The sequence below is a fragment of the Periplaneta americana genome, chromosome 14 (genome assembly GCF_040183065.1).
Source record: "Periplaneta americana isolate PAMFEO1 chromosome 14, P.americana_PAMFEO1_priV1, whole genome shotgun sequence".
NCBI classification, from domain to species: Eukaryota; Metazoa; Arthropoda; class Insecta; order Blattodea; family Blattidae; genus Periplaneta; species Periplaneta americana.
The window spans coordinates 28,107,164-28,251,342 of record NC_091130.1 but is presented as its reverse complement, the minus strand read 5'-3'; the positions used below and the strand labels follow the sequence as shown (position 1 = coordinate 28,251,342).

At 35.5% G+C, this 144,179-nt stretch overlaps 2 protein-coding genes and 1 pseudogene across 2 annotated transcripts; all 3 read right to left on the bottom strand.

The window, feature by feature from the left end:
• Positions 1 to 27,787: 27,787 nt before the first annotated feature.
• Positions 27,788 to 27,906, bottom strand: LOC138714010 (5S ribosomal RNA; annotated as a pseudogene).
• A 3,790-nt stretch (positions 27,907 to 31,696) lies between these two features.
• LOC138713206 (chymotrypsin-1-like) lies at positions 31,697 to 68,284 on the bottom strand. Its single transcript, XM_069845109.1, has 7 exons — positions 68,169 to 68,284; positions 62,244 to 62,323; positions 56,407 to 56,498; positions 46,268 to 46,403; positions 45,568 to 45,681; positions 39,588 to 39,731; positions 31,697 to 31,921 (listed from the first exon to the last, which is right to left on the bottom strand). Exons 1-7 carry the CDS (start codon positions 68,215 to 68,217, stop codon positions 31,769 to 31,771), a joined length of 768 nt encoding a protein of 255 aa, XP_069701210.1. The 5' UTR covers positions 68,218 to 68,284; the 3' UTR covers positions 31,697 to 31,768.
• Positions 68,285 to 82,528: 14,244 nt separating this feature from the next.
• Positions 82,529 to 121,213, bottom strand: LOC138713207 (trypsin alpha-like). The gene is made up of 7 exons (XM_069845110.1): positions 121,097 to 121,213; positions 119,212 to 119,297; positions 109,930 to 110,021; positions 95,495 to 95,633; positions 90,927 to 91,040; positions 87,906 to 88,049; positions 82,529 to 82,838 (listed from the first exon to the last, which is right to left on the bottom strand). Exons 1-7 carry the CDS (start codon positions 121,143 to 121,145, stop codon positions 82,689 to 82,691), a joined length of 774 nt encoding a protein of 257 aa, XP_069701211.1. The 5' UTR covers positions 121,146 to 121,213; the 3' UTR covers positions 82,529 to 82,688.
• Positions 121,214 to 144,179: the final 22,966 nt, after the last annotated feature.

Sequence of the window (144,179 nt, the reverse complement as noted above, 5' to 3'; positions counted from 1 at the left end):
AGGTAATTAGCCCAAGCGGGAATCGAACCTTTTGCTCAAGTGCAACTCAGGATCGACAGGCAAACACCTTAACCGACTGAACTATGCCAGGTCACAGTTGTTTTTAGATCAATAGAAGAACATGATTATCTGTATAAAATATGGATTTGTGGTTCATGATCATCACTTGTAAAACACTTCCAAATCGATAAAGTTGAATAACAATAAACAATGTGTTGTCTGCATGGGGAAGAAGAAAAGCAAATGCAATCTCCATAAGTCTAACTTGATAATTCTCGTTTTCCTGTTCATTTATGATGTATAATATCCTTATACAGTAGAATCCCGATTATCCGTCACCCTATTAACCGATTGTCAGATTATCCGACTGTCTTTCTCTCGCTTTTTTTTTTTGCTACAGAAATATATGAAGTTCTGTACATTATATTAGCACGTAATTTTTTTCGAGAGAGGATTATTACAAGACTTTGCCCTTACACAGTAAGGTCTATTGTTCAAGTTGTCTTACTGTATAACTTCTATATAAAATGACTTCCACTGGTATCAAAAGAAATTATGTTGTACTAAGTATCAAAAAGTACAAATAAAGTGGTTTGGGGAATGAGAAACTGTGGCTTACTTCAGAATACGAGACTGGAATCACAATTGAATGCGATTTAATACAAATCGAGGATAAAGTGTGTAAAGTACGTAAATCTACAACATGAGATGTCCACTCTTCCTATCTTTCAAAAGACAGCCATTGTAAGGAGTTCCTTGCAACTTAACAACTCGTTGTTAACAACCAGACTTAAAACAGTGAAGTACTGATCCATTACCTGGCGTATTCAATACAAGACCATAGAGGAGCTTACGAGATTATAAACATTATTTATTAAAATTACGAAAATCGTTTATGGTACAGATTATCTGATTTTTTCGATTAACCGTTCAATCCACCCCCTTCATTATCACGGATAATAGAGGTTCTACTGTAGATGTTCTGTTTAAGACCATTTTCTTATTACTTTTATTAAATATGCTTATTTTAGGATTCTTTGCAATTGAATTAAAGTGTACGTTGTTACATACATTAGTATATTTTTATATACCAAAAGGAAACAGTTTGATTAATTATTATTTGTGTTATTTAATTTATTGGTTATTTCTTGCTATAAACTTGTAAATCTAATCCACAGTGTCATTCAAAACAGAATCTTCACGAATATAAATATTTTCATTGCAAGTTAAAGAAACTCAGAATGTGTAAATGATTTCCGTTAAAGATTGTGTGGTGGAATCGAGTAATGGTTTATCTGGAGCAAGTGTGTATTTACTTGATATTAAAATGATCGCTGTATTACGATTTTGAATAATGACCCCTTGATGAGAAACCACATGTGATCTAATGTCCCTCATTGAACATTTTACAAGTTGATACAGCAAAATTTGGGTCAATCTTATTCCATTCAAACTTGTATGATGTATGTTTATAATTTACATTTTTATGTTACATTCCAGCTGCCATTGTAGGGTGTGAGGAGGTAATTGACAAATATTCCAGTTACATGTCGGAATTCATGATCAGTATTGGTGATGATAGTCACAGTGACAATAAAGCTGTCAAGTGCTTCGTAACAGAAAACGAGAAGGTGGCATCACAGACTGGTGACATCGCAAGAGAAAACTTTCTAACTGTAGCTCATATTCAAGTAGATCGAGCTGAATGCGACGAGATCAATATGCTGAAAAGAGTAAATATATGGTGTCAAGCAGTGTGGGAAAGCATTGCGAATAATGGTATGTGTGTAGTCATACTCTGTGGTAAGCAGCAAGATGAAAAAGGAGCGTGCTTTATACAAGTAAAGCAACCACCCAAAACAGATCATGTTCTACATGAAGAAAAATAGTACCAAAATCCATGTTAACCGCACCATATTTCCTGTATGATCGTATTATTTTTTACCTATTGATTTGATTTAAAAACAAATATGTTCATTTTAAAAACCATGCAACGTAGTAAAATGAATGTTGTTGCATTATACTATTGTCTCCAAATTTTTATATATTGTGACAGCGACGTGAGATTCGAACTCACGACCAGCGTCCCGCGAGAGAGCATATCGCGCGGGCTTCACGGGGAAAGGGGAAAGGGGCCTACACGCGAGGGGAGGCTGCGCGCGCAGCTGCTACTTAACGCAGTGAATGTGGAACGACCTTCCCGACTATTCCAGAAGTCCGTCGAAGTGGAGATATCGAGATAATTCTCTACACACCTGTAGAAATTTCTCGCAACTATGATTTTGCTATAAAAGAAGAAGCGCCAGCGAACTAGAGCAGAGTTTTCAGTTGATTAGTCAGCCAGTCAGTGAGAAAGCCAGAGCAAGCAAGCCAGTCTTGTGTGCCGGAGTTCGACTCGAGTGTGCGTCCGCATCTGCGTCAGCATCCGAAGGCCTGAGTTCGAGTGCAGTGGACCGCAGTTGGAGGGACCTGAGTTCGAGTGCAGTGGACCGCAGTTGGAGGGACCCGAGTTCGAGTACAGTGAACTGTCTCTGAAGGTCTGTGGTTCGAGATACTGTGAACTCGAGTGACTGAGATAGAAGAACTGTGAACTGAGAACTGGTAGTTCTGATTTGTAAATAGTACTGTGTAAATACTAGTTAAGATTAACAGTTCATTGTTGTGCGTAATAGTCCAAGTAAGTTGTCATTGTCGTCGGCGGAGTGCTATAGCGAATACTGTGTTGAGTGAAGATCCAATTGTTGACGAGAGCGTTTAAGGTGAATTGTAGAAAGGAATTCTTGTTGTGACGAATAAATTACATTGTTGTTACTAATAAAATTCACATTGGTGTCAGAATCGGGACATTATCGACAATGGAGAACCTACAGCAGATCCTGCAAGCCATCGCAGAAATGAAAGCAGAAATGAACATGCACATTAGTGAAGTAAAAGATAACATGAACGACATGAACAAGCACATCAGTGAGGTTAAGAACGATATAAGTGAAGTGAAAACGGAGATGAAAAGTGACATAAGTGAAGTGAAGGGCGACATAAGTGAAGTAAAAACGGAGATGAAAAGTGACATAAGCGGAGTGAAAGGCGACATAAGCGGAGTGAAAGATGACGTCACTACGCAAATAGAAAGCGTTTCAGCCCACGTAGATGGAATTGTCTCCATCGTGAAAGACGAACTCAAAGCCGACCTTGACAACCTAAACAAGAATTTTACAAGTATAAACGAGGCAGTAACCGAATTGAGACAGGAGGTAGACCATTTCGACGGCAAAATCCGCGATCTCGAGCGTCGTCAAGAGCAGACGAACGAGTTGCTGGACAAGACGAGTGAGGTGATGGACAAACACGCCGAGGAAAACAAGCACATACGTTGATGGACCGACATGCTGAAGAAAACAAGCACATCCTCGCGTTGGTGGATCGCCAGGCTAAAGAACAGAAACAGATAATTGCCGAGGAAGTTCAACGGGCCATGGAAAGATCGGCGACAGAATGGAGGACCTCATATAGTGGCCCTGGGGAACCATCGCCTTCAGCCAGACATTACAACGTCAAGACGCCAAAATTCGACGGTACGACGTCTTGGGCGATATTCCGTCGCCAGTTCGAGGCCATCGCAGAGCACAATGGGTGGACGCCAGCAGAGAAAACCACTCAGCTGCTGGCCGCGCTTCAGGGACAGGCGTCGGAGATTCTTCACAGCGTTCCAGAAGATGGGACAGCCGCTGAGATAATGGCGGCCCTGGAGGGACGTTATGGTGACCATCAACTTGCTGCAGCATTTAGGACCCAACTAAAAACGAGGGTCCAACAGTCAGGCGAGTCCCTACAAGAATTCGCGATGGCGGTGGAACAACTGGCCCATAAGGCCCTCAGGGGCCTACCTAATGATTTTATCGCTGGAGAGGCGGCCTACACCTTCGGCAGCGGAGTTCGAGACCCCGAAATCAGACAACAGCTACTCCTGGCAGAGCATCGTACCATCAACGCAGCTCTGGCGGCGGCCCTCAGGATGGAGGCAGCAAAGTTGACGGCGAACGTCTCGACGTCGCACCGGATTAGGAGCGTCGCGGCGGCCGACGTCGAGGAGCGTCAACCGAAATCACCCGAGCGACGAAGACGAGGAGTGCCTACTTGCTGGTCCTGTGGCGAGCCTGGACACCTGAGGAGGGACTGTGACCGATCTGGTCACAAACAGGAAAACTAAAAGGGGCCGATGCGATGAGGGGCACGTCGGCGCCGTCATCACCATCCCCTCGGCTGATCTTGAAGACAGTTAACAGAAGATGCGACGATGGGCTGATTGCTGACGGATGGATAAGAGGCCGCCCATGCAGAGTACTGGTAGACACCGGGGCGTCCCTCACTATCGCCAGACCTGACGTCGTGCGTGGCGTACCTGGGAGGACGCCGCTGCGCCGGTATGAGCTACGTACTGCCTCAGGCGAGAACCTGCCCATCCAAAAAGAGGTTTTCCTGGACTTGACCTTGGGAAAGAGGAGACTGGAGATGTGGGTGTTCGTCGCCAACATCACTGAAGACGTCATCCTGGGACTCGACGCCATGCGGATCTTCGATGCAACGGTGGATGTCAGGCGCCGTATCCTGCGGTTTGGTCAGGATGAAGTGTTCCTGAGGGACGTCGAAGACCAACCCATTGCAAGCAGACTGACCTTGGAGAATCATGTGACAATCCCGGCAGGCTGCGAGATGGTGGTGATGGCAAGACTGGACGGACAGCCGAAGAGAAACCCGCTCCTCGATTCGGAAACAACTCCGACAGATGGGGTTTATGTGGCCAGATCCCTACTCCCGAAGCAGAAGGTGGTACCGGTGAGGGTCCTGAATGTCACCAATCGGGACAAGGAGGTGCCTAGTGGAACTGTACTAGGTAACGTCGAGCCGGTGGTATCTGTGACGTCGCTGGCAGAAAACGAGGAGTGTCATCGACCACGTCCAGATCTAGACCCATCACTGAAAGAGCTGGCTCAAGAATTGCCGGCGAATTTAAGCAAAAAAAAAAAAAGAAGACAAGTCCACGATCTATTGACAGAGTTTCAGGACGTGTTCAGTCTGTCTGAAAACGGCTACGGGAGAACGGAGAAAGTTCAGCACCGCATTGACACCGGAAATGCTCGCCCAATCAGACAACCTTCTCGACGCGTCCCTCTAGCTAAACAGAAGGAGATTGACAGCCAACTGGAGGGCATGAAAGCATGAGGAGTCATCGAGGAATCCGACAGCCCTTGGTCATCACCTGTGGTGCTGGTGAAGAAGAAGAATGGGGACCTGCGTTTCTGCGTGGACTACAGAAGACTGAATGACGTCACCAGGAAAGACTGCTTTCCCCTTCCACGAATTGACGACACCTTGGACACTCTGGCCGGAGCAGAGTGGTTCTCGACGTTGGATCTCAAGTCAGGATACTGGCAGGTGGCGCTACATCCTTAGGACAAGGAGAAAACGGCATTCTCTACAGGCCAGGGACTATGGCAGTTCACCGTTATGCCGTTCGGCCTCTGCAACGCCCCGGCTACATTCCAGAGACTAATGGAGTCCGTAATGAGAGGCCTGACATATGACACCTGTTTGCTGTACCTTGATGACGTCATCGTGGTGGGCAAGACTTTCGGCGAACAGCTGTTGAACCTGAGGAAAGTGTTCGAGAGACTGCGACAAGCCAGACTGAAGTTGAACCCGAAGAAATGTCATCTGTTCCAGAAGAAGGTCAGCTACTTGGGGCACGTAGTTGGGACGAACGGAGTGGCCACGGACCCGGAGAAGCTACAAGCCGTCAGAGGATGGCCGAGACCGAGGGACAAACAGGAGTTGCGCCGCTTTCTCGGCCTCTGCACTTATTACAGAAGGTTCGTAGCTGGGTACGCCAACATCGCTAAGCCTCTAACCCAGCTGACCGAGGAGAAACGACAATTCCAGTGGACGGACGAGGCGGAGTCATCCTTCCAGTCACTGAAAGAGGCGCTCTGCACTGCTCCTGTACTGGGATATCCCATCCCTGGAAGGAAGTTCACGCTCGACACGGACGATAGCAACGTAGGCATCGGCGGAGTACTCTCTCAGGAACAGGACGGGCAAGAGAGGGTGATTGCCTACTTCAGCCGAACATTGTCCAAGGCTGAGAGAAACTACTGCGTGACCCGTAGAGAACTTCTTGCCATTGTGGAAGCCCTGAAGCATTTCCACAAATATTTGTATGGCCAGGAGTTTCATCTGAGGACAGACCATTCTGCACTCACCTGGCTATTGGGCTTCAAGAATCTGGAGGGGCAGACCGCCCGTTGGGTTCAACGACTGCAGGAGTACAACTTCACCTCCGAACACCGACAAGGGAAGAAACATTCCAACGCTGATGCCTTATCACGACGCCCGTGCCCGGATGGCTGTAAACACTGCCTGAAAGTAGAAGAGCGGGATGGCGCCCACGCAGTCCGAGCAATTGCCGCCCAGCCGAGCCCAGGATGGGATAACGCCGCCATAAGGAGGACCCAAACATTGGACAGCTACTACGTGATGTGGAGTCCGGCCAGAGACCAGTATGGGCCGATATCGCCAACCGTACTCTCGGCTCCACAAGTAAAGAACCCTGGCCTCACACCACTTCTACACAGATGACAGTGATTGACAGGCCAGTTAGGGGAAGCTGTTGCCACGTTTGCTCTTGACTGGACTCTTTAAATGTATTTTCTTTTGCAACTGGTTGGATTCTTTCAAAGATGGAAAATTCACAACACAGCATTCTCTGCGGTCTCCTGGCGGTATCTTTGTCCACAGTTTCACTAATGGGGGGAGCGTGTCAGTCAGATTTATGGCTTCCTGAACCCAACCCTGCAACGAAGGTTCTTTACTTGTGAAACCAAGAGTAGCACCACTTACAAGAGCTACTGGGCCCAGTGGGAATCCTTCACTGTCAAGGACGGTATCCTGAAGAGGATTTGGGAGTCGGCCGATGGAAGGACCCACATAGAACAACTTGTCCTGCCCAGGAGCAAGGTGAAGGAAGTGCTGGAGGAGACTCATGCTGGAGTGACTGGAGGCCACCTGGGAGCCTACAGGACGCTGGACAAGTTAAGGCAGAGGTTCTATTGGTTGCATCAGAGAACCGACACGGAACAATGGTGCCGAAGATGCGACACCTGTGCAGCCAGTCGCGGACCAAGGACCCGCAGCAGGGGAGCCATGCAGCAGTACAACGTGGGAGCTCCTTTTGAGAGGATCGCCATCGACGTTGCTGGACCGTTCCCGGTCACGGATCGCGGGAACCGCTACCTGTTAGTCGCCATGGATTACTTCACAAAATGGCCAGAGGTGTACGCGATTCCCAACCAAGAGGCTTCGACGGTGGCCGACGCGCTGCTTGACAACTTCATCTGCCGATTCGGGGTGCCCCGAGAATTGCATAGCGATCAGGGGCGCAACTTCGAATCCAACCTGATGGGAGAATTGCTCGAGCGTCTGGGGGTGCATAAAACCAGGACCACTCCCCTCCACCCACAGTCCGACGGCATGGTGGAACGATACATCAAAACCGTGGAGGAGCACCTGCGGAAGGTGGTGTCCAACCATCAACGAGACTGGGATGCCAGAGTTCCACTGTTCCTCTTGGCCTACAGAGCTTCGATCCACGATACAACAGGGATGACACCGGCAAACATGGTTTTCGGGAGAGAGCTGCGCCTGCCCTGTGATCTGCTATTTGGCACGCCACCCAGCGCCGACCAGCCAGCGACTGACTATGTGGCAGAACTCACCGAGAAGTTGAATGGAGTTCACCAACTGGCCAGAGAGCACCTCAAGATGGCCAGCGACAGGATGAAGGTGCGCTACGACAGATTAGCCAACTCTGCAGGATTCCAGGAGGGCGACCTGGTGTGGCTGTATCGACCTACCAGGACCAAAGGGAAATCACCAAAGCTGCAGCGTGCCTGGGATGGACCATACCGCGTGGTGACCCGGATCAATGACGTGGTGTACCGCATCCAGCGACAACCTCGAGGGAAGATGATGGTGGTGCATCTGGACCGATTAGCAGCCTACCAAGGGACTGCCCGGGACGAGCAGTCCTAAGGAGGGAGCAATGTGACAGCGACGTGAGATTCGAACTCACGACCAGCGTCCCGCGAGAGAGCATATCGCGCGGGCTTCACGGGGAAAGGGGAAAGGGGCCTACACGCGAGGGGAGGCTGCGCGCGCAGCTGCTACTTAACGCAGTGAATGTGGAACGACCTTCCCGACTATTCCAGAAGTCCGTCGAAGTGGAGATATCGAGATAATTCTCTACACACCTGTAGAAATTTCTCGCAACTATGATTTTGCTATAAAAGAAGAAGCGCCAGCGAACTAGAGCAGAGTTTTCAGTTGATTAGTCAGCCAGTCAGTGAGAAAGCCAGAGCAAGCAAGCCAGTCTTGTGTGCCGGAGTTCGACTCGAGTGTGCGTCCGCATCTGCGTCAGCATCCGAAGGCCTGAGTTCGAGTGCAGTGGACCGCAGTTGGAGGGACCTGAGTTCGAGTGCAGTGGACCGCAGTTGGAGGGACCCGAGTTCGAATACAGTGAACTGTCTCTGAAGGTCTGTGGTTCGAGATACTGTGAACTCGAGTGACTGAGATAGAAGAACTGTGAACTGAGAACTGGTAGTTCTGATTTGTAAATAGTACTGTGTAAATATTAGTTAAGATTAACAGTTCATTGTTGTGCGTAATAGTCCAAGTAAGTTGTCATTGTCGTCGGTGGAGTGCTGTAACGAATACTGTGTTGAGTGAAGATCCAATTGTTGACGAGAGCGTTTAAGGTGAATTGTAGAAAGGAATTATTGTTGTGACGAATAAATTACATTGTTGTTACTAATAAAATTCACAATATTGTATTTTCTTGATTTATTTTTAGTTGTCCTTGTTCCTTTCAGGTATGAATATAATATATCCATTGTTCAAGAATTAAAACAGAAAATCAACATCCCGAATTTAAAAGAAAACTTACAAATTAAACCAAACCCTTTAACTCTATTAAATATAGAATATAATCTAAATTTAACAGAAGAAATACTGAAATCAGAAGTAAATACTGAACTACTGAAACAATTGTCTTTAGAGACAATTAATATTAGGTACCCTCCACAAAACTGGCTTCATTTATACACCGACGGATCCTTGATCTCCAGAGAACAAGGTGCCGGTGCAGGTGTTACGTGCTGTCTCTTCTCACTTTATAGATTTCTTGGATATGGAACAACAAGTTTTGATGGTGAAATCATTGCAATAAGTGAATGTCTCAGGAATCTTCTATGCCACATCAATAAATTTAGGAATGCAGTTATATTGCCAGACTCCAAAGCAGCTATTCTATCAATAGTCTCTACACACACACCTTCATCTCAAACAGCAGAAATAACTAAAATTCTCTCTCAATTAATATCACTCAATAAAAGAATTGTATTCCAATGGATACCATCCCATTGTGGAATCCTGGGAAACGAGAATGCGGATGCTTTAACAAAGAAGGGCAGCACTGCTACTTACAGGCCTGTTACTAAATCTACGTATTACTCTGTGAAGAGATTTATTAAATCTACATACTTAGACTTCAACAAACAAAATTTTATAACTCAATCCCAAGGGAAAAAATGGAACTCTCTGCATCAAAATCCACAGTTAATTCCCGATTTACCACGAAAATCGTCTGTAGCTGCATTTAGATCGGCAACAGGCCATGATTGTTTGGCCAAGCAGCTGCATAGAAATGGAATATATCAGTCCCCTAACTGCCCATTGTGGAACTCAAACCAAAAAATGGATTCGGAACACCTCAAAATCTGTGCTTCAGTGGCTGGTCATGATAATATCTTTGAAAAATATTGGAGTGCAAGAGGTCAAACGCCTGGCATTAGAAAACAACAACAACAACAACAATTGACTTCAGTGTGTACTGTCACTGCCATTGCTTTGATAAAGCCCAAACTATTAACGTTATTAAATATGGGCAGTTAAAAGGTCATTTATTCTTCTAAATTAAGAAAGGAAATACTGGAACTGTTTGCCCTCTTGTTCCAAACATTTTGGCACATGCTTGAGAAATGACGCATCACTCACTGTAGTTTCCTTTGAAAAATGAAGACAGTATTTTCCCGAATGCTATTTTTCAGCTCTTCCAGAGTATATGGATTAATTTCATACACTTTATCTTTTTAAAGTTCCCTCGAAACAAGTCACTAAATCGCTGGGAAGTTGAGTTTAATTTGGTCGAATCACCAATACTGCATTGTCTCCATAACCAGCATGTGGGAGCACAACAGGGGCCTATTCCACAAGATATGGGGTTGTATATTATAAGTAAATTCTCTAGTAAGTAGTAGAAATACTAGAGTTTCTGTTCCAGAGAAGGCTTTTCTACAGTAGTATCACAGCATTTAGAATAGAAAGTGTGGTAACTCAGCAAGAGTCTAATGGGATTTTCAAACCCCCTAGTGTCGCCACGGCAACTGAGTGAAACATTGGCGTGACGATCGTTTTAAGACTGCAGTTTTCCTCTTCATACTGTGGACAGAGCAGGTAGAACTAACTCTGCTATGGAATTAAGGAGATATTTCTTGTGGTGTTCGGGTGATTTTTATTGTGCCATATATGTGAGCAAGTAGTAATAATACCTAATCGTTTTGTTCTTGGTGTAAATCTGGTTATGTAATCTGTAAGGAAGTAAGACGTTTCTTTTTTTCACCCAAAGACTAGGCTGTTTTTCAGAAGTGGTGTAGAGCAATCCACGATGAAGAACCGAAACATTTATTATTCAATAATAACAGGCATTTCCCATATTTATTCTGCATTTCATATAAAACAATGTTTATCTCGAAACGGAAGCAAAGAACGAGTAAAATTGTATTAAACATTTTTGTTGAAATATCTCAAAGAGTAACCCTCTGAAATAAATCACATTACTTATTGCTACTTACTGCATTATTTGTTCATATTTTACCGCCTTAATAATAATAATAATAATAATAATAATAATAATAATAATAATAATAATGATTTATTTAACCTGGCAGAGTTAAGGCCATACGGCCTTCTCTAACACTCAACCAGGAGTAAAGACTGCGTTACAAAAACACTACAAATTTACAAATTACACTACAATTTTACGCACAAAACTGAATAAGATAATAATAATAATAAAAAATATAAACAACAAATAAGAAGAAATCAGACATAATATATAACATACAGAAAGAAAGAAAAAAGCATAATAATATGTGAACAGCAGGTCAAAATAAATGAGGCATACAAAAAAAAGACAATTATTCATAATAATAATAATAATAATAATAATAATAATAATAATAATAATAATAAATAAGAATAGTAATAATGATGATAATAATAATAATAACAATAATAATAATACTAATAGTAGTAATAAAATAGTGCAGTACAAAGTATACAGTGAATACAATATTTCTAAGTACACACAATAAGAAAAATTAAGATTATATATAGCTCAACTTTAGAGATATAACATTATCGGAAAATATGAAAACAAAAATATAAAATAAGTTGAATATCATTAGAACATTAAAAAAAAATGTGAATACATGGAAACATGCAATACAACACTTGTCATAATAGCAAGTTAGTTTGGCAACTCGTCATAAGATAATTTTCTAACTTGGATTTGAAAGATTTCAATGTTCGGCAGCCCTTGACTTCAGGCGGCAGAGAGTTCCAGTGACGAGAGGTAGCAACAGTGAAGGATGAGGAATACAGAGACGATGCGTGAAGTGGAATTTCTAGCGTGTTATCGCGTTGTGATCGAGTATTAATATTATGATAGCGAGAGAGAGTATGAAATCGAGCGAATAAATAATAGGGGGATGAAGAGTGCATAATTAAATTACTGAGTGTAATACTAAATGAGTGAGTGATGAGATGGAACACCTAGGTGCCCAGGACATACGAAATTTCCACTGTGTTCTGCTTTAAGCAAAACATAAGTTATACTGAATGGCAGTAGTTCAACAAATCTTTTATTATCCATGACCATAACGAAAAACATGCCTTTACTAAATACTTTTGCGTTTGTAAATAGGCTTTTATTCAACATTACTTTATTCCACTAGTGAGATAAAGACTTTACCTCACAGTTTGAACTTTATCTCACAGTTCATTAGTATTTTCCTAGTACCCGGGTACACACTACTTTTCCATACTACTATTACTCAAGAAGTTAATATATTAGTCACTAGATGTCACTACCTCTACTTCTTTATTACCATTTCTTAAATATACATACACTCAATCTCCTTCTCTTTTCTCTATCTGCTACGTCGTAATTTGTACATTACATCCATATCTAATATGCATCTTTTTAAAATTTTGTAATAATTTACCTTTTGGGATGCGAGGAGACTTGAACCTACGAAGTTGGGTTTATAGGATTTTAAAACAACACGCGTTAGCCAACTGAGCTAAACAGACACGATGATTAATTAAGTTTTAATATTCCTCTTAAGTTTACAGAAGTAAAATGTGAAATTATTTTAATCACAATAGTCCCGTGAACACTTCTAAATAATCCCTGAAACTTCAAAAAGACGAAAATACACGTTTAAAATTAAAAAATATATATTAAAATTATATAATTAATTATAATTTGTTATTTATCCAACGCCTTAGATACCATTCTTTACTAATCATGGCCTCCTACATCATGACCTACCTAGTACACGTATTGATTCTAAATTCCATGCCATGGTATGTGATTACATGAAGACTTATTTTCAACATATTTTCTTTTATAAAACATAATTTTTCGTTATGGTCATGGATAAAATTACGTATGGTACTTGTGAGCGTGATCTTTATTGCACTCGTGTAATTTAAGCACGAGGCGTCAGCACTTACCTCACAAGTACCATAAATAACTATTTATTTTCTTCGGTAATAAAACATTCGTGGAACTTCTTAGCTACCAAAACATTCTAGACTTGTTGTGAAGCTTCTTAGTTCATTCTATGTACGTATATAGTCCCGTCGCTCTTATTTCCGGCAGCCAATCGCGTTGCAGGTCGGCTACATTTAAACGTGTGCGTCTTGTGATTCGCTGAGGAAGACGTTATTCATTTCTTAAGGCTCGATAAATACTTAATATAATCTCCCGTCATTTTGGCTCTTTCGTTGGCGTTCGCAGAAAGCACACGAAGACGTTATTTTCCACTCAATTATTTGCTCAATTACAATGCGTTTGATTTATTATCGTAGGAGCTACGACATGATAATGTTTAACGGTGTGGCAAATAGATTCCTCGTATGGTAGCTCGGCAACGAAAGAACAAAACTGGCGAACGATACTACCTATCTAGACTTTATAGAGCCATCACTTCCTAAGACGTAAGCAAAGAGGAGGAGTCACGCCGGGAATAAGAGCGTCGCGACTACAATCTATTACAGTACTTCCGCTTCCTTTTCTGACAGACTTGGAATATTCCATGTCCGAAATCATAATTCCCTTTTCTTGTCACATTGTGTTTCTTTCCCGAGGGGCGCGAAAGTTTATATTGCAGCCCAACACTTATTGAATTTACCACTGCCATCGTAGAAATCTTGTTGGAATCCGCAGTAAAGCATTCTTGCCAACGAGTTGATTCTTGCTTTAATTTATTGTTCGAGAGCAATGCAGTTTTCCATCCAATTTGTAACTTAGCCGACTCCCGATAGATGTCACAAGTGATTCGGATGCAGGATTGCACGTACATTCGTAATTTCGTGGTAGTAGCAATTTCGTCCAACAGGGCGCAGTAGCGAACGTTATCCGATAACAGGGTCGTATGTCAGTTTTAATAAGAATTAAAATTAATTGAAGAAATTACATTATTTCGACTTAGCACTACTCATGCAGGTTTTTAACACTATACGTTTCTTATTTTTTTACCTTAATTTCTCGTCTTCCATATAGGTCTAGCCTATTCATTCTCTCTCCCATGTCGATTTTTCCATACCAAAACTTCTTCTTCTAACCATGGTCGTGCATTTCACATCTCATTTGTTTCCTTCATGTTCCCTTTCCCATTATTTAATTTCAATTCTCTTCACTTTCATCTCTATTCTCTTCTTTCCGGTATTCCTGCTTCTATGCTCCTTCGCTTACCTTCATCTCTCTCTCTCCTTCTCTTGCTCTTCCTTCGCGTTTTTTACCCTTTCCTTTTCTATTTCATTGTCATCTTTGCATTTTACTTTTTTTTCTACTTACTATTTAGTCTTCTTCTTCATGTTGATTTCAATGTCTGCTGCTTTTTGTATTTATTGCTGTCGTTATGTTTAACTTTCTTGTTGCTTTTCCTCTATTTATACTCCTTTTCCTATTTATTGCTGTTGTCTTGATATAGCTTCTAGTTTATTTTCCCTCTATTTCTAATTCTCATGCTATATTTATTGTTATCAAGTTTCTCCTCATTGTTGTTTCTTTACTTTCACTTCTTATACTAGTTGTAATTATTTATATAATTTAATATCGATTCACTTTGTAACATTAGTATTTAAATATAATAAAAGTCTAAATACTTCAAAACTTCACTTGTTAATATTTGTTAAAAATAGTATTATATTTCATATGCCATACGACCGCAAGCAAGGCTTCTAAACTTCTCATAGGTAGAGCTCTGTATAGAGCTCTATCACTGCCATCGTGATCTAGACCAGGCCGTAATGCAGGAAGTGTGACGCCACTCGATGGGGCGGGCTTTTCTATTTGAGTATACGGAGCTGAGTGAAATATATTACTTTAATGCGTGTCGGTGCTCAATTTTATCTAGTGTAATGTGTGTATAAGATACGTTCACTTCTTACTGCATAATATGTTGCAGAAATAATTACAAAACTGTGTTATTTTAATGTGAACGGAGTTTTACATGTTAACATAACCTGTTTGCATCAACATTTAAAGTTTGGAATGGAAGCTATTTTGAGATTTAATAAAGAAGAATATATTTAGGATAAACTTCAGAACACGGTTATCTTCCTTACTTATAGGTAGAAAATTCACCACAGTCCCTCCTATGAAATGTACATACGGTTATATTACTTAACTAGGGTTAAACGAGCGCTGAGGTATAATTCCGGTAACTTCTGAACTGAAAACAGTTGAATTTATTTTTTGTGGAGATGCATTTCATCCTCTAAGCAAGGCATAATAAAAGCCTGAACTAACCGAACTAATTAGTATATGCAAGGTGTATGACTACGAAGGGAACTACCTCAACGCTAGTTTAGCCCTGGTAACATATTAAACTAATCAGACTGGAGTACCGTACGAAACGAATAAATATAATTGAAGTGTAGACAAATTGCATTTACAAGTTATACGTAGCGTTATGCTTAATTATGATGCATAATTGCGAATATAGAAATAAGGTAAGTACTGATAGAGTAAACATAACCTAGAATGTCAACACATCAAAATATGCGTGCGATGCAACTGAAAATTGTTGAAACGTGCTTAAATGAATGTGCAAGAATTTCGTAATGAATCGAGCGTGCTTTATTTCAATTAATTACAATACTAGATACTGTAACAGTAATGAAAACTATAAGGTATACTTAATTTTTCATAATATACTATATGTATCTCGCTTTTAGTTCAAATTGTGTATATTATCAAACGTATTATTTATAATGTAGATTATTCACACATAAGAAGGGCGCAATAATTTAAATTTAATAAAACAAATACGGTAAACTAACAATAATGGATTAGACAAGAGTAACATCAGTAACGCTGCACTTAGGCCTAATCATAATTTACTTTACATCCCAGTCAATGTTTCACTTTCACGTGTATATTATTACACATATTTACTGTTTATAACACCAAAAATTCACTTAACCACATAAGGGCGCAATATTTAATCGAAATAAAGGCAGGTATTACACATACGAACTTTGCCTGCAACAACGTAATTTTCACACCAAAAATAATATTATACCTTACGTTGCAAGTGAATTGTGTCTCAAGTGTCTCACAATCACTGTTTAAAATTTTACTGACGCGATTACATTGCATTTCAGAGAAATATATGTTATTCTTCATGCACTGCAACTAATTCATATGGTTGAAAGACCGACTTTCGCGATCAGCTGTTAAGCGAGTCACGTGGTCTGCCTTACGGCCTTACGGCAGTTATTTAGTAAGTCTATGTATTAGATCACGATGGCAGTGGCTCTATTCATAGGTTGCATTAGTATCGAGCTTGATGGCGAGGGACTGACGGGGAAAGGAGAGCGATTCTGACGTCACAAGATAGCTGAGCGCGCCAAAGCTCAAATGCTTCAAAGCAGTATCTCGTGTTTTTTCTTGTTTATGTTGTTTTGAATGCATTATGCCAGGTCAAAGATGTGCTGTTGCGGTATGCAACAATTCTAACGATAAAAATAAAGAGTTGTTTTACTTTACCAATCCTAAAGATTTAGGAAATAGAAAAATAATGGGTAATTGCGTGCAAAAGACAGGATAAATTCAATCTTGATACAAGCAGAGTACGCTCTGATCAGTTTAAAGATGACGATTTTGTTCCTGATTTTCGAGCAGCATGAATGAAAATAAAGCCGAAACGACCGAGAATGTTAAAGCCTACAGGTAAGTTTGAATAAATCACATAGGCGTATATAAGTAGCCTATGTTAATACCAGCTTTGTATAATTAGATTAGGTTCATCTGTGTTAACCTACAAATTATTTGCTTACTCTTGTAATCTCTGCTGGATCGTACATAACTTACAATTAACAAAATAATCATGCTACTTATACTAACAGTTACATACCAAAGGCGTGGAGGGTTGACTGATACCAGTGATGTTTTTTCACTATAATTCTCATTATATTGATTTAATATTAACGATTTATGACATTTTATTATTATGGTATAATCAGTGGGTTAATCATAATAGCCTCCAGTGACAATTCATTGTTGAGTTGTAATGATTATTGTAAATGAACGTGTTGTTGACATTTCATTGCTGGTACATGCCCCTTTTTCCTAACTTTAGAATGAGATATTAAAAGCATTCATTGTTAGATTTTTTATAAACATACATTAAAAAAAACACCACCATCTTGGCCCTCTTTAAATTTTAGTACATATTTCTTTCTTTTAAAGGTTTAACCATGCCATCACCAGCATGGCTAAGTAGTTTCATTAATATTGAAAAAATCTACAATGAGCTTCATGGCAAGAACACGATTAAAAAGGGGCGGAATATTATAAAAAGAACCAAAGAATATGTGGCAATGTTCGTACATAACGTTCTACGTGAAATTTTATTGTTGATTGTACGGTTAAAACTAGGTTCTTTATACGACTCAAGTATGTGAACACAAGACTGGAAACTAGCAGACGAAAACGGACGGCAGACACTGAGAGCAGACGAATTGTTAAGAAATACAGAAAAAGTAATGCAGTGACAAGTGTAAGTACAGCTTTTATATACACGGTATAAACACTTTCAATGTATTTATTTTATTCCATGATACGTACACACTTGGTTTATACCCCTTGTAATGTTTTCATTTGAGGCGATTACAGGGAGTTAAACCTGAAAGCTTGATTTGCTTGAGGCGATTATGTTTATAATGTACGCTGATCAGTTTTAAAATAAAGGACCAATCAGCATGGACGCTTCGCGCGTCATCAGCCAACTAGCAATTTGACTGCGCGACCTGACCTGTGTGACCCAGCCCGCCAGTGGTGATGAGCAACTCGCTCTCAGTCTCTCTACTTACTTTTTGCAGGGGCCAAAATCCCTGAATCAAGCTGTACATTTTCATCTCAACGGTAGTCACGTGAAAGACGTCCTTTTCAAGAAATAAATTGTAGACTATTTAGGGGAGACTGTTGTACCTTGAATCACTTTTCACATTTTATTTTTTTAATTTTGAAAAATGAAGTTTTTAAAAGAAAAATACTGGAAATATTATTGAAGATTCCTTTACAGCTTCCTAGAGGTATTTTCCCCTTTTAACAGATCTATTAAGGATGAAAAAAAAAAAATATATATATAATGAAGTGATATGTAAAGTGTCTCAAGATGCAACAGGTTCATGTATCTTGAATCATACCCTCTTGTACCTTGAAACATTGGAACACAGGGAAAATAGGTGGAAATATACAGTAGCTGTAAAAACTCACAACGATTAAAAAATGTATTTGCCATCATTTGCAGGCTTCTCCGATTGAGATTTTAGAATAATTCCTGTATGAGCCATATCTGCTTCAACAGCTTTCTTCAAGGCATCCGGATCAATTGGGGGCCTCTTAACTTCAGACTTATTCGTGGCATGATCTTAAAATAAAATAAAATATAAACAAATATAGCTGCCTAAACTAGAGATGAGAATAAATCATAGAAATGAATATATATATTTAGATGATAGGGAACACACCGTACTTAATTGATAGTTAAAATATAATTTGGTTTCGTATTAGAAGACATATACTGGGTGTTCATTTCAAAGTGTGTCATGACGTCACTGTTGTGAGTCAGCGATTTGAAGCGAGTTTCAGCTTTTATGTCAGAGAAGTTGCCTATTATTCAAGGCGTTCAAACTGAACTTGAGAACGTGTACTGTATAACTTGAACGTCGTAGCAACAGATGGCGGTCTGTAAAGTCTGTGTGCTACCATAACCTCTTTCGAACTGTGTTTTGCGCGGGCAAGTCGTACGCAGGGTATTTGTTATCATCGGTTGCGTACGGAAACATTCCACAATACAAATCAAATGCTCCGTGTCCATGTTGACCGTCGAAGTTAATGCCAACAAATACGTAAGTAATCGTCTTAACCCTCTCCCCATATCCCGACAGTAAGGAAAAAACTTACCTCAGTACGTGTTTCCAAACAGTTCACATTCCTGCCACTACAGGCGTTACCGTACGTATCGGTAAGTACTCTTCAGAATGAACACCGTACTTGCTAGGCAACTTCTCTGGCACATAGGTAATACGCCTCTGCGGAAGTGTAGGAATTGAATTCTCTAGGCTCATCGACTAGCCACATGACGGCATACAGCGACTCATGACACACTTTGAACTGAACACGTAGTATAACAATCACGTAGTACCAAAAAAATTGTTTTGTCCATAGACCTCACACTTAATAAATCAAATCTGAACTATGACCAGAGCTACCTAGCGGCTTTCTCTACAATCTACTTCAGTTGAGTCGGCCAGGTAGCAGCAAAAATCAGAAATGATCCAAGATACACTATACTCCCTACTTCGTGATCTGACGTATATCATTTTGAAAAAAAAAAAAAAAAAAACCTTTCACACATTCGTAAATTCTTGACTTAACATCCAACTATTTATAAGGCCCCATCATCTGGCGGATTCTGTATAATATTATTCATGATGCCATTGCTTGATAGAATTTTAAATTGCATTCACAGTCTAGTATACACAGTCACGAAGCTTGAGTTTTGAGGGTGCTAGGAACAATAGACTGTGAAGGTACTATTTCGCATTGTCTGTAATGAGGCGATAGTAGCGATCCTAGTGGTGAGCAACTATCTATGGATGCATATTTATTACGTATTGAGCTTCGTGACTGTATATACTAAACTGTGTTGCATTTGCATTTCTTTCCTTGGTTTCATTCTATGGGTTTGTTGTCATGGTGACACACATAATTGGAAACGTACATAATTTTTCAGAGTAAATGTGGAATAAAGATTACAACGAATGTCTGAATGTTAATATAATCCGATTCTGAAAATTAATGAGAGGGGATGAATGGGCAGGAAGGAGTGGGAATGACGAGGCAACATATATAAATCACTCCAGCCTGCAAGTAACGAATTACTTTTCAGATTGTCGGTGCAGTGAACGAAGGAGCTCTGAGCTGAAGAAGGTGATGAAAATTACCTGGCAAATTGGAAGGCAAACCCGTCTGCCGAGGCTGCACAGTTAATTTTATCGTCACACAGGGGTGTACAAGTTGTAACTGTATAAAATGAACTTAATTTTTCTAGAAGATCAACACCTCAGCTCTAAAACCTTATGTGATGAAGTAAAAAATGTAACAAAACACGTGGAGTAAGGAAAATCAGGCCGCTGATCTCTCATCTTGGCGGCCCATATTCGATCCTCAGCCGGTCTTGATGGAATCTGTGGTAGACTAATCAGACGTTGCAGAGACTTTCCTCGGGGTACTCCCGTTTCCCCTCTTTCATTCCACTAACACTCTCCACCTCCCTTTACTTTCATATAACCTCTAATATAGTTAAAAATAAACTGGGGTGAAATCTTAAGAGTTAGCATGGGTTTCTGTTGCTGATATAGAAAGGGCTTAGATCAAATTGTCACAACACTATTACCTCGACATGGGCTGATGAAAGTCTTTCATTTTAAAATAATTATTGTTGGCTGAGGAAAACATTATAACAATTATGTTATATGATTCGTAATTTATCTTCTCCGTTATCTGTGAACTCCTCACTTTATTTATCATAATTCATTCACAGACACAGCCAAATCAGCACCCGTACTGAAACTGCGTTACTAAAACAAAAGCTGATATGCTTTTGTAGGTCTGTACAGCCCTGTCGCGTTCCCCTCCAAGGCGAGTCACTCCCTCCAGGGAGGGGAATAGAAAGTGCACATCGCACAGAGGCTATTGCACCATGTGCGCGACTGCACAATGTGCAGGGTTTTGGCATGCCTACAGTAAACGCAAGAGTTAACAGGCAGATGCGACGTACCGAAAAAGAAACCAACCAGCAAAGAGCTCGCAGTACAAGATATGGTGTTGTTGCAATACCAGTTTCACAGTAGGCTAATTGTTTCTTAAAATATATTATTTTAAGGAACCATGCTTATTAAGGGAACCAGGCCAGTCCGCACAATGGAAGTTGGCCAAAAAGTAAATTTACCCAAAAATATTCGCCCAGGAATATTGATCCAGGAATATTCGCCCAAAATGATAGACCCAACGATTCATTATCATTCTCACGCAAGGAAAACTCACGCACTGCGATAAAGGTTAGTTCTTTTAATAGTAAATACATTTTTAGCAATTAGCATTTTTACTTAGAAATTTTACTATTTCTCTTAGTGATTTCAGTTGGATTCAGGCTTCTCTACCTATTAAATTTGGTGGGTTAGGTATTAGAAAATTGAGTGATATTTGTACGCCGGCATTTTTAGCTTCTGCGCACGGGGTTTTGGACCGAATCAAAAATCTATTTTTCCCTCTTACAGTGATTCGGTTCAGATCCCTTTTGTGCAGGAGGCTTTAGTTCGATGGGGTGAGGTTTCCCATAACTCTGATCCTCCGTCTTTTCTAGCGCTTCAAAAGAATTGGGATGAAATACTAATCTCTCTTGTTAAGGAGTCCCTTCAGTCATCTTTTTCTTCAGATACAGGTCGTGCTCGTTTTTTGGCTCTCCAACAAAATGTTTCAGGATCTTGGCTTCATGCAATTCCTTCCCCTAACATCGGTATCCTTATGAATCCCAAATCCTTTAAAGTTTCCGTGGCTTTACGCCTCGGTTGCAAAATCTGTCACATTCATAAATGTATCTGTGGCAATACTGTAGATTCTTATGGCCACCATGCCTTAAGTTGTGTCATGAGTAAGGGGAGTCTCTCTCGTCATTCATCGCTCAATGATATCATTAAAAGAGCATTAACATCCTCAGGGGTTCCATCCATCTTAGAACCTTCCGGGATCAGCCGTTCAGACGGCAAGAGACCCGATAGTCTGACTCTAGTCCCGTGGCGTGTAGGCAAATCCTTAATTTGGGATTCCACATGTGTGGATACACTGGCCCCTTCTCATTTGTCTTCAACCTTTAAGACACCAGCATCTGCAGCAGAAAGTGCCGCTGTCAGTAAACACCATAAATATAAACATCTTGCAGATAATTATATTTTTGTCCCTTTTGCGGTTGAAACGTTTGGATCATGGTGTAGTGGAGCCAAAGCTCTCATCTCCACCATAGGCAGAAGTTTAGTGCAGCTTTCTGGGGACCCTCGAAGCAGTCAATATCTACATCAGCGCATTGGTATCGCCATTCAACGCGGTAATGCCAGCGGTATTCTTGCATCCTTCCCCGAGTCTTCTTATTTAGATGAAATTTTCTTCCTTTAATTATTCAATTTATTTGTATTTTATTATAAAAATTATATATTGTTAAAGGAGTCCGATTTATTGTAATCAATCTATTCTTTAACAGACTCCATGCACCTTCTACCCTCAAAATTGTACAATATGTTTTTTACAAATATTTTTATAAATTTTAATGTATATTTTTTCGTTAGCAAAATGTTCTAAATGTATTATATTACATTACCTATAGTTATACAAATAGAAAAAAGACGACATTAAAATATGTTTTTAGCAATTCATTTCCGTGGTAACGTTTGTATTCCTAAATGTTTAAGTGTATATGAATATTTAGAAGTTCTTCTTTAACAATTCAAAATTCGTTTCCCTGGTGATACTTTTATTTCAAAATTCCTAAGTTTAGATGAATATTTTGTAGGTAAACATTTTCAGTGGATAACCGTGGAGAAATTATTCTAAGTGAAAGGAATGCGTATATAGTCTACTGATTCATTAATGTTATACAGTATTTACAACCTTCACTCCAGAAATGCCAATCGAACCAAGGGATATTGGGTTTGCAGAAGAAAACCTGAGTTCACAAAACAGGGCGACCAAATATAGCTGGGTGATTCTCATTTAACTTGATCAGCCTATGTCCCCTAACGCTGACATTTGTAATATTTCTCTGTCGTGTTTAATTCTTTACTAAATACGATCAATAATGTCATAAAATGCTCTGCAACATGAAAAGGAGAAATATATTGGTCTATATTGTCATTTTGACTGAAAATAAACAAAAAAATGTCACATAATTTACCTGTCCCTGGCACATTTTATTGAAGGCAATTTGCGATTGTAAATTTGTTTTCATTTGGAAAACATGTTTATATGATCTGCAACTTCAGAAACTCATTATTACTATTACGTTAAACAGTTTTATTAAGTTTTTACAAGTTTTCTATTTTGTCCCCAGTTTGTGGTGCCACTTATGTTACTATATAGTTAATTATGTATAACAGATATCTCGGGTTGTTATAATTTAATACACAACTACACATCTCTCCGTTATGTTTTGGCGCTACTGGGATAGTTACATTGTGTTGTGAAGTTTATTGTGTTGACTATCTGCGTTTGAGTTTGAGTATGTAAATTGTATGTCACTTAAGTTACGAGAATTACGAGAATAAATTGTTGGTCACAATTTTAAAAACTATGCAACTGTGATTCTTTATACATAAACCTTCCATCCAACTACATTTCGAAAGGTATTCAGTTTTTAGATTATGCGCTTTAACGTTTTAAATTAAATATGTCACATACATTACGGTCACTGAAGTTACTTACTGAAAGGTAACATAAGTGACTGATGGTAATTTATGTGACATAGCATATTCATATTAGCTTATTCGTATTCCATGCAGGGCCTTGTATATAAATTAGCGATCCCAAATAATCTAATAATTTTAATTTTAATTGTGACTAAGAAACTAAAGTGTTTTATATTACTCATTATATTTGTTACTATAGTTTGTAATCTTAGATATAATCTTGGAAATAAATACTAATATCGAGGAAGGCTTATAGGTTGTAGTTAGATACAATGATGATGTGCTTCAGTAGTTCGTCTATTATTTTGAATAGTAATAACAGGCAGAACTAATGATGGACTTTTATTGGAAGAATTATATGTAAATTGTTTAATTTATCGGTTTGATAGCAGATTGAATCTGTAGGAATTATCCTATTCTTCTAATTATTGCAGCTTACTGTGTAATTAACTCTTTAAACAATGATTTACTTAACATAAACATTGTACTTAAAAAGTGATGTTATATATTATCTTCTCAGGAGTTTAAGCATTATTTTAGGTTATTTCATACCATTTTTTTGTTGCATGTATAGTATTTTGCGAATTTGTATTTGAATGATTAAATGAAGCAGTCAGTGGAATAAGGGCCGAAGTCCAAGTTTTGCCGAAAATGTTTTTTTGAGTGCAATTTACTCTTAAAGGCAAGGCGCACATTATGCACTATTAAAATGACCGATATCCATGCCCGTAATTATATTACAGCGGCTTAAAAATGTCAATCCATGGAACAAAGTCCGATGTCCGGGACTTCGGACATTATTGTATTGGCTGAGCTACGAGTATGATTTGGAGAGTGTCCCATAGAGGCGCTACAGGTGGAAAAGTGAATATCCCAAGTGAATGGATTGAACTTGTTAAACGTCACTTGCAAGTTTTTGAAATGACACACACTGTTTCCAAAGACTTTGATGGGTATTTAACACAGTTTTTCAAGAAAAGCGCATCTCAAAATGATGAAGTGTTTCAGGTATCAAAATACAAGATTTTCCCATACCATCAGGTAGAGGTCGCAAAGTAATGAGCAGAATGGTCATGAGCAACTTCCGTCTACTTAAGAATAACGTGACTCCCAACCTCAATGTACCACTGGACCACAGCTGTATCACGGGCCGTTAAAATAGCAAAGATCGTGATATACCTATTCACTCATTCATTCGTTGTATTCTACCCAAAGGCAGGTTTTTCACTGCAAACCCAGCATTCTCCAGTCTTTCCTATTTTCTGCCTTCCTCTTTGTTTCTTCATATGACCCATATATCTTAATGTCGTCTATCATCTGATATCTTCTTCTGCCTCAAACTCTTCTCCCGTTCACCATTCCTTCCAGAGCATCTTTCAGAAGGCAGTTTCTTCTCAACCAGCGAACCAGCCAATTACTTTTTCTCTTTCTGATCAGTTTCAACATCATTCTTTCTTCACTCATTCTTTCCAACACAGCTTCGTTTCTTATTCTCTCTATCCATTTCACATGCTCCATCCTTTTCCATATCCAAATGCTTCTAGTCGCTTCTCTTGACTTCGTCGTAATGTCCATGTTTCTGCCCCATACAATGCTACACTCCACACAAAGCAATTCACTAGTCTCTTCCCTAGATCTTTCTCCAGAGGTTCGCAGAAGATGCTCCTTTTTCCATAAAAAGCTTCCTTTGCCATTGCTAATCTCCTTTTGACTTTTTGGCAGCAGCTCATGTTACTGCTTATAGTACAACCCAAGTATTTGAAGCTGTTCACTTGCTCTACTGCCTCATTTAGAATTCGCAAGTTTACCTTCTTTACTTTTCTTCATATGACCATGGTCTTCGTCTTGTTGGCATTTATCTTCATTCCATACTGCTTACAGCTGTCATTTAGCTCCAGCAGCATATCCCTTAGTATCATCTTCTCTTCTGCTATCTTATACACTTTATTCTTTTTCCTCCTACTATCACTCCTCCCATTTATGTATCTAAACTCCTGAAATACCTATGAGAGAATGCACAGCAGTACTTGCAGAGTATTAAGGGTGAGGAAGGTAGCAGAACTCAGAATGTTGGCAGTGACTAAGGACAGAAGGCAGTTTCTCATTACACTGAAATAGTTCCTTTATTATAAGTATTATTATTATTATTATTATTATTATTATTATTATTATTAGTAATATTATTATTATTATTCATATTGGTGTCATATCCTTCTTTTTTTCTAGACAGCTCAAGTGATGTGTGTATTCTGAAAATACAACTCGTTCAATAAATAAAATTCACTATGTCAGATTATTGTGCTTGACTTTTACACTTGCGTAGTAAAACAATGTAATAAGGACCGAAGTCCACCACTTATCATCCTATTTATTACCCATACTATTAAATTCACACGTGAGTGTTCATTATCAGGCAGAGTGGTGCACTATGACCTACAACTGTGCAAATTTTTGTTAGTGTTGGTCTAATGATTTAGGAGATGTGATGTTTTTTTTCGTCTCCTGAAAAATTTACTTCCCTGGACTTCGGTCCTTATTCCACTGACCGATTCCAATGTATTATTTTTAAGCACAAAATGCAGGCTGGAAGCTCAATGTTACATAAGTTACTTTCTCTGTCACATACGTTACGTTTATACCTTTGTATCCATATTTTATAATTTAAGGAAAGTTCGTTAATTAAATGTTTCCTATTCAGAAAATTTTTCTAGTGGAGGTTCATCAGTTGTTGAAAACTGAATGTCTAGCAAATTTATGCATTAATCATTGGTAACATATGTGACAGTAAAGATGTTAAACATTTCACATAAGTGCTAAAAATCATAAGATTACATTTAAAAAATGCACTGCTACTGGACATCCTGAAGACTTATGAATCTTCACAGTGTAAGGATTATTGGTTTTAAACTATTTAATTTTTTTTTTTTTAATTTTAGTTTGATTTGGTTCAAGTTAAATGAGAAAGACCCAGCTATTCAAACTCATACATTATTTAAATCCGATGATGACACAATGATCCAGGAGTTGGATCAAGGATGAAGAGTAAAAGAACCACGAAAACGAAAATATAAAAAATATGGCTGCAAAATATTTCACAAAGGTATGATGAATTCAAAGACGAAGAACGTGTCATTGAATATTTTCGTGCCTGTGGTTACAACATTCATATCTGAAGAAATCCATCCAAGACTCAGTTTCTGGGGGCGGGGGAAATAAATAAATAAATAGATAAATAAATAAATAAATAAATAAATAAATAAATAAATAAATAAATAAATAAATAAATAAATAAATAAATAAATAAATAAGTAAATAAACAAATAAATAAATAAGTAAATAAACAAATAAGTAAATAAATAAATAAATAAATAAATAAATAAATAAATAAATAAATAAATAAATAAATAAATAAATAAATAAATAAATAAATAAATAAATAAATAAATAAATAAATAAATAAATAAATAAATAAATAAATAAATAAATAAGTAAGTAAGTAAATAAATAATAAATAAATAAATAAACAAATAAACTTTCGCCCGAAGGACAAACGTAAATATTAAGTTGGCCAGAATACAATGTATTATCATCACTCAAATGTAGAAACATACATAACATTTTCTTAGGTGTATAAAGAGTTACAGACAGCAATACTATTTAAAGAGGTAATTTTTAACAGTGTTTAATAATAATAATAATAATAATAATAATAATAATAGTGCATTGTGTACAAAAGTATTAAGATTTCTGTAGCAATTTGTTATACCTATAAAAAGAACACATTTACTGGGCTCGAACTCAGGAAATAATGTCCTCACTGGGTTCAAACTACAGACTGGTATTTAACGGTAGAGGAGCATTGTTTATACAAGTTTTTATATTTTTTTCAGCAGTTTTTTGTACATATAATTAAGAATTATACATTTACGGAGCTCGAACTCAGGAAATAATACCTTCACTGAGTTCAGATTACAAACTGATATTTCAAGGAAGGGGTGCATTATACATACTAGTTTTTTAGATTTTTTCCCAGCAATTCGTTTATGCTACAGACTGCTATTTATCGAAAGAGGTGCATTGTGTATAAAAGTTTTTAGATTTTTCCAATAATTTTCTTATACTTATAATAAAATAGATTTACGGGACTCGAATTCAGTAATAATGCCCTCACTGGCTTCGAACTACTACTAATTACTTATAATTTTCCAATCCGGAAACTCAGGAAACTACGTCGTCGGCGATTACATTGATGAACCGTAATCACTACAACAAAATTGCCGCCATTTTTTATGTTCGGCTATTGTGGTAGTGTGTGTGTATAATGCCTATTCACTTACGTGATTCGGGTTAAAAAGTACGCCAACGACACGAGGTGTTCCCAAGCGGTCACCCATCCAAGTACTGACCACGCCGAATGTCGCTTGACTTCAGTGATCGGACGAGAACTGGTATTGTCAACATGTTATGGTCGTTACCTAAGTGCAGTATTTCCCCACATTTGATTTTATGGTTAGATGATTGAAATTAGTATCATTTGGTAGAGAAATATATAAGCTAGGTAACCGTAAGAAAAAAGTTTATTGTGTGTATAAAAAAAAAAGTCAACACTTGTATAAATTCAATCTCTTGCGGATGCTACGCGTTGCCTAACATTACTATATAAACACGAATTATAATATGTAAATAACGTCAAGGAGGTCTTGGATGCAAAATGGTGCAAATATGTTCCATACAGGTGCAAATATGTTCCATCTACCACCCGAGGCACTTTCCAACCTTACCTCGACGACTCCCCTACCTAATTCGTGAGGTAAGGAATGGTTATAATTCCAGGACAGGACTAGTTGGCTGACTCTTTGCACACGGCATGCAGGACCCGGACAAGTTGCGGCTTGATTACGGTGATTATCGCCGGACGCACTCGCTGGCGATTGTCGCCTGGAGTTAAATGCGCACGGTTTCTTTACAGCGAAGATCGCCAATGTAGAGCGTCGGACGCGACGCAGACCGCTGGAGGTTGCTTGTGAAGCGAATACAAAACGCACATCGCCGCATACATGTACATAATCGATGTTTAGAGAAGGCCGTGTAGAAATATTGAATCGAGTTATGCTAGATTGTAATGAGAATTGTAAGCGGTGTACGCTGATAAAGAAACCACTTCCTGATGATCATCGCCAGCGTGTATAATCGCCGGCGATGTGCGTTGTGCGGTGATTGCCGTAAACAAACCGTAGCTTGTCTATCCCTTGAATGTTTTTTAAGTTCTGACGGCACTCTTTGCAGTCAATATAATCTAATAGATCCAGGCCAAGTCCGATAATGAGTACATAGCCTATACTGAGAGAAAACATTTATTATTATTATTATTATTATTATTATTATTATTATTATTATTATTATTATTATTATCATTATTATTATTATTATTATTATTATTATTATTATTATTTTAACATTTCTAACAGACTATTAGAAAAAGATTTAAAATCACACAAGAACTTACTACATTTGGAACATATTAAAAGTAAACGAAAAAGCAAGAATAAATTATTAATAATATTTATTATTATAATTATCATTATTATTAATACTTACTTACTGGCTTTTAAGGAACCCGGAGGTTCATTGCCACCCTCACATAAGCCCGCCATTGGTCCCTATCCTGAGCAAGATATATCCATTCTTTATCATCATATCCCACTTCCCTCAAATCCATTTTAATATTATCTTCCCATCTACGTCTCGGCCTTCCTAAAGGTCTTTTTCCCTCCGGCCTCCCAACTAACACTCTATATGCATTTCTGGATTAGCCCATACGCGCCTAATGCCCTGCCCATCTCTCAAACGTCTGGATTTAATGTTCCTAATTATGTCAGGTGAAGAATACAATGCGTGCAGTTCTGTGTTGTGTAACTTTCTCCATTCTCCTGTAACTTCATCCCTCTTAGCCGCAAATATTTTCCTAAGCACCTTATTCTCAAACACCCTTAATCTCTGTTCCTCTCTCAAAGTGAGTGTCCTAGTTTCACAACCATACAGAACAACCGGTAATACACCTGTTTTATAAATTCTAACTTTCAGATTTTTCGACAGCAGACTGGATGATAAAAGTTTCTCAACCGAATAATAACAGGCATTTCCCATATTTATTCTGTGTTTAATATCCTCCCGAGCATAATTTATATTTGTTAGTGTGGCTCCCAGATATTTGAACGTCTCCACCTCTTCGAAAGATAAATTTCCAATTTTTATATTTCCATTATTATTATTATTATTATTATTATTATTATTATTATTATTATTATTATTATTATTATTGCTTTAATTATTTAAAATCAGCGATTATTTGTATTTTTCTTGACCAAACTTGACAGAGATTAAACCACGATAAATTTGTAAAGCGCATAATTCGAACCGGAACAATGGAGAGTTTACAGTATAATGAAATGTTACAGTCGACAAGAGAGTCATTTAAAAAGCATCATGATATTGTATTAAAAAGCATGTTCCCTAGAAATGCTGCTCAAAGCGGGAGAAAGTGTTTACTGACAATTGTCAGTGGCGTGTGAAACAAGTGAAATCCGGAACACGTGTTATCATAATACTGGGTTTCCATAACCATATCCCTTGGATCTGAGGCGTATTAGCGACTGTTGACAAGTCCTGTTGTGTTCGAGCCCCAAATCCACTCCAGCTTTGTCATTCCACAGGCTCCGCTTCTGATGCTGACCTTTCGTTTTTCTTCTGATCTCTTCCACGTCGATAAATAGAATCACGTTTCAGGACTTATAATCTGTCGTATGTGCGGTTTTTATAAAATCCCACAGCCCTTGTGTGGTATGTTGTTTGTTATGATGTTCACCATGCAGATACAATCCGATTGTGTGTCTAACACAATATGTGGTATTCAAGTTACAAATAAATCAATAATTTGTAAAAATTTCAGCGACAGAATTTTAATTTGACTATTACACTTTTACTATGTCACACTACTTTTGACGAATAAAACGGTACGAAAGGACGTCTTTCAACCAATCATGGATGCTTATCGCACAATTTTATCGCGTCCCTAGCATTTGTTTAATTTTATCGCGTCCCTAGCATTTGTTTATTTTTATCACTACCCTAGCATTTGTGTCTTTGTTTGCCAATATTTCAAACTGCGTTGGTGTGGACGTCAAAAAACAGAAAATTACAAACCACTCCAGTCGACGCACAGCACTTTCAAATATGACTCACATTGGCATTCAAGAACAAGAATTAATAAAGATCACTGGCCATAGCTATGCATCTTCCCTGAAACCCTATTTACAAATAAATGAAGAGCACCATTCGGAAATCCTGAATAAGTTGAGGGATACACCATGTACATCAACGAGTTCACTTGTTTTAAGCACACGTCCAATATAACATCAACTGAACCACCAACCATTAAAACACTCAAATTTGAAAATTGTACCTACTTTCAATAAACCATTGTTTCTTTTAAAATTATTTATGTTTATTTTTTATTTCATCACCGTTAATTAAAATGTTTCTTCTTTATTTCATCATCCCTAATTAAAACTTTTCCAACACTCGTTTATATTATTTAGGTTATGTTATAGCTTCTGCTATATGATATTATGGATAGTCACGTATCAGAGATTGTTTAATACTAAGATTTATTGAAAATCCTCTGTCAAGTGACGTTGATTACTGGAATCGGGATAATTGAAGTGGAATGCAACTGTTTTAATAAAAATGAAACTGAATCAACAAAGCCTTCTTGACCAGTAACCGTCCACAGAGTTCAATGAAGATTCCATAGTTGGCACAACTGATAAGAAAACAGCTATTCATAACACACTACTGCCATCTACTAGCGTAATATTTATAATGTTGAGATGGTACAAATTTGAAGACAGTTTTGTATTTTCGTAAGTCAATTAATATTTTATCGTATTGGAGTACTTCGTTACTTCTAATCTTTACATACTTTCTTCTAATCGTGTAATAGTCAATTAAATCCCACTCGAGTTTTGATTTTCTCTAGATAAATCAAAACCTCTAGTGAGATTACTGTAGACTAATGCTCTGTTCTGACATAATACATTACTTATTGTTTTATTTCACGATAAAACAGTGATTTTACAACTTTATAAATTATATTTGATAAAGGTAGCACATTTCCTATAAATTGTTCAGACCCATTAGTGAAACAGTAACCTCAAACTATCTGTGATTTTTCGTTAAACAGGGAATATAAGATGAACTTCTGAACTACAAGAAAGAAATAACGGATCTTTATTAACACTTAGAAATAACATTTACATATTTATATGAAATGAATTGTTTACGTTCGATCGGTGTTTTGTTTGATCCAATCGATATATGATGTCACTTGTGTGTATACTCCTGGATACGGAGCAACGGTGCATGGCTTCACAGACCAGGAGACAATGCCCACTTGGTAACCATCAGCAATCAGTGGACCGCCAGAATCCCCCTGCAAAATAAGAAGAGATTATATTCAGACATCAGGAGACAAATACGAATCTATACTAATAATAAATCTGTAGCCGAAATTTTTCTGGCAATTTTCGATTTTTCAAAAATAATTGGTCCTAACATATATAATTAACCACCCTGAAACCGAAAATCGCATTTTTGAAATTTTTGTTTGTATGTCTGTCTGTATGTTTGTTACCTTTTCACGCGATAATGGCTGAACCGATTTATATGAAAATTGGAATATAAATTAAGTTCGTTGTAACTTAGATTTTAGGCTATATGGCATTCAAAATACTTCATTTAGAAGGCGGGTTATAAGGGGGCCTGAATTAAATAAATCTAAATATCTCGCTTATTATTGATTTTTGTGAAAAATGTTACATAACAAAAGTTTCTTTCAAAATGATTTCCGATAAGTTTTATCATTTACAAAATTTTGATAGGAGTGATATTTAATGAGATAAATGAGTTTTAAAATTAAAATAACGCCATCTAAGACGGTGCAATGAATTAAGAACAAATGACTTCGTCTATAAGGGGCCTTGGACAACAACAATCGAAACAGGGGCCTTGGACATCAACAATCGAAAGCTATTAAACATAGCCTACAGAGAATGTTTCTGTGTATTAACCGATTTGTATAATTAATTATTATTTCACCTTTGGAAAGTGTAGTTTCTCTAGATGGACGTAATGCTATAATGTTATTACAGTAACGTCTGAGTAAATCGAGGACAGGTAAGATTAAAATAGCTTCTTATGCACAGAACATTTGATAGGCTATTTTGTACATTCGTTTTCTGTATTTCTTAAAATAATATTTATGTACACTCATTTTAATCTCAGAGAATTAACGAACAACGAGAGTGTATTGATTTAGTATGCAGTAATAGTACGTTAGCTTAGCAATCCATTATTTTATAATTCAAATTTTAACTATGCTCAATTTAATCGTGTTAAAATGCATAAAATATATATGCAATAAATGCAGTGCAAAAAAAAATTGGGTAATGAGCGAAGCAGATTATCTTGCGCTGTTGTAAAAGTTGTTCCCTGGATCAAACGTCCTATTTTAATTATGTAATTACTTTATATTTATTTCTAACAGGTGCAGCGGAGCGCACGGGTACGGCTAGTATTCAATATTTTGAAAATATATGTTTATTCAAATGTCAAAATACTTCTGACATTGCTAAAACTTTCCTGAAAATGTGTATAACATGTAAATTGTTCCATCTATTAACAAAAGAATGTTTATATGTATAAATCTATTAATATAAAATGTAAATAGTAGTAGTAGTATTTATTCCATATTTATAAACCATATTTTACATATACTGTCTTACTAATAAACCATGTATAGTTTTTATTCGAGACTTATGCAAACTTGAGACACAAAACGTTACTAATAAACCATGCATAAGCGATGGATGCATAAACAGTCTGTAACTATACAATAGAAATTGCTTTGCAGTAGTTATATACACGAAACCCTTTCTTTAAGCATTGTATATAGAGAAAAAATGGCCGCCCCTCTAACATCTGTTCGTATCGACTGTCATTTTATGATGATGGTTACCTTGCAGCCATAGAAGAACAAACCAAAGAGCATAGAATAGTTGGAATAATATTGCTGTAGCTTGCACTCTTTGACCAAAATATAGCGTGGTAATCGATCAGAGCCAGTTGTACTATCGATACTTGACACGGCACACTAGAGCGCTCTACCGGATGGAATAGAGAACCTCAGATATTGTATTACCTTTCGTAATGAAGTACTGACGAAACTATGACGTAGCTATACTGTTATACACGACGTATATAGTGATTATTAGTAAGGAATTTACACACGACTTATAAACGAGCTACTCATTGTATAGGTATAAGACAGGTAAACGTCTATATATATATAGAGTTTTTATTAGTAAGACCGATAGTATATTAGGGTTATAATTTAAACTAATCATAACAAATTGAAACATATAGAGTAATGATAATATACACTTATAGCCATATAACATATAGACACATATATACATTAATTAGATTAAAGCCTTGAAATTATAATCGAAAAACATAGAGAATTTCACATGAATAGATATGTTGCACTTATAATAAAATGTAAATATAACGGCCATTTTGTTCTTCACCCTTCCATTTTGTTATTTACTCGATATTGTTCTCAACTCGTCCATTTTGTATTTTATTGACCAGTCTATCTTTCACTCGACCATTTCTTTCCTTACTTATCGATAATTTCTCTTACAGACGTTCTTAGTATTCATAAGAAATTTCTACGAATGTCTTACATCTTTTTTGGGGGTTAACAAATACTACGAGCACATTACATTCATAAAAGCTTGGATAAGATCAACTCTCGTGTGAGGAAACAAAATCAATATTATTTCGAGGAATAAATTTGCAATAGAGGAATAATCCGTACAAGAAGAACTGTAAATAAACGTTGCTAATATAACCGAAATGAGATGCTTAAGGACAAATACTGTTGTACTAATTTCCGTTTACTTTCTCAAAAGAAGTTTTATGTATATTTTTATATGAAACTAACTGTTAACAAAGTTTCATGGATTTAAAAATGCTTGTTAAAATTGAAGGAAGAATTTAACAGGAATAACATTCAACAAGAAATAAACGTTCACGAGATAAGACCCAATGAATAAGATGACTCGGATAATATAATTAATGTGAAAGGTGAATATAGATAATAAAGTTTAGGAACTGTTGAATCCCATACACTAGCCGAAATTTCATGACAAAAATTTCTTCTCCCATGAGGACTCGAACCAGCGCGCATTCCGTAACACGAGTCCCAGGCAGAATGCCTTAGATCACGACAAAATGACGCGGGACAATGTAATAATATTAATAATAATAATAATTTAATTATTTATTTATTTACTTATATTTAATGTGCTGTACAACAGCCAGAGGCCAATTACAGTTCAGCACGAACAATGTAACAAAAACATTAGCAATAATTTACAATAAAAGTACAAAGAAATAATTAAATTAATGGCAATTAATTAAAACGATAATTATAAATGAAATAATAGAATCATAAATGAAGAATGGAATCATATAAAATAGTATTACAAAGATATACAAGATAATAATAATAATAATAATAATAATAATAATAATAATAATAATAATGATAATAATGATAATAATGATAATAATAATAATAATAATAATAATAATAATAATAATAATAATCTATACTAATAATAAATCTGTAGCCGAAATTTTTCTGGTAATTTTCGATTTTCCAAAAATAATTGGTCCTAACATATATAATTAATCACCCTGAAACCGAAAATCGCTTTTTTGACATTTTTGTTTGTATGTCTGTCTGTCTGTATGTTTGTTACCTTTTCACGCGATAATGGCTGAACGGATTTCGATGAAAATTGGAATATAAATTATGTTCGTTGTAACTTAGATTTTAGGCTATAAGGGGGCCTGAATTAAATAAACCGAAATATCTCGCTTATTATTGATTTTTGTGAAAAATGTTACATAACAAATGTTTCTTTAAAAATAATTTCCGATAAGTTTTATTCCTTGAAACATTTTGATAGGACTGATATTTAATGAGATAAATGAGTTTTAAAATTAAAATAACTGCCATCTAAGGCCGTGTAATGAATTAAAAAACAAATGACTTCGTCTATAAGGGGCCTTGGACAGCAACAATCGAAAGCTATGAAAGATAGCCTACAGAGAATGTTTCTGTGTTTGTAGGAAGTAATATCGGAAGATAAATTAAACGATTTGTATTATTAATCATTAATTCACCATTGGAAAGTGTAGTTTCTCTGTATGGACATAATGCTATAATGTTATTACAGTAACTTCTGACTGAATTGAGGATAGGTAAGATTAAAATAGCTTCTTATGCACAGAAAACTTGATAGGCTATTCTGTACATTCGTTTCCTGTATTTCCTAAAATAATTTTTATGACCAAAGGAGTGGTCTCTGGATCAAAATGATCCCATTTTAATTATGCAAATACAATTTAAATTAAGTAACATAATAAACGATTTATCCTTATATCAAACACGAATGTTCCCTGGATCAAATGTCCTATTTTAATTATGTAATTACTTTATATTTATTTCTAACGGGTGCAGCGGAGCGCACGGGTACGGCTAGTAATAATAATAATAATAATAATAATAATAATAAGCTTAATAATAATAATAATAATAATAATAATAATAATAATAATAATAATAATAAAGGTAAAGGTATCCCGTCACATGCCATGAAGGCACTTGGGGGGCATGGAAGATTACCTCGGCACTAAAATGAGGTGGTGTGGTCGGCACCACGCTCCGACCGCCTTTACCCCAGGGAAAGACTCGCTACAATATTCAATTTGACAATCGGCTGAGTAGACTTGGGGATAATTCTGTAAGTTTGGCAACGATAATAATAATTCCGCCATCACTCAAGATTGAACCCAGGACCTTCCAGGCCGTAGTCAGTTATTTTACAAACTGTTCCGGCCGCCATATGATTTAAAGGAAATTTATTATGTTCAATTTAGTTATCTTCTTTACTTCTAATAAACGACTTGTCTTAAATGCCACAAATTACACAGTGTCTCTCAGAAGTAACGAGTATATCGAAAAATTAAATATTTTGGATATTTTTTTTGAAATGATATTCATCCTGATGAGAAAGAACTCTTCCCGGTGCCGTACAGTCAATTTGGAAAGAAACACTCCCTACCCTCTCCGCCAGAGCTATTAAACGAAAGAATGGTTAGTGTTTTAAACCTTTATTAAAACGCATAAATGTAAAAATAGTTTCAATTGTTGAGAAATTATGGTGTACAATTTTCAAAATGTCTTTCGTTCACTTCCAAACACTTACACATACACTCACCCTAGTACACGACAAAACCCTCCACAGATACACATCATGTCCAGTGTGGCCGTCCACACCTGTGGAGTAACGGTCAGCGCGTCTGGCCGCGAAACCAGGTGGCCCGGGTTCGAATCCCTGTCGGGGCAAGTTACCTGGTTGAGGTTTTTCTGGGGTTTTCCCTCAACCCAATACGAGCAAATGCTGGGTAACTTTCGGTGCTGGACCCCGGACTGATTTAACCGGCTAAATAACCTAGATGTTGATACAGCGTCGTAAAATAACCCAATAAAATAAAAAAAAACAGTGGGACCCGTCGAAGTGGTGTACAACTAGAAAATGGGTCACAGTTCTGCCATCTATTCGCAATATGCGGAACCCGAATCACGCAAGTGAAAGTGGGTAGGCATTGAATACACACACACATTTTAAAAAGATTTTATGCTCGACCATGCCGAAACGTACTAATTATACACCTGGTAGCAGACCTTTAATGCTTGTCATTAAAGTACACCTACTCATTAAAGATCAGGTCTTTTAGCCAATGACGACTCAGGTTACAACTGTTCAGCCAATGACAGGTCAGCTTTCTACCGTTATAAAACCGCAAGTATCGATTATTCTCGGATATGCAATCGAAAGAGAATTAGCGAAAAGTCACGGAGGCTGGAAATCCAATACTGTCGCAGAAGGTTATGTTCTGTTACTATAATAATTAGCGTTAATTGTAAATAATATTCAAATAAATTCAATTTGTCATCTCGTTTTTCAATGTCTAATTTAATTTCAATGTTATCTCTGTAGGTTCTTATGGCCTAGCAAGGTCAATGTGGATATCTGTTCCTCGGAAAAAATCAATACTTTCGCGTCTGCGCACATCTCACAACATACGGAACATTGCTGAAGGTCAGATACAATTAAGATTAATAATATCAATTTAGAAATATGGTCGAGCAAAAAAGTCGTATGGAACTCGCCTATAATGGTAATTAAAAGCTCGTATGAAAATTATGAAACTCGCTTGCGCTCGTTTCATAAATATCCATACTCACTTCTTAATTACCTTCATTATAGGCTCGTTGCATAATGTACTATTATAACATCTTAGAACTTCCTAGTCCGGTGTACCATTCACAGGGACATTCAGTAACAAACAGGGCGATACTTTAGTTCAGGATTCAAAACATGCATGTTCCAAAACAAAAAAAAAAAAAAAAAAACAAAAAAACAAAATGGTATTCCATATTTGTAAGGGTACGTACATGTTGGAGCAATGATAAACGATAAAAGAAATGACCTAGCGACGCTTTGGTACTATCAAAGAATCAAGTGTTCATATCGGAGCAACGAGGACGCGGGAAGCGAACATTTTGATTTATCAGTAGAAGATATTCTATGCATCCACTTAATGAAAGAAGATATATAGGAAATATCAGCTGCTAACTTCAAGGTTAATATAACTTAAATACGTACAAAATTGAACCGTTTCTCATCCCAAAGATAGTATAAATTCGTTGTGTTGTGATTGGTTCTTGTGATCACATAACATATGACCGATAAATACACAACTGATCAATTTGCCAATATCTACAATAATTAATTTAATATGCCGAAATAATAATAAATCGATTAATATTCGTATATATTGATAACCACCGGTAATTATACAGATTAATATTATCTTAATCAGAGATCATATGAACGACAAGAGCGAAGAAAATGGTACTTTTCTTTTTCGTCGCTTTTATCGTGTATCTTCGCTTTTATCGTTACTCCAATATGCACACCTCAATGACAATGCATGCTTCAATTCTCTCTAATATCGAAAAATCGAAAAATCGAAAAATCGAGAGAGAATTGGGAGGACAAATTTAAAAGGTACGCAAAACGCGTCCTTGAAAGGGGTTCGGGGCTGCAAGAAACTAAATATGTGAGCTCCAAGCCTGTTGGCCACTAGTCTCACTCCGGGTTACGCTGCTCCACTGAAGGAGCTCTAGAATATTTTGAAGGGGAAGCCGAAATTGGACGTAACCTCTTAGGTACAACTTACGCGAGGGGGACGGAGATTTGATCAAGTGATCACGGAACGGGGCGAGGAGGAGATGGCTGGTGTTTGCCGTTAGGATCATCTGTTGTTCGATGTCAAAGCATGTGAAGACCGTCGGAAGAAGCGCCGTGAAATCTAAATCTGCTATTTGAGAGGTCCCTGTCCTTTCAAATTGCGATTAATTGAGTGACCTCGTATATTTAATAGACAATTTATATGTTCTGAACTAGGGCATACGTCGTTTATAATAAGGGGAATATATATGGGGAGGGGCATATAGGTCCGTGGCCCATTTCTTATAGGGCTCATCCCGACATTTGTCTTACGCCTTAGGAAAACCACGGAATTACCTTAGGCAGGATGAGTTGTCTTGTATATAAGAGACTAGCCAATTTGGCTATTATGTAGGACGTGATTGTTGTCATAAGCCTTGTTGAATCGTCTCAATTTAGAGACCAGCCATTTGGCTATATGATGGCTCAATTACGAAGAGGGGGGAGAGATGTAATTGTTAATTAATTTAGAGTAATTAGGGAGATTCTCTCTAACATAACATCGCTGCTTCTTTTATCGTTTATCGTCGCTCCAACGTGTATGTACCCTAACACTTCTCTACCTGTCACGTTACAACGGGGTGCTATTTTTGTTTTGCTAGCTGTACACTTTAATAGTGCGACTTGTACCTGTAATACATTTTGAAACACCCTGTGTTTACTCACACTGCATTGTCCTTTCCCTCCTTCTGGTACGCCTGCGCATATGTTGGTTGGGTGAGTAGCTCCATCATGGAGAGCGTTGCATTCCTCATCGGAGTACACGAGGATATCTACCATCTGCAGCTTGTCTGGGGCACTACCTCCAGTCTACAACAAGAAGGTGAAACTCAGAAAATTTACATATAGTGTATTTAAGAATTCATTCATCATCGTATGATTTGAATTTAATATGCATTGATTTACAAGTCACTGTTGATTTTTACATATGTACAAGTACAGATCATGATAGAAATGTGTGGTGGTGAAAAGCGGCAGCTGGTCTCCAAGATCGCAGAAAATGGTTACGCAATTTCTTCATAGTTGTCTTCACAGTCTGTCTTTCGGTCCTTATTTTTGTTCTATTGGGACTCATTAGTGTTATTGATTCTAAGCATTATTGCGTTAAATATTATTTTAGTTGAACTATTTTCAGTTTTAGTTTATGATCTTATTCTGTTTATCCTTTGAACGTCTGTAGTTTTGGGGATGGAAGTGAAAGTTTGTGACTCTACGTTTTCGACTTTCAATTATACAAAATTAAATATTTCACATAAAAGAAAATCATTATGTTTTATTCTTTTTCCAGTGGCTGATAAAATAATATTAATTTTTAAAATTAATTCATGGGGGCAGCTTTAACTCTACATTTTTTATTTACAATTGATATTGGAGATGTTCAGATAAGTCTATAGTTAATATTCAAATAAATGTTTTGTTAGATTCCCGTCAATTACTTATAAATTATAATATCATAAAGTAAAATTCTGTATATAATACATAGTGTACATATTTCTTGTATAAACGTTTTCGCCATTCTTTTAGTTTTCAATACAATAACCTCATGTGTGTGTGTTGTTTTAATTGTAATACAATAATATAATATTATTAAAGGTAAAATATTAAAACGTGAATATTGAAAGGCATGAATTATAAAACAATCTACGAGCTTTCACTTACTTAACATATAAAAATCAATTAATTTCATATTTTAATATTCATAGTTGGAAGTCGTATGTGAGGGAGCAGGTACTATGGTCCAAAGCGATGATAAGTCAGTATTGATAGTTATGAAATTAATTTGGATTGGACGGACCGCTTTTACAGCTCAGACTAAGTATGTAATAGTGGAGAAGTGGGTACAGTAAGTAAGGGAGAACAGTGAGACTTTTTTTATTAGATGGTAAATTGTGATGTTGAGATGTTGGTAATAGTGGAGTTACGTTGCACGAGTAAAGTAACAGTATTTGCATACTCGATTTGATTCTAGTTTTAAAGGTTAGTGATGAAAAAATAATTCGTAATTTTTCACTCTAGAAGTAAAATTTCGGGTTGTGTTTAATGAAGGCTATATTGGATATACAAAGGAAATAGAAACACGAATATTTTGTTACCTAATACTATGGTATTTGAGGTTATGTTTGGCAAAGTTTCGTCTTTCTTGTTTTAATTTTGAAGTGATGGCGTCATTTTTAAACGAACTATGCGTAAAGGGAACAGTGAGACATGCCATTGAAGGGTACACTGAGACGTCTCACTGTTCCCATGTACCAATGATTTGCAAAAACAAACTGTAATTATATTACATTTACCAGTAACTAACATTAAAAATGAACACACTAGTAACCAATTTAGGAACTGTAGCTTACAATAATGGATACATTACGTTTTAATGGTTTCATAAATAAAAAATTATTCACAAAATTTAAGAAAATGTTAAAAAATAATAAAGAATTAAATTAAATTCTTATAATTATAAGCTTTGTTGTCGCCAAAAATTAATTTCATTTTTTCGCAAAAGTTTGAATTGTCATGGAAAATTCACTTTTCCAAATGTTCCAGGTGTTTCAATGGTTTCGAAGTCAGACATCAAAATGATTCTAAATAAGCCTACAGAACATGTCAAGATAAAGAGACAGCAAGCTTTCCTTTTTTTTTTGTTCAAATAAATGTAAATCATTTTAATGTTCGTTAATAGACACTGGTGTCTCACTGTACCCTCCTGAATGGGAACAGTGAGACATTTGCATTTTTTTGACAAACAGGTATTGCATATTATGCCCTTTATCTATTAAAATGTTTGTTTATGTATTATTGTACTACATGTTTTAATGTCTATTTCTATTGCACTTGATTTTAAAAATAGTTGAATTATCACTTGCATACATATGTCTTAATATTTTGTGTCTCACTGTACCCACTACTCCCTACTTGAAAACAAGCACATTCTCCATAATAGAATTACTTTTGTGATTATCATAGTTTCATAGAAACAACACTAAACAAAACTTTACTACACCCTACCACTTAATGACACATTTCCGGCCATAAGTAGAGCCTATATTAAATAAATGTAATCCCTTTGGATGACTGAACCAACTCTCGATCTGTGTAGCGCCAGTTCTGATACATCCGGTATACTAGAAGGAAACGCATTGATGCAAGTACTGTAGGTTTCACCTCTATTTGAGATAACCAGATTACTTTATTAGAATGTGGAAATTCTGAAAATAAGTGAGAAAGTTCAATTGTTTATTATTCATTTCCTGTATTTTATTTTATTTATGTGGTAAGAAATGTATCATATAATATAGCAGCTATAAGTAACAACTCTAATACTCATAATTATGGTTTTTAAGATTAAACTACTTCAAGGATGACAGCGTAATTTTTATTGAGCGTTCTTATCGATAGAGAAGTTTGGGACCCAAAACTGACCAACATATGGCGAGGTATAGTCGGACCATCGGATCTGTGCCCCCGTAAGATATGCGAACTGAACTCTAATTCCTTCTTAGCCTCGGTAATTCATTTCTCTCCCTGCATTTCTATCTCTCTCCCTTTCTGTCCCCCACTACTCACAATTTTGGCCTTCTTGCGGAACAATTTACAATATTTGCACTTGCAGTCCAGTGTTGTCAACTCAACATGAATACTGTAGCACGAAGTGGCGAAAGAAATATTAAGCAAGTACGTAATAGCATTTTTCGATGAAGAGAAACAAACAGGTCAATATCTTTTTGTTATAAATCAGGCAACGAAAAGAGCAATTGATATCACAGGTGAGGCTTATTTTATTTCAATTGTTTATGTATTAAAATTACTTACTTAACTAATACTAATAATACAACATTTTATGTAATTTATATAGACAGATCAGAACTCCTAATAAAGAAAATCAGGAGAGAGGGAGTCTGTGCAGGAGATGAAAAGCTAGAATCACCAGGGAAGTACAGACCAAGGGAACTTTTAATTATTGTAGATGACATGAACCGATGTATTTTAAGAAGAAAGATACAAGAATTTTATACCGTTCAGAAAGAAGTTTCAACATTGAAGAAATTACTGAAGCTTGCGAGAGAAGTAATAATTTCCAAGGTTGGAGAGAAAAACTACGGAAAGTGATTCGAGACATGGGATTTAGGTTTAAAAATTATAGAAATACAAGATGTATTTTGATTGAAAGAAATAATATTATAGCATGGAGGACCAGTTATTTATGACACCGTTTGACGGAAGTTTGGCAACATCCTTATTCGGCAAGGTTCGTGGCCTGCTGTTTAACGTGGTGGGAGGCAAGCGGGTGGAATGGAGTGAGTACAGGCGTTAACTTTTCCTAGAACGACGACAGCGGTGAAGGGGCACAGATCCGATGGTCCGACAATAGTTGAGTTAGCAGATACATGATCCAATACTGTAATGTCCATATTACGAAAATGTCCATAATGTGGTAACGTCCATTTATGTAAAATGTCCAAAATCAGAAAATGTCCAATTACATAAAGTCCAAAGTTAAAATGTCCAAACTGGTCATGGGCCAGATCTGAAAAGGTCCAATTCTTAATTGAATATGATCCAATGCCTAAAATGTTCACTTGGAACGAAGTTGTGTGAAATGTCCTGACTTAATAAAAATATATTACTAATGAATAGTGATTAAAAAGTGTTACGGTAACTGTATTTAAAGTAGTTCAGTTAATTTATTCAGAATTGTTATAATAAGGCACTGAAAAAATGCATTAAAGTTCACCTTGATGATCATCATTTTCAGGTTGTGAGTCAGAATGTAATTTTAGGCGAAAAGAAATTTCTCATTCTGGTCTTTGAACTATTGGTATCTGGTTACAAGATTTTCCCCTTGTTGTTGATTATGAAGGTATTTTCTGCTCAGTGGATCTACATATTTGACGAAGTCCATAATTTCTTCTTCAAAATTATCATTGAGATTTACTACAAAGTACTAAGAATTTTCGAAGTCTTTCATTTCCATAACAACAAAAACATTGTTTTCGTAAGTTATAATCAATTGTGTGTCACCTTGGAAACACTCCCTTCTAGAGTTTTTTCTCGTAGTATTGCTTTCATACGTTTTCTCCCTTTTTAAATAAACATTTTTGTATAATTGTCCATTTTGTCTTTTGGACTTTTTTGCACTTTGGACTTTTTTGTTTATTGGATATTTTAAATTTGGTTATTTCTACTTTTGGACTTTTTGCTTATGGACTAAATACAGTGGCGGCTCCTGCATATTTCTTAAGAGGAGGAAAGAAGTTAACAGCGCAAAATGACACCTTCTTGAGAGAAACATGCTACAAATTAGCCCACATGCATACATGTAACACCAGGTAGTGTTAGGGTTGGCCTTCTCTTTCGTATAGCAATAATCTGTTCTTGTAAACTGAGTTTCCTAAATTGTCCAAAAAGGTTTTCACTTCCATTCATTGTTGGATAATTGCACAAATTAACAATTACAAGGAAATTCACAAACTCGCAGCATTTTAGCGCACACTATAGCATCACACGTGTTGGTAGAGACCAGCTACTAACATATAACCAGGACCGTTTTACGGAAGTGGGAATGAGAAATAATCTGTTAGGAAAGCGAGAACACTGCACCCACTCACATGGTCTGTGTTGCCACATGCATATTTTACAAGTTCAGTATCACATGCTTTTGAAGAATGTCAGTGCTTGTAAAGTCATACTATCATTATTGTTCAAAGCTGCAGGTGGCCAAATATTTTGTTGTGTTAAAAATATTGTAGTTTGGAGTACTTTCAATTTAAAATATATTTGTACAAAACTGACAACTTGGCTGTTATCTTATCTAGTAGACAATGAATGGAAGTGAATTTCGGGGGAAGTGAATTTCAGATCTGCGATACTAACGTAGAACTACTTCCTCTTTGTTTTATATAAATCTAACTTCAACTTTCAGATATCCTCGAAAGTTTCAAACCATGAGTAGTAGCTTATATAAAATGCAATGAATAATATATTTTGATTTATGATTTAAAAAAAGTTTATATGGTGTCTTTCATAGCTTCGCGTTAAAATTGTTTTTATTGTGCCTCCTCCTAGATGTGTTATAGTCTGGTTGAATGCAGCATCGTTAGATGACAGCGGTAGCGAGTTTGTTGCAAGACCAGTCGGTTTCTATTTCCCGCCCATGCGCTGATTCAGAGGAGGATCTCCTCCCTTACTGTTCATTCACTTGCTTTAAAACTCTGCTTCTTACTCTGGCCGCTAGTGCGCTGTTGTCTATGTGTGTGAACTGCAGTAAAGGAGGAAAGGATTTGCTTTCCTCCACAAAAACAATCTCGCATCTTTCTCACAGTTTTCTAGCGACATATGAGCGCGTTTAAACTCGATTAACTGAGGTTTTCTTATAGCTGTGAACTTAAAAATTATCGAATCTTCCTCTAATTTCAAGGCACATATTTTATTTGGTATTTACTTTCAAAAGAAGAAAAATGTGAGGAGGACGTTCCTCTCTCCCCTCTTCCGAGAAACCGTCACTGACTAAATATCATGGACGAATACGTATCTGGACTTTCCTGTATGGACTTTTATATATTTGAACATTTTCGTTTGGACCTTGTCTCTGGAAATGGGTAGTTGAGGTAGGAATTCAGCATTTAGCCAAATTCGTTGGATTTCAACTTACTGCCAAACGTCCCCATCCGATGACAGTGGCAGGAGTTCCTCCAGGGGTCTCTACGCCTTGTCCAAGGAGAGGAACCGGCTGAACATAACTCCCGAGCTCTAGAGGCGATGACAGCTGTAACAACGTGGAGAAATAATGATGATAATAATAATAATAATAATAATAATAATAATAATAATAATAGTAATAATAATGATACTAATAATTATTATTATCCTGATATGAGAGGATGAAGGCCTAGGTCTTCATCCATCACAATAAAATATTGTATGTTGTGTTCTACAGTTCCTTATACTTATGGCTTTTAAGGAACCCGGAGGTTCATTGCCGTCCTCACATAAGCTTGCCAACGGTCGCTATCCTGAGCAAGATTAATCCAGTCTCTACAATCATATCCTACCTCCCTCAAATATATTTTAATATTATCCTCCCATCTACGTCTCGACATTACTAAAGATCTTTTTCCCTCCGGCCTTCCAACTAACACTATCTGCATTTCTGGTTACGCCCATACGTGCTACATGTCCTGCCCATCTCAAACGTCTGGATTTAATGTTCCTAATTATGCCAGGTGAAGAAAACAATGCGTGCAGTTCTGCGTTGTGTAACTTTCTCTTGTAACTTGATCCTTCTTAGCCCGAAATATTTTTCTAAGCACCTTATTCTCAAACACCTTTAACTATGATTTTAGAGATTTTACCTTTACAACTGCAATGTCATTTATCCACTGGTCGTAGGGGTCGTACCCTTCATGCATAGTGTGACTGGCTACAACCCTCCTCTGTCCACCAGAACTCAATGACACTGTTCCAGCCAACACTGAAAGACCTACATATCTGTAAAAGGAAATAAAAGCCAACGTAGGCTACATCTTACTTGTTGTTTGTTTAATGTGAAAAAGAGAATTAATCACGTAAGATATTGAAAATTTATTTAGCTTTTATTTTCCTGGACAAAAATGTAAATAGACTTACATAAACATTAAATAATGATTTGGGTTGAAAAACAATAATTGATATGACGTCAAAACATGTAAATAAATAATTAAATAAATAAATAAATAAATGAATGAATGAACGAATAAATAAGTGAATAAATAAATAAATAAATAAATAAATAAATAAATAAATAAATAAATAAATAAATAAATAAATTTATAAATACAATAAATTTATAAATAAATAAATAGAAATCTATAATAATAATAATAATAATAATAATAATAATAATAATAATAATAATAATAAATCTGTAGCCGAAATTTTTCTGGTAATTTTCGATTTTACAAAAATAATTGGTCCTAACATATATAATTAACCGCCCTGAAACCGAAAATCGCTTTTTTGAATTTTTTTTTATGTCTGTCTGTCTGGATGTTTGTTACCTTTTAACGCGATAATGGCTGAACCGATTTACATGAAAATTGGAATATAAATTAAGTTCGCTGTAACTTAGATTTTAGGTTATATGACATTCAAAATACGTTATTTAAAAGGGGGGTGATAAGGGGGCCTGAATTAAATAAATCCAAATATCTCGCTTATTATTGATTTTCATGAAATATGTTACATAACAAAAGCTTCTTTACAAATGATTTCCGATAAATTTTATTGCTTGCAAAAGTTTGATAGAACTGATATTTAATGAGATAAATGAGTTTGAAAATTAAAATACAATGCCATCTAAGACGGTGTAACGAAATGAAAATAAATGACTACGTCTATAAGGGGCCTTGGACAACAACAATCGAAAGCTATGAAAGATAGCCTACAGAGAATGTTTCTGTGTTTGTATGAAGTAATTAACCGATTTGTATAATTAGTTATTATTTCACCATTGGAAAGTGTAGTTTCCTTCGATGGACATAATGCTATAATGTTATTACAGTAACTTCTGAGTCGTCTCTGGACCAAAATGACCGCATTGTAATTATTTAAATACAATTTAAATTAAGTAACATATTAAACGATTTGTCCTTCTATCAAACACGAATGTTCTCTGGATCAAACGTCCTATTTTAATTATGTAATTACTTTATATTTATTTCTAACAGGTGCAGCGGATCGCACGGGTACGGCTAGTAAGTAAAAAAATAAGTAAAATTAAGTGGGCCTAAATCTGCTGTTCATTTGTTTATTTATTTATTTATTATTTAAATTTAAATATATAGAATACAGAATATAATTACAACTATAGAAATAGAAATAAAATAATACAACCAATATAAAAAAGGAGATACAGTAAAATTAACAAAATTTGAACTTATGAATGCACGTTATTATTCACTGCAAAGATCACGACGAAAATGAACATCACGGCTCAAGCATGTGTTTACTAGTATAGCTTCGGAATGTCGGGAGTTGACTGTACTCCAGGAACACGCTGCGAAGACCTGTTTGTTTACATCCTTGTCCGTTGCATTATCTATGTAATAGTACGCCGAACACTAAGTTACGGAAATTGAACATATGCGGATATCACTTGAAATGATTTTATATTGCAAGAAATTCGTTCTATAGCACATGACGTTATTCATGCGAGATTTAGTACAAGAGTCCACACCCATGGAGTAACGGTTAGCGCGTCTGGGCGCGAAACCAGGTGGCCCGGGTTCGAATCTCGGTCGGGACAAGTTACCTGGTTGAGGTTTTTTCCTGAGTAGTCCCTCAACCCAATTTGAGCAAATGCTAGGTAACTTTCGGCGCTGGACTCCGGACTCATTTCACCGGCATTATCACCTTCACCTCATTCAGACGCTAAATAACATGAGATGTTGATACAGCGTCGTAAAATAACCTACTTAAATAAACAATTTAGTAGGCCTACAAGATATTTCTATTCGTGTTTCTTTAAGATATTGCATGTCGCTCATCATTGAAACCCCACTAATTTTCTATATGTTTATGTAGAAATTCCCTAAAATGTAGATTATTTAATTTATTGATTGAATGTTCGCATTGAGCGTCATGGTATGGAGGCTACGTAAATCCATGCTAAACGTCGAGTTAATATCTTCATAATTTTCAGATTTTGATGGTACTGGTTCTTTTGGATTACTTTCAACACACTTTCTGTGAATTTTGGTACTGCAGTGCCTTTGGTATTTTCCTAGTACCCGGTACTCGTTACATAGACCATTCTTACACTAAATCTGGAGTAATTTAAGCTTATCAATCAAATAAATGATTCTACTTACTATTTTTTATATGCTCACCTGTATGTAATTTCTATTTTATACATATTTCATTGTTATTTTCCATCCGAAGATCATTATGAAAGATGAATATTATTTAATATATCCTATCTTTCTTCAAATTGTGCTTATATGCCACTAGTGGCTTGTGCAGCAAATGCTGCTGCAAACTAAGTTCGTTAGACGTTCAAATAAAAATTTTTCAGATTCATTTTCAATGAAGAATACTTGTCTTTTTGATAGTTATTTGCTTCCATAATAATGAAACATACTCCCCCTGAATGGATTTTTTTAGGCCAAATAATTTTTCTTGAACCTATCCAACTTCAGTTTTTGAGTTTCAACGCGAAAACGCAGGTATCAATGTCAGGACGATAGCAGAAGCTATTTCAGGTCATTGTGGATTGTAGGCAAAATTTAAAAAATGACAGGTTTGCTAAGCTTTCGAACAATAGCATATTCGCATAGCTGCTGCATGCAGAACTTGAAATGTAGAGCGTAAAATCATTTTATCCTACTAAGAGATCTTGCTGAAATGATCTGGAGATTACAAAATTTTCTAGGCCTCTTATTTTATCAGTAAGTAATACCTTTTGATCTTTCCTTAGGAACTGTAATTTTTGCGCTCTCTCGAGCCGATACTGAAGACAATGACACATATCAATATCTACACTACACCGCCATTAAGTATATGAAAAAGACCAGCCCCACTGGGTTAATAAGTATAAAAACATTTGATTTTTAATAACAATATTATTATCTTACGTAAGTTTTGTAGTTATATATAGCAGCCACTCGGTAAATTATAGAAATGAAGATCTAAATTAAGATATTCTCTACATTTACTTACATAACCTCAAAACGTTTCACTTTCATGTCATCAATATAGCTCAATATTATGTAAAATTAATGAAAAATAGATGCATCATGATATTAACTATAATAATATTTAATTTCTAATGGTAATAATGTCATCAAACCACTTCAAGTTTCGTAGATTTGAATATCCAATACACAGCTGTACTCAGAAAATTATACACTGCAGAATCAGTTTTTAATAACAAATTGAATTGAGCTCTAAATATGTCGGCAATCCTGCAGGTCATGGCCTTCGTGTAATAGCCTATTGTTTATTGTAGTGTGTGTTTTGTTCTGAAATTCAATCAAGTCGGCCGTGATTGAATAAAATTAGTTCTCAAAACTGACAACAGATGGATTGTAGAAAATAGGAAAATTATGTAGGAAAATTGACATTTCACTGAAAACTACTACTTTTCCGAAACACTTTGGATGCCAAGCATGAAAATGAGGGGCCATTTATTAAAATCCGTTCAGCCGTTTTCCCGTAATTTCCATTACCAGTTCAAATTATATATATATAGATAGATGTTAAATTTAACTTGTTTTCATAAGTTAACAATGATGCACATTGGGAGTAACATATAAGAAATTATTTTACTACACAGTCCACGCTATATTCACGTTGTTTTGAAATGATTAATCGAAGATGGTTTGCTTATTCTTTATTACATGCACTTGTATGTAATTTCTTGTTTCCTGTATTTCTTAAAATAATGTTATGTGGCATGTTAGTTTTTATTTGTCGTTATTTACTTAAAAATGATGCGCCAAAAATAATAATAATTTCGTACACACTCCACATCCTATATATTCACATTTGTTTTTCAGTGATTTATTAAAGAATGTACCAGTACCTTCAACTCAAATGAAGGGTATACGGGAATAACGATCAAGGTCCACTTTAGAAAGTTTCGAGAAAAACGAATTTTAAAGTTTAAGCACTTAATACTTAGTTATGTGCGTACTTAATAGAAATTGACGTAGTGGAATGTCAAGAATGATGATTTCTTATTACTAGCTAGACCACATGATAGTACTTTCTTTCCACTATAAGATAGCATTATTAACTCAATTTCGATTTTTGATGGATCTTGATCGTTTTTCCCGTGTACCCTTCAAATGTGATGGACCGGTTAATTATTATAAATTAATTGCATGAAGATTTGGGGGCCAAGTCCCCAAGGGGGGTTTTAGGCGGTGGAGCCCCCTAAAGCAAGAAAGAACACTTCATAAAATATAAGTCGTACCTTCAACCCAAAGGTGATGGACCGGTTAATTACTATAAATTAATTGCGCGAAGGTTTGGGGGCCAAGTTCCCAACAGGGATTTTAGGGGGCGGAGTCCCCTAAAGCAAGAAAGAACACATCATAAAATATAACTCGTACCTTCAACCCAAAGGTGATGGACCGGTTTATTAGGCTACTATAAATTAATTGCACGAGGGTTTGGGGACTAAGTCCCCAACAGGGGTTTTTAAGGGGCGGAGCACCCTAAAACAAGAAAGAACACATTATAAAATGTAACTCCTACCTTCAACTCAATTGTGATGGACCGGTTAATTACTATAAATTAATTGCATGAAGGTTTGGGGGCCAAGTCCCCAAGAGGGGTTTTAGGGGGGTGTCGGGCATTGAAAAGTGCCTTTTGGAAAGCATGGTGATGCGCATTTGACAAGCGTAGTGTACGTACTTGCTTATAATCCCTTTTTATATGTCGTTATTTACGTAAAAATGACGCGCCAAAAAATAATAATAATTTCGTACGGTACTCACTCCATTTCCTATATTCACATTTCTTTTTCAGTGACTTATTAAAGAATGTACCTGTATTTAAAAGACTAAATTAGAAATATGTTACATAAATCACCCTTGTGCCAAAAGAGAATGCTCCCTGGACCAAATTGTCGTATTTTGCAGTGGTCGTCAGTACTCGCTGAAATGGGTAATAATATAATAATATAATATAATTATGTTGTACGTAGCAAGATCGATTTTTCAATTGATAGGATATTTTATGAGGTTGTCACGACTGAGATATCTATTGTCAATTGCTTTTATTTGTCAGAAGGCCTTGACTGACGGGTATATAAGAACTGGCGCTCTTAGGAGTGGAGGTCAGGGTTTGGGATGGCTCACAAGCAACAAGTTATACTAAATATGTTAAACATAAAAACGACCTATGTAACGAGTACCGGGTACTAGGAAATTACCGTGCCTTTTAGTGGACTGTTTTTTGCCACTTTTACGTCTCTTTTACACAATTTTTATGTAATGTTGTATATATTGACAGTGAAAATATTAGTTAAAATATCCTCAACTATGCCCTGCAATATTACACGCTTGAGCGTCTTACCTTAGGCATTTTACCTCTACAATGAAGCTTCAATCAAATACCTTACTATAATAATACCGGACAGCTAGCCAGTGAATAGGGATTATAAAGAATGGACACTGAGCGAATTTTCCTGTGTTTTTTTTTTCTGTGTGCGCCAGCGTATAGTTCCACTTTCAAGCGCTAGAGGTTAGTGTAATCGAGCACACGCTAAGATAATAATTGAGAATGGAATTGAGACACGGGATCCAAACATCGCCTACCTTATTACATAATCCAGTAATGCTTTGCTTAAAATAAATTCAAGTTAACAGCTTTTCCTCATTTGTCAGTGACAAACTAGTTGTAATAATAATATTTTATATTTCAGATATCATACATTATATTATAAAATAATATAATACATTATAAAATTAAGTATCGAATTCGTTTAATATTTGTATATAATATAATATAGGTATATGGTTTTACTTCTCGTAAGAGTTTTGTTTTTCCATTTTCAGTGCTATCACATCATTACATATTTTAATTGTTGTTGGGTTCAACGTCTCAACTCTCATTATAAAGGAACTCTAGAGTCTAGACATTACAGTTAATGACGGATTTATTATTTTATGGATCCAATTTATTTTGAGTACATAATGTGCCTAGATATATTAATTATAATTATGTGTTATATTTCTGCTGTGTCGACTGCTAGCTGGTGTGATGTCAGCGCCAACTCTAGGGAGAAAGCAGAATCTCACGCTTTAGCTGGCTTGAAGGTCATTGAAATCACTCCGGCTACATCAAAGGTACCGACGCGAAGTGTCCATTCTTTATAATCCCTATTCGCTGAGCTAGCAGTTTTACGTGCGAACGACGATAGCGCTGCTATCTACCTGCCGGGATAGATATACTCGCGAAACAAGCTGTAATCAACTGCAATGTATATTGTTGCTGGGCTAGTTAATTTGTTAATAGTTTTATGAATTGGTACTAGTGTTAAAATGTCAGGGTGTATAATATGTGCTGTTTATAATCGTGACAATTGCAGCATTACAAATTGCTCCAAATCGTACTTTCGATTTCCGACAGTTCATAAAACGTAAGTCAGCAACATTCTTTAGTAGGCCTAATTCCCTCGTCTTTGTGTTGATAGAAAAATACAAATTAGTTTTTTTATTTAGATCTAATAAATGAATAGAAGTTAAAATGTATTGGATTTTAAGGTTTTATCAAATTGTCCACATGCCTTTACTAATTATTACAAGCATCAGATTACTATCAATTTTATCTTTGCAGTTGTCAGCAATGCGTATATAAAACATTACTGTAAATTCATTCCTAATATCAGATTGATTTTGTCTCGGTAAACCAAAGAAAAAAATATGTAACAATTAATTACGGAAAGTAATATGAAGTATGCAATATTTCTCATAATATGCAGCTTAGATATGAGATAATAATTTTACATTAAATATTATTCAACATTTCTTAAGTCTTTCATATATAATTCCACATTAGTAACTCATGTTTTAAACAATAGTCCGAATCTCGCTATGTTAATATTTGTATATGTGGACGTAATTCCGTCCCTCTGCGCTAGATGTCAGGTCCGCGATTTTTCGCACTCACGCCAATGCTGCTAGTATACAGCTGTCCGGTATTATTATAGCAAGGTATTTGCTTGAATCAGCCACAAAGATGTAGCTATTTAAATAATACGACTAGTAAGAGCAGTGATCGATAAGACTACTCACTATAATTGCGTCCCGGTTTTGACTTTCTAGAGGAAGAAGATAGAGGATGCGTAACCTATTTTGTATACGAAGGTACCTGTACCTGCGCTGTGACGTCACATATACTTCGAATCAGGCAACTTCGTTCCAGTTTATAGGTGGCTGGAATGTGGAGCCTACTTATGATCCTACTTCATATAAAAGTTATTACTCTGGTAGTTCGTAACGAGAACGACTAGAAAGCGATCTTTATCTCCGAATGTATAGATGCTGTAAGAAGACAGAGATGTGTTGTAAAAACATGTTTTATTGTTTATTGTTTTATTGTTAATAAAATAACATGGACAAAAATACAATCTTATTTCTTCCCTGAAGGAGTAAAAAACTCGTGCTTAGGGGGATATCTAAACACAAAGATAAACACAAAGATAATTTTTTGACACAAACTGGGTCAAGAAAAAAATTACAGGAATAAATTAAATTTAAAAATACAATTTCAATTTTAACCATTTAAGTCATACAAATACATATACATATTAAATCAATATATATTCTTTAAAAATTAAATTCATAACGCTATTTTTGAAATTTCTGATACTAAGTTTTCAAAATTTGGGTATTTATCAATTATTTTATTGTATAACCTTGGACCAAAGTAGGTACCATGGCTCAGAGCTGTGTTTGTGAAACACTTTGGATCTTTTAGTTCCATATTTATGATGATACAATTTGAATTTATTACGGTTTTTATGTATGAAGATTAATAAGGCAATATAATAAATCTGTTTAATTTTCAAAACATTAAAATCAGTAAACAAAAGCTCAGGTGAGTAGTCAATTGGTTTATTAAGGCATATTTTAATAATTCTTTTCTGAAGTGGAGTGAGATTAGAAATACATGCATGTCCCCACCCTAAAATTCCATACTGGAGAATGGATTGAAATAAAGCTAAATAAATGAGACGTAAAATATTAACTGGTAAATATGACCGAAGTATAACAAAGATATAAATTGTGTTACGTAATCTATTGCATAAATATGCAATATGTTTGTTCCATAGTAGGCCTAAGTGTTGGTCGATTGTAATGCCTAAATACTTAACTTCTGAGGATTCGGTTAATATGGGACATTCACAATTTTGAGAAGAACAATCTGAATGATGAATTTTGAGCCTAAAGGAAGATTGAGGAGATTGAAGACTACTGGACCTTAGTGAAAATGGAACAACAGTTGTTTTGGATGTGTTTAAGGAAAGAGCGTTTGAATCAAACCACTCTTTAATTACCTGTAATCCATTATTCGCATTAATATAAGTGCCTTTCCAAGATTTTTCACCAAAAAGAATTACGGTATCATCCGCATATGAGTACATAACCCCATTATATTTGCGTAAATCAGTTAATAACAAATAATTTATATAAATCAAGAATAAAATTGGACCAAGAACTGTGCCCAACTTGTGAGCGCAAGGAAGAAACATGAGAGTTATTAAACCCTGTATAAATATTAGGGCTGGGGACGGAGCGGTTCGGTTCGGAGCAGTTACTGTGACGTCATTACTCGGTTGAACCGAGTACAGTACCGAGTACAAATTTGTGGCGGCAGATTTAAAATTTAGATAGATTGAGTCGATTTTAGAACGTACTTTGAAAGTGAAACCAAGCGTGTTTTAAAAGCGTTGTAGTAAAGCTCTTTCGTTTTGCCGATTGACGAGAAAAAAGTGCTTCTCTTCATTGCAAAATGGCAGTTGCAAATTTCATTTGCATGATTACAAATATTTGCGTGGTTATTTTGTATGAAAGGCCTATTTAACTTTCAGTGTTGTTATATATGACAGACGAAATAAAATTGATGAAACAATTTATAATACTAACAGCTAATAAATTAACATGTGAGGTAAACGTTAAACGCTGCAGCTAAGTAAAAAAGAAGATAGAAAGAAACGGGCTCCATGAAGCGCTGCCTAAAACACTTAAAAATAACACACAGAATTATTTACTATTACGGAAAGTGGATAAAATAATCAATAAAACGTGGAATCCTAAACTGAAGAACATAATGCTTATTTATTTTATAACATTACTAGCCTTCAATACAACCATGTTCTCTTTGGTGAAGGGTAAGTTAATATTATTGATAAATTAAAGTAATTAGGTAACATAATTCGTAGAAATAAATACAAATAAAATGATGACTGATGAGGTAACACAAATCCAATAAACACAAATAGAAGAAAAACATAATGCAATTCTTTTTTTTAACATATTTTAATATTAATGAAACACTCTAATAATAATAATAATAATAATAATAATAATAATAATAATAATAATAATTATTATTATTATTATTATTATTATTATTATTATTATTATTGTGTATAGTAATATGTTCAGATTCAGTGTTCATTAGGCCCACTTGACAGGTCATATAATAGAATGAACTCCTCTTCAATACTAGAGGCCTTTCAGCCCGCCTTGGGGATAAGGAAATAATTTGTCCTGCAGCAGATAATATTTAAATACAACAGTACCTACGTTGTTGCCTGCTAGAATTAATTAAAACACGAGAACTCTGTTTGAACGTTTGAACTGACCGGTAACGGCTACGGTTAACCGAGTAACTTCGGTGCTCCGCTGCCAAGACATAAACCGATAGAACCGAGTAACTCAACGGATCTACTCGCTCCGTCCTCAGCTCTAATAAATATAGACATTTGTTGGATACTCACACTCCATCAACACAGTGGGCTGCCGTAAGGCAGTAGTTCTCGGTTAGAATGGAGCCTCCACACATGTGTTGATTATTGTACTGCAGAGAGATCTGTTGGAAGCAGAATAGTCACCTTCATACTACATTACAATATAATACTCCTTAAATTAACAAAAAAGTAACGCAGAAGGCTTAACTTAGAACATTAAATTAAGAACAAATTATTTGTTATATTAAAAATAAAAGAACAATTCAGGAAGACTACATCTGCAACGTTTCGGATTGCAGGCAGGTTTCATCTTCAGATTTCTTCAACTTATTTCCTAGTTTAACTGCTAGATATTTTTGAAGTTAACAGTCTATCAATAAAATTAATGGATTTCAGTCAACAAGACTTTATAATGATTACTTTATAATTTTAAATCGTCACTGACGCCAAAAGATTGAATCCTACGACTCCAGAATACTGTTGGAGATGATCCATCATCAGTAAAGGTAGGAATTTTTCTCACAACATGAGGATATTAGGTTAGTTGTACTTACAAGGGAAGGGTTTCGGCTCGAACAGGAATTTCGTATCCAAAATTTGTATACACGCCCATCTTTACATCTCTGTAAAGCCCCAAAAGCATTCGTTTGTGTAATGTGTGGTTTGTCTGTTAGAGCACTGTACAAGTTGAGGGGTGGGGAGAGTACTGCACAAATTAAGGGGATGGGACACCTTACCCGTAAGCCTAGCCTAGTGTAGATGCTAGTACGATTGGAAAAATGTCTGAAGTCCATTTAAGAACATTTTTCTCGGACGTTCTGTCTGAAAATATTGCACCTAATCAAAAATGTACACTGTTGTGTGAGTCATTGAATGCCCACAAGGACACAACCTTAATAAATGAATCATTCCAAGGCTAGGGCATAGAATGCATGATCATTCCACTTAAAAAAAAAAACTAAATATTTCCAGCCTCTGGATGTCTATTTCCTTAGACAATACAAAATATATGCTCAGAGGATAACAGATTGCATAAGGACTCTTGCTGAGAATCCAGAACTTAACTTGGGAAATCGAGTGTTTATAATGAAAATGCTCTCTGTTATTCATAACCAGTTGTCTGCTCCAGTGTACCACCCTATGCTTCAGTATTCCTGGCAGTCAGCTGGTTACGTGAATCCTGAACAAGTCTCTGACTTCAAAAATTGTAATTCAGGTGGCATTTGATTTTTCGCCAATGGAGTGTGGTTCAGAAGATTGTTCAGGTGTTGCTTCTGCGTGTTGTGCTTATTGCTCTGCTCCATTCTGTTTCATGCATTTTATAGAGAATCCTCATGTACATTTTTAAAGAAGTGTATTGACCAATACCAACCAAACGGAGAGTTTCACAAATGAATGCTTTACGGACTTCATCACCATTGTGAGGTAAGCTTCTGTACAAATTTTTAATAAAAAATTCCTGTTCGAGCCTAAATCCTTCCCTTATTAGACTGTCGTTACGTCATGAATGACGTGAAGACTGAGTTACAACTAAAAATATGTTTTGTGTCTCAGCAATTGAATGGGGATACGTTTCTCGTGCGTAGGGTTCAGCGTTGTGCTACGGCAATTGGTTTGTTTACATTGCACTGCGATTTATTGATTGGTTAACCACTTAAAGCTACAATCCCGCCCTGCTTATACCACGGCAGAATTCCCTAACATGCGCCTGCATTGCTACGCTCATTCTCTCAACAAACACTCTATGCTTACCTAACCTTGTAGTCTCTGTGGGTAAATTCCTATCTTTAATCATCAGCAAGGACTGTGTATGACTAGTTTACGGAATTTAGACTTGGAGGTGCTAACATCAGCGAAGATTTCCGCGTGGATCGATCTGTTACAGGGATCGTGGCAGAAATATCGGCACTGTGCGTCAAGCTATTAAAAAATAATCGAATCACCTATTCCGAGATTCGGGCTTCTTTGTGGATAGGCATGAGTGCAAGGCTAAAGATCCTCCATAATCATTTCCCTGTGATAAAGAAGTGTGATCTGTGGATTCTACATACTTTGACAAAGCTGAGAAACAAAAACATGTTGATTAGTGCATGGAAATGCCTAGAAAAACTCACAAGGGAAGTATCACACCCCACATGCCGAAACTTACCTCGAAACTTTGGTGACATAACCGATGTACTATGAGAAGGCCACGTGAAAAATATTAGTTGCCTGTTTCCACTGCAAGGCCCCGAAATAATCCTCGGAATTTTGCATGTAAGTAATAGGGAAGTGGATACTAGTCGCTATTAGTTGGAATGGACAGCCCTTCCTGTGTGCAAGCCAGTGGAGCGGTGGGTAGCAATCAGCAGCGAACAGACGTACGTGAGTCAAGGTCAGTAATACAAGCGGACGACTACAGGGTTATAGGTCTCGCAAGGACGGAATACCGACGGAAGGAATGCGAATCAAACAATGCGATAAGGAAGAGCGGGCGACAGGAAAGGTCACGAGATAACTTTAATGATATTCAAGATCAGTGTGACAATGAAGTGTTTATTCGTTGTGCATGGTGCCGAAAAGAATTGTGTTTTAAGCATTCAATCGTTGCCAGTCACTTCTGTCTCTTGTTTATACTTCATTGAGAAGATGGGACGCGAGAGAGTTTACTCCATTTCACACACGCACTCCACTCCGCTCGCCAGTGAGGCAGGGATGTCCAGCTGCGCCGCGTTATCGTCTGGCCACAGAAGGATTCCAGCTTCGATTTCGGGGCCTTGCAGTGGAAACAGGCAGCTAATGTTTTGCAAGTGATCTTCTCGTAGCACATCGGTTATGTCACCAAAGTTTCGAGGTAAGTTTCGGTATGTGGGATGTGATACTTCCCATGTCAGTCCAGGCCGGTATGACGTAGTGCAGAGGGCGACCACTAGAGGGAACCCAAGAGTTGGAACTTAAACTGAGACGATTATAACCGGCGTCGGAGTTCTATCCGGTGTTGCTTAGTGGATAAAGCATCAGCACGTAGAGCTGAAAACCTGGGTTCAAATCCCGGTACCGGAGAGCATTTTTCTCCGTTCCATTACTCTTTCATCGGTAAAATTCTGTTCTTGACGTCATAACAGATACGAAACTTGGATTTACTGTTATGAGTGAGAAAATAAACGACAATAGGCACAAGGGTTCTTCCCAGACGAAGATAAGTCAACAGAAGTCAAAAGAGGTCCAAACACTGGAAATAAGATGGTTGCCTTATTTACTCGTCGCTCTGGACCTGTCGTCTCTGTTTCAGTGGGATTCGTCGTACAATTTATTAATGCCTTGTGCTATTATAGATCTACCACAATTTTTTTTACCGATAGTCTTGGAAAATGTGAGTACAAAACGACCTCGAAACCTCACTTTGACAATGGATCGTCCTACAAACCCACAGACAATGGATTTTTGGTCACTACATGTGTAAAATTAATTAATCACTCTCCTTACAGTCCTGATCTGGATCATATGACCTGTAACACCGCTATAACTGCCATTGAGTCCAACGAGCTTGTGTCTGAAGTGCCTCTAGAAAAGTGATGCAGTGCTTTGTTAACTGGTTCCCTCGAATGGAAAAGTTAAGAAGATTTAAGGAGGAATATTTTGAGAAGCAATAAAGCTAAAATCAGAAATAATTTGTTGCTATACTTATCAGTTTTCAGAAACTTTCAGTGTGATCTATAGTAATATAGATACCAGAGGTCTACACGGACGTTTTCGCTCGAGCGCCAAGTAGTTCATAGCGTAATCCGATAGGTAGCGCACATGCATGATGGGTAAAATTTTCGCGAGCGATAAATCCTCGAACGGTGTAAGCCGAGCGTTAGACATTCGTTCTTGTTACAGTGATGAACTGAGTAGTAACATCATAGATGTGTTTCATTTCAAAACGTTGCAAAGTTTAACTAACCTCTCCATGGTACAACTACAAAACTTGCTTTAAAATGTAATATAAATATTGTAGGAAATGTTTTTCATTTTCCACACAGGAGTGATTTGTTTTTGCCACATCTGATAGATGTTATTGGATGTAAATGTAATTGTTACAAACGGAGAACACAATCACGATAATGAAAGAACCGTATCAAGTTTTCTAGTAATAATAATAATAATCTCTAATAATTAGTATATCAATCTTTGCGTCTGTAACAGTTGTGCAACATGATTATTCGTTTTATATTTTCTGTGACGTTATCTCTGTACTAATATTGTTATTAATCTACTGCTATATCAATAATATTTTGTAAAACGTTTCTACATTGTCGCAGTATATAGGCGGAACACTATGTGGTAAATCAAATATAGAATAATTATTAATTAACAGTAATAAGTGTATATCGAAGTTTTTCATAGTATTTTATTTGTAACTTCATGGTACTGTTTTCGTACGTTCCATTAGATTGTCCCATTAAACGTTTGTCATAAACGCAGAAAATAAAGCCTTATTTTTACTATGTGAGCAAAACATATGTGTATCTTATCTGTCGCCTTCCATACAAGTTAAGACATGTCAGTGAGATGACCTTGTACTGTGCTTCTATTTATTACGAGCGTATCACAACCGATCTTATCTCACTCGAGGGTGTGACATTCGACCGAGTTCAAGCGAGCAATTTAACTCCAATGCAGCACTCTGATAGATACACTAAAACAACACTTATTCTCTTGGCCCCGCTATAACTGGCTACTGCAAGAAACTGACCTTAACAAGCATAGCTTAGGGGAATATGGGGCAGGACGGGGTATAGCCTCTATCTTCCCAACAAGTAGTGAAATCTACCGAAATTTTTTTTATAACTTCGTCAAATCGTGTAAATATATCATCACACAACACTTACCGTCATTCCTTTGCATCTGTTGTATGTTATTAGGTTGCTGCATCATATTGTATCATTCATTTGCAACTTTAAAGTGTTCTCTTGTCACACGTAAGTAGAAATAAGATTTATTTAGATAATCTATCTTAATGTCCTATTATAGAGTGCTTGCCTGGCTTTTAATTTCGAAACTTTCTTAAATTTCGTGCGTTATTTTTCCTGCCAATACCTCATAACTTAGAAATTGTGACTGTGGGGCAAAACGGGGTGTGGCATAATAGGACAGTATATTTAATTTCACCTACTGTAATGGGTTGCTCGTTCTGTTGTTTGTCAGAAGAAGGTTTGATTAGATGCGTATCATGTGTGAAATGGGCTCACAATTGTTGCGCGGGAGTAGACACTGAAGACGAGGGTGCCACGCACATTTACGTATTTTGCGAATGACTTTTTCTCAAGTAAACTTGTAAAATGTGTAGTATTCACACTTTCAGTATATAATTTTTGTCAATTTTGCCATTAAATTATTACAAAAAATAGATACCCCATTTTGCCCCATACGTGGGGCAGAACGGGGAAAAACACACATTTCGAAAAACTAATTTATTTTAAGGTTATAATGACCGGATTTCACTCGAAGTGCATATTTTTTTACTTGTTTACAGTGTAATAAAAGCATATATGTCATAAAACCTATACATTTACATTATTTGATACCAAATAAAATCATTCAAACATTAACTACCCCGTCCTACCCCATGTTCCTCTACTCAACAGAATAGCTGACCTTTCAGATCTTGCTATATTGCCCTGAAGATGGAACCTATCTGCAGTCCGGAAACGTTGCAGATGTTAAGTTTCAATACACTGTGTGGAATATCTAAAATTCTTATTCTAAGTACATTCGCCGTGAAAATCCGAAATTGCATAACTAAGAAACATGCTCTTTTAATTTTTTTTTTTTTTAAGATTCAGTTGGGGTTCTTTAACTTATTTAAATATCTTAAGTTCGTTGAAATAAATTCTCCTTCTTACCTGGAAGGGGTATTGTCCTAGAGGAGCATCTTCGCCTCCCACGATTCTCTCCCCGAGATCAGTGTCTGCTGCAGGAGCTCCTTTGTAAACAAGTGCATAAATACAGTGTGAGTCAAAACTGTGAGTACAAAACTGATAATAATCACGTACTATAAACTTTGAGGCCCAATTGTATAAAACTCCCTGACTAAAGATCAACTTTGATCGAAGATCGAAAAGTGAACCGAGTTCAGACACTTCTTCTATTGTATAAAACTTTTCTGCGATCAAATTACCTTGGTTCAAATGCAATCTAAGTTCACGTGAAAAGGATTTGGCAACATCGCATAAACAGGTGAAATACGTGATGCGCGGACCATGTTGTACAGGTTTGTTCAGTCTTGCCAATCTAGCGACTTTAACTCTTTTTCAACAACAATTTCTTTTAACTTTTATATTGCTTAAATAGGGATTTAGTGACCTTTTTAGCACCCCATAGTGACAAAATTTAATATTTCTTTGTTGATAATGAGAAATCTAGCGACTTTACAACTACTTTTTGGCGACTTTCCGTACACTCTGTTGGAGACACTGGTTTGTTTTGTGCAATGTAAATAATGGCGGACAATAAGAAGAAGGTTGACTGTTCTCCGAGTTGTTATCATGTTATGGTGTTTGATACTGCTAAACATAATAAAGCTTTATAAAACGACAATTTTCGTTTAGTAATACAGTTAATTGAAAATTTATGGATGTACCTATCATATCCATTAATAATTAATGGTTGTTATATAATATAATTATAGGTTATGTTATTTGATACTGCTGAACACGATAGAGCTTTATAAAATATAAGAATGTTTGTGTATTAAGGCAAGAAATTGAAAGAAATATATATAAATGTACCTATCATATCTATTAATATTAATAATAATGGATATTTTATTTGCACAATCTGTCACTCGTATATTTCAAACAGAAAAGAAATAACTGAACTTGGATCATCTAACTTAATCGGAGAAATTTCTTCAGTCAAAGTTGACTTTAGTTTGAGACAAATTAATCTCAGATTATACTTTATACAACACAAAATTCCAAGTTCAGCTGAAACAAGGATCAATTTAACCTCTGATCTAAGATTAAATGGTTCATACAATCGGGCCTGAGTGAACCATAGTAAAAAATTCGTTGTGAGCTGGGATTAATTCGAAATATCGTTTCGCATGAAGAAGAAATGTATTCCACGCCCTTCATTAAGGGGTTAGGTACAGCTTACGGCAGTAAAATTTTTGAAAATATTCAACATTTTTTCCTCTCCATTATTGTATCTTGTACACTGGCTCGCAAAACTTTTGTCTTGTGAAATAATGTGGAAGTGGACTTTTTGAGATATTATGTTGACAATATGTCTACATACTACCCCACTCCACATGTCATCCACGTGTAACGGAAGAAATAAAACATTGAGTGTATTTTGCACCGAAATGTTTAAAACATGTTGCTTATTTCTCTTGAGTATTATGTAATATTCCAGGAAAATTTTTCATCTTCCCTGAACGTACAGGGACATCATTTTATTTTTACTAACATTTTTAATATTAACCTGTCTATACCTTTAGAGAACCGGAAACACCGCTTGCTACCCCCTCCAAGACTGGAGTTCGATGATACTGGCGTAAAACACAAATCACTCTACTAGGTATAGGAAGGAAGAAAAGTAGTTCATCCATTTACGTAAACTAGGAAATATCGCGATTTTGAGTTTGATAATTTTCATTAGGTTTTTCTTTAATCAAAGTACAGTACTATATTAAGAATAAGTGTTTTTACTCACGAAGTGAGTTATCCATGCGAACGTATTCATTATGCAGTGTATACTGTCTACAGCACATTAGCGCACAATATAGAGAAAGAAGTTAAATTGAAAAATAATCATAATATGAATATTTAAACACAATTTTGAAAATGGTGGCCGTTCATTTCGATACAGGCTTCAGTTCTTTTGTGCATATTATCGCACTATAGACTATTGCATCTAATTCCAATTGCCAGTTTCGTCCTTCGTACTAGTAACTCATGTTGAAATAATTCTGTACCTACTCTACGTACTGTGAATTCAATCTTCACTTCTGCCCGACCCGAAAATATAAAATTACTCAGACATGCTGTCTACTGTCCGTCCAAGTGTTTATGCCGCAAGGATTGTAGAAAGGAAGGAAATCACGTGACAGTTAATTACTTAACGAGGCCCTTTTATTTAAGTTAAATTAAACAGCGGTATAATATTACGTAAACTTCCAATTCCTAAGATAAATTAATGTTTTCAGAAAAGAGCTAAGACAGCCCAGCTATTACAGAGGGGCGAGCAGAAGCAGGTGGGGGAAATCGGGATGCGACGTAGGCAAACGGACAGTACCTGTGCGAAAATATGATTCAGTATTGAAAGCTCTTTCGTCACTGGAAAACGCGAACATATTTCTGGAACGTACTATACTCAGTAACTCAGTACTGCTTACTATCTGCGGTCTTGGTTCTGTGTGGAGTTGGAACTTCCTTAGTAGAAGGGGTGGGAGTGAAGTACATTAAAAAACTCAGGTACAATAAAAATTGAAGTAAAAATAAAATGATGTCCCTGTATAAATACCATGTTCGATCATAAAAATAGAATAGATCACATCCCGTTTTGACAAGAATATTATGTAATATTTTCAGATTAAAAGATTTTTTGAAAAAACCAGTCATAGGCCTATTCAGGTGTTTCGTCCTATTGGGTCCACAAGGTTTCAGCCAGAATTATGTAACATCAACACAACGCTAAGTACCTTGGTTGAACCTTTCTGTTGTGAGGAGGGGTGGTTTGTTACTTGCGGGGAGACTACCTGCCGCCTACACTACTGTCCTAGAGTGAGTACAAATACCAACTTAAGGACGAGGAAAACTGTACAGTATATCGGACAAACGTTTTGCGAGCAAGTGTACGATAATGAAAATTGGTATTTGTAAAACACTGTCCTTCTGCTATATAAAAAAAATACATATTTTTACGATTTAAAAAAATTATATATATATATTTCAAAATTCAAAATTAGCGGTTTACTGTGCAGTGATGAAGCGTTTCCCTCATAACTCATAAACTTGTTAACTTTTTCATGTTCTCTCTCTTTTATTCTATTGCTGAAACTCATATTTACAATGTCATGCTCTTTCAACTACATTCCTTAATAAATAATATATATTTTTATTTTGTGTTAGAAGAAAATACTGATATTTGACCATTTTGTAAAATGAATTTATTTTTTATGAGACAATCTATCAAATACAGAGAAATGATCTTGCATCGTATTGTAGATATGACATGCATAAATACACACAAGAAATTTAATCACAGAATGTTGGATAGTTTTTTAGTTATGTGGAAAATGCTTCATCACTGCAAAGTGCACTGCTTACTTACTTACTGGCTTTTAAGAAACCCGAAGGTTCATTACCGCCCTCACATAAGCCCTCCATTGGTCCCTATCCTGAGCAAGATTAATCCAGTCTCTATCATCATATCCCACCTCCCTCAAATACATTTTAATATTATCTTCCCACCTACGTCTCGGCCTCCCCAAAGGTCTTTTTCCCTCCGGCCTCCCAACTAACACTCTATATGCATTTCTGGATTCGCACATGCGTGCTACATGTCCTGCCCATCTCAAACGTCTGGATTTTATGTTCCTAATTATGTCAGGCGAAGAATACAATGCGTGCAGCTCTGCGTTGTGTAACTCTCTCCATTCTCCTGTAATTTCATCCCTCTTAGCCCCAAATATTTTCCTAAGAACCTTATTCTCAAACACCTTTAATCTCTGTTCCTCTCTCAACGTGAGAGCCCAAGTTTCACAGCCATACAGAACAACCGGTAATAGAACTGTTTTATAAATTCTAATTTTTAGATTTTTTGACAGAAGACTAGATGACAAAAGCTTCTCAAGCGAATAATAACACGCATTTCCCATATTTATTCTGCGTTTGATTTCCTCCCGAGTGTCATTTATATTTGTCACTATTGCTCCAAGATATTTGAATTTTTCCACCTCTTCGAAAGATAAATCTCCAATTTTTATAGTTCCATTTCGTACAATATTCTGGTCACGAGAATAAAAAAAATGTAAATAATTTTTTTAAATTGTAAAAATATTTTTTTCATATAGCAGAAGGACAGTGTTTTACATATGCTAATTTTCATTATTGTACAAGATACAGTAATGGAGGGAAAAAATATTGAATTTTTCCACAATTTTACTGCTGTAAGCTGTACCTAATCCCTTAATTACTGCTCTTGTCATACATTCATGCCCCCCATTTGACAGATTTGATAGATTTATTAATAGCTCACAAATAGTAGGCCTACATACACTTAATAATTAAAAACTAATCTATTAGTAATTTCACACAATAAATATACAATTTTAACATGATTTATAAAATTTAAATATTTAATTTATATTGCCTTATCCTGCACCAACGTCTAGTTTTAGTGGAAGACTCAATTACTCTAGTTTAGTTTAACCTTTAATATTTATTTACTTGCCAAAATTGTAATTCTCGTTTAACTCTACAATGTACAGCCATTATATATAAATCATTCATTATGCTATTATAACAGAAGAAACGTAATCATTCTTATTATAAAAACATATTTGTATAATTATTTTTTATTAAATCGTATGACTGTAAATCTTTCTTATCTAAGATTTACTCATTAATTTCTGGTTTTTCATTAATTATTACATTTCTTTTATTTTTAACTAAAAGAAGATAAGCTAGAGACCTATTTATGTTTGTAAATTCTTCTTATTATTATTATTATTATTATTATTATTATTCATTAGTGTTTTAATTGCTATTTCTTTATTCATTAATAAGAATTTATCCTTTATTAATTTTTCTCGAATTTCTTTAGTAAAGTGACATTCAAGGATAATATGAATGACATCTTCTCTTTTTTCCGCATAAAGGGCATATACCCTCAGGTAGATAACCTCTTTTATTTCTTAACCTCCAAATCCCTAGTCTGAACCAAGCTAGTCCAAATCTTTCTTTCATTTTCATATTATCAATATATTCACTCCGTCCCCATACTTTTTATAATCATTAAAATATTAGTGAACGCATTTCATTAATACTGCTAAAGCCATTTTTCTTATTATATTTTTACATCTTGATTTTATTAAATTTAAATGCCCCCCATTTGTAAGCCGAAACAACTATAACATTTTCAAACCAACACAACTGTAGTTTAATTCCTGGAACTGGTTGGCGTTTTCTACGCGTGCGTAGCACGCAGCAATTTTTTTTATGTTCAACTGAGAAAGTTTTCGTTACTCATTTTATTAACAGGAATCCCATCTTCAAATTTTATGATTCAATTGACACATTCCGATGAATTGAACATACAGTAGTGGCAAAAAAAAACCGGACCGACCCTTGTAGCTGATTTCAGAGCCTTGTTCACTCCAGAGCACGATAGACTGGTAACTAAGACTTTCGTGGTTCCAATCCTGCCTGGGAAGGAAACTTTTTTTTTTTGTTCCTTATTCAATTTTATTCCAAATACTTTTCGATTGCTGGTAAAATTCATGTTCTGGGAATAATAAGTTAATTAAGTAGTAAGATATCGCTGCAATCGAAAAGTATTGGGAATAAATTTGAATAAGGAACAAAAGAAAGTTTCCTTCCCAGGCAGGATTCGAAACACGAAAGTCATAGTTACCAGTCTAACGTGCCCTGGAGTGAACAAGGCTCTGAAATCAGTTACAAGGGTCGGTCCGGTTTTTTTTCCACTACTGTACATCATTTTACCAATTGTTAAACATTTTATATTTGTTAAATTGTTGTTGAAACCGGCTGTGAGAAATGTGAGAATTTTTAACTTAAAACGTAACAGTACAATGTACCTACCTAGAGCTCCAGACAGAGAGAGAAGTGTCACCAGAATGAATCGCAGCATTGTTGTATGACGCAAGGAGAGTCTGGTATGATTTTATAGTATCTGTCTATTGACCTACGTAATCTTTGGTACATCTTACTATTGTATGAGGTTATTAATCTCATCTTAATTATCAAGAATCAAATATTTATCTCAAATATCCATACGTGCGAGTAAGACAAAAAATCCACTCCTTCCTCAAGTATGTGATACCATATTCTAACACAACCTTCGTAGCCAACTCAAGGGATTTACGTTGTTTGTTTCTGTGTAAAACCTTTCCTCTAAAGATACGGCAGGACGAGAGTTTTTTCCCTTACATATTAAGACATCAATTTCGCAGAAACGCAGTAGTGGTCATTATGATAACGTTTCTCTGTCCGGACGAACATGGACGAGAGATTACTCTATGCGCGACATATTCACAGCTAGGTTTATTTTTACAACATTCTTATATATATACTAGCCGTACCCGTGCGCTCCGCTGCACCCGTTAGAAATAAATATAAAGTAATTACATAATTAAAACAGGACATTTGATCCAGGGAATATTCGTGTTTGATACAAGGATACATCGTTTAATATGTTACTTAATTTAAATTATATTTAAATAATTCAAATGGAATCATTTTGGTCCAGAGACACTCATTTGGTGCAATGACAATTCCTTTAACATGTTTCTTAATTTTTATTACATGCATCCATAGTTCAATGAACATTGATATCATTTACATTTGATGTGTATACTTTATTTTACTTGTTATATGTTTCCATTGAATTATGGTAATAACTTAATTTTAACTCTTGTTTTCTACGTATTCAGTAAATGGCGCTTGGCCAACTATGGTTCTGAACCCTTCAAATAACTTAAATAACTTATATTATATAAAAAGTGTGTTGATAACGGATGTACACCGATAAGTAAGTTTTCGATTTGTTATGGGGGCTCTTGAATCTCAGGAGGAACAAATTTTATTTTACAACAGGGCAGCATAATCTGCTTGGCTCATTACCCAAATTTTTTGCATTGCATTTAATGCATATGTATTTTTATGTATTTTAACTCGATTCAATTGAGCATAGTTAAAATTTGGATTATAAAATAATGAAATGCTAAGCTAACATATTATTACTGCATACTAAATCAATACACTCTCGTTGTTCGTTAATTCTCTGAGATAAACATTATTTTAAGAACTACAGGAAACGAATACACAGAATAGCCTATCAAGTTTTCTGTGCATAAGAAGCTATTTTAATCTTACCTATCCTCAATTCACTCAGAAGTTACTGTAATAACATTATAGCATTATGTCCATATAGAGAAACTACACTTTCCAATGGTGAAATAATAATTAATTATACAAATCGCTTAATTTAGCTTCCGATATTGCTTCATACGAGCACAGAAACATTTTCTGTACGCTATGATTCATAGCTTTCGATTGTTGTTGACCAAGGCCCCTTATAGACGAAGTCATTTGTTTATTTCATTACACGGCCTTAGATGGCAGTTATTTTAATTTTAAAACTCATTTATCTCATTAAATATCAGTCCTATCAAACTTTTTCAAAGAATAAAACTTATCGGAAATGATTTTTGTTATGTAACATTTTTCATAAAAATCAATAATAAGCGAGATATTTCGATTTATTTAATTCAGGCCCCCTTATAACCGCCCTTTTAAATAATGTATTTTGAATGCCATATAGCCTATAATCTAAGTTAGAACGAACTTAATTTATATTCCAGTTTTCATCGAAATCCGTTCAGCCATTATCGCGTGAAAAGGTAACAAACATACATACAGACAGACAGACAGACAGACAAACAAAAATTTCAAAAAAGCGATTTTCGGTTTCAGGGTGGTTAATTATATATGTTAGGACCAATTATTTTTGGAAAATCGAAAATTACCAGACAAATTTCGGTTACAGATTTATTATTAGTATAGATAATTTGAACTGGTAACGGATATTACGGGAAAACGGCTGAATGGATTTTAATAAATGACCCCTCATTTTGAAGCTTAGAACCCAAAATATTTCAGAAAAATAGCAGTTTTCAGTGAAATGTCAATTTTCCAACATAATTTTCCTATTTTCCAAAATCAATCTGTCGTCAGTTTTGAGAACTAATGGCATTTTAGCAAATTTTAGAATAAATCAAGACACACACTACAATAAACAATAGGATATTACACGAAGGCCGTGACCTGCAAGATTGCTGACATATTTAGAGCTCAAATTCAATTGGTTATTAAATCTTCAAGACTTACTAAAATGATTTACAGGTCGGATTCTGCGCTGTGTAATTTTCTGGGTACAGCTGTGTATTGGATATTAAAATCTACAAAACTTGAGGTGGTTTGATGACAGTATTACCATTAGAAATAAAATATTATTATAGTTAATGCCATGATGTGACTATTTTTCATTAATTATGCATGTTATATTGATGATATGAAAGTGAAACGTTTTGGGGTTATATAAGTAGATGTAGAGAATATAATAATATGTTAAAATAAATCTTCATTCCTATAATTTACTGAGTAGCGGCTATATATATATATATATATATATATATATATATATATATGACAATAATGCATGCTATTATCTTTCCTGTACTTAATTTTCCCTTTTGTTCGTTCCCCTCCTTTCTCTCTTGTGGCCTGTTTTTGTTTTCACTCAATATGTTTATTATGCTTTGTCCAATGAGGCAGTCCCGTCATTGGGAAAGCTGAAAGAGTGTCTTTTAATGTGAAAATAAAATATTTTTATAGTTATTAATCAAGTGGGGTTGGGTCTTTTTCATATACTTAATGGCGGTGTGATGTAGATATTTACTCGTATATGAGTTGGCTCCAGAGAGCGCAAAAATTACAGTTAATAAGGAAAAACCAAAAGATATTACTGATAAAATAAGAAGCCTACAAAATTATGTAGTCTCTCGATCATTTCAGCAAGATCTCCTAGCAGGATATATTTCAAGGTAGTTCACGAAACATGCACAGCAAACCTGATTTTTTTTAAACTTTCACCTACAATCCACAATGACCTGAAACAAATAAGCTTTACTCACACATGGAAAACCCACTGATCGTTCTGACATTGTTACTTGCGTTTTCGCGTCGAAACTCAAAAACTCAAAGTGGATAAGTTCAATAAAAAACCATTCAGAGGGAGTATCTTTCATTATTATGGAAGCAAATAACTTTCAAAATGTATGGTATTCTTCATTGAAAATAAACCTGAAAAATTTTTATTTGAACGTCTAATGAATTTAGTTTGCAGCATTTGCTGCACAAGTCACTAGTATATTATATTGTCCTTCACATAGAAAATAGCTTTATTTTTCAGTATAATCTTTTTACAGTGAAAACGTATGTTTCAGTAGTGTTATACCTTTTGGCTTGTAATCCCTATGTTCGACCTACACTAATAGAGAAAATAAATGAATTTTGTGAAACGAAACTTACACTGACGTTGCAATGAAAATACGTCATGTCCGATAAATCCAATATTTTGAGCATATGAGCAATATATGAGAAGCAGATATTCAAGAAACTTTGTCCTTCAAATAGAATTTTAGGATTTGAACAAAAAACGTATTTTATTAGCATATCTTACCAATATTGCAATTGTGTCTCGTGATCAGATTATTGTACGAAATGGAAATATAAAAAATGGAGATTTATCCTTCGAAGAGGTGGAAAAAAATCACATATCTTGGAGCAACAGTAACAAATATAAATGACTCTCGGCAGGAAATTAAACGCAAAATAAATATGGAAAATGCGTGTTATTATTCGGTTGAGAAGCTTTTGTCATCTAGTCTGCTGTCAAAAAATCTGAAAGTTAGAATTTATAAAACAGTTATATTACCGGTTGTTCTTTATGGTTGTGAAACTTGGACTCTCACTTTGAGAGAGGAACAGAGATTAAGAATGTTTGAGAATAAGTTTCTTAGAAAAATATTTGGGGCTAAGAGGGATGAAGTTACAGGAGAATGGAGAAAGTTACACAACACAGAATTGCACGCATTCCATTCTTCACCTGACATAATTAAGAACATTAAATCCAGACGTTTGAGATGGGCAGAGCATGTAGCACGTATGGGCGAATCCAGAAAAGCTTATAGAGTGTTAGTTGGGAGGCCGGAGGGAAAAAGACCTATGGGGAGGCCAAGACGTAGATGGGAGGATAATATTAAAATGGATGTAGGGAGGTGGGATATGATGACAGAGACTGGATTAATCTTGCACAGGATAGGGATCTATGGCGGAGTTATGTGAGGGCGGCAGTGAACCTGCGGGTTCCTTAAAGGCCATTAAGTAAGTAAGTATTGCAATTGTGTACTGACTACTTAATTATGAATATCAATATGTTCATAAAGTAGTAAAACTAAGTATTCAAATCAAATGAAATTATCATTGCAGATATTTAATACAAAAATTTGGTTAGAGTTGCTTTCGATTGAACAAATTGGATATAGTTTGTATTATGCAAATATAACTTTCAGGTAAAGGTCCCTGTGAAGCAAACTTGAATAATTTAAAGTAAAAAATTGTTCCGGGGCCGGGTATCGATCCAGGGATCTTTGACTGAACGCACAAACGCTCTATCGACTGAACTATCTAGAAACTATACTCGACTTCGTTTCAATCAATTTTTCCCTTTATAGCCACATACCTCGAGTGGGCTGACAAGACGACAGAAACCCACATCGAGTGCACACAAAGTCTGTGTGACTTGAACTTGTAGTTTTCTACTAACGTACCTACAGTAACGTATATATTATGAAAATCTAACTTTCAGATAAGGCTCCCTGTCAAACAGAATTGAATACTTTGAAGGGAAAAATTGTTCCGGGACCGGGTATCGATTAAGAGCAATCAAGGTGAACTAAGCGACCATTGACTGTGCCAACAATGCGACTTACAATAGTCTGTTGACTTGGATTGTCTGTTGTCCATATTCGTCAATATTATGAGTATTGACTACACCATTGAGAGTAAAGTGTACATCACCTGTCCACAATATTCGACATAACCATTCTGATTCAATTTTAATCTTAGCTGATACACATAGTGAAATGTTGCATCTCTTTTCTTATCCAGCGTACTTAAATTCAAACATTATTTTCAGTTTATAAGTGTACACTTTCAGATGTTTGCATATTATTTTTCAAACTGTGCTATGTGTTATTTTCAAGTACTTGCTTGAGAGGTTAGGTACAGCTTACAGCAGTAAAATGTTTGGAAGCATTCAACATTTTATCCCTACATTACTGTATCTTGTACAATAATGGAAATTGGTATGTGTAAAACACTATCCTTCTGCTATTAAAAAAATATTTTTATGATTTAAAAAAAAATATTATTTTTTTTTCTGCAAAATGAAGTTTTTCCCTCATAACTCATAAACTTGTTAACTTTTTCATGTTCTCTCTCTTTTATTTTATTGTCGAAACTCATGTTTACAACATCTTGCTCTTTTAACTACATTCCTTAATAAATAATATATTTTTTTTATTTTATGCTAGAAGAAAATACTGATATATTTGACCATTTTTAAAAATGATTTTTTTTATCAGACAATCTATCAAAGATAGAGAAGTGATCTTGCACCATATTGTAGATATGACATGTATAAATACACACAAAAAATTGCATCACAGAATGTTGGATAGTTTTTGAGTTATGAGGGAAACGCTTCATCACTTCACAGTGAACTGCCACCATTTTGAATTTTGAAAAAAAAAAATGTAAATAATTTTTTTCGAATCGTGAAATATTTTTTTCATATAGCAGAGCGATAGTGTTTTACTAATTTTTATTATTGTACAAGATACAATAATGGAGGAAAAAAATGTTGAATATTTCCAAAATTTTACTGTTGTAAGCTGTACCTAACCCCTTAACACATTAGAACTGTTGACCGAAAACAGGTTTTGTTTTGCTAGATTTTGGTCTTTAAGAAGATATCTGCATCCTGGTTATCACTAATTCTTGGTCTTCCCTACTTAATTATAACATGGGCTGAACCAGTTTCTTAAAACTTCTGAATTAATTCGCAAAAAGAAAGCATGGTACAAGGGCCGTCTTACAGATTATTTTTGTCCAATATTTTCTGTCTGGCAGTAAAGTTTCTACCATATTCATAAATACATTGCGTGAAATGAATTCTTCTTTGAATATTTAAAACCATTTTCTCTAAAATGGAAAATTCTGTATATTAAATAAGCCAAATAACTAATAAACTTCTGATTATTCTTCAAAACTTTATTGTTGAATCGTAATAATGGAAATAATTGCTTTAGCACGAAATATACATAATGAACCATTACTAATGTAATTAATTTCAGGGGGTTATTCTTTGAGACATTTGAAACAAAAACGTTTAATACAATTTTGCTCGTATTACTTCCTTTTCGAGATAAAAATATTTTATACTTGTGCAGCAAATGCTGCTAACTAAGTTTATTAGACGTTCAAATAAAAATTGTTCAGATTTATTTTCAATGAAGAATACCAGACATTTTGAAAGTTATTTGCTTCCATAATAATGAAACATACTCCCTCTGAAGGTTTTTTTAACCCAAATACTTTTTCTTGAACCTATCCACCTTCAGTTTTTGACTTTCAACGCTAAAACGCAAGTAACAATGTCAGGATGATCAGTGAGTTTTTCATGTGGAAGTAAAGCAATAGCTATTTCAGGTCATAGAGGGTAAAATCATTTTATCCTGCTAAGAGATCTTGCTGACTTGATCGGGAGACTACAAATTTTTCAGTAAGTAATACTTTTTGGTCTTTCCTTAGGAACTGTAATTTTTGCGCTCTCTCGAGCCAATACTGAAGAGAATGACGCGTATAAAATATCTACACCACACCGCCATTAAGTAAATGAAAAAGACCCAACCCCACTTGATTGATAACTATAAAAAATTTGACCTGGTTGGCGAGTTGGTATAGCGCTGGTCTTCTATGCACAAGGTTGCGGGTTCGATCCCGGGCCAGGTCGATGGCATTTAAGTGTGCTTAAATGCGACAGGCTCATGTCAGTAGATTTACTGCATGTAAAAGAACTCCTGCGGGACAAAATTCCGGCACATCCGGCGACGCTGATATAACCTCTGCAGTTGCGAGCGTCGTTAAATAAAACATAACATTTAACTATAAAAATATTTGATTTTTAATAACAATATTATTATCTTACATAAGTTTTGTAGTTATATATAATAGCCACCACTCAGTAAATTATAGAAATTATAGAAATGAACATCTAATTTAAGATATTCTCTACAGCTACTTACATAACCCCAAAACGTTTCACTTTCGTATCATCAATATAGCATTAATATGTATAATTAATGAAAAATAGTTACAGCATGGCATTAATTATAATAATATTTCATTTATAATGGTAATAATGTCATTAAACCACCTCAAGTTTTGTAGGTTTTAATATCCAATACATAGCTGTACTCAAAAAATTACACACCACAGAATCAGACCTGTAAATTTTTAGCAAGTCTTGAAGTTTTTAATAACCAATTGAATTTGAGCCCTAAATATGTCAGCAATCCTGCAGGTCATGGCCTTCGTGTAATAGCCTATTGTTTATTGTAGTGCGTGTTTTGTTTTATTCTAAAATACAATTAGTTCTCAAAACTGACGTCAGATGGATTATGGAAAATAGGAAAATAATGTAAGAAGATTGACATTTCACTGAAAACTACCATTTTTCTGAAAAACTTTGGGTTCCAAGCTTCAAAATGAGGGATCATTTCTTAAAATCCGTTCAGCCGTTTTCCCGTAATTTCCATTACCAGTTCAAATTTATATATATATATATATATATATATATATATATATAATTTCATAACGTATTTTGGGAAAATCATTGATTTAATTCCCAATGTGCTCAATGAATTTAAGAGCAATGTATTATGATAATAATAATACTTGGAAGAATTTTAATTTTGTCCTTTCAATGTGCAGAAACTTGATCCAAACAAATGTAACATTATAAAATTCCTTTTCAGAACGAAAAGTTACATTTTTTCGGATCAAATTTCTGCACATTTAAAGGACAAAACTGAAATTATTTCTCTCTAGCAGTTATTAGATTGATGGATTTATTCAGCAATATTATAGCTTACGTACAGATCCACTACACTATCAGAATTTGCCCTTAAATCCAGAGCACGGGTCTTTTGACTGTACGTGCTTTACAAAACAGTCCTACTTTGTCAAGCATTTATTATCAATACATTGCTGTCTTAAATTGGCTGATCATATTGGGAATTAAATCAATGGCTTTCACAAAACACGCTATGGAATATTTCATATAAAACAATTTTTATCTCGAAACTGAATAAAAAACGAGAAAATTGTATTAAACTATTTTGTTTGGAATATCTCAAAGAATAACCCCCTGAAATAAATGTTATTACTTACGGTTCTATCTGTATAAATCCCGTTCTACATAAATTCCATACTTAAAATGTGTCAGTTACTTTCTAATAACCGTATATATTTAATGTCAAATTTAAATTCTTTACCAATTTGAATGCATAGCTCAATATTTTTTTTATACACGCAACTGGACTGCATTGTGGATTCTTTAGTTATTACTTCTGTGAATAGATGGCGAAGATAATAGTCACTGTTGCCAATTGTAGATAAATATACCCGTGTTATAGAATTCAAGTTTCCATCCTACTCTATTAACAGTAAAACAACACTGAGTTTGGCTCGAAACCGATGATATTGTCTATTAGAAGAATAATTTAAGCTTAATCTACATAATAATTTTTCCTGACAATCTTGAACGACGCCCAATAATGGTGCCACCTATTGAGAACTAGCGGAACCCTTTCAAAGTTTGTCAGTTTTTCATATCTTTGCTTCTATCTTTGGTTCTTCTTAATTCCGTCTTTGACGGTCTTAGTGATCAATTCTCTTTAACAAAAGCTATTTATATTTCAATTTATAAAATCATATTTTTGTAAAAGGCAAGGGTCCAAGAGACCTGGTACTTTTAATAAAAACATCTTAAAACTCATAAAAAAAATCTTTGGTTCTGACTTATCCCATTGTTAGAAAGTTGGCTTACTTTTTTTTTTTTTACAATTATGCCACATTTACAATCTATCTACAATAGACAATAAGTAAATATTATAAAAGAATATGACATGAGTGGAGATGTTATCCCATGACAATACTCCAAAAGAAAAATAACAATGTTTCAAATAGCTGTAGTAAAAATGAATGGAAGGTCAATAGCATTGGTCCTTTTAAGTCTTCTTATTGTTTGACTATTATCCATCAAATTTAATGCATGATGATTCGGATGTTGATTTAATCGGTGCAGGTATTTTTTGCTGAACTTAGAGATTTCTTCTTTTACAGTTGAAATGTTAAGATCATGATGAATGACATCATTACGTACATACCATGGTGCAGTGACAATGGAACGTAAAGTTTTGGACTGATACCTATGCAGTATTTCAGTGTTTGAATTGCTAGCAGTTCCCCACTGTTGGATGCCGTATGTCCAGATTGGTTTTAGTATGACTTTATAAACAAGAAGTTTATTTTCTAATGACAGTTTTGATTTAGGTCCTAATAACCAATAGATTTTTGATGTTTTAAAATTTAATTCTTTACGTTTAGTTTCAATATGTTTACGCCATAGTTTGCTTACTTGATCATAAAATCGTAGGTCGAATACCTTTGAACGTAAGTGTACCCAGTGTACTTCTCTGGCAATAGGAGGAAATATGTCGCAAGAAAAATCTGTAAATTAGGGAAAACCACTGCTCTTGAAAATGAAGTGATAGGCTACATTATCTTGACCCCCTGTATCAATGTATTTGTTTCCTCAATTGAATGTGAAGTGCTCTTGTCTATGTTTAGGTCTTAAAAACGCATGTGTCAACGTTTGTTAGACATGTGATTACACAATATTTTGATAGCCATCAGTATTAATATATTTGCTTTGTTCAAAATATTTCTTCTTTATCGTTCATTTACTTCGCCTAAGCGCCAAATCAAAGTGACACGAACTTGTTTGTGCAGCATGATTTAGCAGTCATATTCACAGACATCATTCACGATGATAATGTGATGATATACAGTTTACAGACGATACAAGTGGTAGTCACTGGAGGTTATGTTCTTGAGTATAAAGCCAGAAAATTTAGAGAAGAATACACCAACTGGAGATTAAACTTAGACCTACATTTAGATAAGACCAAATTAAGGCTGTGATTTCAAAACGCGTTAAGTCCATTTTTATGAAAGGACTGGGCTAATTAATTATTTTTACCCATCGGTCTACGGATTCGGCGAGTTTTCAAATGACATACACAATAACATAAACTTTTGGACAAGGATTGGAGTGGTTTTTGAAGAAAAGAAGCTTGAAATAAAATGATAGAGGTCTCAAATAAAATCGTATCCAGAATGAAAGTGAAATAACCTTCCAGATTAAAAGAGACGATAAAGTACACTTAAATTAATAGAAAACCTACATTACGTTTTGTGACTAAATGCACGATTAATTAGAAAATTAAGTTCGAAGTTCCAGCAGTCCGGCAACATCGTTGCTAACACACTCTACTCGTGATACAGATGTAATAGGTCGACGAACTCTACGCTCGATACGTAAGGTAATCTGTACCAAAACTTTGCCACTTGTTCTTTTCGTGTTCTTTAATTTAGAGGTTTTTAAAATTAAATTGACACGAAAACTGTGCAGCTATTGAAATACACCAGAGGGATAAATTGTTTTTTATTAGATTTCCTATCAATATGGACAAAAATCATGATTCTACTCCTAATAGTTACTGAATAAGAGATTGTTAAGCATTTGGGGGGGGGGACATTTTTTTTCTGAAAAAAACTATGAACTTTCCATCAATAAGATATTATAGTTTTTTGTTACATACATCATGAACTATTTGCTCTGGAAATCTGCAAGGCTATTTCACTTCTACTATATAGAAGTTCTGTATATATGTATATACTGTATATATAATTTACGTTCTATGAATCTGTATATAACTTATACATATAAAACAAAAATTGCCAAATGGGCTGAGCGAGTTTTGGGATTACACTCTTCAAGTATTTTACTGTTGACGGGAAAATTGAGGACCTGCTGTAAAACAATGGGTAAGGGATTATTAAAGATTGTGAAGAATAGGCATGTTTGGGAGTCATAATTTACAAAAAGTTACTCATGAGGCTGAAATAATGTATAGAATAAAAAAGGGAAAACGTTATTTCTGTGTTAAATTTGATACCATGGGTAAAAATATATCAAAGAAAACAGAATTTATACATATATTGCTTAGTCAACTGTCCGAAGACAGATCTGCACTTCACAATTCATATCAATAAGGCACCACTTATGAGGCAACTAAGTCAGGAGATAATGGGGTAGGGCGGCCAGTTACTTTCCCCCTCCATTGCATAGATCGTCGAATAGCTACATATTACATATTATTGAAATTATTGTAAATGTTTTATATTATACTCAATTTTCCATACCATAGTAGAATGAAAGTGAAGGATATCTAGGGAGATAAGCTATTTAATTCATATTTTTATTTTCATGCAATGTGCATTCACATAGTTGAGCTGGATCTATTTTAATTCAAATTATTGTAAAAGTGTTACAGTACAGGTGATTATGTAGTAAGCACCAGCCAGGCCGCCATCTTCCCATAGTAGAGTCCTGGGCACATATTTTTCTGTTAGAGTGTAAAAGGACTCTTAATATGCTAGTCATAAGAAAATTGTCAGAATTTAATTAAAATATATTTGGTAATGTAAGCCTATGTGCTCTAGATCCCTATTGCTGAAAGATAGTCTGGCCGATGCCTACTACATAATTAGGCTACATGTAATGTTATAGTCGTTACTCCATGATACAGTTGACGTAAGTGACGTGTATGTTTTACTGTTATAAATGTCAAGTACCTAGCTTTTTTTTTCAAATAAAAGTGAATATTTTCTTCATGGCTATTTTCAAACAAAACCAGATTTTTCCAAAATATATTTTTGTCTATAAAATGCACAGAAAATAACTGAAATAATGATTGTTGACACCATTAGAACAACGGACGTAACATGCACGACACATAAAATTATCGTTCACTTTGGGGTAAAGTGAAGGCTTGATATAGTTTTTCCTGCTTCCTGAAAAAAAAAATACTATTTTGGAAATGACGGTTTTGTTCGCAACCTCCATATTTGATAATGCTGAAGCGATTGATTTTAGAGTCAGTATTAATTCCGTTCACCGTAATAGCCAACTGACTCCTCGTAAAGCTCAAGTTCTGAAATCCTTGAAGCAATGTTTTGGTGACGGTTGAGACTCAAGTAGTATGCTGATGTTATTGGTGATAACTGGAGACCGACACAATATGAAGAACATTTTACCAATATTAAATTTATTTTGGCAAAATATGAACATATGGATCAATGATGAAATATCTCCGTTCCTAACTCATTTGGAATATTGTTTACAAAATAAGCCTTTAGAGATGAATGGACCACGGAGAGAATTACACAACACAGAACTGCACGCTTTGTATTCTTCGCCTGACATAATTAGGAACATTAAATCCAGACGTTTGAGATGGGCAGGGCATGTAGCACGTATGGGCGAATCCAGAAATGCATATAGAGTGTTAGTTGGGAGGCCGGAGCGAAAAAGACCTTTAGGGAGGCTGAGATGTAGATGGAAAGATAATATTAAAATGGATTTGAGGGAGGTAGGATATGATGATAGAGAATGGATTAATCTTGTTCAGGATAGGGACCTATGGCGGGCTTATGTGAGGGCTGCAATGAACCTCCGGGTTCCTTAAATGCCAGTAAGTAAGAAAGATTAATGGATCGTGTTTATATTTAATGTGTTACCAAATAAAATACAATAGATCTGCATAATTGAACAGTTTTTCAACATCATCAAACTCTTACTCGAATCCCTGATCAGTGATCCCTCTCTCACACACACGGACGCACGCACGCACACACTCATGATTGGCCATTCCTATGTTATGAAATGGCAGCATAAAATGAGAACACCCACCAGAACCTTCACCGTCGAAAATATATTTTTGGAAACGACTGCTAGATGGAAGTACAGTTGTTCCATGTAATTCCATAAGGATATAACGTGACTTCTTTTGCAGTCGCTAGATGGCAGCATAGTGAAATTGATGAAAGTTGTTGTCTTAAAAGTCCATTAGGCTGATCAGTCTGTTATATGTGATCAGGGTCTGAATGCAAGAACTATATAACTCAATTGTTTTTTTTACAATGAAGAGAACAAAAAGTAAATTATTACGTTGGCTGAACTCAGTACTAGTTCATATGAATTTTCTATGTTTTGTGGCACCTTTCAGTTAATTTTATTTTTTACGACAAAAAAGACTTGAAGTTGCAAAATAAGGATACTAGTTAAGTACGAGTAGATATAAAAACTGATGATTGAAACCCGTTTAAAACATTGATTTGCACATATACAGTATAAGAAGACATTGCAACACTGAAAATACTTTCACTGGATTCTAAAGCACAAGCGAAGGTAAAATTACTTATTTTGTGTTGGTTTCTCGCATTCATTCACCCTACGAGTTCAGTGACTCTAAAGGGAAATTTTGATATTTCACTTGCCCTTTGAAATCTCAGAATGTTGATGGAATCATTTGCTCTGGCGTTTGAAGTGTTTTCTGGAAAACATCTCAATATTATCTCTTTATAATATAATTATGAAAAACGCAGTTTTGTTTTACTTATAGGAATATTAACAGATGGTAGAAAACTATGCAAAATTTAAAAAAAAAATATTAAGATTTTATAAAATATCATGAAATGTGATTTTTTTGGCATTAATTGCATTTTATACATCATGAAAAGTGAAAACCCCTGCTTTCATATCGCTAGCAGGCTTGGTGTAGAATGTGAAATTTCATATTTTGCCTCTCTCAAGTAATAACAGTGGTAGTGGTTTTAGTAGTAGCCTAGATCATATATATCCAGATTGCCCGGCCTTATAGGCTTTGACGGTAACAAATTTTGTCAGGTTTACTATGCTGCCATCTAGTTGTTACATAAGGAGTCACGTCATAACTACCATTTGAATTGCATTAGGAACTGTACTGCCATCTCGTGTTCGTTTACAGCGGACGGGTGGCGATCCTGGCGGTTGTTCTCTCCAAAATGCTGCCGATTTTAACATAGGTATGAGCTATCTGTTACATATATGATCTAAGATAGTAGTAATAGTGTACTGACACATAAAGTTAGAAAAAAATATACTTTATTGGTAATTATAATTCACATCACAAGCAAAGATCACATCGCTGTCTCCAGCCGTAGCTGTTAAGCACCTTCATGCTATCTAGATATGTATGCACAGTGTAGCCAGCAGTTTGTTGATTTTTCGTGTTGAAATCTGCGTTATCATAAATTGGTTTTCGATTTGATCCAGTCTATGTAGTGGGATACCTCAGTGTACACCCCTGGATATGGAGCCAATCCACAAGGCTTCACAGACCACGAGACGATGCCTGCCTGATACCCATTCACAATTAGTGGACCTCCGGAGTCACCCTGAAAAAAAAATTAAAAATGTGATTTACATTTCATATCAGTAAATAGTCTCTAATTTGCTTCATTTGGCTATTCATATGGGTACAAATATTTCTGTTTATTTCTGCGATACATTTCGAACTAGTATGTTCTGGGGCAAAGAAACTAAAATATGTGCTTCAATTTATTAAGAAGGCCAAAAAAATACATTCTGTCATTAATGATTTAATTTTTAAAGTTGTTATTCTATCTTAAAAGTACAGGTCATTGCAATTTATTGTTTTGAACAGTACATCAGTCGATATTTTGGATCCTCCTTTGTATCCGTTTCTGTTATTTAATACAGGGACATCATTTTATTTTTACTTCAATTTTTATTGTACCTGAATTTTTTAATGTACTTCACTCCCACCCTCTCTACTAGTAAACTTCCAACCTTTCTTCACACAGAACCAAGGCCGGGTATGCGGTCATAGTAAACAGTACTGAGTTAGTGAGTATAGTACGTTACAGAAATATGTTCGCGTTTTCAAGTGGCGAAAGAGTTTTCAATATTGAACCATATTTTCGTATAGGTACTGCCGTCCATTTTCCTACGTCGCATCCCGATTTCCCTCACCTGCTTCTGTTCGCCCCTCTGTAAAGACTAGTGGCTGGGCTGTCTTAGCTCTTTTCTGAAAATATTAATTTCTATTAAGAATTGGACGTCTACGTAATATTGTACAACTGTTCAAAATAACTTAAATGGGCCTCGTTAAGTAATTAACTGTCACGTGAGTTCCCCTCTTTCTACGATCCTGCGACAAAACTACTTGGACGGACAATAGATAGCATGTCTGAGTAATTTTATCTTTTCGGATTGGGCAGAAGTGAAGATTGAATTTACAGTACGTAAGGTACTCTTTTATAGAATAGATACAGAATTATTTGAACATGAGTTACTAGTACGAAGGAAAAAACTGGTAATTGGAATTAAGTACAGTAATCTACTGGGTGTTCAGTTCGAATTGTGTCATGGCTCGCTGTATGCCGTCATGTGGCTAGCCGATGAGCCTAGAGAATTCAATTTTCCAACACTTCCGCAGAGGTGTATTACTTATCTGCCAGAGAAGTTGCCTAGCAAGTACGGCGTTCATTCTGAAGAGTATTTACCGATACGTACGGTAACGCCGGTATTGGCAGGAATGTGAACTGTTTCGAAACATCTACTGAGGTGAGTTTTTTCTTACTGTCGGGATATGGGGAGAGGGTTAAGACGATTACTTACGTATTTGTTGACATTAACTTCGACGGTCAACATGGACACGGAGCATTTGATTTGTATTGTGGAATGTTGCCGTACGCAACCGATGATAACAAATACCCTGCGTACAACTTGGCCGCGCAAAACACAGTTCGAAAGAGGTTATGGTAGCACACAGACCGTACAGACCGTCATCTGTTGCTACGACATTCAAGTTATACCGTACATGTTCTCAAGTTCAGATCGAACGCCTTGATTAATAGGCAACTTCTCTGACACAAAAGCTGAAATTCGCTTCAAATCGCTGACTCATCAACAGTGACGTCATGACACACTTTGAAATGAACACCCAGTATAATGCGATAATATGCACAAAAGAACTGAAGCTTGTATGGAAATAAACGGCCAGCTTTTTCACAAATGTGTTTAAATATCCATATTATTATTTTTCAATATAACTTCATTCTCTATAGTGTACGCTAATGTGCTATAGACAATATAACATACACTGCATAATGAATACGTCCGAATGGATAGCTGAATTCGTGAGTAAAAATACTTATTGTTAATAGAGTACTTTGTTTTGAATAAACAAAAACCTAATAAAATTAACAAACTGAAAATCCCGATATTTTCTAGTTTAAGTAAATGGATGAACTATTTTTCTTCCCTCTTATACCTAATAAAGTGATTTGTTTGTATTTTACGCCAGTATCATCGAACTCCAGTCGTGGAAGGTGGTAGCAGACGTCGTTTCCGGTTCTCAATCTTTAATCCAAAGGTATAGCCAGGTTAATATTAGAAATGTTAGTAAAAATATAATTATGTTTCTGTACAAATAGTTTGTGAATTTAAATTTCGAGTTGATGAATATTTTTGAAATGAGTCATGGATCCTAACAGATGATAATCTGAAGAAGCAAGAAGCTAACCAAACGTCTAAAGTTCGTGAGCCCCACTTCAATTTTTGTATGACTTCACGCTGTCTCCTGCTTTGGCAACATTGTCTTTGTATTAACTATACTTCGTTCCATAATGTCTGACAGGGGTTTTGAACAGTGCTGGCAACGAGAGGGAAAAGGATATTTGCTATTCAACAAATGGAAGAGGGCGGCAATGAATCTCCTAGTTCCTTAAAAGCCATAAGTAAGTAAGTACGAGAATTTAAATTGGGAATGCCAAATAAAGGAAATATCCAAGAGAGTGTGCTATACCATGCATTCTCTTAACCCATACCTGCACAAACAGCGCTCAACGAGCGCGCGCGCTCCTTCGGAGTGGGAGAACTGTGTTTACCGCTCGCCGAAACGGAGAGGAAGATACGTCAGAATGACATAGACGTGCAATAGGTAGAGGAGAGGGAAACGACTACTCAGTTATCTAGTGGAGTGCAGTGTGTACGCCTATTCTCAGTAATTGTTTCACGTTGCTTACCTACTGCTACAGTACAGTATGGATGAATCTAAAAGACGGAACGTAATATTTAACATTTAACGATTTACAGCTCGAACTTATTGATCTTCAATGTGACCAAAGGGCTAAAGATTGTTTGAATAATACTACTAGCCTGGTTGAGTTGTACAGGACTAAACATTAGCAATAATATCCACGACTACACAGGCTGACTATGAAAATTATGGCTCAACATTTATATTTGTGAGCAACTGTTTTCTATAATCAACTTTAATAAAGGCAGACATCGAACATCTGTAACTGATGTTTCATTACTATCAGTAGGATACTGTTCCTTTCAGCTGCCAACAGCAAAAAACCCCGTTTTGATGTACTGATAAATAAATATATAACAAAATGATATTGTACATTTAAGTAGCTATAGAAATTCTATTATTTCAGTAAAATAAATATTTTTTATTAATTAATAATAGTCCAAGATAGTTTTGCAAACACTGAACAGGGATTCATTTCATAAACACTCTTAATATTACTGTATTTCCTTTGTGTATATTTTGTACGAGATGGCCCTTTCTTGCAGTCCACCCTTATATAGAGCGCAGCTATTATCTGCATTCCGCTCATGAGCTGGGAGAGCGCAAACCTTGTGCAGGCCTGTCTTAACCCATTCAGAAACTTCCTCCCGCCAGAATTAAAACAGACTTTAGTGCAAACCCTCGTATTACCACTGTTTGACTATTGCGACGTAATACTTACAGACTTGACAACTGACCTTTCGAACAAGCTGCAGCGTGTGCACAATATGAGTGTCAGATTCATCAGCAATGCTCACAAATTTGACCACATTACACCCTCGTTCAAATCTTTATTCTGGCTGGAACTTAGTAACCGTAGAACACTTCATTCGGTGTCTCTTCTGTTTCGAGTTCTCCACTCTTCTATTCTAAATTATCTTCGTTCCCTGTTTAACTACTTATCCTCCAATTACAATCTAAACACCAGGTCACAGGAGAGCCAAATTCTAGCAATTCCTGCCCATAGAACATCCCACTATTCATCCTCTTTTACTGTCTCAGTCCCCCGAGAATGGAATTCTCTACCTCAGAAGATTAGGGGCTGCCAGACAATAACCACTTCCAAGGAAAGGCTAAACGATTTCTTACGGGCGCCATCAAATTCAAGTTATAATTTAATAATTTAATTTAATTTAGGTATGACTATTATTATTATTATTATTGTTATTATTATTATTTATTATATTACCGGTTGTTCTGTATGGTTGTGAAACTTGGACTCTCACTTTGAGAGAGGAACGGAGATTAAGGGTGTTTGAGAATAAGGTTCTTAGGAAAATATTTGAGGCTAAGAGGGATGAAGTTACAGGAGAATGGAGAAAGTTACACAACGCAGAACGGCACGCATTGTATTCTTCACCTGAAACAATTAGGAACATTAAATCCAGACGTTTGAGATGGGCAGGGCATGTAGCACGTATGGGCGAATCCAGAAATGCAAATAGAGTGTTAGTTGGAAGGCCGGAGAGAATAAGACCTTTGGGGAGACCGAGACGTAGATGGGAGGATAATATTAAAATGGATTTGAGGGAGGTGGGATATGATGGTAGGGACTGGATTAATCTTGCTCAGGATAGGGACCAATGGCGGGCTTATGTGAGGGGGCAACGAACCTGCGGGTTCCTTAAAAGCCATAAGTAAGTAATTATTATTATTATTATTATTATTATTATTATTATTATTATTATTATTACATAATTATTTTATTGGTGTTGTGAAGATAAAAAGAATTGTCATTGTATTATATTAATTATGTATTATATTGTATTGTTGTATTGTATTGTATTGTATTAATTATGTTATATTCATAGCAATGTAGTAATTTTCTATCATACTGGTTGAGTGGAAGAGAAGGCCGGATGGCCTTAACTCTGCCAGTTGAAGTAAACCATTGTTATTTTTATTATTATTATTATTATTATTATTATTATTATTATTATTAATATTATTATTATTATTATTAATATTATTATTATTATTAAATAAATTATTATTATTATTATTATTATTATTATTATTATTATTATTATTATTATTATTATTATTATTATTATTATAAATTTTGTATGAGACAAAAGTTTGGCTGAAGAGTTTTTCAAATGAAGTTAGAATCATTAAACTACAATTAACATCTCCGGAATATAGAGATATAGGTATTAAGTACATTGCTTCGATACCATTTCATTTTCACTTCTTCTTCTGTAAGAAACAAGAAACAATATTTCTGCAATGAACTGAAATAATCCGCTGTAATTGTTTCCCTTTGAACATAAACATTTCAGACATTTTTTTTTTGTTGGGAACCTTGTTTTATGTAGTTAAACTACAAACTAAATTATGAATTACTGTTGATACTTACTCTGCATTGCCCCTTGCCACCTTCCGGCACTCCAGCGCAGATGTTGTTGGGTCTCACGTAGCCAGGCATCACTTTGAGGCAATCCTCGTCTGAATAGGTCTTGATATCAACCATTTTCAACGTGTCGCTCGATGGTCCATCAGTCTGTAATGTAAATTTCTACAATTAACTTCTAATAATCCTCTCTTGTTCTTTATCATTATCTCCAAACCTTGCAGTGCAGTGCCTGCAGCTTTCCATAGCGGCCCTTGTGACGGACAAGTTCGCATTTGGAAGCTTTCTCAGTATTCTTCTGCTTTTCCAAAATAGACTCCGACATTATTCTGTTAACCCTTTGAGGCATTGTGGCTGCATTTGAATCCACCACAATTTATATTTTGTTTTCATGTCGTGAAGTTGTGCCACAGTGGCTTCAAATAAAGCTACTTCCTAATTTGTATGCAAATTTATGAAAATACAAATTGTTTACAAATTTCATCTCTATTTTATGTATTTTATTTCATTTGACCAATATCCACCTCAAATGTGTTTAGGCTATTGTTCTGTACCTCAGAGGGCTAACACCTCTCGATTCCATTATCAGCCTGCCGGTCTCGGGAGATCGAACTCCAGATCTGATTTCAAGTCACTCTGTATCCAGGTTTATGATGCTCGGTAGATCTTAGTGTCGTTTTGGGAGATCTCGACAGTTTTAAGCAGGGGCGGCTTTTGGGATAGTGCCAGTATGCCATGGCACCGCCAATGAAAGAAACAGAAAATAATATCCTAAAAAGCAGTTGCAATAGTTTATTTCTACACATTTTATTCGTATTTCATCTGAACGAGCGCGCGCACAGGTCGGGACGCACTCTTGCAGCGTTTCTCCGAACGTCGGAGCCAGTTCGGTGTGGCACTGCCTACGTCCATATAAACACTGCACAAAAGGCTACTGATTCTAGTTTTAATTTGTATTCTTTTAAATACAGTGACATAAAATAATCACATTGGCAACAGATAGCCTATGTGAAATGTACGGAAAACATGTCCATATAAATTACGGAAAAAATTAGAATAAACTTTGCATGATTTGGTCAAAAAATTAAAGTTTTTCTTTAGCGTGTCCTGATATCCCTAAAGGACACTATACGTAAATCAGATTTAGTACATTAGTTACACATAAACACGTATAATTTAAAACATAATTATTCGCGACTCTCATTTTACTATATGGCACTATGACACATTTCACTGTCACTCCAAAAACTTTTCATTGCCACAATAATACTATAATTCAGCAGTAGCGAAAATGTAACTCACGAGCACATTGTGGCTCGCAATGATAGTTGTGCATTTCTCTTACTTCCTGCCTTCCCCAACCCCCACCCTCTCACTCACTGGGATCAAACTCCGTTCCATTTGCTTATTTGTCTCTGACCTGCGAGTGGCGTATCGTCCAATGTCTCTCTCGAAACCATGTACCTCTACAAAAACGAAAGTTTCAAGTAGGATGGGAGGACGCATTTTTCTGCTGCCAATATGATGAGAATATTAAGTGTATGATTTGTTCACAAGTATTACGAGGAAACGGTTGTATAACATAAAACGGCATTATACTACATGTCATTCATGAAACATTAAAAGGTTAAGTATTATTTTTTTGCTGCTATTATACTCTGGTCATATCGCGAGTTAATCTTTTAGGTGAAATCCGAAGGCCTGTGTACTATTGTTGAGTACTGGTTCTATTGTTGTGAACTAGATGGCGTTAGTAGATGTATTACTGATTTGTTATGAATATGATTTTGGTGATGAATGAAGCCGGTGATATTCAGGGATGTTGTGGCCCGAATTTCCTGGCATTTGTCTTACAGTTGAGGGAAAACCCTGAAAAACCTCAACCAGGAAATTCAACCCGACCGGGAATCGAAACCGGGCCCTCTGCGTAAGAAAGCAGCATGCTGACCCTTACACAACAGAGGTGGTCAATATTAAGTATTATTATTATTAATATTATTATTATTATTATTATTATTATTATTATTATTATTATTATTATTATCTCTGTACGTTTATCCTTTTTCAGGAGATGTACGAATAATACCGTTAGATCTTCAATTTAAACTCACAGGTTTACAATGTGATGTTAAATGAAAGCTAGATGTAAAGACTTGACAAATGTTGAACTTTTCAAATCTTTGCCGAAAATAAATATCCGAACCTCCGTTCTTTGGCTTGCTCTGTTGAAGCCACGTTTGCTACAACTTACGTTTGTGAAAAATTATTTTCAACAATGAAAATAGTAAAAACCAGATTTAGATCACGACTGACAGACAAATACCTTCGTGATCAACTACAACCGGCAGTAAGTGACATAATTCTTGATTTTGAAACTCTGTCGCAGAGACATTCTGAAGACAATTAATAGGTTGTGATAATGTGTCCTATGTTTTTTTGGTTCATTTCTTTCTTCGTTACACGTACTAAACAGTTTGTAACATTATATTGTATAAAATTTATTATATTTAAGTGCTTGACATAAGGAGAATGAAATCCGTTAATAAGTCAATTGTTTCACTTCCCCTTCGGGTGTCCGCCTCCCTCCATAGGTGCTATGCACGTTACAGGTTACACAGTAGCTCGGTGCACGATGACATTTTCGCCACGGCTGCTATAATTTCTCTGGAACAGCACACCTCGCTGTCGCATACCGATCGTAGTTATTGCTGCCCAAACTATGAACAACATCGCACACGAGATCCTGATCACAAACTCTTATCTGCTACATTTAGAAACTAATCAAGTAACTTCTTGTGGAATAAAAGGCTTCATTGAGGCGTAAGGAGATCATTTTGTGACGTTTTTCAAAGGTGTGCAAAGTTACTTGAAAAAAAAAATTGCTATTTAAAATCAAAACGATTTTGGGTTATAAATTTTGAAATTATTTTTAGGCTATGAAGTGGATCTTTCATTTTAATAAAGATTTTATGCTAAATTTCACTCAATCTCTATAGAGTTTCTATACAATGATTGGTCTCTACTTACATATAGAAGCCCCCATCCAATCACTGTAGCTGTAAGATCTCCAGCTGTATCTTGTCCCTGTGTTGGAAGAGTTACCACTTTCATGTCTCCTGTCATAGACAGAGGAGTCTCCAACTGAAAGGTAGATATCAACGAAAACGATTATAGCTATAAGAATTCAGATTCTATATCTTCAAAATTATCTTAAGTTCCTTCAACGGAACGGTAAAAGACGGAGTGAGAGAAATGGTCAATAGGATTGGAGCTCACACAGATGGTTTATCAGAGCCAGGGGTGTAGTCGCGCCAGGGCTCCGCCCCAGTAATTTTTTCTGCGATCTGGGAGCACCCTGTCTCTTTATTTTTACTTTTTAATATAACTATTGTCTTATTCAACTTTTTATAAGTATGGATTAATAGTGTGTTTAATAGCAGCGACAATACCAATATGTAGACTACCGATAATATTTATTTATTTATTTATTTACTATTATTTATTGTGCTGTACAACAGCCAGACCAATAACAGTTCAGCACAAAGCATAATTACAATATGACAAAATTGATAATGACAAAATAATAAAAAAGTCCACGAAAATAATTATTACACATAAATAAAATTACAATTTATGACAATAATGACGGTGAATGGACAAAATAATGGATGACTTTAAAATACATAACTAAGAATACTATGAGAATGATAGTGATGATACAATGATAATTAAGTATAATACCTGAAATAATACATAAATGATAAATCGTTGCCAAGAGCAAACTAAGTCTATACATTGAAGGGATCGAATTCGCGGCCATGCATGTTGGCATTTCTAATGTATCTGGAGACTGGTGAAAGAAATTTCGAATTTCTATTCTAGAAATGTTTGTGGGCTCTCATATCTTTCTTTGGAATACGTAAGGTAATATTGTTTAAGGAGTCACAGGATATATCATCCTTGAGGACTTTACAATAATAATAATAATAATAATAATAATAATAATAATAATAATTTATTTATTTTATTTATTTATTTATTTTTATTTATTTATTTAGAATATTAACGTGCAAAACAACAGCACAAGGCCAATTACCGTTTAGCACGATACAGAACAGAACAAAACAACAAATGATGATGAGCATGAATGATAGAAAAGGGAATGAGATGAAAATACAAAGAATATAATAGTCTACATTAATCATAACAAAGTAAGATAGCACAAATAATTATTAAAATTAATACAGTGAAATAATTAAAATAATGGCAACTGAATAGAATGAATTACAAATGTATTAATGAAATCATATAAATGAGACTGGAATAATATAAGTAATATTGTAAAGATATGCAATTGACAAAAATATAATACTAATACAAAAAATGCAATAAAATGAACAACTATGGTACACATTACATAATAAAGATAACAACAAAATGAGTATAGATTACAATGATTAGTTTACAAGAATTAATACTATTATATTTTATGGAAAGGAGATGATTCATACAGAAGTATTACCAATATGTGTAGAAGGATAATTCAATTAATATTAGCAAAGACATTGCCATATTCTAATAGTTCTACACATTGAATGGATCGAAATCGCCTACATGCAAGTTAGCATTTTTAATACATCTGGAGACCGGAGAGGAAGATTCAGAATTTCTAATATAGAAGAGTTTGTGATGTCTCATGTCCTTCATAGGAATACGAAGGCTGACACTGTTTAAGAAAGATTGACAATTAATGTCACCTTTAAGGACCTTACATAATAATAGTAATAATAATAATAATAATAATAATAATAATAATTATAGTAATAGTAATAGTAACAGTAATAATAATAATAATAATAATAGTAATAATAATAATAATAATAATAATAATAAATGCCTTATTTACTTATCGTACTTCATGTTGGAAGGTTATTCTAAATAATTCAATAATTTGTAACATATTTCACAGGCAAACTATACGGGAAAAGGATTATTATTATTATTATTATTATTATTATTATTATTATTATTATTATTATTATTATTACTATTATTAAAAGGTAAAAGGTGTAGGTATCCCCGTAACATGCCATGAAGGCACTTGGGGGGGCATGGAGGTAGAGCCCCATGCTTTCGATGACCTCGGCACTAGAATGAGGTGGTGTGGTCGGCACCACGCTCTGATCGCCTTTTACCCCCGGGAAAGACCCGGTACTCAATTTTATAGGAGGCTGAGTGAACCTCGGGGCCGTTCTGAAAGTTTGGCAACGAGAAAAATTCCTGTTACCACCTGGGATCGAATCCCGTACCTTCCAGTCCGTAGCCAGCTGCTCTACCAACTGAGCTACCCGGCCGCCATTATTATTATTATTATTATTATTATTATTATTATTACTATTATTAAAAGGTAAAAGGTATAGGTATCCCCGTAACATGCCATGAAGGCACTTGGGGGGGCATGGAGGTAGAACCCCATGCTTTCCATGACTTCGGCACTAGAATGAGGTGGTGTGGTCGGCACCACGCTCTGATCGCCTTTTACCCCCGGGAAAGACCCGGTACTCAATTTTATAGGAGGCTGAGTGAACCTCGGGGCCGTTCTGAAAGTTTGGCAACGAGAAAAAAATCCTGTCACCACCTGGGATCGAATCCCGTACCTTCCAGTCCGTAGCCAGCTGCTCTACCAACTGAGCTACCCGGCCGCCATTATTATTATTATTATTATTATTATTATTATTATTATTATTATTATTATTATTATTGTCATCTGAAAACTTTTTATCTTCCATTAAACCGGAAGTGCAGTTCTGCAAGTGTTAATTCGTCACATTCCATCAATTTGATATATTTTTCGCGTAATAACAATTCGTATTTAGCGGTAGAGTTTGACTGTAGGCCTATTATTTTTCATACAATCAGGAAGCTCTGCGTTTGGTTTTACAATTTTTCATACGCTCAGGATGTAGATAATTTTTCTCCATGTTCAGTTCTATAGCATTTTACAATACTGACAGGGCATGTAGCATGCATGGGCGAATCCAGAAATGCATATAAAGTGTTATAGTCGTGTCGCTGTTATTTCCGGTGTGACTCTTCCTCTTAGGAAGTGAAGGCTCTATAAAGTCTAGGTAGGCAGTATCGTTCGCCATTTTTGTTCTTTCGTTGCCGAGCTACCAGATGAGGAATCTATTTGGTTCACCGTTAAACATTATCATGTTGTAGCACCTACGATAATAAATCGAACGCACTTTAATTGAGCAAGTAATTGAGCGGCAAATAACGTCCTCGTATGATTTCTGCGAACGCCAACGAAAGAGCCAAAATGGCGGGCGGTTATATTAAGTATATATCGAGCCTTAGGAAATTCATTACATCATCAGTAGTGAATGACAAGACGCACACGTTTAAATGTAGCCGACCTGCAACGTGATTGGCTGCCGGAAATAAGAGCGACGGGACTTTAGTTGCGAGGCCGGAGGGAAAAAGACCTTTGGGGAGGCCGAGACGTAGGTGGGAAGATAATATTAAAATGGATTTGAGAGAGGTGGGATATGATGATAGAGACTGGATTAATCTTGCACAAGATGGGGACCGACGGCGGGCTTATGTGAGGGCGGCAATGAACCTCCGGGTTTCTTAAAAGCCGCAAGTAAGTAAATAATATTAACACAAAGTGGACTTGGTATTGAGATATTTTCATTAACGGTTTTCAAAAATACAATTCACGGGAAATTAGCGTTAAATATACCTTATGTATGGATAGCTAAATAAACCACGCTCGCATGTTTATGGTCATATCTACCAAAATATTGTATATATCGTAGAGGTCCCTTCACTGACATAAAGATAAATGACCAATCTTTATATAAAAAAATAAATTGAAAAAACGACCTTTTTTTTTTTACTATCCCCACTTAAGTGGTTTGTGGCTGTATGATTTAGAATGTTCGCAGTCTACCGCTTGATAGGAATCTTAGTACTTACTTACTTACTTACTTACTTACTTACTTACTTACTGGCTTTTAAGGAACCCGGAGGCTCATTTCCGCCCTCACATAAGCCCGCCATTGGTCCCTATCCTGAATCTTAGTCTAATCATAAAACAAAGAACTTGAACTTTTAATGGATATCGCAGCGATATATTCAGGCGCTCTTGTTTACTGCACATGCGCAATGCGTCGTTTCTGTAACTTAGTAACATTATACCTGGTAAGGTTTATCTTGTCTCAGTAGCAATAAAACCAAGTCCCTTCAAATGAGGGTGGAGATTATAGGAGGGTTGTAAATTTTCAGGATTCCTTTCAAAACCTTGTTATTGTACAGGCTGCCGGAACTCAAGTTTCTTGAAAGACAAGCTCAGTGACGGAACTACACAGTAGGAAGAGAGATATTTTGTTATTTTATTTTGCGCTACAGAATGTATCAACTAGTCCCTTCCGCCACTGGATGGATGGACGGTATCGTTCCACTCCCCCATCGCTATGACAACACAGACGAAGTAAGTCATATCTCCTTTCTCTCTCTTTTCACAGTGAGACAAGATTCATCACACAGACTTTAGGCGGCCCATTTCTTTTTTCTGCAACTGTACGTACCTCCACAACCGCGATGTCGTTGTTGTAGTTATTGTCCGCATCATATTCTTCATGCATGTGGTAGCGAATCACATTTCTTCGCTCTCCTCCCTGGCTCAAGACATTTGTACCGGCCAGCACACTGAACAAGTTTGCGATCCTGCCATACACCAAAAAGAAAAGAACATCACTCAGATAACAAGAAAACATGGACAAAATAATCGTATTACATTAACTTAATTCGTGCACGAACACCAGTTAATTAACTATACAAACCAGGGTGACATTTTAGTTTTTTCTTGGCGGGGGAGGGGGAAAGATTTTTTTTGGAAAGACTTACGCGATAAGTCGCGTGGCGTACTCCCTCTCTATTTCCTCTGAAATGAACTATTCTCCATACCTTAAACTGGGGGTAAACCTAACCATAAAACAAAGAATAAAGGGATTTAAACTATATCAGATATTTCATACCTTTAGAGTTAATTATTTTAACAGCTCATGTTGTATGTAACAAAAATCTGTAATATCATATTGCTGGAAAATGCATAGTTTTCTAAAAAAAAAAAAAAAAAAAAAAAAAAAAATGTTTTTTTTTAACCAAATGTTTAACACCCTCTTATTGGGAACTATTGCGAATTGTATCGTGATTTTTGTCCATATCGATAGAAAATCTAATAAATAATAATTTATCCCTCTGTCGTATTTCAATAACGTGGGCGGTTTTCGTGTAAATTTAATTTAAAAACCACTAATTTCAAACCACTGAACGATGCAATCCACCTCGCAACGTTGCAGCTAGAGAAGGGAGCGCGAGTCTGTACACGTTTCTGAGTTTGTTGACCTCTTACATCTTATTGCGATACGAAAGAAGACTTTTAATGGCGAGGTTGCCAGATTGCTGGAACTTCCAACTTAATTTTCTAATTAACCGTGTATTTAATCACAAAACGTAACACAGGTTTTCTATTCATTTAACGTACCCTATCGTTTCTTTCAATCATTTATTATTTTAAGTAACAAATACAGCTCCTACAATGGTTTATTTTATTTTTATTATCTATTTTCTTTTGTTTTATGGTCAAGTTTACTTCACTTTACAGTACACTTCCAGTTTCTACACACATGCGTAGTTTTAATGTACATGTACTTGCTGTTAATGTGACGAAAGTGCGGACAAATTTACATACACAATTTTACTTATAAACAATTTTATTTTAATTTCAATTAAGTAGTATTGTATTTTTATTTATAAGCAGTAACATGAGCTGCTGCCAGAAATTCAAAAGAAGGATAGCAATGGCCAAGGAAGCTTTTAATAAAAAAGGAAGCATCTTCTGCGACTTCTGAAAAAATAACTAATGAAGAGACTAATGAAGTGTTTTGTGTGAAGTGTAGCATTGTATGGGGCAGAAATATGAACATTAACGACGGGGTGAAGAGAAGCGATTAGAAGTATTTGAAATGTGGATATGTAGAAGATTGGAACGTGTGAAATGGACAGACAGAATGAGAAATGAAGCTGTGTTGGAAAGAGTGGGTGGAGAAAGAATAATGCTGAAATTGATCAAGAAGAGAAAAAGAAATTGAGTGGGTCACCGACTGAGAAGAAACTGCCTATTGAAGGATGCACTGGAAGGAATGGTGAACGGGAGAAGTGTTTGGAGCAGAAGAAGATATCAGATGATAGACGACATTAAGATAAACGGGTCATATGAGGAGACAAAGAGGAAGGCAGAAAATAGGAAAGACTGGGGAATGCTGGGTTTACAGTGAAAGACCTGCCCTTGGGCAGAACACTATGGATGAATGAATATAGTCTATGTTTATTTAAATTAGGTTATTAGGAAAAGCTGCATTACTGCACAGTAAACTGCCACCATTTTTAATTTTGAAAAAATAAAAATATTTTTTTAATCGTAAAAATATTTTTGTGCGAGATCGTGCGTATTTGCTTGTTTTCCGCACAAATCCAACCCGCGGTAAGTCTAAAATTCCACATTCAGTATTCCCAACCGAACACACATAACAATTTCCCTCTTCTTACCGCTTAAGTGACATATTGATTTTACTGCTTTAGGCTTTTAACATATTATTTTTAGAGACGTTTAATATAGTAACAATTATAAATTGGAAACTTACCACTGCAATTTCACCTAAATTGCACTGTTAATTATTGTTTTTAAATATTTGCAAAAAATTAAGTAAACTCTACAACTCCACTAAAGTTACTGCATTTCGTGATGCATGTAACATTAAGGAAGCCGTTTGTTTTAAGTTCGCATTTATAGACTGGGGGGGGGGGAAGACAGACGTATATCACGGCCTGCTGGAGTATAGTAAACACAGAAAATATTTTAAAGCAACAATGTTGAAGATAGATATTTTTGTTTTCCAAAATTGCCGTCATTGAACAGAAACCAAGATGGAGATTTCATTGCAACTAATTAGAAATTCCTCTTTCAGGTATGTAATAAACGATCTTCGCACAAAATAATGTACGATACACGAGCGGTATGTTTTCTTTCAATTCTCGGAAATTAAAAAACCTCAACTACGTTTCGCTTTTTCAAACTTTTCCTCGAACAAGAAAACTTCAACATACCGCTCTTGTAACGCATATTACTATTTTCATATAGCAGGAGGACAGTGTTTTACACATACTAATTTTCGTTACTGTACAAGATACAGTCATGGAGGAAAAAATGTTTAATATTTCCAAAATTTTACTGCTGTAAGCTGTACCTAACCCCTTAAGGGGAGGAGCACAGGTTGGGATTCCTCTCATATGCTACTCAAAATGAATTATGTGCATGCCATATTTGTCGCTATAACAACACATTAAAATTTTAACGACCACCTCTGTAGTGTAGGGGTGAGCATGCTGGTCTCTTACGCAGCGGGCCCGGGTTCGATTCCCGGTCGTGTTGAATTTCCTGGTGGAGGTTTTTCAGGGTTTTCCCTCAACCGTAAGGCAAATGCCAGACAATTCGGGCCACAATATTCCCAACCGGCCTCATTCATCATCGAAATTATATTCATAACAAATCAGTAATACATAATACAGTCGCCATCTATTTCACAATATTAGAACCAGTCTCAACAATAGTATACAGGCCTTTGGATTTCACAGAAGATTAACTTGCGATATGACCAAAGATGTTAAAGCGAGTATATTTCTTCATTTATTTTTTTGTGTCACTTTAACAATGTTGTATATTTAACTTAGTATGTTTATGTATACTGTACTGTAGGCTTGGAACCGTTTGTTTGTTTTTGTTTTTATTCTTATCCTTTTTAAACTTTATGAGTAATTACATTTAACAGTATCACAGTTGTGATTATTATTATTATTATTATTATTATTATTATTATTATTATTATTATTATTATTATTTTATTTTATTATTTTTTTTCTTCTGTCCAGTTTTCATTGTTGGTCACACCCGACCTCAAGCATCTTGCTTTTTCGGGTGTGACCCAGTTACATTGTATTTATACAATAAATTGTATTATGTAGGCTATTTTACTATGCGATTGGTAATCAATTTAGAATTTTGAAGAATATTCAACAATGTTGTATGAAGAGTTCGCGGGAAAAACGATGAAAGTCACATTTCTGTTAAGATTTAGATAATGATCTAATTGAGTCTATAACTGCAAGATGTAGTGCTGTTTCTATATAAAATAAAGGAAAGGATTACTGTATTCGTGGTGATAATTCTCCTTTTTACCATTTTTCATAAGAACAACATTAAATTTCGCAGTGATCCATTGAATTAGATAATGATATCAACCTTAACAAAACTGTGACATTCATCGTTTTCCCCGCGAACTCTTCGTTATTGTATGTAATTTTTGCTTGCAATAAGTCTTGTAAATCTTGCAAAAAAATAACAGCGAAAGAAAATAGTAATATGCGTTACAAGAGCGGTATGTTGATGTTTTCATGTTTGAGGAAAAGATTGAAAAAGCGAAACGTAGTTGAGCTTTTTTAATTTCCGAGATCATGAAAACAAACATACCGCTCGTGTATCGTACATTATTTTGTGCGAAGATCGTTTATTACATACCTGAAAGAGGAATTTCTAATTAGTTGCAATGAAATCTCCATCTTGGTTTCTGTTCAATGACGGCAACTTTTAAAAACTAAAATATCTGTCTTCAACATTGTTGCTATAAAATGTTTTCTGTGTTTACTATATTCCAGCAGGCCGTGATATAGGTCTGTCTTTTTTTCCCCCCCAGTCTATAAATGCGAACTTAAAACAAACGGTAAGGTAATGTAATGATTTATTTTTCATTTCAATATTTTAACAATATTATTTATATAACATATTGCAGTAATAACATCGGCATCTGGAATCTTGTTGATTTTTTCACGGCTTCCTTAATGTTGCTTGCATTACAAAGACAGTAACTTTTGTGGTGTTGTAGAGTTTACTTAATTTTTGCAAATATTTAAAAACAATAATTAACATTGCAATTTAGGTGAAATTGCAGTGGTAAGTTTCCAATTTATAATTATTACTGTGTTAAACGTCTCTAAATATAATATGTTAAAAGCCTAAAGCAGTAAAATGAATATGGCGCTTAAGCGGTAAGAAGAGGGAAATTGTTATGTGTGTTACGTTGGGAATACTGAATGTGGTATTTCACTCTTACCGCGTAGTGGTTTTTGTGCGAAAGCAAGCAAATACGCACGATCTCGCACAAAAAAATTAACAGTAGAAAATCGCGATGTTAAACTATGAGTTTAACATGACGTTAAGCACTAATTGTCTTTGATGAAACACTGCTGTTGTTAAGTTCAATTAAACTGGACTAACATTGTGTTAAATGTATAACAGCAGTGGTGAACAGGCCGATTTATAATAACTATTTCCCCGTAACTTGCTGACGCCGTTTTAATAAAAGAATATATAACTTTTTTATCGCCTGGTGCAGTTTCTGCTATCTAGCATTTATTCAAATTCGAACTGTCAGTTTTAACTTCGTTTATTTATTAACAATATGAATTATTAAAAGTTATACTGATGTTTGTGTCAATCATAATAATTTCGTTGTCAGTTCAATATATCGTACATATCACTCAATAACACATGATTGCGAGGTACAAGCTGTACCTAAATAATAGTCACCTTGCTAGGTGAGTTGGCAGAGAGCTGACGTACGTCTTAGAAACTAAGATAAAAATTGAAATTGTACAATAACTTTGTAGATTTACCTCCACGTTGGCGAGTATCAATATAAGGAAACAGAATATGATAAAAACAGGAGAAAAAATTCATGTTCTATGCTGGATTTTAACCCAAACCTCTGGAGTGTCCTCGTTTCACGATCAGACATCTAACCAGCGAATAGGGATTATAAAGAATGGACACTGAGCGAATTTTCCTGTGTTTTGTTTCTCTGTGCGCCAAAGTTTAGTTCCACTTTTAAGCGCTAGAGGTTACTGTAATCGAGCATACGCTAAGATAATAATTGAGAATAGAGTTGAGACACAGGATCCAAACATCGCCTACCTTATTGCATAATCCAGTAACGCTTTGCTTCAAAGAAATTCAAGTTAACAGCTTTTCCTTATTTCTCAGTGACAAACTAGTTGTAATAATAATATTTTATATTTCAGATATAATAAATTATATTATAAAATAATATAATACATTATAAAATTAAGTATCGAATTCGTTTAATATTTGTATATAATATAATATAATATAATATAGGTATATGGTTTCACTTCTTGTAAGGGTTTTGTTTTTACATTTTCAGCGCTATCAAATCATTACATATTTTAATTGTTGTTGGGGTCAACGTCTCAACTCTCATTATAAAGGAACTCTAGAGTCTAGACATTACAGTTAATGACGGATTTATTATTTTATGGATCCAATTTATTTTATTTGAGTACATAATGTACCTAGATGTATTAATTATGTGTGTCATATTTCCGCTGTGTCGACTGCTAGCTGGTATGATGTCAGCGCCAACTCTAGGGAGAAAGCAGAATCTCACGCTTTAGCTGGCTTGAAGGTCATTGAAATCAGTCCGGCTACATCAAAGGTACCGACGCGAAGTGTCCAATCTTTATAATCCCTATTCGCTGTGCTAACCCTTACTCCACAGGGGTCGACTTTGCTTAGGGATACTCCATTTTCCTCCAAATAAGGACTTCTGCTCATCTGTGTCGCTCTTTAAAATCCATCGTCCTGGTAACAACAAAACCACCCAAATAATACTTGTATTCTTCAGCGAGAAATTTTTTAGTTTTCACAACTTCAGATGCAGTTATTCATGCGTGCTGGGGGCTTTTCCGAGACTTTCCCTCAACAGAGCGAAGCAGAATTGCAGGATAACGGTCGGCATTGGACCTCGGTAAAGCAAAATTAGTCTCAGGCTGCAGTGCTAGCCTTCGGGCCCTGAATCAAATCCTAATTTAAACAAGTTACCTGGTTGGAGGAAATAAACTCACAACCTAGCCTTCTTACGCTTTTCAACGATGTCTCTAATGCTCTTTCCTTCCTATAGAGGGATCAACTTTTGAATCTCTGTGTCTTAGAAGTCTGACGCCCGGGATCGGAACCAGCGTGTGACATATGTCTGCACCTCTCTGTGATCCCACTGTACGAGACATGTCTCAATTCGGTGGGGAATATATTGAAAAATAGCTCAACAATTGCTGTATGTGCTCCAATAAATCTTTCCATGAAATTGTGTTTTCTTTCTGTAAACGGCTTCAGGAAAATGCTTCCAGGCGATTTGTTTTCTTTACGAACGACTCACTAGTTACGTGTAGGTCAAAACTTGTGGGGGTTGTCTACTGTCCAGGCTTACCATGAAGGTCTTTGTGGTGTAACAGATTATCGAATAATTTATCGTGTATCCAAAGACAATCACCTTTTACATTAGCACAAACAGTAGTATTACATTCATGACTTCTTTTGTATTTTAAAACGTTCGAATTTCACCCTTAACTGTTTATTACGTTTGAAGTGGACAGACAGAATAAGAAACGAAGCTGTGTTGAAAAGAGTGGGTGAAGAAAGAATGATACTGAAACTGATTAGGAAGAGGAAAAGAAATTGGTTGGGTCACTGGCTGAGAAGGATGCACTGTAAGGAATGGTGAACGGGAGATGAGTTCGGGGCAGAAGAAGATATCAGACGACAGACGACATTAAGATATATGGGTCATGTGAGGAGACAAAGAGGAAGGCAGAAAATAGGAAATATTGGAGAAAGGTGGGTTTGCAGTGAAAGACCTGCCCTTGAGCAGAACACTGAATGAATACAGTAGGACGCCGATTAACCGACACCCTATTAACCGATTGGTGGATTATCCGACTATCTTTCTCTTTCTTTCTTTTTTTTTTTGCTGCAAAAAATATATTATACTGTACATTACATTAGTATGAATTTTTTTTTACAAAGTGTTTTCTTACAAACTTTTATTCTTACACATCATAATACGAGATTGGAATTACAATTGTGGGTGATTTAATAAAAGAACACGTATAAAATGTATTCCTATCTTTCCAGAGACAGCAGTTATGTGTTTCCTTGGCTATTAAAAACTCGTCGTTGAAAACGAGACTTAAATTAGTGAACTTCTGGTGCACTACCTAGTGCGTTAAAACGAAAGACCATGGACAAATTACGAAACTGTATTATGCACTTCATTTATGAAAACCTTTTATGGTATTACTATTCCTACTACTAACACCACTGCCACTACTATTACCAATACTACTACCACTACTACTGTTACTACTACCACTATTACTACTGCTATTATCATTACTACTACTACTACTACTGCTGCTGCTACTACTACTGCTGCTACTACTACTACTACTACTACTACTACTACTACTACTACTACTACTACTACTACTACTACTACTATTATTAATACTAGGGGAGACTGTTGTACCTTTAAACACTTTTCACATTAATTTTTTTTTTAATTTTGGAAAATGAAATTTTTAAATGAAAAAATACGGATATAATTATTGAGGATTCCTTTACAACTTTCTGTATGTATTTTTCTGTTTTACAGATCTATTAAGGGTGGAAAAAATAAAATGAAGGGATATGTAATGTGTTCAAAGCAGTGGCGGCTGATTGACTGAGGCAAGTGAGGCCGGGCCTCAGTCACTTGGCTTAACTGAAATCAAATTTTGTGTTTTTATATAATGTATTAGTTATTTGAATGACGCATATATCGCTGTAGAAGCATTTGAAAAATTTGTGATATAGATAGACCTGTTTTGCAGTAAAATTTGTTCCTGAGGCCAGGATCGCTCGTGTCGGGTCTGGCTTGTCATGTATATAGACCTGTTTGGAGTAAAATTTGTTCACGAGGCCAGGATCGCTCGTGCCGGGTCTGCTTCTGGATTTTCGTTTGTCTTCGCGGGCTTTTGAGGTTGCGCTTTAAACGTTGTAGCTGAGGCACAATTCGTCTGGCCTGGTCAGGTTTCACTCCTCCCAACCATGGGCCGGCCTCAAGGGTAGAGTGGGGTGGGAATAGGGTGACTTGTCTTCCTAAATAGGCCATAAATAGCAAACATTCCAGCTCTTTGGCAGGCAGAGACCCACACTATTCTCTCCTCTTATGTCTTAGTTTATAGCGAGGGTGTTGTACTATTGTACTTCGTGTAGTGAATCTGGGCCAATGTTGTTATGTATTTCGGGAAAATATAAACAGAAACAAATGCCAGAAATAATGCTGGTGTAGTTAATTCATTGTTAGAGTGTCCTTTTTCGAGAAGAAATAATATTGAAAGAAAGGAAGTTTTAAATAAAGAGAGAGCCGACCGAGATACCTACGACATCGCTGACAATTTTTCTGACAGATAATCTTAAAACGCGAGTTTCTATTGCATCCTGGTATGGGCAACATAAATGGTTAAGTGGTAATGTGGTGCAAAATAAACTTCTTTGTTGGCCTTGTTTGTTGCTGTCAAAGGAAAAAAATAAAAAGAAAAGGAAGAAAGGGGAATTTCAACACATAATATGGGTTGCTTCATCACATTGAAACAAACTCGCAGCATAACAGCTTATTTGGTGAGTGAAATTATTATTTTTCATCACTAGTAATAATAATAAACTAATAATAATAATAATAATAATAATAATAATAATAATAATAATAATACAGTAATAATGATATTAATAATATAACAACAATAATAATTAATATCATAAATAAACATTTTCTATCAGAGGCACTTAAACCAATTGCATCTGGCCTCACCGAGGATTTCGATCACCGGCCGCTACTGGTTCAAAGGTACAACACGTTCATGTATCTTTGAACATACCCTCTTGTAAGTTGGAACACATGGAATATAGGTGGGAATATAGCTTTGAAAACTGACAATCATATTTAAAATATATTTGCAATCATAGACCAGAGCAGACCTTTCTGATGACATTTTATTTCCTGGAGGAGCAATAACTGCTTCGATAGCTTTCTTCAAGGCATCCGGATCAATTGGGAGAACTCTTAACTCCAGACTTACTTCGTGACATGATCTTAAAATAAAAGAAAAGCAGAAACCGATAGTATCGTGTATCTTGGAACGTGTTCCGTGGTACAAGATGTTTTGTGTTCAAAGGTACAAGAGGGTGTGCGTTTAAACAAATATGGCTCCCAAGACTAGGGATTCGAATAAATCATGGAAATTAAAATATCTTATTACTCACCAGATGATAGGGAACACACTGTACTTGATGGATAGTAACAAATACAATCTGGTTTTGTGTTAGAAAACATACGAGTATATCAATGAACGAAATGTTTACTTTTGGTACTAAAAAGGATTATTTTGTCCACAGAACTCACACTTTGCATTAAATCAAACCAAAACTACGACCAGAGCTACTTAGCGGCTTTCTCTACAATCTACTTCTCTCTAGGTAGCAGCAAAAATTAAAAAACAAAAAATGTTCAAAGGTACACTATGCTAAAGGTACAACAGTCTTCCCTACTATACTATTTCTACTACTAATACTACTGCCAGTATTACTGCTACTACTGCTATTCCTACTATTAATACTACCATTACCACTACTACTACTATTCCTATTACTAATACTACTACTGTTACTACCACTAATACTACTACTACTGTTACTACCACTAATACTACTACTACTACTACTGCTACTCTACTACTACTACTATTGTCACTACTACTATTATCACTACTACTACTACTACCACTACTACTACCACTACTATTACTACTACTATTACTACTATTACTACTACTACTACCACTACTACTATTTCTACTACTATAACTACTAATACCACTACTACTACTATTACTACTACTACTACTACCACTACTAATACTACTACAACTACTATTACTACTACTATTACTACTACTACTACAACTATAACTACTATTACTACTATTACCACTACAACTACTACTACTATTACTACTACCACTACTACTACTATTACTACTACTATTACTACCACTACTACTACTATTACTACTACTATTACTACTACTATTACTACCACTACTACTACTACCACTACTACTACCACTACTACTACTACTATTACTACCACTACTACTACTACCACTACTACTGCCACTACTACTACTACTACTACTACTACTATTACTACCACTACTACTACTACTACCACTACTACTACTACTACTATAACTACTGTTACTACTACTATTACTACTACCACTACTACTACAACTACTATTACTACTACTACTACTATTACTACTACTACTATTACTACTACAACTACTACTACCACTACTACTGCTACTATTACTACTACTACTACCACTACTATTACTACTACAACTACTATTACTACTACCACTACTACTATTACTACCACTAGTACTACTACTACTGCCACTACTACTACTACTACTACTACTAATACTACTACTGCTGCTGCTGTCCTGAAGTTCATAGAGTATTTCATCTGCGTATTAACAGTCGCGTGCGAAGCAATTATGGTACAGAAAATGACATGATGCCATACATAGTATTTGCTGTTATGGAAACCAGAATTGGAAGACCGACATGATTATCCCTGCTACAAGTTGCAGTGCCACCGTTTCCTGCTCGCAGCTGTGACCAGCGGAGATGCCCCGAATGCGAGAGTTCAGTTTTATTTTGCCACGCGATGAAGTAATTATCCTGATATGGAGGACATGAACTGGACTGGCCCTACGGGTTGGGTAAACTTTCCCTTATCGTGGGATTTAGTCGCTTTAAAACATAAAATTATTTGATTCTAAAGAATGTAAGTTGGATATCAGAGGATAAGCAGGGAGACAGCACCTTGTCTGGGATTAGTCACGGGATCGATACCAGAGCTGAGGACACTGTGCTACGTCTGTCGCAGTGTTTTAGAACTATAAATGGCATACATTTATGCATAGGCGCCGACTTTGGGGAAGGGGAAGGCACTTTCTGCCCCCTCGACTTATGAAGCCAGGAGCTTTGCCCCCCAGTAACTTTAATAGATAATATATTATAGATATATTAATTTGTCCTACAGAATTTATTTGTAATATTGACACTTAATATTTTAGGAGAAAAATTCGCTCCTGCGCACAGTAGTCTAGAATGCAAATTTAGCGGGACATATTAATAACTTTTCAGCTACCTAACAGATTTTTATGAAATTTTACACAGTAGTTACATGTAGCATATATGTTTTGTTTGCAAGCTCTCGTTACGTTGGTATAAGGGGAACTACACCTTATAGGGGGGCGCATTTAGACAAAATTAGAAACTTTTCTCCTATCTGACAGATTTTTGTGAAATTTTACAAAGCAGTTACAAGTAGCATATATGTTTTGTATACAAGCTCTGATTACGTTCACATAAGGGGAACTACACCTTATAGGTGGCGCAATTAGACAGAATTAGTAACTTTTCTCCTATTTAACAGATTTTTATGAAATTTTACACAGTAGTTACAGGTAGCATATATGTTTTGTATACAAGCTCTCGTTACGTTGGAATAAGGGAAACCACCCCTTATAGTGGGGGCGTAATTAGACAAAATTAGTAACTTTTCTCCTATTTAACAGATTTTTATGAAATTTTACAGAGCAATTACAAGTAGCATATATGTTTTGTATACAAGCTCTGATTACGTTCGTATAAGGGGAACTACTCCTTATAGGGGGCGCAATTAGACAAAATTAGTAACTTTTCTCCTATTTAACAGATTTTTATGAAATTTTACAAAGTAGTTATAGGTAGCATATATGTTTTGTATACAAGCTCTCGTTACGTTAGTATAAGGGGAACTACCCCTTATAGAGGGGCTCAATTAAACAAAATTAGTAACTTTTCTCCTATTTGATAGATTTGTATGAAATTTTACAAAACAGTTACAAGGAACATATATGTTTTGTATACAAGTTCTGATTACGTTGGTATAAGGAGAACTACCCCTTTTAGGGGGCATAATTAGACAAAATTAGTAACTTTTCTCCTATTTAACAGATTTTTATGAAATTTTACAAAGTAGTTATAGGTAGCATATGTGTTTTGTATACAAGCTCTCGTTACGTTAGTATAAGGGGAGCTACCCCTTATAGGGGGCGCAATTAGACAAAATTAGTAACTTTTCTCCTATTTGATAGATTTGTATGAAATTTTACAAAACAGTTACAAGGAACATGTATGTTTTGTATACAAGTTCTGATTACGTTGGTATAAGGAGAACTACCCCTTTTAGGGGGCACAATTAGACAAAATTAGTAACTTTTCTCCTATTTAACAGATTTTTATGAAATTTTACAAAGTAGTTACAGGTAGCATGCATGTTTTGTATACAAGCTCTCATTACGTTGGTCTAAGTGTAACTACCCCTTATAGGGGGGCGCAATTAGACAAAATTAGTAACTTTTGTTTTATGTACAAACTCTGTTTACGTTGGTATGAGCAGAAGTGCCCCTTACAGGGGGATGCATTTAGACAAAATCTTATGGGGGGGAAAATGTAACATTTTAGGTACTTTGCACCTTTTGGACACTCGGAAAGCTTATTTGGTAGTCTACATAATTAACAAGCTGTCATCTTGAATTCCCTGAATTATACTGCGGAAGCAGATTCGGTTCACAGATATTGAAATAACTGCAACCGAGAAAAATTGCACTACTGCAGCTCGAAAGAATAGTGCTCATAAATTATTACTTCCGCAAATCTGCGCACCTTAAGACTAGATTTAAAATAGAGGTAAATAGTGGAGGAAGTGAAAAAAAAATCATTTTTGGACGAACCAAAGGTTTTTTTTTCTCTACCTTAGCAAAGTCTGCACTCAATGGTTATATTTATATTTCGTCCCGTGTCCAATCATGGTAATTTGACATGCTATAATAACATTAAATGTAACACAAACAAACAGTGTTACATACCTAAAGAACTACTTGACACGTTGGTACCAAATATGAATGGAATCGACCACTTACAACAGAGTTACAGCACAAGAAAAACGGCAGACTCGCGGCGCTTGCTGAGTAAGAACGCTGGGTGGCGAAATGTGGCATGTTACCGGCTTCTTATCTCGCTATGCAGCCACCTCCGCTGATTAAGATTATCAATTCAGTGTTACTCAGTTATATAGGAAAAATGATTTAAGGGTTTAATTTCATTTTTTTACATGTCATTTTTCTCTATTTGTCCTCCTAAATATGGATTTTAGACCACTGTGCGGCGCCGGGAATCGAACCCGGGTCCTTGGTTCTACGTACCAAGCTCTCTGACCACTGAGCTACGCTGAATTCAATCCACAGCACCGGAGCGAATTTTTCTCCTAAAATATTAAGTGTCAATATTAGAGATAAATTCTGTAGGACAAATTAATATATCTATAATATTATATTCTCTTAGCTAGCAGTGCGTAATAACTGCGGATTCCCGGCCAACAAGTCACTCGGCTGAGTGCGCTCCTAGTATAATGGCAGTTGACATTGGATACACGTCAACATATATATGCCTAACTTGGAGTCAGGCCACAAAGGGAAACACTGAAGGAGGAAGATTCGGTCCGGTGCTGTGGATTGAATTGGGCGTAGCTCAGTGGTCAGAGCGCTTGGTACGTAGAACCAAGGACCCGGGTTCGATCCCCGGCGCCGGAGCGAATTTTTCTCCTAAAATATTAAGTATTAATAGAGAAGCTTCATGTTAAAAAAATGTAAATAATTTGTTTGAAAGAGGAACTAGGACATAAGTCAGAAATTATTTCAAAGAACGGCAGGAAAAACTGAAGTATTCCGAGGAAACTTGGTCACTGATAATCTTGTAGGACCTGCCTGGATTAAAACCCGAGACTTCTTAATTTCTTAATAAGAATCCTTCAAAAGGTTTCGATTTTCATAAACATGCGTTTGTGCACCACATGGTACCTATTGTAAACATTGTGATGTTGCATTTCCTTACTCTTCTTCGACGCAATGAGCTGCTGTCAGGATCCATTTGTTGCTCAGAATAGTGCCGCCACAGCTGTGCGACCCTTCATGTTGCAGCGAGACCTAGCACAAGAAAATGAACTACCATTACAGGGCAATGAAGGGCATAATGTAATATTCATTTTAAACTAGCTGAAATCACCCGTCGTTGCCTGTGTTTTCCTTTCTGCTTCTATTTTTATTTAAACTGGTTGTTAGGGTTTTCGGAAATCTTGGAAATCCAACTACAGATAACCAAAACGAAATGTCTTTACTAATTTTTCCTCATCCCTAAAAGATGAATCTTTCTATAACGTTCACGTACTTGAATTAATGAACTTCTTAGCCAAATGCCTGCCAGGGATAACTGAATTTAATCGCCTGTAGATCAAGCATCGGAAAGAAAACATTTCGTCATGTGCCTTACGTTCAACTGTTTTTAATATTTATTTGTTTTTTGTTTATTTATTTGTTTGTTTGTATATTTATTTATTTATTCTGACGTAGTTAAGGCCATTAGGCCTTCTTCCACACCGCCAGAAATACAATAAAATAATAGAAAATCAAACTATAAACAAAGTAAAACCAAACGAAAATATATACAGGCTACAGTCACACAACCTAGATTGTCTAGATTTTGGTCTTCATGATGTATCAACAATGTTATTTCATGTCGTGTTATTTTTCCATGGCCTCATGGAAATCGATGTTGAATACAGCAGACAAAAATAAAGAACAATTGACTATATAAGATTGCATTTTAATATTATACATCAATGTTTCATCACATTTATTTGTATTTTTTATCTTTTTAATTAATTTAACGTCCATTTGTCCGATTTTAATGTAGCCTATGTTCTTCTCCTGGTTATGAAGGTTAAATGTGGAAACTTCCGCAAATATCGGTCAAAGTGTGTAGATTTGTATAGAGTACATACATATATATACATACATACATACATACATAGCCACATTGACTTTTCTATATAAGATTATGTACAGGTTTATTATGAATCTCTAATACAACTAACTAGAAATTTATCTTCCTGTTGCCTCATTGAGTGAGAAATTTAATACTAGTTCATAGTTTACAGTAATTCTATCGCACTCAATTGCGAGTGTCCGTATCTTTAAACAGCTAAAATCCGTCTTCCTGTTCCCAGTCACCATATAAGATTTCCAAAGCGTTGAATCTTTTATTCGTTGACAGAAGTCGCGAAGTTCATGTTAAAAGTTATGGTATACCTATCTTAAGGCTAACAGTTCCCCTGGAACTACAGTGGTCCTGGAGAAACAAGCACTTCCCAAGTTCGTTTGTTCACGTGTGAGTGTTTCAATGGATTGAAATAGTACATTATGCAACGAGCCTATAATGATAGTAATTAAGACGCGAGCATGTTTGTTTATGAAACGAGCGCAAGCGAGTTTCATAATTTTCATACGAGCGTCTTAATTACCATTATAGGCAGGTTTTATACGACTTTTTATGCTCGACCATATTTCTAATTTGAAATTATTCAGAAGTATTCATTTTATTCGCATCTCACTGAAGAGCAGAAGTGACCTTGTGCAAAGCTCGTAAATTGTGAGATGTGCGCAGACGCGAAAGTATTGATTTTTTTTTCCGAGGAACAATAATGTCATTGACCTTGATATAATTTAGAGAATAACATGAACTAATTTTGATATAACCTGGAAATTGATTTAGGATTGAAAAACGAGATGACAGTTACACAACACAGAACTGCACGCATTGTATTCTTCACCTGACATAATTAGGAACATTAAATCCAGACGTTTGAGATGGGCAGGGCATATAGCACGTATGGGCGAATCCAGAAATGCATATAGAGTGTTAGTTGGGAGACCGGAGAGAAAAAGACCTTTAGGAAGGCCGAGACGTAGATGGGAGGATAATATTAAAATGGATTTGAGGGAGGTGGGGTATGATGATAGAGACTGGATTAATCTTGCACGGGATAGGGACCGCTGGCGGGCTTATGTGAGGGCGGCAATGAACCTTCGGGTTCCTTAAAAGCCATTTGTAAGTAAGTAAGTAAACGAGATGACAAATTGAATTTATTTGAATATTATTTACAATTAACGCTAATTATTATAGTAACAGAACATAACCTTCTGCGACAGTATTGGATTTCCAGCCTCCGTGACGTTTCCCTCGTTGTCTTTCGATTGCATATATGCGAGAATAATCGAAAACCTGAACTTTAATGAATAGGTGTACTTCAATGACATGCATTAAAGGACTGCTACCAGGTGTATAATTACTACATTTCGGCATGGTCGAGCATAAAAGTAAAACTAATATTTACTGTGTGTTTGTAAGATAAATAAATGGAATAAGAGACTGTAAAAATACAAGCATTGCACAGGCAGGCGCGAAAAATATTGTTTAAGGTGTATAATTATTTTAACAACGTTGACGAGCACAACGCTGCCGGCCATCTTGATGCTGGCTGCAACGTTGCCAACGTGCAAGAAACGACTGCAGAAGCATGTGGTGTGGGACTGAGAACCGTGCAAAGAATATTGTTAGTGAAGGAAAGAGGGTTTGTTTGGTGTCATGCTTACAGTAATCAACGGCTAAGGTCATTATTGTCTTTTGATAATTTAAATTCTCTCCTGCGCTATTTGTATTGCACGTGCGCGTGAAGTACGATGTGGCAATGTTGTACGCTGCCTTGCTCTCTCTATCTGTCTCTCTCGACGCAAACGCTAGCAGACTACCGCCTTCCGAATTGCCGTCGTTTCTAAATGGGCATGAAGCGTCGTAAGTTATTTTCTCAAACATAAATTCTCATTTACACTTTGTTACGTCAATGTTTTATTATTTAGTCAAACAATAGATCTATTTAAAAAGTAGAATATCCCACTGAAACATTCTGTACAATATATTTTAGCATAAAATATAAATTATCCATTGATAGTGGTAAAAATGTAACTTTAGCTTTGATCCTTAGAAGTTTTTCGTAAATTGTCCGTGACTTTGCGTAATGAAAACTTCTATTTGCATGTAAATTTTCTTTAGCTGATTTTGTAAAGCTTCTTAAACTTCACAAGTTGTAAGATTTCATTGTGAAACAGAGTTTAGAAGCATTTGTAATCTTTTTCTTGTGATTTCTATATTGTGAAATTGTAATTTGTGAATCGGGGCCTTAGTCTTCAATGTAAAAAAGTGCACCGCTATTGTCCGGAACTGTTTCAAAACTTTGTAAGTAAGGAAGAAAATAAAATATAGCTACATGATATTTAGACGTCTATAGTCTATAGCTCTATACAGTTACTGTGGCTGAAGCGATGTAACGCGTTGTTAAGACAGACACTTGGATCGATATCAGATTGTTATTGCGAAGAGCGTGGGTTACGTACCGAAACAAGTTATTTTTATTATCAAAGTTTGTTCGGAGCTGAGGAGTTTGAAATTACAGTTCATGATTTTATGTCTTCAGAGTTTCACAGGAATAGATTGTGCGTTAACCTATTTTCCTTTCAAACTTTTGTCTTCAAAACTTTGTATAAAAATTCTTTCTCTCCCACTCTCCCTCTCCTTTCTTCTCTCTTTCTTTCCCTCTCACACCAAGTTGTGTGTATATGTAAGTTTTGCCTCAGGCATGTGACGTAGAATGTGCTGCGAATCCTTTGCAGTGAAGAGGTAACAATACCTGATGTGAATGGCTTTTATCTGACCTCATAAACCGAACGCGCGCGCTCTCGTTGCCTTGGGGACAAGATTATTCTAGAAACAAAAGAAACAGATACCTCCAATTTTTCTTTCCCTATGTATAGTGCTCATGGCAACTGGATTCCTTGCAGAATTTCTTTGTATTACCTCATTATTTTTTTTTAGTTTCAAACTACTTTAATAACTGATCTTCGTGGGTTCGTGTTCAAAAGAACTCTTCTCTTGCAAGCATCTATATTCAATTTCTATTAACCTTAGAATCTATAGTATCGTGCTTTGTGGACTAACATTACGGAGTGAGCGTTGTTCAAGTCTTCATGGGGGAAGAAGTTTTGTCATGGAATTTCTGCCCGATTCCCACCCAGCATCGTTATTAATTTAAGGAACTACAATAGGTCAGTTTCTGTCAGATGCGTTTCCAATTCACTGTGGGCTAAAGCAAGGAGATGCACTATCGCATTTACTTTTTAACTTTGTTCTAGAGTATGCCACTAGGAAAGTCCAGGATAACACAGAGGGTTTGGAATTGAACGGGTTACATCAGCTACTTGTCTATGCTGATGACGTGAATATGTTAGGAGAAAATCCACAAACGATTAGGGAAAATACGGGAATTTTACTGGAAGCAAGTAAAGAGATAGGTTTGGAAGTAAATCCCGAAAAGACAAAGTATATGATTATGTCTCGTGACCAGAATATTGTACGAAATGGAAATATAAAAATTGGAGATTTATCTTTTGAAGAGGTGGTGAAGTTCAAATATCTGGGAGCAACAGTAACAAATATAAATGATACTCGGGAGGAAATTAAACACAGAATAAATATGGGAAATGCTTGTTATTATTCGGTATAGAAACTTTTATCATCCAGTCTGCTGTCGAAAAATCTGAAAGTTAGAATTTATAAAACAGTTATGTTACCGGTTGTTCTATATGGTTGTGAAACTTGGACTCTCACTTTGAGAGAGGAACATAGGTTAAGGGTGTTTGTGAATAAGGTGCTTAGGAAAATATTTGGGGCTAAGAGGGATGAAGTTACAGGAGAATGGAGAAAGTTACACAACACAGAACTGCACGCATTGTATTCTTCACTTGACATAATTAGGATCATTAAATCTAGACGTTTGAGATAGGCAGGGTATGTAGCACGTATGGGCGAATCCAGAAATGAATATAGAGTGTTAGTTGGGAGGCCGGTGGGAAAAAGACCTTTAGGGAGGCCGAGACGTCGATGGGAAGATAATATTAAAATGGATTTAAGAGAGGTGGGTTATGATGATAGAGAATGGATTAATTTTGCTCAGGATAGGGACCAATGGCGGCTTATGTGAGGGCGGCAATAAACCTCCGGGTTCCTTAAAAGCCAGTAAGTAGGCCTACAATGGGTAGAGGAATCCAGTACTTCGAGCCAACTGTAACAGCTGAAGGAGGATATCGTGCTAACCACACGTACTCCCGTACTGGTTAAATGTTAATCTCTGCTAAGGCATATGGCCGCAACGCCAGGGGTTGTCACACAGAATGATTGTTATTATTATTATTATTATTATTATTATTATTATTATTATTATATTTAATTTATATATTGACCAAGTCACAGAAGACTGGATAGAATCTACAAAGAAATTGTACAAAACAGATTTAACGACTCTTTTATTTGCAGATGATCAATTAGTAATAGCTGCTTCAGAGGATGGTCTTCAGAAACTGATATATGAATTACAAATCACAGCCTCAAGCTATAATTTAACAATATTTCCGACCAAAACAATAATTTTAGCTTTCCAAGGGAAAACACAGGTACAATGTAAAATGTTAATTAACGACAATATAGTAGAGCTATAAAAATTGGAGATTTATTCTTCGAAGAGTTGGAAAAATTCAAATATCTTGGAGCAACAGTAACAAATATAAATGACACTCGGGAGGAAATTAAACGCAGACTAAATATGGAAAATGCCTGTTATTATTCGGTTGAGAAGCTTTTGTCATCTAGTCTTCTGTCAAAAAGTCTGAAAGTTAGAATTTATAAAACAGTTATATTACCGGTTGTTCTGTATGGTTGTGAAACTTGGACTCTCACTTTGAGAGAGGAACAGAGATTAAGGGTGTTTGAGAATAAGGTTCTTAGAAGAATATTTGGGGCTAAGAGGGATGAAGTTACAGGAGAATGGAGAAAGTTACACAACGCAGAGCTGCACGCATTGTATACTTCGCCTGACATAATTAGGAACATAAAATCCAGACGTTTGAGATGGGCAGGACATATAGCACGTATGGGCGAATCCAGAAATGCATATAGAGTGTTAGTTGGGAGGCCGGAGGGAAAAAGACCTTTGGGTAGGCCGAGACGTAGATGGGAAGATAATATTAAAATGGATTTGAGGGAGGTGGGATATGATGGTAGAGACTGGATTAATCTTGCTCAGGATAGGAACCAATGGCGGGCTTATGTGAGGGCGGCAATGAACCTCCAGTAAGTAAGTAAGTAAGTAAGTATAGTAGAGCAAGTAAGAGATTTTAAATACCTGGGCTGAGAAATTGGAAACACAAGAAAATTACAAAATTTTAATGAAATATGTGGAACGATTAAAAGAACCCTATTAAACAAAGCAAGGAAAGAAACCATTTTGAAGTTTTGTATAAATCTTGGCAGCCCCATCTCTCTTGTATGGCTCAGAATGCTGGACCCTAACAGAAAACCAAAAGCACAAAATAGAAGTATCAGAAATGAGATTTTCGAGATCGGTAGCTGGATACAGAAGAAGAGACAGAAAATATAATGAAACGATAAGAGACGAACTGAACATATTCAACTTAAACAATGAAATAAAAGAATACCAAGAAAAATACTATGAACACGTACAAAGAATGCCAGAATACCGTATTCCTAAAAAGATTCCAGAGTACAAACCTAAAGGCAAGAGAGACAGAGGAAGGTCTACGAAGAGATGGAGAGATCAATTTCTTTGAGAGGACGGAACAGGTCGAAAGGCCAAATCCCTGTGAATGATGATAATGATGATGATGATGGTGATTATTATTATTATTATTATTATTATTATTATTATTATTATGAAATATTTACATATAAATGAAGTTCATTGTTGTTGAACATACTTGAGATTTTCACCATTGTAGTCATTTACGGTATCAATACTCTTTACCATGTTAATAAGGATGGACCAATCAGAAAGGACGTTAGGCAACGGGCTGTGCTTTGGTCTCAGAGGCCCTGGGGTTTATTAGGCTACTCCTCTGTGGATTGGATCTCGGTCTATGAGGGGATGAGGTAGGATAGCCCACCTGTCAGTGTTGAATTCACGAATGTCACCCAGGCCTCCTGTTGAACTTGGATAATTATCATTTATCACATTTATAGAGGGCACAATCTGCTAAAGCATGCCAATGTTTCACAACGCCGGAAGACATTCATATTGAGTAATAAAATTTTGGAGCAGATAACGTTCATTTCCATTTCCTGATTCATGAACATGATCTTCCAACTTCCGTCCTGGATCCAGTCCTCGAAAAACAATGTCAAGCCAAGCTTCGACTTTCCTACATTGTAACACTACACTCTCGGAGTTTCTGTGTTACAAAGTTATCATTCGCAACGTCATGCGTCAATATAATCAAGATTGTCATTAGAGTCAAGGCAAAACAGCTCTCAATTGAGATTATCTATCTTACAGAGATCAGGCCTGTTCTTGTTATCTTATCATACAGAATGTAGGCCGATGCAGAAATTGAGTAGGTTTTGTATTTGGATGCAGTCATCAAGGACGATCAGAGAACTATACACAGGATGAACGAAGGAGTCCTTGGGATGATGATTAGAGAACTTACAGATATGTAAAAGAGAGTGAGGAACACAACAATAACGTATGAACACGAGCCAACTCGACGTGTAAATGACATGAATCATTGAATGGACAGTAACTTAGTTAATAAATTAAAACTAATAATAATATATATAATTTTTCAATTTTGTACATTCATTTACAGCAGTGATGTCAAAGCAAGCGCATTTTTCTGACCTTGACGTCGTGCGCAGGTATCAAGCGCTAAGTATGGAAGGAGGAAGGATTATGTATATGAATAAGCATCCTGTTGGATTAAGAAGACAGTGGTGTACAAACTTCAAACGGAACGTGAAATTTTATGTCGTTATATTTATATGACTTCTTTCTGTTTGTTATTATCTATATTGTTTGTAAAATAAAAGTATCTATACCAATTTCTTAATATTGCAGTTGTGTTTTAAACGTTAATAACATAATAAAGATTTAAGAAGGAATATTCACATAAATTCCATAGTGCAACTATACTGTACTAAGTGAATGAAACACATCATTCATAAAGAAAGTGATATCCCAAAGAAAGAGACTCAGTATGACATAATAAGTTGGAATTGATATTGGTGGTATCTTTAGCTTTATAAAAGTAATCAATAAACTAATCAAAACAATATTATAATACAAAGTAAAGTTACCTAGGTACCTATATGTTTTAACTGTAACTAATATTCCGTAACAAAACTCTTATCGCATTATGCTTTTAAGGTGATATTGGTGCGCAACGCTCTATCATCAGAATATTAAATTATTTTCTAGAAATCTGCTGAAGGTATAGAGCTGACTTTTTTGCAACACATCGGCACATATCTTTTGTTTATGGTGTAACAATGGTTGCTTTCTTAATTCATTTCCTTACAAGCATTTTCCATGCGAATATTTTCAAAATTTGTAATGCACTATCTTCAGTTATATGTATTTAGATATAATATTACATTTACGAAAACATTGTTTCAGTATTTGTAAGGTTACTAAACAAACATATTTGATAAATTTACTTTTCTGTAAAAAAAAGTGGAGAAAATATTCCTTTTGAATAAAAAAGGAAACTTGTGAAAAATGAGTACTATTAAAATTAAACTTACATTCTTATAATGCAATTATACTTTTCAGGCAAATCTAAAAATTATCATGGATACAGTTTTAATAAGTTCTCTTCCCTTTATCCATTGAATCAGTGCTGGCCATCCCTGTATGTAACTCGAGGCATATACTACCCTTTCGTCTGTCTCTTTCCTTTCCGCTGTAAAGCACTCAGGCTCTCAGTTAACATGATTAATTTACAGCATTAAATCCCACATCTACCAATTCCTAACACTTTCTTTCATATGTTGCCTTATAAGGCCGGCAGTATACTGCATCGGACATTCTGTCTCGGACAGGACAGTTTTGTCTCAGACCGTCCGATGTGACGATGATTACACGCATTCTTATGAGACTTTAGCATACTACATTGGATGAATGTCCCGGGAAGAATGTCCGGGATTCGAATCAGTATTCAGGGAACCATAAATCCGCTCATTATGCCACCGAAAATATAAGTAACAATTTATAAAGTCATCATCATAATAACCGGAATTCTTAATTCCATCAACTACTTGAAGCAAACTTTGAAACAATATTCATCACTAGTAGTACGATAAATCGTATCATATAAATCAGATAAAAGCATTACTTGTGCTCAATGTAATGTTTTGTGAATAAAATACAGAACTTACCTGGTACGGGAACTGATTCGGAGCTGCATCCGTTCCGTTCACAATCCTCCCTGCATCCGGAACTTTCCCAATTCTTCGTGGGATGCCTTCGGATGACAAAACATTATTATTATTATTATTATTATTATTATTATTATTATTATTATTATTATTATTATATACATACAAATGATGTTTAGAGAACCCGAAAGTTCATTGCCGCCCTCACATAAGCCCACCATCGGTCCCTATCCTGAGCAAGATTAATCCAGTCTCTACCATCGTAACCCACTTCCCTCAAATACATTTTAATATTATCCTCCCATCTACGTCTCGGCCTCTCCAAAGGTATTTTTCCCTCCGGCCTCCCAACTAACACTCTATATGCATTTCTGGATTCGCCCATACATGCTAAATGCCCTGCCCAACTCAAACGTCTGGATTTAATATTCCTAATTATGGCAGGTGAAGAATACAATGGGTGCAGTCCTGTGTTGTTTAACTTTCTCCATTCTCCTATAACTTCATCCCTCTTAGCCCCATATATATTTTGCTAAGACCTTATTCTCAAACACCCTGAACCTCTGTTCCTCTGTCAAAGTGAGAGTCCAAGTTTCACAGCCATACAGAACAACCGGTAATATAACAACTGTTTTATAAATTCTAACTTTCAGTTTTTTTAGAGCAGACTGGATAACAAAAACTTCTCAACCGAATAATAACAGGCATTTCCCATATTTATTATGTCTTTAATTTCCTCGTGAGTGTCATTTATATTTGTTACTGTTACTCCAAGTGGTTATGAAACTTGAACTCTCACTTTGAGAGAGGAACATAGGTTAAGGGTGTTTGAGAATAAGGTTCTTAGGAAAATATCTGGGGTTAAGAGGGATGAAGTTACAGGAGAATGGAGAAAGTTACACAACGCAGAACTGCACGCATTGCATTCTTCACCTGACATAATTAGGAACATTAAATCCAGTCGTTTGAGATGGGCAGGGCATGTAGCACGTATGGGCGAATCCAGAAATGCATATAGAGTGTTAGTTGGGAGGCCGGAGGGAAAAAGACCTTTAGGGAGACCGAGACGTAGATGGGAGGATAATATTAAAATGGATTTGAGGGAGGTGGGATATGATGATAGAGAATGGATTAATCTTGCTCAGGATAGGGACCAATGGCGGGCTTATGTGAGGGCGGAAATGAACCTTCGGGTTCCTTAGAAGCCAGTAAGTAAGTAAGTATTGTTACTCCAAGATATTGGAATTTTTCCACCTTTTCAAAAGATAAATTTACAAATTTTATATTTCCATTTCGTACTGTGTTCTAGTCACGAGACATATTTATATACTTCACGTAAAATTGGTGTTAATAAAAAAAAAAGATCAATGAAGAGTTTATGAACAATTTAAATACGAGTTTATCATGAAGAAAACATTTTTTCTTCTTCCTCTTTGAGTGCAGATATTCCGGTGCTTATTAGTATGAGTGTCACCTACCTTTAAGGGAAAACAAAAAAAGAATTAGTAAATAAATATTTAACATTTTGGGAGTAATTTTTAAAACAGAAGTTTTTTTTTACAAATCACAAAATTAAAATTTTAAACTTTAAAAATTCCAAAAACTTTTTATACAAGGAAATAATTTGTTTAGATCGAAAAGCAATATACAGACATTAAGCATATAAAATTTCATCACAATAGTGTTTAAGGGTATAGAGGAATACAATTTGTAAGTCATACTGTATATTTTTAATGGTAGAAGGTGTGTGCAATCACTTAAAGAAAATTAAGTCACAATGATATAATTGGCAATATGATGAAGAAACTAAACATCTACAAAACCCGTTAACTTAATGTAAAATTGTTTTCATGACGTTCATTCTTGGTCCACGAGATACACTCACCCTGGGCACCAAGTACCAAAAATCCTGCCAGTAGGTAGAGACACAACATCTTGGCCACTATCCGATTATTAGTGGAGAAAGATATCAGGTAGCTCTATTTAAGTAACAGCCTTGCTTTTCGAGTGGAAGGTGTTATCAATAAGCAGTCGAGATAAGCGAAATCTCCACCGCGAAGCTAGATGGTTATCGCTAATCCGTCAAGTTTAAGTTCAAAACAAGAGACAGTATTCCTAGGAAGCGCTCATCTCCCACGAAACAATCTGGTGAAGATATTAAAACACGTTATGCAATTGACGTTTATTTGCATCTGGCAATTCTGTCGTCTCTTTGAAGTTTCTGTCAGTATTATTATTATCATTATTATTATTATTATCATTATTATTATTATTATTATTATTATTATTATTATTATCATTATTATTATCATTATCGTACAAACTTTTGTCCAATATTCTTTTGAGGAGATTAACTCCATATGTAGATGAAATTATTGGGAATCATTAGTGTGGTTTTAGGCATAATAGATCAACTATTGATAAGATATTTTGGAGAAAAAATGGGACTATAAGGGTACAGTACATCAGTTATTCATAGATTTCAAAAAGGCATATGACTCGGCTAAGAGAGAAGTTGTATATGATATTCTTATTGAATTTGGTATTCCCAAGAAACTAGTTCGATTAATTAAAATGCGTCTCAGTGAAACGTACAGCAGAGTCCGTATAGGTCAGTTGCTGTCAGATGAGTTTCCAATTTACTGTGAACTATAGGAAGGAGATGCACTATCACCTTTACTTTTTAACTTCGCTCTAGAGTATGCCATTAAGAAAGTCCAGGATAACAGAGAGGGTTTGGAATTGAACGGGTTACATCAGCTGCTTATCTATGGGGATGACGTGAATATTTTAGGAGAAAATCCACAAACGATTAGGGAAAATACGGGAATTTTACTTGAAGCAATTAAACAGATAGGTTTGGAAGTAAATCCCGAAAAGACAAAGTATATGATTATGTCTCGTGACCAGAATATTGTACGAAATGGAAATATAAAAATGAGAGATTAGCCTTTGAAGAGGTGAAAAAATTCAAATACCTGGGAGCAACAGTAACAATATAAATGATACTCGGGAGGAAATTAAACACAGAATAAATATAGGAAATGTCTGTTATTATTCGGTTGAGAAGCTTTTATCATCCAGTCTGCTGTCAAAAAATCTGAAAGTTAGAATTTATAAAACAGTTATATGACCGGTTGTTCTTTATGGTTGTGAAACATTGACTCTTACTTTGAGATTTTCAAGGAAATTGATAATCATGTAAATACAGTTAGGGGAGAGTCGGGTAGTATCGGACATCGGGTAATATCGGACAGTGCGTTTCTTTCATCTAGCACCATATGGTAGTACCTGAATGACATGGTTACGTTTCTCTATACGACATCACAGAAACGTAACCATGTCAATCAGGTACTATCATCGTGTGGTAGATGAAAGGAACTCACTGTCCGATATTACCCGATGTCCGATACTACCCGACTCTCCCCTACAAAACTTAGCAAAATCAATAAGCTAATATAAATTACTTAAAAGGGGAACATTTTCAGGAAATTCATAATTATATCAGTAGAATTATAAATCTGCAAAATCAATATGCTAAAAAAATTGATTAACCAGAGTAAAATTTTCAAGGAAATTGATAATTACAACACTTAGCAAAACCAATAATTTAATATAAATTCCTTAATAAGAGGAACATTTTCAGAAAATGTATAATTATATCAGTATAATTATGAAGCTTTACAAAATCAATAAGCTAAAAGATGACTTTTTATATTTTTACAACTGTCTGAAGATAGGTCTGAATTTCACAAGTGATACCAACAAGGCATCACTTTATAAGACAACTAAGCCAGTAGATAATGGGGTAGGGTGGCCAGTTCCTGTCCTTCAAAGTTTCCTTAATAATTGTAAAATTTTCAGAAAATTTTACAATTATATAAATACAATTACAACACTTAGCAAAATCAGTAAGTTAATATAAATTAGCTAATTAAAAAGGAGAACATTTTCAGGAAATTTATAATTATATAATAAAATGAATAAGCCTAAAAATGCTTAAAAAGAGAAATATTTTCAGAAAAAATTATAACTATATCAGTTTCATTATAAAACTTAGCAAAATTTTTAAACTAGAAAAATGCTTAACCACTTCCCTGATTAACCCGGGTTAACTCGGGTTGCTAACTTGTGTCAAAATTTATTAACCCGAGTTAACTCGTTTGAGTCCCATTTTCGCTGCTAAGGATTATATCCCGAATATGTACGTTTCCATTCTTTCATTAACCTTTTCCTCACTAGATGGCTACAAGAAGTTAGTGATATTGCTATATCTGGTAGTATGTATGATGAGGCTGTATTACCCGGAAAAATCTGCAGTGGCGCAACACAGCATAGAAAAGGAGCATAAAATACTTTTTGACCACACCAAGGTCATTAACAAATCAAGCCACTACTGGGATCGTACAATCAAGGAGGCCATAGAGATCAAGCTGGAGAAAAACAACTTTAACAGAGACAGTGGACTCCAGCTCAGTCAGGCATGGACACCGGCCTTAGACCAACTCAGGCCCTCTTACAATCAAGGTCATGAAGATCACGGACCGAGGACGGCAACCGATTCCAACCGGCGGAACAGGGCTCGCCGCCCGCCAAATTTCACGCAGTAATCCCGGGAGGGGCGGAGCTTACGAGCGATGACAATTCCCGGCCCCGGATTGGCCGATCCGCCAACCAATCCCGTTTCACCTGAGACAGCCACATCTATATAACCTTTCGACTTTCTGTTCGGACATCACTTCCCTGAAGATGGCTGCAGAGATAGCAGTCGAAAGCTTGGAGCATTCCAAAATCTTAACTCGGCTGATATCCCGCGAAAATATATTAGGGGATATCTGGTAGTGTTTTTTGTACTCCTTCCTTGCGAGTGGAATTCTATGCTCATATAGCATTCACACAGAGCAGATGCTAGTTAGTTTTGGCGGTTTCTGATTGTGTTTAGTGTTTTTTGTGCTGTTTTGTGTAAAGATGGATCAAGTTAGTGATTCCGAAACTTTTGATCAGGAATATATTCCTGTAGAAGATTAGGAAATGAAACATCGGTATCAGAAGACGAAGTTATAGACCAACAAATAAATTCAGATCAGTTGATGTCGCGTCTTTTCGACAGTGGTTTGAATAGAAGACATCTGGCACCATTTCTTCTGCACCTCCGAGGTCCCCATTCCCTGAAATTTTAACATCGTTTCTGATAACGATAATTCTCAATTTTTTAAAGTTATTCTTTAATAATGACCTCATCAACATTATATTCGAGGAGACGATTCGGCATGCTAATAAGTGTTCACAGAATGCTGAAAATAATTCGTGGCGGCCTACTACAGACTCTGAAATACGTGTACTTTTGGGCATAGTGATACTGCAGAACATTATTCACAAACCTGAAGAACAGATGTACTGGTACAAATATTCAATGTCTGCTACACCATTCTTCTCGAAACGCTCTCATATAGGAGAGCAGATACTACTGTCCGGAATGCAATGTGCCACTGTACGTAATACCCTGCTTTCGAGTCTATGACACGACAAACAACATTTAACGCCTTGATAACAGCACTGGTATTGTACCTCATAAATTAATCCATAAAAAAAAACATAAGTTGGTAAATAGTTGAGGAGAAAATCAAAGTGGGACAACTACCAGAGCTGGAATCAAGGTGCACGAGATAACTCGGGATAATAATTCAGATATGAATGTATGTCTATTTCATAGTGATTTTTAGGTATGTAAGAAAATTAGTGATGTACAGTGATTCTGCAATATTAAATAACCTCTTTACGAAAATAAAAAAATATGACACTTTTTTTCACAAAACTGGTAAAATATATGGTAAGAGAAGAGATTAATAAAGGGGAAGATTTTCAACACTAGGTCCAAGGCAAGAATAGTAAACCATATTTGGTAGCTATTAAGAGACTTGTGTGTGGAAATCCGCTACTGACACACATCAAAGATCCTGTGTTACGTTATCAGTGTTGTTCTTTCGTAATTTGTAAATATTTTCCTACATATCCAAGAACAACAGAAGACACATTTCCTCGTAGTATTTACGTTATCTCTTCACAATAAAGTCCTAACACAATTCTTTCCCGGGAAGTCAACGATCTCTCTTCCTGGCAAACAGTTGTCGTATCTCGTCTGCGAAGCTTGCATTGAACGTGAGCTGGATGTAATCAAACACCAGATAATACGCAGGTATTCAGGTTACAGCTTCGTCTAACTCCTCTTTGATGTTTATTTTTCTGTTTCTGCATTAATTAACTACAACGCACACAAACATCATCTTTGGAGAAGCCATCACTACATGAATCCAATCTAGACAGATGGCGTCTACGTAATCATTATGTAACAATGATATAGTTCCTAACATCCCCTGAGGAAACTAGTATTAGTAGTACTAGATATCATAAATATATCCGAGATTTTACATTTAGACGAGTAACACCCATATTCTACCTACATTAATTGAAAAAAAAAAATAAAGGATTTAGTGGAACGATATCTTACACTGACATCATTCGACTTCGGTCGTCATGGGAACGCTTATGTCATACGTAATAAAGTGAACGATGTGAACGAGTCTATTCCTCAACATAAGGTAAGTCCTCACGTATACATAACCTGCGTGGAAAAGTTTATTATAATCTTGGAGGGGTTAGAGTTGCAACATGTTTATAAAATTAAAATTATTCAGCTGTGCTTTGACATGGACGCGAAACAGTAGCATGCATAATAAGTGTGTAACTATAGAAAATTAGTATAAGGTTATTGTCCGCCGTTGTGGAGTAACCGCACGTCTGACCGTGAAACGAGCGGGCAAAGGATCAAATCCTGCTTGGGACAAATTATCTAGTTGAGGATTTTTTCCGGGATTTTCCCTCAACTAATTAAGAGCAAATGCTGGGTAACTTTCGGCGCTGGATCCTGGACTCAATTCGCTGGCATTATCACCTTCATCTCATTCAGACGCTATATAACCGTAGCAGTTGAAAAAGCTTTGTAAAATAACCAATTAAATACATACAGCGTGTAAAAAATATGTGTTATAAGACTTGGTGATGTCCACACCTGTGGAGTAACGGTTAGCGCGTCTGGTCGCGAAACCAGGTGGCCCGGGTTCGATTCCCGGGCGGGGCAAGTTACCTGATTGGGGTTTTTTCTGGGGTTTTCCCTCAACCCAATATGAGCAAATTCTGGGTAACTTTCGGTGCTGGATCCCGGATTCATTTCACCGGCATTATCACCTTCATCTCATTCAGACGCTAAATAATCTAAGATGTTGATAAAGCGTCGTAAAATAACCTACTAAAATAAAATAAAAATCAATGTTAAAAGAATGGAGGACCTTAAAAAGATTTTGCAGTACCTACCAGATGAAGTGAAAGGATTCTACACGGAACTGTACACATGGCCTACCACCAGCAAAGACAGTAATGACAGTGGAAGCGAAGACTAAAAATAAAATGATGTCCTGATAAGAAAAATTTCTGTTGCAACAGAAAAAACTTTAATTTTTTTTTGTGATTTTATACTGTAGATTTTACATAGATTATAAAGGTTGTTCATACTTACTTTTATTCACTCTAATACTTGGAAGAAGGCAATGTTTTGCTTAGTTTCAGTTCATTTGTTGGAAAAACCTCATAACATCCTAATTAATTTAAATTTTTTTGGGGACTTAACATGTATTATAAAACATAATAATGGTGAATAAAACTCATATTTAGCAACTAATATCACTTGTTAAATACAATTTGACAATTAAAATAAAATCAATGAAACTAAATAGTTTTTGTTTCCCAAAAGTTTTGTTTTTGTCACTTGTGCTGTTTTAGAAATAAACGATGTATATGTTACAAAAGGAGTCAAGAACTCGACAGGCTCGTACGATTCTCTGTTCCAGTGTAACGTGTAACCAGCGAATAGGGATTATAAAGAATGGACACTTCGCGTCGGTACCTTTGATGTAGCCGGACCGATTTCAATGACCTTCAAGCCAGCTAGAGCGTCAGATACTGCTTTCTCCCTAGAGTTGGCGCTGACATCACACCAGCTAGCAGTCGACACAGCGGAAATATAACACATACAATTAATACATCTAGGTACATTATGTACTCAAATAAAATAAATTGGATCCATAAAATAATAAATCCTCATTAACTGTAATGTCTAGACTCTAGAGTTCCTTTATAATGAGAGTTCAGACGTTGACCCCCAACAACAATTAAAATATGTAATGATTTGATAGCGCTGAAAATGGAAAAACAAAACTCTTACGAGAAGTAAAACCATATATTATATTATATTATATTATATACAAATATTAAACGAATTCGATACTTAATTTTATAATGTATTATATTATTTTATAATATAATTTATGATATCTGAAATATAAAATATTATTATTACAACTAGTTTGTCACTGAGAAATAAGGAAAAGCTGTTAACTTGAATTTATTTGAAGCAAAGCGTTACTGGATTATGCAATAAGGTAGGCGATGTTTGGATCCTGTATCTTAATTCTATTCTCAATTATCTTAGCGTATGCTCGATTACACTACCTCTAGCGCTTGAAAGTGGAACTAGCCGCTGGCGCACAGAGAAACAAAACACAGGAAAATTCGCTCAGTGTCCATTCTTTATAATCCCTATTCGCTGGTGTAACCTTCGACAATGCCGCTACTGTGAAGGTCACCTGTATTCAACTTTCTTTATGTGTTTAAGTAACCATGACTTAAATCTGTAAAGGTATCTTATTGATTTACGCTCTTTGCAATGAACTACTATATTCACATTCGAGAGATGAGAAGCTTGTACTTGTTCGTTTGTTTTATTTTTAATAGTTTACTGTCGTTTTAAGTTCAGAAATTCGTTAAGATTGTAGTACATTTTTTTGAGTGAAATTGGAGTGTGTGTTTTGCATATTGGTTATGATAAGAAGTCAAGAAAGAAGTGTGCAGCGATGAGCTATTCCAGATTTTCATCGGCACTGAAGTAAGTCTTGTAAGTTCCATAAGTTTTTTGCTTCATAGCAAGTAGACACATGGTGAGGTTAGAATTGTAAAAATATGTATAACTGGTTTGAAGTCTGTAGTAAATCGCTGCTTTGATATCGTAATGAACTTATTCAAAAGCACATTTGCATAGAAGTTAATGCGCATTTTTCATTAATATCTATAAATGATTGAAAGCTAATATTATTATGGCGGTAATTGTGTTCGGTATATAGGAAAGAGCATGGCTGCTGCTTTATTACCGGTACCTGCATTATCGACCGGTCAATCGTCGCCTGCTGTCATTTTTTGTAACTTATGCATACAAATATTTACCTGTCTGTCATTATTTATGCATATGAATGTGTTATACGAAGCACAGGAGTTTTTGTACTTACCTGACTGTATTTTAGAAAATAAAGTTAGTTTTCTATTAAACCAATAATAATCTGGGTAATTTCCTTGAAGCTATCGATGTTCCTCATATCGTTTTTGCACTTACCTTACTCTATTGTATTCCCGTCTTCAATGTCGCACGCTGCGTTGTACAAGTTGTCTTCCTCTTCAAAATCTGCACCAATTCCTTTTACGGGATACATGCTTACAATGCTTTTTATGAACGGGATGAACTCTTCGGCATTTAGAACAAACAAATTAGCATATACGAAGGTTAGGTTTGGTTAATTTAGGTTTTTATTAACGCAATCCACGCATGCGCACTTATCTCACAGCCAAGATGATCCTGTCGCGAGCCGTAAGTGTAATACATTGCTGACAATGTACAGTATATATTTCGTCTGAACAATTTTGTGTCCTCTTTTGTTTCACTTTTTTAGATTTATATAAGAGAACGAAAACGTACGGGCTATTCCATATGAAATCGATCAGTAAAAAACCTCGCATTTTTTTAATACTCTAATTTTTCCCTATTTATACATGGTGCTGAGGACAGTGCATTTTCAAAAATATACTATCGAAAGTCAAACGGTTTTCGTACTATTGAGCGACAAATTTAGCGTATTTTATAAAAAAAAGCCTCTTTCAGGGCTCAGAACTCTGGAACCGTTTACTGCAGAACATTGAACGGGAGCTCATTTTGAAGCTGACATTTTGTAGGTTATGTTAAGAAGTAATCCTTATTTTTATTGTATACAGAGAGACAGATAATCTGATTTTACTTACTTTTAGGCTTTTTGCCAATTTGTAAAAATTTAACAAATATTGAGAAAAAACCTTGCATTATTAAGAGGGATTCGGCATGGTTTGCTTAGTAGTTCGGCAATAAGTTTCGAGGGTATTAAATAATTTCTTTTCATACGCCTAGACTTGAACGGCGCAGTACCGCACGCACTGGCCGAGAGCTGAAGATAAGCAAGCGTTGGGCGTCATTTTACTCCTGTGTTTATGAAAACTTGTGATAAAGCTAGCACAGCCATGACTGCTAGACGACACATCACGTGTTTGTCTCCTGGCCTTGCTTGTCTCGGCTACCTCCCGTCTCACAGTCAGCTGGTTAGTTCACACGCGTACTATTTATTTTATTTATTTGATATTTTCAATACTTTCTTATCAACATACCATCAGTAAAAAATATGTGTTTATTTGTACTTTCAAAGCGGAATCTAACTATATATTTTAAAAATATTTTTTCCTAGCCAAAGGCGTCTTAATGAGGAAAAATCTAAATTTATCCATTTCCATAAAAAGTAAGAAGAACTATTTGCATGTCAATATAAACTTTAATTTCTCAGCATCAAAATAAACCATGATTTTGATCATTGGGCGAAAGGGTTTCGGAGCCACAACAGTTTAAAATTTGCTAATTTTATGAAAATACGATAAATTTAAATATTTTAAATTTAAATACTATGAAGTTCTGATGCCTCAAACTTTGCACAAAGGATTGTATCACAGTTGTTAACGGACAGAAAAAGTTTCATTCTATTTAAAAATTGCAAGGTCAATTTTCTCTATATTTCGGTCGATTTGAAATGGAATAGCCCATACAATAAAGTAAGTTCAAAAACGACAGCTAGGTCTATCTAACCCCTTCATAGCGTAGTGGCAAAGCATCAAAGCATCTGACGTGTCTGACTATAAAACTATAAATCGAAATAAATCGAAAGGTTATCAGATCGAACCCCGGCGACTGTGTGTGTGTGGTAAGTTAAATAAAAAATTTGTAGTGAAATTAAATATAAGATAAATAAAAATAAAATAATAGAAGAGGGATACAGAGAGAAAGGAGAGAGATAAGGTGAAAGGAAACGGAAGATGGGGGAAAAAAGGGAGAGATAATAGAAATAAAAAATTGCATTTTAATTTCTTATTGATAAACGCAATTTAACATAAGTGAAAAAACGACCTATGGAATATTGACAGCTTCTGGAAAATTACTGTAATTTGCAACTAGAATTATTTTATTAGCTATCTTCATAGCTTACAGGTTGTCATCCTAATAACCACTTCAGGTATGTATTTCATTTAGAATTCGCAAGTTTGCCTTCTTTATTTTTCTTCCTATGACCATGGTCTTCGTCTTGTTTGCATTTATCTTCATTCCATACTGCTCACAGTTGTCATTTAGCTCCAATAGCATATCCCTTACTATCATCTCCTCTTCTACTAACAACGCCATATCAACAGCAAATCTTATGCACTTTATTCTTCTTCCCCCTACTATCACTCCTCCCAAGTTCTGGAATCAGTTCACTAAATCCTCCTAGTAGATGTTGAGCAGGGTAGGTGATAATATTGTTTGATTTTTTGCATAATTAACAGTTTAAAGTATAAGTTACTCCAGACTTATATTCATTAACTATATTCTAATGACCTAATCTTATTCCATTTAGATCGTTGTAATGTTTTTAAAATAAATCAAATTTCACACTGACATGTTCTATATTGTAAACTTAAGGCTGCAAGAAAATGATGTGAGGGAAAAAAAGGGTCTCATCCAAAAGTCTGAAAAACACTGAAACAGAATGCAGAACAGAGCAATATCAAATTCTGTATCAGTTTAAAAAGAAACTAATATATTATGTCCTTATTAAATGTAAAATAGTCTTATTTTTTAATTTTCATAGAACAGAGTAAACAAATTATTATTATTATTATTATTATTATTATTATTATTATTATTATTATTATTATTATTAAATGTCGAAGCTTGTATGCCAGACGTCATGATCTCGATTACTTACTCTTATGTAAGGTCCTTAAAGGTGACATTAATTGTCAATCTCTCTTAAACAGTGTCAGCCTTCGTATTCCTATGAAGGACATAGACATCACAAACTCTTCTATACAGGGTGTTTCAAAAATACGGGGCATAATTTCAGGTATGTATTTCCCACATGTAGACAATCAAAATAGTTCATTACAACATGTGTCCGGAAATGCTTTATTTCCGAGTTATGGCCTTCACAACATTGAAATTCACCGGAACCATACCTCATGTTTTAGAAGACACTCCACTGATCAATCGTGAACTCATTCACTTCTTGCATGATGGCGCTCCTGCACACTTCAGTCGTACGGCTCGCCGGTACTTGGATCGAAGGTTTCCTGATCGATGGATAGGTAGAGGTGGACCAATTGCTTGGCCTCCACGCTCACCTGATCTGAACCCTCTCGATTTCTACTTGTGGGGCCATTTAAAATCATTGGTTTATTCGTCTCCGGTGCCTGATTTGGAATCCCTTCGGAATCGAATTGTGGCATGTTCTGAGGACATACGCAATACTCCTGGAGTTTGGGATCGTGTTCGCAGGTCGATGAGACATCGATGTGAGGTCTGTATTCAAGCAGGAGGTGGACATTTTGAACATCTTCTGTAATGACAACGACCTGCGGAAAGAAAAACCTTTCCGGTGAATTTCAATGTTGTGAAGGCCATAACTCGAAAATGAAGCATTTCCGGACACATGTTGTAATGAACTATTTTGATTGTCTTCATGTGGGAAATACATACCTGAAATTATGCCCTGTATTTTTGAAACACCCTGTATTAGAAATTCTAAATCTTCGTGTCCGGTCTTCAGATGTATTAAAAATTCTAACTTACATCTAGGCTATTTCTATCCATTCAATGTATGGAAGTATTAGAACATGGTAATATCTTCGCTTAATATTATTTGCATAATCTTCCTACACAAATTGGTAATAATTTCTGTAAAATCAACTTCCTTTCCATAAAATATAATAGTATTACTTCTTGTAAATTAAACATTGTAATCTTTGTTCTTCATTTTGTTTTATCTGAATTATTTAGTTACTTTGTACCATAGTTGTTCATTTTATTGTATTAATTATATCACTGTGCTGGACTTTTATTGGCCAAGGGCTGTTGCCCAGCACACAGATAGATAGATAGATAGATAGATAGATAGATAGATAGATAGATAGATAGATAGATAGATAGATAGATAGATAGATAGATAGATAGATAGATAGATAGATAGATAGATAGATAGATAGATAGATAGATAGATAGATAGATAGATAGATAGATAGATAGATAGATAGATAGATAGATAGATAGATAGATAGATAGATAGATAGATAGATAGATAGATAGATAGATAGATAGATAGATAGATAGATAGATAGATAGATAGATAGATAGATAGATAGATAGATAGATAGATAGATAGATAGATAGATAGATAGATAGATAGATAGATAGATAGATAGATAGATAGATAGATAGATAGATAGATAGATAGATAGATAGATAGATAGATAGATAGATAGATAGATAGATAGATAGATAGATAGATAGATAGATAGATAGATAGATAGATAGATAGATAGATAGATAGATAGATAGATAGATAGATAGATAGATAGATAGATAGATAGATAGATAGATAGATAGATAGATAGATAGATAGATAGATAGATAGATAGATAGATAGATAGATAGATAGATAGATAGATAGATAGATAGATAGATAGATAGATAGATAGATAGATAGATAGATAGATAGATAGATAGATAGATAGATAGATAGATAGATAGATAGATAGATAGATAGATAGATAGATAGATAGATAGATAGATAGATAGATAGATAGATAGATAGATAGATAGATAGATAGATAGATAGATAGATAGATAGATAGATAGATAGATAGATAGATAGATAGATAGATAGATAGACAGACAGACAGATAGATAGATAGATAGATAGATAGATAGATAGATAGATAGATACCATTATTGCTGTTATTATTATTAACATTATTATTATTATTATTATTATTATTATTAATATTATTATTCACAGAATAAATATGAGAAATGCCTGTTATTATTCGGTTGAGGAGCTTTATCATCCAGTCTGCTGTCAAATAATCTGAAAGTTAGAATTTATAAAACAGTTATATTACCCGTTGTTCTATATGGTTGTGAAACTTGGACTCTCACTTTTTGAGAGAGGGACATTGGTTAAGGGTGTTTGAGAAAAGGTGCTTAGGAAAATATTTGGGGCTAAGAGGGATGAAGTTACAGGAGAGCGGAGAAAGTTACACAACACAGAATGCACGCATTGTATTCTTCACCTGACATAATTAGGAACATTAAATCCAGACGTTTGAGATGGGCAGGGCATGTAGTACGTATGGCCGAATCTAGAAATGCATATAGAGTGTTACTTGGGAGGCCGGAGGGAGAAAGTCCTTTAGGGAGGCCGAGATGTAGATGGGAAGATAATATTAAAATGGATTTGAGGGAGGTGGGATATGATGATAGAGAATGGATTAATCTTGCACAGGATAGGGACCAATGGCGGGCTAATGTGCGGGCGGCAATGAACCTCCGGGTACCTTAAAAGCCAGTGAGTAAGTAATTATTATTATTATTATTATTATTATTATTATTTTGTCCGCGGCCCCCATTGAGAATCACTAATCCATATTATGACATTCGTTTCTTTCATTTTTTTATTTTTAATTTAGCTACTATTGCATGCAAAACATCTACCACATCTCAACCATTTTATCCACGATGTCTGTTACACGTGCGCCTGTATTAAGGAATTATTAAGATCCACTTGAGTCAAATAGAGCAAGTATGCGTACGTAGGTGCTGACAAATACATCAATATCAATATTACAATGGGGTTACAGTTCTCGCCAGTTTAGAAAGAGGTTACTCACTGATCCACTGTTTGTTATTGTATCCATTAACTTAATGAAAACACAGGTCGTAGTTCGCGTGTGTGTACCGCAAAAGGCTGCGTTGCCATATCTTGCTTAGTTTTATCTTGTATATTTACATTATTCTGTCGCCTCCTCGGCTTTCTGAATAGCGTATGAGATTCGCAGGTGGTCCGTGGTTCGATTTTGGCTTAGGTAATGGAAGACATTTATCTTCCGTCCACGGAACTGTGTGTTTGTTCTTTGCTATATGCTGTTGTGTGTTTAATCAACGGTGGCTCCCTACAGCGGTGGCTCCCTACAACGCATTGGATTGTAAGTCTGTATGGGAAGGCAGGTGAAGTATAAGTATGACGAAGAAAAAAAGAATATACGAGTATTTTATTAAGGCTGGTTCACAATAAACCGGGAACGGAAACGGCAACGAGAACGAGAACTGAAATAATGTTAAAATAAATGCATTTAAATATGAGCATTCACAATAGTTAATTATGAATACTCACATTTAAATATATTTATTTTAACAATAGTTCCGTTCTCGTTCTCGTTGTCGTTACCGTTAACGGTTTATTGTGAACCAGCCTTTAGTTCTACAAAAGTAGTTTTTTCTTTGACAGTAACTCATCGTCATCATCATCATCATCATCATCATACTCGAATGAAATGACTCGGAGGTAATGGCTGTGAACAAAATCCATTACAGTTAAGAAGAAAAAGTTGTACGTAGACTCAAAACAGTTTTTTCGATGCCACGAATTGTGAAAATTTAATGAAAGTCTTCGAAGTTAATTTTTTATAGGATCACAAAATTTTGCCTATTCAGAAAGAACCGTAAGTAATGTCATTAATTTTAGGGGGTTATTCTTTGAGATATTTCGAACAAAAAAAGTTCAATATAGTTCTTGCTCGTTTTTGCTTCCTTTGGAGTTAAAAATTGTTTTATATGAAACATTTCATACCGAATTTTGGGAAAGACATTGATTTAATTCCCACTATGTTCAGTCAATTTAAGATATAAGTGTATTATGATAATAAATGATTGAAATAATTTCAGTTTTGTCCTTTAAATTTGCAGAAATTTGGTCTGAATAAATGTAACTTTTCGTTCTGAAAAAGCATTTTAAAATGTCACATTTGTTCGGATCAAATTTTTGCACATTTAAAGGACAAAACTAAAATTATTTCAATCATATACTGCAGCGGTCATCAGCACAGAGCACCCTGGGGCTAGCATCTGTTACCCGCGGAGAACACACTGCACTATGGAGCACTCGTAGCTGCTAGCGGGTATGCTCTCTACCGCTTCCTGCTGCACAACGGGGCACACGGGACGGCTCCGCTTACCCTTTACCCATTTCAGCGAGTGCTGACGACCACTGATATACTGTATTATCATAATACACTGCTTTCGTAAATTGGCTGAGCATGTTGGGAATGAAAACTTTGGTTTTCCCAAAATGCGCTATATGTTTAAAATAAAAACAAAAAATATCTCGGAAAGAAAACAAAATTGAATGAAATATTTCTGTTTGAAATATCTCAAAGAATAACCCCCTGAAATTAATGATGTTACTTACTCTTCACTCTGTGTATTTCAGTTTATGAGAAAGTAAGAGCAAATACACAAAGAGTGACAACTTAAATTACGTTTTTTTTCCCTCATATATTACTATAAATATATGTGCTTTTTTTGCTGTCGTAATAAAGATTATTATTCCATGATAAGATATAAAAATATTACGTCTGTAGGAATTAGGTTTTCCAGTTGGAACAAGTGACAGTCAAGGCACGCAAAAATATTGATAATTAATTCTTTGAATGAAGATAAATGTAACACAATGACGCAAGACTCTTCTTGATTGTTATCTTGTTTACAGCTGTTGCTATGCATCTCTTGGACAGAATTGCATGCAATTCCACGAAATATATCTATTCTTAAAACAGATTGTATTGGTAATTCCTGATTTATTTTATGTCTCTTCAACTACCGAGGCAATTGAAAGATGATGGAGTTATGTACGTTAATGGACCAGTGACAGAATTAAAATGATAGGGAAGACAAAATTACCCAAAGAATTCAAGCATTGTTATTTTGTCTGAAAAAAAATGCACAGCAGTCGACTTATGACAGTGATGTCATCGTATGGTTTAAGTTTATCGGCTTTTGAGATCGCGAGATAGTGACGTAACAGTATTCATTTAGTCCCAGAAATGTTTGTCTAAAGAACATGTTATATGTACCGTACATATAATTATTATGTTATGAGGAATTTGAGACAATAAATAGATGAGTATTAATAAATGAGGTTATACCCCATTAAAAATTCGAATGCTAAGTGAGCATCCAGACATCCACCTACTGTATTTTGCAGATAACTCATGTACCGGCTACATTATTTTGACTACTACAGGGACATCATTTTATTTTTACTAACTTTTTTATATTAACCTGGCCATACCTTTAGATCAACGCCGTTTGCTACCTCTTTCCACAACTGGAGTTCGATGATACTGACGTAATATACAAACAAATCACTTTGATAGGTATAGGAGGGAAGAAAAGTAGTTCATCCATTTACGTAAACTAGGAAATATCGCGCTTTTGAGTGTGATAATTTTCATTAGGTTTTTGTTTAATCAAAATACAGTACAGATTAACAATGAGTGTTTTTACTCACGAACTGAGCTGTCCATGTAGACGTATTCATTATGCAGTGTATATTATACTGTCTAGAGCACATTAGCGTACAATATAGAGAATGAAGTTAAATTGAAAAATAATCATAATATGGATATTTAAACACATTTTTGAAAATGGTGGCCGTTCATTTCGATACAGGCTTCAGTTATTTTGTGCATATTATCGCACTATAGACTATTGTACCTAATCCCAATTACCAGTTTCGTCCTTCGTACTAGTAACTCATGTTGAAATAATTCTGTACTTATTCTACAAAAGAGACCTTACGTACTGTAAATTCAATCTTCACTTCTGCCCGATCCGAAAAGATAAAATTACTCTGATATGCTATCTACTGTCCGTCCAAGTGGCTACGTCGCAGCGTCGTAGAAAGGGAGGAAATCACGTGACAGTTAATTACTTAACGAGGCCCTTTTATTTAAGTTGTTTTGAACAGTTGTATAATATTACGTAGGTGTCCAATTCCTAACAGAAATTAATGTTCTGAGAAAAGAGGTAAGACAGCCCAGCCACCAGCTGGCGAATAAAAGCAGGTCGGGGAAACCGGGTTACGACGTAGGCAAATGGACGACAGTACCTGTGCGAAAATGATTCAATATTGAAAGCTTTTTCGTCACTGGAAAACGCGAACATATTTCTGGAACGTACTGTTTACTATGACCGTAAGGCTACTATGAGTGTATATGCGGTCTTAAATCTGTGTGCAGGAAGGTTGAACTTCATTAGTAGAAGGGGTGGAAGTGAAGTACATACAAAAACTCAGGTACAATAAAAATTGAAGTAAAAATAAAATGATGTCCCAGTATATCTTATTGCTTGCCATCTAGGAAATAACATATTTGATATGCAAAGTTATCCAATAGTGAAAATTAAAACTTTTCAGTACTTTATCATACTGCCAAGAAATGTAACGAGTTCAGGATTATCAGCCAGATATCGCACTCAGCAAATATTCTCTGCGAATACTGAATCGACGTTTATACACTCAAGATGGACGAACAGCTAAACTATTTGGCTTCAGGAAGGGAAAAGGCTAGAGGGCTGCAATTGGACTACTACGAGCTATTGGTGAAAGATTTTTAGTAGGTTATTTAACGACGCTATATCAACTACTAGATTATTTAGCGTCGATGAGATTGGTGATAGCGAGATGGTATTTGGCGAGATGAGGTCGAGGATTCGCCATAGATTACTTGTATTCACCTTACGGTTGGGGAAAATCTCGGAAAAAAACAAATCAGGTAATCAGCCCAAGCGTTGATCGAATCCGCGCCCGAGAGCAACTTCAGGAAGGTAGGCAAGCGCCTTAACCGACTGAGCCACGCCGGTGGCTGGTGAAAGATACCTCGAAAAGAATAAAGAAGTGTATATAGTATTTGTGGTCCTAGAAAAGGCGTTTGACAGAGTGGATTGGAATGGACTGACGGGATCCTTAATAAAACAGATATGGATTGGAAAGAAAGAAGGCTGATCAGTAATCTTTATATTTATATTTATAGTCGCGACGCTCTTATTCCCGGCGTGACTCCTCCTCTTTGCTTACACCTTAGGAAGTGAAGGCTCTATAAAGTCTAGGTACGTAGTATTGTTCGCCATTTTTGTTCTTTCGTTGCCGAGCTACCAGACGAGGAATCTATTTGCTACACCGTTAAACATTATTTATTTATTTAATTATTTATTTACTAGCCGTACCCGTGCGCTCCGCTTTACCCGTTATAAATAAATATAAAGTAATTACATAATTAAAATAGGACGTTTGATCCAGGGAACATTCGTGTTTGATAGAAGGATAAATCGTTTAATATGTTACTTAATTTAAATTGTATTTAAAATATTAAAATGCGATCATTTTGGTCCAGAGACCACTCATTTGGTGCAATGACAATTCCTTTAACATGTTTCTTAATTGTTATTACCAATTATTTTTGGAAAAGCGAAAATTAACAGAAAAATTTTGGCTACAGATTTATTATTATTATGTTTATATTATATTATATTATATTATGTAAATAGTGTGTTGATAACGGATGTACTCGAATTAGAAAGTTTTTAATTTGTTGTGGGAGCTCTTGAATCTCAGGAGGAACAGCTTTTACAACAGCGCAACATAATCTGCTTGGCTCATTACCCAATTTTTTTGCATTGCATTTATTGCATATATATTTTATGTATTTTAACACGATTCAATTGAGCATAGTTAAAATTTGAATTATAAAATAATGGATTGCTAAGCTAACGTACTATTACTGCATACTAAATCAATACACTCTCGTTGTTCGTTAATTCTCTGAGATAAAAATGAATATGTTCATAAACATTATTTTAAGAAATACAGGAAATGAGTATACAGAATAACCTATCAAGTTTTCTGTGCATAAGAAGCTATTTTAATCTTACCTGTCCTCAATTCACTCACAAGTTACAAGTTACACAAGTTACTGTAATAGCATTATGTCCATCCAGAGAAACTACACTTTCCAATGATGAAATAATAATTAATTATACAAATCGGTTAATTTAGCTTCCTATATTACTTCATAGAAACACAAAAAACATTGTCTGTAGGCTATGTTTCATAGCTTTCGATTGTTGTGTCCAAGGCCCCTTATAGACGAAGTCATTTGTTTTTTATTTCAATACACCGCCTTAGATGGCAGTTATTTTAATTTTAAAACTCATTTATCTCATTAAATATCAGTCCTATCAAAATTTTTCAAAGAGTAAAACGTATCAGAAATCATTTTTAAAGAAACTTTTGTTATGTAACATATTTCATAAAAATCAATAATAAGCGAGATATTTCGATTTATTTAATTCAAGCCCCCTTATAACCCCCCTTTTAAATAACGTATTTTCAATGCCATATAGCCTAAAATCTAAGTTACAACGAACTTAATTTATATTCCAATTTTCATCGAAATACGTTCAGCCATTGTCGCGTGAAAAGGTAACAAACATACAGACAGACAGACAAACAAAAATTTCAAAAGAGCGATTTTCGGTTTCAGGATGGTTAATTATACATGTTAACACCAATTATTTTTAGAAAATCGAAAATTACCAGAAAAATTTTGGCTACAGATTTATTATTAGTATAGATTTATTTATTTATTTATGCCTGTAACAGGGCAAGCCCCAATTACAATAGACAAGATATTCGTTTACAAAAAAAAAAAAACATAGATAATATGAAAAAAGTGATGAAACAGATACAAGTGTAAATACAAATTAAAATGGAAAATGAGGAAAGGAAAGAAAAAAAAAAAAGAACAGACAAATAGATACTACCTAAATGAGAGATACAGATATAGATATAAATGAAAAATACAAAATAAAATAAATGAAAAATAGTTAAATATAGATATCATAGCCAAAAATGTAAAATGTAGCTATAATTGGCAAATTACAGAGTAACAAATAGCAATATTATATAAAATCAACTACCGTCAGTATATTAATAAGAAAATGTTTGTATTCCATGTAAGAAATGCAGAAATCTAGATCCCATGTTTTACATATTTCATTCAAATTTGAACACATTTTTAACACTGGTGAATTTTTATGTTTGGTTTTTTATAATATAACAATTGACAGTTTCTTAAATGTGATGGTCTAGCGTTAATATGGATTTGTGATAATATTTCACTATTATCCAGTAGACCGTGAATATTTTATACAATAAAAGTTGCTCAGCAAGTTATCTACGACTGGCAAGAGACATTAAATTAAATTCAGCAAGTAGATTGTTGTACGAAATTTTATTATGGAGGGCTGAACAATGATATCTTTTAAAATACAGATATTTAGAGAATCATGTCGTAGCTCCTATGATACTAAATCAAACGCAAATGATTTAGCGGCAAATAACGTCCTCGTGTGCTTTCTGCGAACGCCAACGAAAGAGCCAAAATGGCGGCCGATTATATTAAGTATTTATCGAGCCTTAGGAAATGCATAACATCATCGGGAGCGAATCACAAGACGCACACGTTTAAATGCAGCCTATCTGCAACGTGATTGGTTGCCGAAATAAGAGCGACGGGACTGTAGTATCTTAGAGATAGACAAATGAAGTCAGATTTATTTAATAGTGTTCACATCTAAATTTACATTAATCTTTTTTCTTATTACTAGGAATATTTAATTATGCAGTGGTTCTACTTCAACCCAAACCAATCTGCTGTCCATAGGATCATCATCAGTTTCTTTTCTCTGCATGCTCTGTTGAACTCCAACATTCTTATGGTCTACCCCTTCCTCTTGTCTCTTCCGTCGTTCAATTCATTAATGATTAAAATTATAAAATTCATAAACAACAGACATCTGGGCACATTTAGTCTTCAGAAACCGAAGAAGATTATAAATGTAATTTATGCTCGACCATGCCGAAATGTAGTAATTATACACCTGGTAGCAGACCTTTAATGCATGCCATTTAAGTACACCTACTCATTAAATGTCAGGTCTTTCAGCCAATGACGACTCAGGTTACAACTGTTCAGCCAATGACAAGTCAGCTTTCTACCGTTATAAAACCGCAAGTTTCGATTATTCTCGGATATGCAATCGAAAGAGAATTAGCGAGAAGTCACGGAGGCTGGAAATCCAATACTGTCGCAGAAGGTTATGTTCTGTTACTATAATAATTAACGTTAATTGTAAATAATATTCAAATAAATTCAATTTGTCATCTCGTTTTTCAATGTCTAATTTAATTTCAATGTTATCTCTGTAGGTTCTTATGGCCTAGCAAGGTCAATGTGGACATCTGTTCCTCGGAAAAAATCAATACTTTCGCGTCTGCGCACATCTCACAACATACGGGACATTGGTCAAGATCAGATACAAAGAAAATTAATAATATCAAGTTAGAAATATAGTCGAGCATAAAAAGTCGTATGAAACTCGCCTATAATGGTAATTAAGAAGCTCGTATGAAAATTATGAAACTCGCTTGCGCTCGTTTCATAAATATCCATAATCGCTTCTTAATTACCTTCATTATAGGCTCGTTGCATAATGTACTATTAAATGATTATGTTCAGACGACTACTGTTTATGAATTTTTATAGTTTTAATGATTGACGTACTGTAGCTATACTTTCCCATATTTTTAATTCGCTCGTTCTAAATTCTGAACCGAAATAGTTCATCATCAGTAGACAGAATATCCTCTCCGAACCCAGAAATAAAATCCTCTTAAAATGCCCGCTCGTAATGTTACACTTCCAATGAACGAACACAAATCAAATACATACTCGACAAATGGGAACTAAAATCTACCCAGATACGGATTGAACTCTTCTTTAATAGCTGAACACTTGTATTTCACTGCATATAAATATCGATTTGCAAATAGGTCGTATCTGCTTCAGAAACAATACCCTCCCAATCCATCACAGCTGTTCAAAGCTTGCTGAAGTAACGCTTTAGAAATGCAGATTTTCCAACCAATTAAGCACATAGAGCACGCATTTTATTTGAAGCCTACATTATCTTTTCAGTCTGACAATAATTGTGCAAGTATAGTGAATAGAAAAATGAGTGTTATGAAGATGAAACAACTCTCATTACACGTTTTACTCGATTCGTAACAATTCTTCTCCTTTGTTATTTTGCGAATTTTATTAACGTCCGATTTGGCTCTCAAATCAGTTGCGACTGAAGATCAAACTACGAATCTTTAATTCTAAAGGCTGGTTCACAATAAACCGGAAACGGAAACGATAACGGGTACGAGAACGGAAATATTGTTAAAATAAATGTATTTAAATGTGAGCATTCACAATTAACTATTGTGAATGCCCACATTTAAATACATTTATTTTAACATTATTTCCGTTCTCGTTCTCGTTGTCGTTTCCGTTCCCGGGTTATTGTGAACCAGCCTTAACGTTAAGTCGGTTATGCTTTACGGGTGCACTAGAAAGACTTATGGAACAATTTTGTTCCATTGTGAAGTTTTCAAACCTTACCACTCATACAATTCAATACTTACAGTCTTGAAATTTTATGACTTTTATTTATTTCAGTTTAACTGCCTATCATTTGAGTTTTAAAACCCTGACCCTCTTTTGTTTGGGTTTCGTTAAAAAGATTAACCTGGAAGGACGGTTGGGCCAGTTTTGTCCCATTGTATTTCGAGTTTAAACACAATTATTTTTCTTGTCACAAACGTTTATTATTTCGGAATAATGTATTATATGTCTTTCTCGTGTTAAATTTTACCGTATCTGGTTAAGATGTTTCGGCCTGCTGTTGGCCATCATTATTTACTTATTATTTATATTAATATTTATTATTTGTAAGATTTACTTATTAGTAGACAGTGGATGCGGGATGACTTAAGGAAAAGTGAAGTTGTTTCGTATCAGAGTATATGGCACGTGCCGCGCCGTCCGTCTTTTATGTACCTGGTGAGTACAGCAGCGTACAAAACGAAGGAACCCCGGTCCACATTGCAACGCAATGTGTGCAGTTGTGTTATCCTGCTCAAGTATTTAGTACGAGTTGAATAGTGTAGTGCTGATCCATTCATAATGTCGAAGTCAAAACGTTAAATTCGCTTAGAGATACGAAATGCAATTAAGAAGTATGAGAGTGACATTATATGTATTAACGAAGACAATATCGTGTGTAATGTATGTAAAATTGAAATAAAAACCAGAACAACTCAGGCTATAGAGAAACACTGCAACAGTACATTGCACAGTAATAATAATAATAATAATAATAATAATAATAATAATAATAATAATAATAATAATAATAATAATAATATCATCATCATCATCATCATTTAGTTGTGCGGGTCTGAACGACACGTGCAACATGATGCTCAGTGCAAATATTCCTCTAAAGAAATTGAGTGCTCCCCATTTTAGAGTTTTTCTTCAGAAATTCTCTCGATACAGAAACTGTTTAAGCGATAGGCGAAGACGATTCAGCTCCGACAACTTACCAGAATATATCGTCGCTTACTGCAACGCTGGTAATTGCATTAATGATGACGAGGGCTGAATTTGCAAGGTATGTACTACAGTACTACAGTACCGGCACGTTATTTTTCTTTTCCTTCTGACTGTACGGAGATACAGTAGCATGTTGA

Excerpts from the sequence above, each read along its gene's own strand:
- LOC138713207 (XM_069845110.1), bottom strand. The coding sequence starts at position 121,145 with ATGTTGTGTCTCTACCTACTGGCAGGATTTTTGGTACTTGGTGCCCAG. Across the intron at positions 119,298-121,096 it reads TTTGGTACTTGGTGCCCAGG|GCATCCCACGAAGAATTGGG; the intron begins GTGAGTGTATCT and ends TGTCATCCGAAG. Across the intron at positions 88,050-90,926 it reads TTGGATGGGGGCTTCTATAT|ACTGATGGACCATCGAGCGA; the intron begins GTAAGTAGAGAC and ends TTTACATTACAG.
- LOC138713206 (XM_069845109.1), bottom strand. The coding sequence starts at position 68,217 with ATGCTGCGATTCATTCTGGTGACACTTCTCTCTCTGTCTGGAGCTCTA. Across the intron at positions 62,324-68,168 it reads CTCTCTGTCTGGAGCTCTAG|GAGCTCCTGCAGCAGACACT; the intron begins GTAGGTACATTG and ends TTGTTTACAAAG. Across the intron at positions 31,922-39,587 it reads GAGGGAAAGGACAATGCAGT|GGGGATTCTGGCGGTCCACT; the intron begins GTGAGTAAACAC and ends CTTATTTTGCAG.